The sequence below is a fragment of the Balaenoptera musculus genome, chromosome 1 (genome assembly GCF_009873245.2).
Source record: "Balaenoptera musculus isolate JJ_BM4_2016_0621 chromosome 1, mBalMus1.pri.v3, whole genome shotgun sequence".
Classification (NCBI taxonomy): Eukaryota; Metazoa; Chordata; class Mammalia; order Artiodactyla; family Balaenopteridae; genus Balaenoptera; species Balaenoptera musculus.
In genome coordinates this window covers 59,092,598-59,236,776 of record NC_045785.1, presented here as the reverse complement: position 1 = coordinate 59,236,776, position 144,179 = coordinate 59,092,598, and the positions used below count along the sequence as shown (strand labels likewise).

The 144,179-nt window shown below is 36.9% G+C and overlaps 2 protein-coding genes across 5 annotated transcripts; both read left to right on the top strand.

Annotated features, from left to right (window-relative positions):
* Positions 1-49,264: 49,264 nt before the first annotated feature.
* Positions 49,265-103,416, top strand: DEPDC1 (DEP domain containing 1). Of its 4 annotated transcripts, XR_005018624.1 has the most exons (15): positions 49,265-49,551; positions 51,327-51,592; positions 54,623-54,779; positions 55,209-55,327; positions 55,746-55,876; positions 57,140-57,187; positions 59,729-59,869; positions 61,193-62,044; positions 62,490-62,662; positions 64,524-64,700; positions 72,154-72,339; positions 73,029-73,205; positions 76,053-76,162; positions 83,215-83,333; positions 103,365-103,416. XR_005018624.1 is itself a non-coding variant. In XM_036841993.1 (12 exons), exons 1-12 carry the CDS (start codon positions 49,384-49,386, stop codon positions 73,167-73,169), a joined length of 2,559 nt encoding a protein of 852 aa, XP_036697888.1. In that variant the 5' UTR covers positions 49,265-49,383; the 3' UTR covers positions 73,170-74,746. The 4 variants fall into 4 exon arrangements, 2 of the variants coding, with proteins under 2 accessions (XP_036697888.1, XP_036697897.1); XR_005018625.1 differs by lacking the exon at positions 76,053-76,162; XM_036841993.1 differs by lacking the exons at positions 76,053-76,162; positions 83,215-83,333; positions 103,365-103,416 and having other exon boundaries at positions 73,029-74,746.
* A 5,527-nt stretch (positions 103,417-108,943) lies between these two features.
* Positions 108,944-130,166, top strand: RPE65 (retinoid isomerohydrolase RPE65). The gene is made up of 14 exons (XM_036871362.1): positions 108,944-108,954; positions 110,055-110,137; positions 111,800-111,950; positions 113,441-113,548; positions 113,652-113,793; positions 117,250-117,397; positions 118,607-118,688; positions 118,927-119,059; positions 119,169-119,308; positions 120,279-120,408; positions 127,129-127,243; positions 127,341-127,435; positions 127,547-127,658; positions 129,013-130,166. Exons 1-14 carry the CDS (start codon positions 108,944-108,946, stop codon positions 129,162-129,164), a joined length of 1,602 nt encoding a protein of 533 aa, XP_036727257.1. The 3' UTR covers positions 129,165-130,166.
* The last annotated feature ends 14,013 nt before the right edge of the window (positions 130,167-144,179 follow it).

Below are 144,179 nucleotides of genomic sequence, written 5' to 3'. Positions count from 1 at the left end.
AAGCATTGTTGGTGCGGAGTCAAGATGGTAGCATGGGAAGAAGTGGAGTTCGCATCTCCTCACAACTAGGGCACCTGCCAGACGCTGGTGGGGGACCTTGATGCCCAAGAAGATGGGAGGAACCCCCAAGCAAACCGGTAGGATGTGGGGGGACTAAGAGGGGAGGAGAAGTGGAGGCTGGACAGGACAGGCACCCCTGAGGGGAGGCTGAGGGGGGTGAGGGGTTGCCATGCCTGGAGGGACGCTTGGGGGCTCAGACCAGGGGGTAGTGCGCTGAGCGCTTCCCCTGTCCAATCGCCTGGGAAGTCTGCACTGCTCTTCAGCCGGGTCCTACACCCTCAGAAGCCCACTCTGGGCCATGTAGGTCCTGGGGGTGTAGGAGGGAGGCTGGGGGAGAATAGGGGAGGCAGACAGGAGGGGCTCTCCAGAACCAGAGGAGCAGGAGAGGAGCAGAGGGCGGCTGCCCCACCCACTCAGGCAGGGAAACCTACTGGGCTCCCAGGCAGGACCCCCTGCCCTCTGAGACCAGAGGCATGCCTGGGCCCCTTCTGTTCTGTTGTGCCTAAGCCCCACACCCCACACCCCCCCGGACCTTTTCCAGCCCTGTGGGTCCTAAGCATAGGCCATGCACACCGCCCAAACCACCCACTGCCTAAGTACTGCCCTCCACAACCAAGGCCTTTTCCACCTTTTTTTTTTTTTCTTCTCCTCTTTTTTACTATTGTGGTTATGTTTTACTCTCTGGCTGTTGTTTCATCTATATTTTTACTGTAATAATCTTTCTAACATATCTGTTACTTTCTTAGTCTAATTTTATTTTTACTCTTTGTTACTGCTCTCTTTTTATTTTATTTTTATTTCTGCCACCCCACACAGCTTGCAGGATCTTGGTACATGAGCAGGGGGTCGGGCTGAAGCTCCTGCAGTAGGAGCCGCAACTCCAAACTACTGGACTAACAGAGAAACACAGAAACCAGGGAATATTCATCGGAGTGAGGTCTCCCAGAGGTCCTCATCTTGGTACCAAGAGCCAGCTCTACCCAACAGCCTACAGACTCCAGTGATGGAAGCCTAAGGCCAAACAACCAGTGAGACAGGAACACAATCCCACTCATCAAAATAAATAAATAAATAAAATGAGAGGGCAAAAAAATATGGCACAGATGAAGGACCAATATAAAAGCCAACAAGACTAACTAAATGAAGAGGAAATAGGCAATCTACCTGAAAAAGAATTCAGAGCAATGATAGTAAAGGTGATCCATAAACTAGGAAATAGAATGGAGACATAGACTGAGAAAATACAAGAAATGTTTAACAAAGATCTAGAAGAACTAAAGAACAAACAAACAGAGATGAGCAACACAATAACTGAAATGAAAAATACACTAGAAGGAATCAATAACAGAATAACTGAGGCAGAATAACGAATAACCGAGCTGGAAGACAAAATGGTGGAAATAACTGCCGAGGAGCAGAATAAAGAAAAAAGAAGGAAAAGAATTGAAGACAATCTCAGAGACCTCTGGGACAACAGTAAATGCACCAACATTCAAATTATAGGGGTCCCAAAAGAAGAAGAGAAAAAGAAAGGGTCTCAGAAAATATCTGAAGATTTTGTAGTGGAAAACTTCCCTAACATGGGAAAGGAAATAGTCACCCAAGTCCAGGAAGCACAGAGAGTCCCATACAGGATAAACTGTAGGAGAAACACACCAAGACACATATTAATCAAACAACCAAAAATTAAATTCAAAGAAAAAATATTACAACCAGCAAGGGAAAAACAAAAATTAACATACAAAGGATTCGCCATAAGGTATCAACTGATTTTTCAGCAGCAACTCTGCAGGCCAGAAGGGAGTGGCAGGATATACTTAAAGTGATGAAAGAGGAAAACCTATAACCAAGATCACTCTACTCAGCAAGGATCTCATTCAGACTCGACAGAGAAATCAAAACCTTTTCAGACAAGCAAAAGCTAAGAGAATTCAGCACCACCAAACCAGCTTTACAGCAAATGCTAAAGAAACTTCTCTAGGCGGGAACACAAGAGAAGAAAAAGACACACAAAAATAAACCCCAAACAAACCCAAAAAACAAAAACCAAAAAATTAAGAAAACGGTAATAAGAACACACATATTGATAATAACCTTGAATGTAAATGGATTAAATGCCCGAACCAAAAGACACACACTGGCTGAATGCATACAAAAACAAAACCCATATATATGCTGTCTACAAGAGACCCACTTCAGACCTAGGGACACATACAGACTGAAAGTGAAGGGATGGAAAAAGATATTCCATGCAAATGGAAATCAAAAGAAAGCTGGAGTAGCAATACTCATATCAGATAAAATACACTTTAAAATAAAGACTGTTAAAAGAGATAAGGACAGACACTATATAATGATCAAGGGATCAATCCAAGAAGAAGATATAACAATTATAAATCTTTATACAGGCAACATATGAGCACCTCAATACATAAAGCAAATGTCATGAAAAGGGAAATCAATAGTAACACAATAATAGTAGAGGACTTTAACACCCCACTTACACCAATAAAAAGATCATCCAAACAGAAAACAAATAAGGAAACACAAGCTTTAAATGACACAACAGACCAGATAGATTTAACTGATATTTATAGAACATTACACCTGAGAGTGGCAGAATACACTTTCTTCTCAAGTGCACACGAACCATTCTCCAGGATAGATCACATCTTGGGTCACAAATCAAGTCTTGGAAAATTAAATAAAATTGAAATTTTATCAAGCATCTTTTCTGACCAAAATGCTATGAGACTGGAAATCAATTACAGGAAAAAAACTGTAAAAAACACAAATACATGGAGGCTAAACAGTACACTACTAAATAACCAAGAGATCAGTGAAGAAATCAAGGAAGAAATAAAACAATTCATAGAAACAGATAACAACAAAAACACAAAGACCTAAAACCTATGGGACTCAGCAAAAGCAGTTCTAAGAGGGAAGTTTATAGCAACTCAATCTCACCTCAAGAAACAAGAAAAATCTCAAATAAAAAATCTAACCCTATACCTAAAACAACTAGAGAAGGAAGAACAAAGAAAACCCAAAGTCAGTAGAAGGAAAGAAATCATAAAGATCAGAGCAGAAATAAATGAAATAGAAACAAAGAAAACAATAGCAAAGATCAAAAAAACTAAAAGCTGGTTCTTTGAGAAGATAAACAAAATTGATAAACCATTAGCCAGACTCAGCAAGAAAAAAAGAGAGAGGACGCAAATCAATAAAATTAGAAATGAAAAAGGAGAAATCACAACTGAAACCACAGAAATACAATGGATTACAAAAGACTACTACAAACAACTATATACTAATAAAATGGACAACCACGAAGAAATGGGTAAATTCTTGGAAAGGTACAATTTTCCAAGATTGAACCAGGAAGAATCAGAAAATATAAACAGGCCTATCACAAGTAAAGAAATTGAAACTGTAATTAAAAACCTTCCAACAAACAAAAGTCCAGGACCAGATGGCTTCACAGGCGAATTCTGTCAAACATTTAGAGAAGAGCTACCACCCATCCTTCTCAAACTCTTCCCAAAAATTGCAGAGGGAGAAACACTCCCAAATACATTCTACAAAGCCACCATCACCCTGATACAAAAACAAGAAAAAGATATCACACACAAAAAATTATACACCAGTATCACTGATGAACACAGATGCAAAAATTATGAACAAAATACTAGCAAACAGAATTCAACAACATATTAAAAGGATCATATACCATGATCAAATGGGATTTATCCCAGGGATGCAAGGATTCTTCAATATGTGCAAATCAATCAATATGATACACCATATTAACAAATTAAGGAATAAAAACCATATGATCATCTCAACAGATGCAGAAAAATATTTTGACAAAATTCAACACCTATTTATTATAAAAACTCTCCAGAAAATGGGCATAGAGGGAACCTACCTCAACATAATAAAGGCCATATATGACAAACCCACAGCAAACATCATACTCAATGATGAAAAACTGAAAGCATGTCCTCTAAGATCAGGAACAAGACAAGGATGTCCACTTTCACCACTCTTATTCAACATAGTTTTGGAAGTCCTAGCCACAACAATCAGAGAAGAAAAAGAAATTAAAGGAACACAAATGGGAAAAGGAGAAGTAAAACTGTCACTGTTTGCAGATGACATTGATACTATACATAGAAAATCCTAAAGATGCCACCAGAAAACTACTAGAACCAATCAATGAATTTGGTAAGGTTGCAGGATACAAAATTAATGCACAAAAATCTCTGGCATTCCTATATACTAACAACAAAAAATCAGAAAGAGAAATTAAGGAAACAATTCCATTTACCACTGCAACAGAAAGAATAAAATACCTAGGAATAAACTTACCTAAGGAGGTGAAAGACTTGACTCAGGAAACTATAAAACACTGATGAAAGAAATCAAAGATGTCATAAACAGATGGAGAAATATACCATGTTCTTGGATTGGAAGAATCAATATTGTGAAAATGACTATACTATCCAAAGCAATCTACAGATTCAATGCAATCCCTATCAAACTACCAATGGCATTCCTCACAGAATTAGAACAAAAACTTTAACAGTTCGTAAGGAAACACAAAAGACCCAGAATAGCCAAAGCAATCTTGTGAAAGATAAACAGAGCTGGAGGAAGCAGGCTCCCCGACTTCAAACTATACCACAAAGATACAGTCATCAGGACAGTATGGTAGTGGCACAAAAACAGAAATATAGATCAATGGTACAGGATAGAAAGCCCAGAGATAAACCCATCACACATATGGTCACCTAATTTATGTCAAAGGAGGCAAGAGCATACAATGGAGAAAAGACAGCCTCTTCAATAAGTGGTGCTGGGAAAACTGGACAGCTACATGTAAAAGAATGAAATTAGAACACTACCTAACACCATACACAAAAATAAACTCCAAATGGATTAAAGACTTAAATGTAAGACCAGACACTATAAAACCCTTAGAGGAAAACATAGGAAAAACACTCTTCGACATAAACCACAGCAAGATCTTTTTTGACCCACCTCCTAGACTAATGGAAATAAAAACAAAAATAAACAAATAAATAATTCAACTTCAAAGCTTTTGCACAGCAAAGGAAACCATAAACAAGACAAAAAGACAACCCTCAGAATGGGAGAAAATATTTGCAAATGAAACAACGGACAAAGGATTAATCTCCAAAATATACAAACAGCTCATGGAGGTCAATATCAAAACAACAAACAATTCAATTAAGAAATGGGCAGAAGACGTAAATAGACACTTCACCAAAGAAAACATACAGATGACCAAGAGGCACATGAAAAGATGCTCAACATCACTAATTATTAGAGAAACGCAAATCAAAACTACAATGAGGTATCACCTCACACTAGTCAGAATGGCCATTATCAAAAAGTCTAGAAACAATAAATGCTGGAAAGGGTGTGGAGAAAAGGGAACCTTCCTGAACTGCTGGTGGGAATGTAAACTGATACAATCACTATGGAGAACATTATGGAGGTTCCTTAAAAAACTAAAAATAGAACTACCATATGACCCAGCAATCCCACTACTGGGCATATACCCTGAGAAAACCATAATTCAAAAAGAGACATGTCCCACAGTGTTCACTGCAGCACTATTTACAATAGCCAGGATATGGAAGCAACATAAGTGTCCATCGACAGATGAATGGATAAAGAAGATGAGGTACATATATACAATGGAATATTACTCAGCTATAAAAAGAGACGAAATTGAGTTATTTGTAGTGAGGTGGATGGACCTCGAGTCTGTCATACAGAGTGAATTAAGTCAGAAAAAAAAAAACAAATACCGTATGCTAACGCATATATATGGAATCTAAAAAAAAAAAAAAAAATTGGTACTGATGAACCTAGTGGCAGGGCAGGAATAAAGACGTAGACATAAAGAATGGACTTGAGGACACAGAGGGGGAGGGGAAGCTGGAGCAAAGTGATAGTAGCATCGACATATATACACTACCAAATGTAAAATAGTTAGCTAGTGGGAAGCAGCAGCATAGCACAGTGAGATCAGCTCGGTGCTTTGTGACCACCTAGAGGGGTGGGATAGGGAGGGTGCGAGGGAGGTTCAAGAGGGAGGGGATATATTTATGCATATGGCTGATTCACTTTGTTGTACAACAGAAACTAACAGAGTATTGTGAAGCAATTATACTCCAATAAAGATGTGTTAAAAAAATAATAAAATAAAATAACATACAACAAAAAAAGCACTGTTGCTTTTGCCATGTGATCTTTGAATTACTCAGCATGAGGGAAGCCAACCACCATGTTGTGAGGACATTCAAGCAGCCTGTGAGGAAGCTCACATTGGAAGAAACTGAGGCCTCCCACCAACAACCAGCACCTATTTTCCAGCCATTTGAGTGGGTTACCTTGAAAGCCAATTTTCTAGTTCCATTTAAGCCTTTAGATGCCTACGTCCCCAGCTGACAACTTGACTGCAAACTTCATGAGAAACTTCAAGCTAGCTAAACTGTTCATGAATTCCCAACTCAGAGAAACTGTGAGGAAAATAAATACTTATTATTTTTAAAGTCACTAATTTTTGAAATAATTTGCTATGCAGCAAAAGATACTTAATACATGCATGTAACATATTATAAATTAAGAAATAGAATAAAATGGACATCCATGAAGTAACCACCAAATTAAAAACAGAATATTGCCAATATCATACACCAGAGGTATTGATGATCCTTCCTCTCTCTTTCAATCTGCCTCACCTTCTGACTGTTTTCTTAAAATACAGCACATCTGTGTAATTCCTCTTTCAACTGTATCTCATGTGATTCCCCTGTGCTAGTCTGAATCCAAGAAAGCTTCTGCAGGCAGCCCAACCATCCCAGTCCTTTTATTTAAAAGGGATTATTGATATTTCCCTTCAGGTTATGATACCAATTTTGGAAAATAGTAACCTAATTTTCTTTTTCTTTTTTTTTTTTTTTTTTTTTAATTTCCTTGCTCTTCAAAAGCCCAGCTTTCAGAGCTGTTATATAAGAGATGTGCACTAAGGAATATGTTAGTTTCTCAATTTTTTTAAGATTCCTAAAATTTTATCCATGTATTAAGACAAAGCATTAAAAGCAGCAATCCTGAACCACTACATTCTCTATTTTCCCTTTGCCCCATCCATTCACCAACTACTATCTATTTGCAGACCTGTGCTTTCTCATTATTTCATTCACTTTCACTGAAGGCCATCATAAAGAACAGTAAGTGGAGAAACAATGATGCACTTCTTTTAAAGTTGCTCTCGATTTAATTTTCTATTATGCTACTTATGCTTCTTACCCCCAAAGACCTTTAATGATAAATTTATCATAGGATTCAAGACCAAGGAGGAAAAAATAGTTTTATGATGAACTAGTATATAATTTCTTAACTGGTAAATGAGAATTTTTTGGTTCAGAGTTTATGACAATGGGATCCATGTGCATATATTTAGTGTTAGTATTACATTAGTACCAAGTAGAAAGGAAGGTTTAATAATAGGTATAATAGAAAAAAAATGGAAGAATTGAGTCTTCACAGGAGAGAAATTAAATTAGTAAAAGCTTCCTTCTGTAAACTAAAACGGTTTTCCAGAATAGTGTTACTTACAATAATGTATATCCTATTCTCAATTAAGGCTTTTTATAGTAAGAACAATATGAAACTTTACTTCTAAATCTATGTATCATACTTCTTGCTCCTCCTATCCATTTTGAGATTCTCAAATAGGAATGCACAACAGCAGTCCTGGCATTAGGCATCATCTACACAACACTGTAAGTAAGTCTTTTCATTTAATGTCTTTTCATCTTCTGCCCTATTTTGGAGGAGAGAGGACGGGAGAAGAAAAAAAAAAAACAGGTATTACAAAGATACCACACTCAGAAGAACCAGTGTCTTAGTGGTAATACTTCCAAGTTGCAATTTTATGTTAGTAAATGTCCAAAAATACTTTTTTATTGTTGAATTATCATTAATTTATACATTTATTTTTCTAGTTTTATCTATTTATAAGTTCTAAAACACAGAGTACACACTTTGTAAATTTTATTTCAGTTCCATTTAAGTTACATTATGAGGCAGTTAATTTAAATCTTCCTTATGAATCTATGAATATGTTTTTCGTTTCCTCTAAAATACTGATATTGATCATTGTTTTTCCCTCTTTGCCCTGGCTGATAAGAAACTCAGAGCTAAGCTTTGTTATCAATTGCTACTCCATCACAGATAGTTCCCTACAGTTTTCTTCTTCCTTCCTTCCTTATATCTCCATTTCTTTGTCTTTGGTAAATTTTTTTGACCTCATCATATTTGTTTTTTACAAGATTCCTAAAATAAATTTAAAACATATACAAAGTAAAAGTAATCAATAAAGTATCTACTAAAGTGCTATGCAAAAATTTTAGTCTCTCTTTCTATAATAGTACAATCAAATTTAACTTTCTGCAATGATGGAAATGTTCTATATTGTAGCCATTGTTCAGTATGGTAGCCACTAGACAGAAGTGCCTACTGAGCACTTGAAATGTGTCTGTGTGACTCAGGAACTGAATTTTAAATTGTACATCATTTTAATTAATTTAGATTTAAATAGCCATACATATCCAGTGGCTACAATATTGGACTGCAAAGGTATAACTTATATTTATGTATTTCTTCCCATAAGATATAAACTTCATGTGGAATATTATATATTTTATATAATGCCTCAAGCACACCAAGGCAAGTTCATAAATAAAAAGTAAGATAATATACTCTTTGCAATGGACTGAATGGTTATACTCCCCCAGATTCATATGTTCAAACCCTAGCCCCAATATGATGGTATTAGGAGAGAGGGTTGAGCACTCATAAATGGGATTAGTGACCTTATAAAAGAACCCCTAGGGAGCTCCCTTGCCCCTTCTGCTATATGAAGACACAGCAAAAAGGCAGCTGTCTATGAACCAGGAAGCAGACTCTTACCAGACACTGAATCTGCTAATGCCATGATCTTGGATTTCCCAGCCTCCAGAACTGTGAGACATTCTTCCTGTTTCAGCCACCCAGCTTATGGTATTCTTTTACGGCAGCCTGAACAAACTAAGATATTCTTGTTCTGTGAAAGACCATTAAACTATGAAACATTTTTGAGTTTTTACATCTAATGCAAATCAATACACCACTATGAGTTCTTCATCTATAAAGTCCAGATATAATGTGATTGCTACTATATCTCACAAAGTTATGTTAAGAGTTGATAACAATACTTTATTACTATGTTGGAGACTTAGGAGAAGAAGCTTGGTATTCAGAGGGCAACACTTTTATTGTGTTATGACCTCCCTTTTATGGTTTGAGTAATGAGTTATTTAATTCCCACAATATTAAACAATTTAAATAAAACTTTTGGAGATGGCTAAATTAAATGGGTTGATGGCATAATGTTTAGAGTTAAGCAACTGAATAAAACTGTAGGGAGCATGTGTAATCAAGCTAGATTTAAGTAGCATCTGATGCACATTTATGGAATAATAGCCTTGATGATAAGCTAATTTGAGAAAAGTCGGTCCAGCTGTATATTCATTAGAAAGAAGGAAAATGCTCTCCGTAAAACATAAAGCAACACACAAGAGGCAATCTACTAAGATATCCATTAGCTTAAGGGTATGTATAATTTCAACAGCAGTCTTAGTTCCCTCATTGACTAAGCAAGTTCATTTCAGTTCCTTCCTTTATGTTCCAGTGCCTCAGAAAAAGAGGGGAACAATAGTACATTTGTCTTGCATGTTTCATGAATACATTGTGATTATAAGTATACCAATATGGATGAGGAAACAGTGTATACTGAACATTTTAGGCAATGTATAATATTACTTCAATTTATTAGGACAAGAACTTCAGAACTTTTCAAACCACACAGTGTGAAAGAACAGTATGTTATCGTTAAAGAGTTATTTATATGCAGTCCAAACTTATTTGCACTTACTGACTTTAATAAGTACCTGTAAAATTCTTTTAACACCTGAGCAATTTCATAAAATGTTTTCAGAATGAAGTTTTAAAAATGTTTACAAATCCATGTTGAGGTGTACAGTATTCCTCACTCTGTTCTATGGAAGATCACAATGTGATATATCACAAAGGTGGGCTTTATGCGCCCAACAAACCTGAGTTTGAGACTCAACAAATAGTTTGTTACTTAGTAATGTTACCTCTTCATGTCTGTTTTCTCATTTATAAAATAGGTATTATAAAACCTATCAGTATGTTTTAGAAATTAAGCAAAAAACATACGTATTTAGCATCTGTGATAACATAGATGCTTATAAATATATTCTTTACCATTAATTCTGAAGTTATTTGTCAGTTTGTTCTCCCTTACTCCCATTGCTGTGCATATTTAACCCTCTTTCTATAACACAATCTGATCATATGATTCAATCACAAGAGGATGAAGAAAGAACATTAAATCTCCTTTCATTTCCTTTTGGGATTATAATCATAGGTCGAAAAACTACAGCTCGGGCCAAACACAGCCTGAAGCCTGTTTTTGTATGGCCCATGAGCTAAGCATAGGTTACAAAGAAGAAGGAAGAAGAGGACAAGGAGCAAAAGGAGGAGAAGGAAGAAGAGAAGGAAAATGGAGAGGAGGAGAATATGTGACAGACTATATGTGGCCTCTAACACCTAAAATATTTACTCTCTGGCCCTTAAATGAAAATGTTTGTCAACTTCTGGACTATACACTGAAGTCTTTATGATTGAAGGTCTCCTCTTATTGTGTAGTATTGAGAATTCAGCATAATTGTTTGTAAGGAAATAATAAATAAAAAACCTAGACTTGGAAATAACAATGTTCATTAACAATAAAGAAACCAAAGGAAGATTAAAGGTATAACAAATCTGTGATTATTTTTAGATATTAGTAAAGATAATTCTTAGTTTCACAGAGTCTGAGTTAAAATTAAATTCATTTGAAATGTTGCTTAAATTACCAGAGGGCTTCCAGTTTTGCAACCAAAAAGGCTCACTGCATCATGCATTATTTGAATATTATGCCAGTGAAAGTTAAAGATGCTTAACTAAAAAGCCTAAACCGCAATATTAGTAGTTATTTATTGAGCTGTTATTTCAGAGCTTTGGAGGAAATACAATTTATATCTTAAGCAGGCAATAAAAATTCCAGTATCAGAGCGGAGTCAAGATGGCAGTGTGGGAAGACACAGAGTTCACATCTCCCCACAACTAGGGTGCCTTCCAGAAGCTGGTGGGGGACCCCGACGCCCAAAAAGACAGGAAGAACCCCCAAGCAAACCGGTAGGACATGTGGGGACTGAGGGGGGAGGAGAAGCGCAGGCCAGACAGGACCAGAGCCCTGGAGGGGTGGCTGAGATGGCAGAGGGATTCCCATGCCTGGAAGGACCCTCAGAGGCTCATACCAGGGGGGAGCAAACCCAGCATTTCCCCTGCCCAATCAGCTGGGGAAGTCTGCCAGGCTCTCGGGCCGGGTGCTACATCCTCAGAGGTCCCCTCTGAGCCAGATTGGTCCTGGGGACATAGGAGGGAGGCCGGGGAGATCAGGAGAGGCAGGTAGGAGGGGTCCCCCAAAACAGGAGGAGCAGGAGAGGAGCGGAGGGCAGTTGCCCCACCCACTCAGGCTCAGGGAGCCTGCTGAGGTCCCAGGACAGTCCCCCACTCTCCAAGGCCACCTCCGGGACACGTTGGTCCTGGGGGCATAGGAAGTAGGCCGGGGAGATCAGGAGAGGCAGGTGGCAGGGGACCTCCAGTACCAGAGGAACAGGAGAGGAGCAGAGGGCATTTGCCCCACCCACTTGAGCCCAGGAAGCCTGCTGGGCAACTAGGTGGGGTCCTCCACCCTCTGAGACTAGAGGCAGGAGGCACACCTGGCCCCCTTCTGTTCTGTTGAACCTAAGCCTCACCCCCCACACCATCTCCCCTGGGACTTTTCCAGCCCTGTGGGTCCTAAGCATAGGCCTTGCCCACAGCCCAAAACTCACACCTGCTTAGGCTACGCTCTCCAGAGCCAAGGCCTTTTTCCACCTTTTTTTTTTTTCTCCTCCTCTTTTTTACTATTGTGGTTCTGTTTTACCTTCTGGTTGTTGTTTCATCTATATTTTTATTTTTATGTTCTTCCAACATATCAGTTATTTTCCTGGTCTAATTTTAATTTTTACTTTCTTATTGTTCTCCTTTTTCTTTTTTTTCTTGCCACCCCACGTACATTGAGGGATCTTGGTTCATGAGCCAGGGGTCGGGCCAAAGCTCTTGTGGTGGGAGCTTCAAGTCCGAACCACTGGACTAACAGAACCTCAGACCCCAGGGAATATTCATCCGAGTGAGGTCACCTGGAGGTCCTCATCTCAGCAGCAAGACCCAGCTCTACCCAACAGCCTATAAACTCCAGTGTTGGAAGCCTCAGGCCAAACAACCAGTAAGACAGGAACACAATCCCACTCATCAAAAAAAAAAAAAAAAAAAAAGAGATGGCGAAACAATATGTCACAGATGGAGAAGCAAGGTAAAAACCGACAAGACCAAATAAATAAAGAGGAAATAGGCAACCTACCTGAAAAAGAATTCAGAGTAATGACAGTAAAGATGATCCAGAATCTAGGAAATAGAATGGAGGAAAGGATTGAGAAAATACAAGAAATGTTTAACAGAGATCTATAAGAACTAAAGAACAAACAAACAGAGATGAACAACACAATAACTGAAATGAAAAATGCACTAGAAGGAATCAATAACAGAATAACTGAGGCAGAAGAACGAATAACTGAGCTGGAAAAGAAAATGCTGGAAATAACTGCCAAGGAGCAGAATAAAGAAAACAGAATGAAAAGAATTGAAGACAATCTCAGAGACCTCTGGGACAACACTAAACTCATCAACATTCAAATTATAGGGGTCCCAAAAGAAGAGAAAAAGAAAGGGTCTGAGAAAATATTTGAAGATTTTGTAGTGGATAACTTCCCTAACATGGGAAAGGAAATGGTCACCTAAGTCCAGGAAGCGCAGAGTCCCATACAGGATAAACCCTAGGAGAAACACACGAAGACACATATTAATCAAACTAACAAAAATTAAATTCAAAGAAAAAATAATAAAAGCAACAAGGAAAAAAAAAATTACATACAAAGGATTCCCCATAAGGTTATCAGCTGATTTTTCAGCAGCAACTCTGCAGGCCAGAAGGGAGTGGCAGGACATACTTAAGGTGATGAAACAGAAAAACCTATAAACAAGATTACTCTACCCAGCAAGGATCTCATTCAGATTCGACAGAGAAGACAAAAGCTATTCAGACAAGCAAAAGCTAAGAGAACTCAGCACCACCAAACCAGCTTTACAACAAACCCTAAAGAAACTTCTCTAGGCGGGAAACACAAGAGAAGAAAAAGACCCACAAAAACAAACCCAAAACAATTAAGAAAATGGTAATAGGAACATACATATTGATAATAACCTTGAATGTAAATAGATTAAATGCCCCAACCAAAAGATACACAGTAGCTGAATGGATACAAAAACAAAACCCATATATATGCTGTCTACCAGAGAATGACTTCAAACCTAGGGACACATACAGACTGAAAGTAAGGGATGGAAAAAGATATTCTATGCAAATGGAAATCAAAAGAAAGCTGGAATAGCAATACTCATATCAGATAACATATACTTTAAAATAAAGACTGCTACAAGAGATAAGGAAGGACACTACATAATGATCAAGGGATCAATCCAAGAAGAAGATATAACAATTATAAATGTTTATGCACCCAACATAGGAGCCCCTCAATACATAAGGCAAATGCTAACAACCATGAAAGGGGAAATCGACAGTAACACAATACCAGTTGGGGACTTTAACACCCAACTTACACCAATGGAAAGTTCATCCAAACAGAAAATAAATAAGGAAACACAAGCTTTAAATGACACAATAGGCCAGATAGATTTAATTGATATTTATAGAACATTGTACCCGAGAGTGGCAGAATACACTTTCTTCTCAAGTGCACATGGAACATTCTCCAGGATTGATCACATCTTAGTTCCAAATCAAGCCTCGGAAAATTTAAGAAAATTGCAATCATATCAAGCATCTTTTCTGAGTATAACGCTATGAGATTGGAAATCAGTTATAGGAAAAAAACCTGTAAAAAACACAAATACATGGAGGCTAAACAGTGCACTACTAAATAACCAAGAGATCACTGAAGAAATCAAAGAAGAAATTAAAAAATACATAGAAACAAATGACAACAAAAACACGACGACCAAAAACCTATGGGACACAGCAAAAGTAGTTCTAAGAGGGAAGCTTATAGCAATTCAATCTCAACTCAAGAAACAAGAAGAATCTCAAATAAAAAATCTAATCCTACACCTAAAGTAACTAGAGAAAGAAGAACAAAGAAAACCTGAAGTCAGTAGAAGGAAAGAAATCATAAAGAGCAGAGCAGAAATAAATGAAATAGAAATGAAGAAAACAATAGCAAAGATTAAAAAAAAACTAAAAGCTGGTTCTTTGAGAAGATAAACAAAATTGATAAATCCTTACCCAGACTAATCAACAAAAAGGGAGAAGACGCAAATCAATATTATTAGAAATGACAAAGGAGGAATCACAACTGACACCACAGAATTACAAAGGATTATAAGAGACTACTATAAACAGCTATATGCCAATAAAAAGGACAACCACGAAGGAATGGACAAATTCTTGGAAAGGTACAATCTTCCAAGACTGAACCAGGAAGAATTAGAAAATATAAACAGACTTATCACAAGTAATGAAGTAGAAACTGTACTTAAAAATCTTCCAACAAACAAAAGTCCAGGACCAGATGGCTTCACAGGCGAATTCTATCAAATATTTAGAGAAGAGCTAACACGGATCCTTCTCAAACTCTTCCCAAAAATTGCAGAGGGAGAAACACTCCCAAATTCATTCTACAAAGCCACCATCACCCTGATACAAAAACAAGAAAAAGATATCACAAAAAAAGAAAATTATAGACCAGTATCACTGATGAACACAGATGCAAAAATCCTCAACAAAATAATAGCAAACAGAATCCAACAACAAATTAAAAGGATCATACACCATGATCAAATGGGATTTATCCCAGGGATGCAAGGATTCTTCAATATGTGCAAATCAATCAATGTGATACACCATATTAACAAATTAAGGAATAAAAACCATATGATCATCTCAACAGATGCAGAAAAATATTTTGACAAAATTCAACACCCATTTATTATAAAAACTCTCCAGAAAATGGGCATAGAGGGAACCTACCTCAACATAATAAAGGCCATATATGACAAACCCACAGCAAATATCATACTCAATGATGAAAAACTGAAAGCATGTCCTCTAAGATCAGGAACAAGACAAGGATGTCCACTTTCACCACTCTTATTCAACATAGTTTTGGAAGTCCTAGCCACAACAATCAGAGAAGAAAAAGAAATTAAAGGAATACAAATGGGAAAAGAAGAAGTAAAACTGTCACTGTTTGCAGATGACATTGATACTATACATAGAAAATCCTAAAGATGCCACCAGAAAACTACTAGAACCAATCAATGTATTTGGTAAGGTTGCAGGATACAAAATTAATGCACAAAAATCTCTGGCATTCCTATATACTAACAACGAAAAATCAGAAAGAGAAATTAAGGAAACAATCCCATTTACCACTGCAACAGAAAGAATAAAATACCTAGGAATAAACTTACCTAAGGAGGTGAAAGACTTGACTCAGGAAACTATAAAACACTGATGAAAGAAATCAAAGATGTCATAAACAGATGGAGAAATATACCATGTTCTTGGATTGGAAGAATCAATATTGTGAAAATGACTATACTATCCAAAGCAATCTACAGATTCAATGCAATCCCTATCAAACTACCAATGGCATTCCTCACAGAATTAGAACAAAAACTTTAACAGTTCGTAAGGAAACACAAAAGACCCAGAATAGCCAAAGCAATCTTGTGAAAGATAAACAGAGCTGGAGGAAGCAGGCTCCCCGACTTCAAACTATACCACAAAGATACAGTCATCAGGACAGTATGGTAGTGGCACAAAAACAGAAATATAGATCAATGGTACAGGATAGAAAGCCCAGAGATAAACCCACACACATATGGTCACCTAATTTATGTCAAAGGAGGCAAGAGCATACAATGGAGAAAAGACAGCCTCTTCAATAAGTGGTGCTGGGAAAACTGGACAGCTACATGTAAAAGAATGAAATTAGAACACTACCTAACACCATACACAAAAATAAACTCCAAATGGATTAAAGACTTAAATGTAAGACCAGACACTATAAAACCCTTAGAGGAAAACATAGGAAAAACACTCTTCGACATAAACCACAGCAAGATCTTTTTTGACCCACCTCCTAGACTAATGGAAATAAAAACAAAAATAAACAAATGGGACCTAATTCAACTTCAAAGCTTTTGCACAGCAAAAGAAACCATAAACAAGACAAAAAGTCAACTCTCAGAATGGGAGAACATATTTGCAAATGAAACAACGGACAAAGGATTAATCTCCAAAATATACAAACAGCTCACGGAGCTCAATATCAAAACAACAAACAATTCAATTAAAAAATGGGCGGAAGACCAAATAGACCAAGGAAGACATACAGATGGCCAAGAGGCACATGAAAAGATGCTCAACATCACTAATTATTAGAGAAATGCAAATCAAAACTACAGTGAGGTATCACCTCACACAAGTCAGAATGGCCATTATCAGAAAATCTAGAAACAATAAATGCTGGAAAGGGTGTGGAGAAAAGGGAACCCTCCTGCACTGTTGGTGGGAATGTAAATTGATACAACCAACCACTATGGAGAACATTATGGAGGTTCCTTAAAAAACTAAAAATAGAACTACCATATGACCCAGCAATTCCACTCCTGGGTATATATCCAAAAAAAACAAAAACAAAAACACTAATTTGAAAAGATACATGCACCCCAGTGTTCATAGCAGCATTATTTACAATTGCCAAGATATGGAAACAACCTAAGTGTCCAGCAACAGATACATAGATTAAGAAGCTGTGGTATTTATTCACAATGAAATACTACTCAGCCATAAAAAGAAAAAAATTCTCCATTTGCATCAACACGGATGGACTTGGAGGGCAAAATGCTAAGTGAGATAAGTCAGACAGAGAAAGACAAATATTGTGTGATATCACTTATATGTAGAATCTAAAAATACAACAAATTAATGAATATAACAAAAAAGAAGCAGACTGACAGATATAGGGAACAAACTTGTGGTCACCAGTGGAGGGGGGGAGGTGCTTCATAGGGTGGAGGAGTGGGAGGGACAAACTACTGGGTGTAAGACAGGCTCAAGGACGTACTGTACAAAATGGGGCATAGAGTCAATATTTTGTAATAACTGTAAATGGAAAGTAACCTTTAAAATTGTATAAAAATTTTTTTAAATTTTAAAAAAATAAAATAAATTGCTTCCATTTCAAACAGAAATAAAATAAATAAAGTACAGGGTCTTTCTCCCAGGCTTGAACAGAAACTCCACCCACAACTACTTAAGGTGAGAACTTCAGAATATCAAGTCACCTTGGCATCAAAACCAGTTCCTGAAGATGCTTTAGTCATTCAACAAATATTTGCTGAGCACCCGTACTTCAGCGGAGGATATAGGCTTTATGAGGCCTTAATCTTCCACAATTTAGGAGAAAAGGGCCTCTTTTAAAAAAATAATATACAATTATAAATACAAAAGCATCTAGGAAGGTATTTATTTGAAATGATAAAATAAATTTAAAAATTACAAATTTTATTAAATTGTAATACCAAACACATAAAATGAGAAAAATGACATATTTCTATCAATTAACTTCCTTTACTAAATTAACTTTCAGGCTCAAAAATTGTCATTGGTAACAAGAGGTAAAATTTTAGGATTGTTGTCATATTTGGGAAAACCTCTATCAAGAAGAAGACTATTTTGACTAGGTTTAATGAGTACCCATTTCTCTGCTTATACTTTACTCATCCGATGTATGGAAGAATTTTCCACAAATTAGCTTCTGGCTCTGAACATTTCTAACTTTGTCTCTCCCCACATACTTTAGGTGCTGAGGCTGTAGGACAAATTCATATGATAAACAACTGCCTATGATGCAGTTTTATGTCTCAATCCTAACTGAGTGAACACAACAGGCTATAGTAATATTCCTAAAAATCATCTCTGCATCAACATAGCTAGCAGTGTTTTAACTATATGAGGGAGCAACTGCAAACCACATAAATAAATCTCAGTATTCAAGTGTATTACCAAATCAATTTCCTCTAAGCCAGATCCCAAAATTGCCCACAGCTACTTGAATGCCAACTCAGTACAAGGGGAAGTAAGATAAAGGTGAAGATGCAGTGGACAGACTGACTATAGATATTTTAAAATATTACTTTAAAAAATATTGCAAAATTTTACACAAATATATGAACATTTTTAGGGCCTCTCCCTAGACTTTGGAATGAGCCCAGGCAAAGTAAGGGATCCTGAAACTATGCTTCCTTTAATTCATGCTAAACCTGCCTCTGCATCCTCTCACAAGCAAGACTAGGACTTTATTTTAGAAAAATGGGTGATGTGTAAAGGGTAAATGCTCTGGAATCAAGAAGGCTGGGTACAACTTGCAGGCTCCTATTTAACTGCTGTTGGCAATGGACCGTGCACTTGCCTTTAGTGTCCTCATCTCTAATATGAGGCTGATGACAATAATGTCTCCCAAAAGATATAATTTAAGTATATGCAGTTCTTAAACTATAGAGTGCTCTATAACTGTTCATAATTATTCTTATTAACATTATCAGTACTAGTATAAGTAGTACTGTTAGTATGAATAATCAACTTAAGGTTATAAAAATTGCTTTTGCCCTTCTGAATTCTTAGCATCTAGACTATAATGTTTGCTCTTCAGTTGCTAACCTAGATGAAATGGAAGCACAGCAAGATTACAGCCTTGTTATACATGGACTCCTAGTACACAACTATCCTTTACCAGTGAGGAAAAAATTTCCTTCGTAACTTGTCTTACAAAGCCCATTCCCCATAGATACCTGAAATATCCAAGCAATAGGTTGAGTATGCAAGTTTTTTCTTTAGCAATCTCTATAAATTCCTAGCAATTTTTTGAACAGGACTTCTTAAAAAGATTACATCTTCTTGCCTTTTCTAAACATTGTTGAAATGCATTGGAATGGCACCTTATGATTATTTTTGTGTTTTTAACAAAGATATGTGTTGATCTGCTCATACCAAGTGATCAAGCAAATGTAACTCATGACGGTTCATGGTTGATCTCCCAGGTAAATCTACTTGGAAACCCAGTAATACTCCCCAAATTTGTAAGAAATTATAAAACACGTCATTTAATACTTTATATCAAGTTTTATTCATATTTCTCTAATGGACTAAATTTAGATTTAATTTTCTCTTGAATACTTTGCTTGGAAATCAAGTTTTCAAAAAAGAAATTTTAAAAGCTAGGAAAATAATCTGGCATTTTAAAGTGAGCATAAAAGTCTTACAAAATCACTTAAGTGCCAAGGGGACTATTTTAATGTGATTTGGAAAAGAATGAACAAAAATAAAAATATTTCTTGGACAGTGCCTTTTAATAATCCTAAGTAAATTTGAGATCACTTCATAGTCATTACATTACAGCAGAACTCTGTAGAAATACAGTAAAGTTTTAAATTTATTCCCACAGTTCTCATAAAGTAATTATTTAACTAATAAATGGAAAGTGAAACCAAAGCATAAAAGTATAGAAATCTACACAATAAATACAATGGTATCAAAGGGACCAATTTAAGAACTTAGGTGTTTTAAAGTATAAAGGTGACGTTAGCAATTTCTCTGGGTGCCTATTTCCAGGACTGTGTCTTCTCTAGCTGTTCTGTGTTACAGAGTTTAGGATCAGGTTTTCTGTGTATTATGTTTGTCTTTTAATTCATTCAACAAATATTTATTAAATCCTATTATTTTGCATATAGACCCTGGAGATACAAAATCAGGAGTATAATGATCCCAGATCTCTGGTATTAATTTTTAGTCGAGTGTAACTGAGGTCCATATGAGATTTTGTCCTGTTTTCTAGGAATTGCTGCAAAGACTCAAAATTACTTGCAAAACGTGCAAAGTTCTTGCATTCTAAGTTCAGAGATCACTAGGAGTTGGGGCCAGACACATCTTCAAGGTCTAACGAGAGGCAGAATCCAAGCATCTTCTCTTCCATATCTAATGCCCATAACTCTGACAGTCAAAACACATAGAAGACTGGTGGTAAGAAAACGAATTGCCTTTTCAGAAGCAGTGCCCAAGAGGAAAGACTACTTTCTTCCTTTTTCAGCATGAGCCTATAGGAATGCTTATCCTTCCAAAATCCACTGGAAATGGGGAGCTTCATGAGAATCACTTATTCAATAGTAGGATTTCTGCCAGAAAAGGAGAAAAGTATTTTGTCCCCCAGTTGTACACTGTGTAACCAGCAGACTCACTAATCTGCCCCTGGGTCACCATGAGCTGGGAAAAGAAAAAGAAGACAGGGCTAAAATAGAGGGAAAAGTGAAACTTCACTTACTGTTAAGGTTGAGGCGAGTGAACATTTCAGAAGATAGCTGGGTTTGAGCTATCTTGAAAGAACTTCTCCCAAGAGGAACCTAAGCAGGAAGGTGTTGTGGGAGAAGCCAGGAGCTAAGAGCACAGGAGGTGGAAAATACCAAGTCAGAGCTAGATCTCCCATATCAGGGTCTCAGCAGGAAATCTGAACAGGGCCCTCCTGGGTCCCATGACAGAAATGACCAATGTGAGCCAGACACCTCTCATCAATTAACAAGTAACTGCTTTCATCTGCAGTTCAATAAGGAGAGGTTTGCCTTTTCCCTCTCCTTGTGCTCTACCAGAACCTAACAGAGAAGCTAGCACCTAGAAGGAGGAGGCAGATGGAGAAACTGCTCCAAGCTGCTAAAGACACAGATAGTCCTACCTATGCTTTGAAGAGAAGAGAAAGCTTTGAACTGAGTTTCAGACAGAAGTCTTAAAATATACAAGACTGGATGCTAAATGCTGAAATAGGACTGTCCTAATAACTGAAAAGTGCCTGGAATGTGAAAGAGTCTATTCACAATTACATTAGGCAAAGTGAATGGCTTTGCTCTCCCCAGAGTTTGGCCCAAGTCTTAAGTAAAGCTATCAGCAATAAAAACTGAGTTAAGCAGATGTTTTGTTGAAAGCTAGATGTAGGGCACAGGCAGGCCTGAATCCCAGAAAAGGTATCTGAACTGAAGGCACAGCGTTGGAAGCTCTTAGCACTTAAAAATAATATCACCAATAAATAATATTAACCAAAATATATTAACAAAAATAATAGTATTTACAATAATAATTAACATTTATTGACCTCTTACCACCTGCCAGGCACTATACTGAGAGTTCTATATGAGCTACATAATTTAATCCTTAGGACATCCTAATGTACCTAAGGTACCACTATTGTGCTTATTTTACATGGAAGTAAAATGAAAATTTAGAGAATTTGAGGAATTTGCCCCAGTTTCCCAGCTAGTAAACAACAGAACAAGCATCTAAATAAAAGTAGTTCTGACTCCAATGTCCACTTGCTTAACTGAATTCATTAAACTGCCTTCTGAACATTTTTAACTGTATGAAAGTACATGTTATCATTTAGAGATACATGAAGTAAGAAGGAAGGGGAACTCTGAAAAACAAAGTAGAAAAGACAGAAAATGAATAAAATTAAGTAAGGTTAATTTAGATACTTTGTAAGATGAGGGCAGTGAGATGATTACAGAAATATAAAAGTTTTTTTCTTCCCAATCAGTGTTGAGAGCCAATTTAGGATGGAGAACATGAATTTATAATAGCACCAACTTTGCTGGTGGTTGCTATGTCTTCACAGGTAAAATGTTTGTTTTCTTTAAGAAATAACACTTCATCTACCAATTCCATTCTGTATTCCTTGATAGCAGCACAGGATAAGTACATGATTAATAACTTCTATATACGTATACCTATATGGAAAAGCTATAACTGGTGGATAAGTATATATACATTTTTAAAAATAGAAGTATAATTTGTGGATCACATTCTTTTAACATAATTCATTTTATGGGTTACAGAACATATTTCCAGTAAGATGCAGGAAACTGAACTAAGACTGTTAAGGTCCATTTCATAGCTAAATATCCAAAGCTATTGCATTCACTATCCCTCTTGTTTTATATAGTCATACCTCATTTAACTGACACTGCTCAGGAATATGGTATGCAACATAGATCAATTTTCCAGATAGCTAAAGCTTACCCACTATAGTATCAAATTGATTCTATTTTAATGAATCTGATAGAAACCTTCTAAAATATATACTTCCTGTCCTTCTTACAGTAGGTATATTATATAAAATTTATCCTTTTCTTGATGGTCTAGAATCATCCTTATACACATCAGTGTTTGTGCTGCACTATAATATAGCAATGCCCTGAGGAGCTATCCAGGTAGTTTTTCCTTTAGACAAGGACCACTTCAGAGTTGGCATAATTATATTGAATAAAACAAAGCACAACGAATAACACCATGAGCCTTGAATCCAGCCATATATGAATTAAAATCATGGGTCTCCCATTTAAGAGTTGGGTTACTCTTTAGGTAAGTTATTAACCACTTACAAGTCTTTGATTTCCCATTAGCAAAATGGAGGTAAAATAAGAGCTAATATTGAGTATGTGCTAAGTGCTGGCTACTGTGCTACAGTCTTAACTCCACACTGAGAAGCATACAGTGCAGGAATCAGAAACACAGACTATGGAGCTGGACCATTTCCTAGCTCTGTGACCTTAGGCAAATTACTTAACCTCTCCATGACTTAGCTTCCTCATCCGTAAAAATGAGACCATAAAGATACCTTCTTTATGGAGTTACTGTAAAAGTCAGTATACTCAAAACACTAAGAGGAGTGCCTGAATCCTCGTAAGCGTTAAATAAGTGATGATGATGTTGATGATGACCTCATTTAATCCTCAGAGCAATCTTGAGAGTAACTTAATAACTCCTTATCTTGGAGATGAGGAAACTAAGATTTAGAGACCTTAATTAACTTGACAAAGTAACAACACTAGTAAGGAAGTGCTGACTTCAGACACAAGGATGTAACTACTAAACATGGCCACTAGATGCACACTCCAACACATGCTGCTCACATTGTCGGTAATGACCTGGGACTTATGCAGGGCACAACCCAAACAGCAGCTCTACCCCCTAGGCTAACTCTCTGCTTCACGCAACATTTTTTTGAAGATTAAATGAAAGTATGAAGGCACACAACACAATTTTTTGCACATAGTCTTTCAATAAATGATAAATCCTTGTCACCTCAACATGCTTCAGTTTTTTTAGCCCTTTGAGCCGCATCCAATCTAGTACACTCTGAATCTAAAGAGAAGTGAGATAACTTGTCAATTCAATAATTAATTCGAAGCCACTTTCTGGCCTGAAAAATATATTCTTATCTCCTACAAGGAAAAGTTCATGGACTTTTTGACAGATATTTTATTCTGGGTGTTGTAGGTAGTTTCTAAAATGGTCCCCAATGATCCCCACCTCCTGCCATTGGGTAATCTCTTTCCCTTGAGTACGGGCTCAACCTAGTGACTTGCTTCTAACAAACAGAACAGGGCAAAAGTGAGGAATGTGACTTCCAAGATTAAATTATGAAAACTATGACTCCTATCTTGCTTGCACTCCCTCTCTTGTCCTCTCACTTGCTTACTCTGATGAAGTTAGCTGGTGTACTATGGGCTGCCTTATAGAGAGGCACTCCTGGTGAGAAAGCAAAGGTGGCCTCCTGGTAATAGCAGCAAAGAACTGAGGCCCTCAGCCCAACAACTCACCAGAAACTGAATCCTGCCAACAACCACATGAGTGTGCCTGGAAGCAGACCCACTCCTGACAAACCTTATGATGACTACAGCCCAACCTTATTCCAGCCTTGTTAGGGACCCTGAGTCAGAGGACCCATTAAGCTAGCTCCTGACCCACAGAAATTTCCAGATAGTTGCTTTAAGCCATTAAGGTCTGGGATAATTTGCTACATAGCAATAGAAAAGTAATATAAATCTCTGACAAAATTTGCCACATGGTATTGTCATTATCTGACTCCTTTTTTGCCTATCCTACTAGACTGTGAGCTCCTTGAGAGCTAAAATTGTATCTTTTGCCTTTATTTTCCAAAATCAGGAGCCCTGTTACCTAACAATTAAAATATCTAGAGCAAGGTTAAAAGACATAGATGAAGTACAAGCCCAGGAGAAGCAACAATACTGGAAGGTAGGGGAAGGGGGAAGAGGAGGCTGTGATCAAAGAGAGATTTCAGAGTTTGAAATCCTACAAACAAAACAATCAGAATGATGATAATGTGTGAAATGTGACAGTACTCTGCTGGGCTGCTGGGCACACAAGCCATTCTTAATTAGCTCTTGAGTAGTAGCTTGTTAAAGGCAATGACCACACGAGGAAGAATTAGTGGTGAGCCAAGCTCCCTCCATTTTGAGAAAGCAGCCTAGAGCTAATGCCAACAGCCCAATGCCTCTCTAACATTTCCTGGCCTCAGTAATGAGATCCAGGATGAGAACATCACACCCAGTTCCATTTCCAGGCCCAGCACGACAAAAGGAGTAGGGGCCCAAACCTTGACACATCACTTAGACTGCTAATCAAAAGAAAAAATTGTCTGTATGAAGTCTCATGAGCAGAACTTTGAAAGGTTACTATTACATTAGTGTATTTTATCTGTCCAAGTTGACCTGATCTTTGATGATAACTTTTTAAGACTAATTCAGAAATGTCATAATCAGTTTTTGTTTAATAACCACTCTACTTTTAACAGCTTAACAAATAGGAAAGAGACTATATCCTATGGAAACAACACAGATCAGAACACAGGAAGTTTGAGTGCAAGTCTCAGATATTCAATAAACAAAATGTATCCTTAGGTAATACTTGACTTCTTTATGGCTTAGTTTCTTTATTAGTCCAATTGGTATGATAACTGCTACAGAATTTTTGTCTAGATAATATAGGATGATAAATGTGAAAAGCCTTTGATAAGGTTAAATGCAAGGTTCAGTGCAAATTATAACACAAATACCAATCTGCTTCTATGACCTCCTTCAAGAAAGAACTCACTTTCTTTAAGAAACTTTCTCTAACTCATCAGCAATCTCCCTCACTCTAGAATTATTCTGTCCTTCTTGTGTGGTTTATTTTATCATGTGCTTATTTATAGTTACAAAAATTTTCACTCAAGTTAAAGGTACAAAAGTAGAAAAGGTTTTAAGGTATATATCAAAGTGAAGTTTCACCTTCCTGTTAGCACCAAACCAAACTAAGTGTGTGCCCCCATGTAATTTGTTAACCTCTCCAATAACCTGATTGAACGTTTTACATCTAGGATATTCCACAATGCCATCTCTCACCACCAGCAACAACTGGCCAATACTTTCAGAATCACATTTTTCAGGATGCACAATAGCATTTCCAGGAAGTTAGTTTTGTTTATAGGGAATCAAAACCTCCTGGTTTCAGGAAAAATCCCTGCAAGAGATAAAGCCTCATGAAAGAAAGAAATGGAAACAAATGTCTCCACTCTGGCCCTAAGAAGCCCACGTCCCTCTTTCCAACTTTACCTAACACCTGATTAGAGCTGGGCCACGGTACAACCTTCCAAACACACAAGTCCACCCTGCCTAGAATTCCAGGCCAACTGTGAGCACACCATGCTGGACACTTTTCAATGCCATCTCCAGACACCCAGTGAGGTAAACTTTGCAGGTTAGAGGACCCAACATCAACAGGTCTTTTTCCTTTGCTGCTGTGGCAGGAGCTCCTCATTTTCTCCAAACCTCTTTTCCCTGTATCTAGGGAGTTCCTCTACAACAGGCAGAGGTAAAACGAATTACAAGCATTTCGCAGCTTAAGCAACACTTAGTTGATTCATATATCATCTCTACTCTTTTTTAGGGTTTTACTCCCAGTTCATTGTCCCAGATTTGCTTTCCCCTGTTTTTGGTGACCGGTGTGGTGGGAGGAAAGGTGAAGAGGAGACAGTGACACATAGTCCACTAACCCCACAAGGGATCCTACCTCAACAGGAACATTACAGAGATGCTAAATCACTAGGTTGTTAGCACTGCAGTCCCTCAATTGTAATCACAGTGCCCTATCTTTGAGTTACTTCTCTGACGTGAAGGCATCTGCCAGTGCTTTCCAAGTCACCCAGCCTTCCAGTATAGGCACTCTTATCCCAGAGTACACCAGTCATCTCTTACTATTATTGCAGCTTCTACAGAGTATATATACAAGACTCCCCAAAACTGTGCTCTCTTTCAAAAGGCAGGAAGCTATTCCTAGAGAAGACAGCATATTCCAGATAAGTTTAAGTCTCTCTTACGTGCACCTACAGCACACTGTGCATGCCCTTATTAAACCACCTATCACAGCATTGTATTGAAATTATCCATTTTCGCAGTTAAAGTGTAAACTCTTTGAAGACACGTACCAGATCTTAGCATTCTTTTCTTAGAGCTATGCATCTGTCTTTTAAACTGAACTAAGTGAGAGCAATGTACTGGGAAGTTGTAAATCTCTGGGTTATCCTTGCTATATTTCATATGATCAAGATAGAAAATGCTCCTAAAACCCTTGTAATGAAAATTTTCAAATATAAAATATGCTCTAGGATATTGAATTTATAAATGTTAAGATCATTTTTTATTCTTTAATTTTTCTGTCATTAAGATTTTCAAAAATGTGTATATTTCTTAATATTGATATATATTAAGATTCTAATTCTTTGGCTTAACTCAACGTTGCATTATTCAACTACCATAATAAGATACTCTCACGAAAACAGAAAATCTAATACTTCCCATTTATAGAACAAATATGATAGTAGTACAAAATTGGATTATAAAAGATTGTGAGTGCTTGGATAAGCAGTGATTAGGAAGCAGAAATATATCAAATTTTTTATACTAATTATGATTTAAGGAGATAATAAAGTCTTGAAACTAAGCAACTGAGTAATTGCATAACAGACTAGAAATTGCTTTAAGTGAAAAGCTAGTCATCTCATTTTTTGTTTTAGACTATTAATCATAGGGTATTCTTACTTTTTGCTTTATATTAATAGATGGTATCATAGTAATAAAAACAACATAAATTCAGCTCTGTGACTCCTGTAGGCTCCTTGATTTCAGAGTAGACAAATCTCAGTTTCTGTAAAACTGGCCATGCTCATAGGGACCAAGTGCTATCCAAGTGTATTTCTCTCTCCAACACTGCCCCAAACCACCCACCTAACCACAAATACACATAAAGAACCTCCACAGGTACAACTTTTATTTTATTTCACATAAGAGTAAACCTAGCTCTCTCTAAAGAGACAAAGCTTGGTATTGCAGCATGCCATGTTCCTTGACTCAGTCCACAACATTTACTGAAGAGCCACAATATGTCAGCCAACTCCTTCATTGAATGTGCAATCCAATAAGCATATCCCAACACTCAAGCTCATCACATCCTTAAGACTGTGGCCATTCAAGCACAACCTAAGCAACTTCAATTATTCTTCTCTACGCACTTCACTTAGTAGAAGCCCATCTACTTGTACATGTTGTAATACCCAGGTTCTCCATCAGAGTATCTAAGTCCCCATGTGCTGTCACTCTCCCAGAGGTCTGGAGTTCACTTGAAAATAACCTGGAAATAAATTATCTTGACCTCTCAAAGCCCTCTTGTCCATAAAGATAGAAATACTCATTGCCACCATAAACTTTAAGTCATGCTCTTTCTCTCCTGAAGGCTTTGGATTCTACAGTCTATTCTCCTTTAATTTTATTCAATCATCCATCTTGTCCAGCCAAACAAGATTATTTGTTTTTATCTCACTATGCTGTAGGAAAATATTAAAACACTAACTTGAAGGAATAAACTCAGAAATGAAACTTCCAGTGATAAGAGGAGAAAAAAAAGCAAAAGATATCTGAGAACAAGGTAGCAGAGACATTAAATTAACATATACTATACTTTAAAGCCATGCTGATTTTTCTGGAAAACTGAGGATAAACTAGGTAATGAATCTAACAAAAATGAGATTGACATTTCACAAAGGACATTTCTTATCCCTTATCATAAGGGATAAGAAAGAATGGAAGGCTTCTGGAAACAAAACTGCAAGACAAGCAAATAGATACATGAATCCACTGTCAGGTGAGAAAACAGTAAAGGAAAGCTGCTGACAGATTTCATCAAGAATCATTATAGAATGCTTGGTTTATGATGCTTTACCCATATAGAATTATTCATTAGTAACTGGTAATTATGCATGATAACACTTCTTTATGATCAAACATTGTTTTATTCATTTGTATCTGATCAGGATTATATATTAATTAGGTTCATGGCATCATTTAGAGTAGAGAAAAAGTATATAAACTTTTCTAGGTACTGATTCTTTAGGAGATACAAAATAATATTGAATTGGAATAATAAAGCATCACTATTTACAGGCTACAGGTGTCAGGAGATCTCCTTGTGCAAAGTTACTCAAAAATCAAAGACAGCTTCAATCATCTCTTCACTTGGCTGATTTGTTCTTGGCCTTGAGTGTTATCCTAAGCCTTCTTTGAGTTTGATGTTCCTCTTATGTACTCCTATAATATCTTATGCTTCTGTCACAACACCAGTTATACTTTATATTATTGGCTTGTATTTCCTGCTAGATTTCAAATAAGTGTGACTGAAACTATGTTTTACTTACTAATATAGCATATCTAGCAAAGTCCCAGAACACAGTAGGCAGTCAATAAATATTTACTGAAGCAATGTATGAAAGCTTACATAGGAATGATTACTTACCAAAGAGTCAAGAATATGTAGTCTAAAAAAAAGTTTGTCATTTCTTGATAGGTACTTCTGGAGAATCTTAGAGAGAATTAATGTTAACATTAAGGCTATGATTGAAAGCATCATGGTCCCTAGGAAATGAATGCCTATTAGAAGCTTAAGATTTGAGGAAGTAGGCATCCAACCTAATTATAGTCTCATGATGATGACAAGAGAAGGCAGATAGGGCCTCCGTGGTGGCGCAGTGGTTGAGAATCCACCTGCCAATGCAGGGGACACGGGTTCAAGCCCTGGTCTGGGAAGATCCCACATGCCGCGGAGCAACTAGGCCCGTGAGTCACAATTACTGAGCCTGCGCGTCTGGAGCCTGTGCTCCGCAACGAGAGGCTCTGATAGTGAGAGGCCCGCGCACCGCGATGAAGAGTGGCCCCCGCTTGCCGGAACTAGAGAAAGCCCTCGCACAGAAACAAAGACCAAACACAGCCAAAATTTTTTTAAAAATTAATTAATTAATTTAAAAAAAAAAAAAAAAGAGAAGGCAGATAAACTAGACTCATTCCTGCCCTAGCCTGATTCTCAGAGTCCTGTAGTTCATTTTACAGTGTTCATGACACCATGTTTCCTATATTTAGAATTCCTTGTAATGACTAAATTCCAGTAAGACTAAAGTCTCTGATATGCAGTTGAGATAGAACAATATTAAATGTTCACGAGCTTTAAAGTACCAACTGCAATACAATCCCCTTGCAATTGCCTGTAATTGCAACTTACATATGTTTTATAAAGGGACAACCAGAAATAAATTAGAGTTCTGGTAATTTTGATACAAGTAAACACTTCTTCCTCCTCTATACTCAGTAGTTAATATGTGTCCTGAGAAGTGGTTTTCTAATTATAAATCCTTTCATTTAATAAAAGATTAAAGAATGATCTTTACTCCTATGACCACTTATACAAGAATTTCATTTTAAATTTATTTTTTTAAGTTATAATAATGAACCTAATATTTTAATGAAAAGGGAATCAAGTATAGTAACACAAAATTTCATTTATTGCATCTCAAGTTTTCAAAGAACAAATGCTATTGAAATGGTTGAGATGATTTGATTGATGGGATATTTTGTACTATGGTGGTTGGTTTTACATAGTTTAACATTTTGACTGTTTCTTCAGAAACACTTAGGCCTTTGTTTCATTTTGAATTATTAGAACACATTAAGATCTACAAACACTGTGCACTTAAAAATACTAATCAGACTAAAGAGACACATAAAACATAATTTTTTGAAAATCAGTAACATACTAAACCTGTAGCAAATACTTTGTGGAGTAAACAATAATGTGAAGAACATTATTTCTTTCAGGATAACAAAAGACAATTTAGTTTAATATCTAAAAGAAGACTTTTACAAGAGAGGAATTAAACTTCCCCTAATAAAAGAAAACAGATTATTTCTAAAAAGTATTTCATTGAAAAATTCCTAAATTGAGAAGTTATGATAACCTCTCATCCATAATTAACCAATTATTTATTAATAATTCACTACTGTACCAAATACAGCTATAAAACCTGAACAGAATGCATAGGGCAGCTACTTGAGGATTCTAAGAATTAAATTGTAGCAAGCAGAGGATTAACCAAGATGGAGGAGTAGAAGGACATGCTCTCACTCCCTCTTGCGAGAGCACCAGAATCACAACTGGCTGCTGGACAATCATGGACAGGAAGACCCTGGACTTCACCAAGGAGGATACCCCACGTCCAAGGACAGAGGAGAAGCCACAGTGAGACGGTAGGAGGGGCGCAATCAGAGTAAAATCTAATCCCATAACTGCTGGGTGGGTGACTCACAGACTGGCGAACACTTATACCACAGAAGTCCACCCACTGGAGTGAAGGTTCTGAGCCCCATGTCAGGCTTCCCAACCTGGGGGTCCGGCAACGGGAGGAGGAATTCCTAGAAAATCAGACTTTGAAGCCTAGTGGGAATTGATTGCAGGACTTCGACAGGACTGGGGGAAACAGAGACCCCACTCTTGGAGGGCACAAAGTAGTGTGCGCATCGGGACCCAGGGGAAGGAGCAGTGACCCTGGGGGAGACTGAACCAGACCTACCTGCTGGTGTTGGGGGGTCTCCTGCAGAGGTGGGGGGTGGCTCTGTTTCACTGTGGGGACAAGGACTCTGGCAGCGGAGGTTCTGGGAAGTGCTCCTTGGCGTGAGCCCTCCCAGAGTCTGCCATTAACCCCACCAAAGAGCCCAGGTAGGCTCCAGTGTTGGGTTGCCTCAGGCAAAACAACCAACAGGGAGGGAACCCAGCCCCACCCATCAACAGTCAAGTGGATTAAAGTGTTACGGAGCTCTGACCGCCACAGCAACAGTCAGCTCTACCCACCACCAGAGCCTCCCATCAAGCCTCTTAGATAGCCTCAACCACCAGAGGGCAGAAAGCAGAAGCAAGAAAAACTACAATCCTGCAGCCTGTGGACCAAAAACCACAGTTACAAAAAAATAGACAAGATGAAAAGGCAGAGGGCTATGTACCAGATGAAGGAACAAGAAAAAACCCCAGAAAAACAACTAAATGAAGTGGAGATAGGCAACCTTCCAGAAAAAGAATTCAGAATAATGATAGTGAAGATGATCCAGGACATCGGAATAAGAATGGAGGCAAAGATTGAGAAGATGCAAGAAATGATTAACAAAGACCTAGAAGAATTAAAGAACAAACAAACAGAGATGACCAATACAATAACTGAAATGAAAACTACATTAGAAGGAATCAATAGCAGAATAACTGAGGCAGAAGAACGGATAAGTGACCTGGAAGACAGAATGGTGGAATTCACTGCTGCGGAACAGACTAAAGAAAAAAGAATGAAAAGAAATGAAGACAGCCTAAGAGACCTCTGGGACAACATTAAATGCAACAACATTCACATTATAGGGGTCCCAGAAGGTGAAGAGAGAGAGAAAGGACCAGAGAAAATATTTGAAGAGATTATAGTCGAAAACTTCCCTAACATGGGAAAGGAAATAGCCACCCAAGTCCAGGAAGCACAGCGAGTCCCATACAGGATAAACCCAAGGAGAAACATGCCAAGACACATAGTATTCAAAGTGGCAAAAATTAAAGACAAAGAAAAATTATTGAAAGCAGCAAGGGAAAAACGAAAAATAACATACAAGGGAACTCCCATAAGGTTAACAGCTGATTTCTCAGCAGAAACTCTGCAAGCCACAAGGGAGTGGCATGATATACTTAAAGTGATGAAAGGGAAGAACCTACAACCAAGATTACTCTACCCGGCAAGGATCTCATTTAGATTTGATGGAGAAATCAAAAGCTTTAAAGACAAGCAAAAGCTAAGAGAATTCAGCACCACCAAACCAGCTCTACAACAAATGCTAAAGGAACTTCTCTAAGTGGGAAACACAAGAGAAGAAAAGGACCTACAAAAACAAACCCAAAACAATTAAGAAAATGGTCATAGGAACATACATATCGATAATTACCTTAAACGTGAATGGATTAAATGCCCCAACCAAAAGACACAGGCTTGCTGAATGGATACAAAAACAAGACCCATATATATGCTGTCTACAAGAGACCCACTTTAGACCTAGAGACACATACAGACTGAAAGTGAGGGGATGGAAAAAGATATTCCATGCAAATGGAAATCAAAAGAAAGCTGGAGTAGCTATACTCATATCAGATAAAATAGACTTTAAAATAAAGAATGTTACAAGAGACAAGGAAGGACACTACATAATGATCCAGGGATCAATCCAAGAAGAAGATATAACAATTATAAATATATATGCACCCAACATAGGAGCACCTCAATACATTAGGCAACTGCTAACAGCTATAAAAGAGGAAATTGACAGTAACACAATCATAGTGGGGGACTTTAACACCTCACTTACACCAATGGACAGATCATCCAAAATGAAAATAAATAAGTAAACAGAAGCTTTAAATGACACAATAGACCAGATAGATTTAATTGATATATATAGGACATTCCATCCAAAAACAGCAGATTACACGTTCTTCTCAAGTGCGCAAGGAACATTCTCCAGGATAGATCACATCTTGGGTCATAAATCAAGCCTCAGTAAATTTAAGAAAATTGAAATCATATCAAGCATCTTTTCTAACCACAATGCTATGAGATTAGAAATGAATTACAGGGAAAAAAAACGTAAAAAAGACAAACACATGGAGGCTAAACAATACGTTACTAAATAACCAAGAGATCATTGAAGAAATCAAAGAGGAAATAAAAAATATACCTAGAGACAAATGACAATGAAAACACGATGACCCAAAACCTATGGGATGCAACAAAAGCAGTTCTAAGAGGGAAGTTTATAGCTATACAAGCCTACCTCAAAAAACAAGAAAAATCTCAAGTAAACAATCTAACCTTACACCTAAAGAAACTAGAGAAAGAAGAACAAACAAAACCCAAAGTTAGCAGAAGGAAAGAAATCATAAAGATCAGAGCAGAAATAAATGAAATAGAAACAAAGAAAACAATAGCAAAGATCAACAAAACTAAAAGTTGGTTCTTTGAGAAGATAAACAAAACTGATAAGCCATTAGCCAGACTCATCAAGAAAAAGAGGGAGAGGACTCAAATCAATAAAATCAGAAATGAAAAAGGAGAAGTTACAACAGACACCGCAGAAATACAAAGCATCCTAAGAGACTACTACAAGCAACTCTATGCCAATAAAATGGACAACCTGGAAGAAATGGAAAAATTTTTAGAAAGGTATAACCTTCCAAGACAACCAGGAAGAAACAGAAAATATGAACAGACCAATCACAAGTAATGAAATTGAAACTGTGATTAAAAATCTTCCAACAAACAAAAGTCCAGGACCAGATGGCTTCACAGGTGAATTCTATCAAACATTTAGAGAAGAGCTAACACCCATCCTTCTCAAACTCTTCCAAAATATTGCAGAGGAAGGAACACTCCCAAACTCATTCTATGAGGACACCATCACCCTGATACCAAAACCAGACAAAGACACTACAAAAAAAGAAAATTACAGACCAATATCACTGATGAATATAGATGCAAAAATCCTCAACAAAATACTAGCAAACAGAATCCAACAACACATTAAAAGGATCATACACCACAATCAAGTGGGATTTATCCCAGGGATGCAAGGATTCTTCAATATACGCAAATCAATCAATGTGATACACCATATTAACAAATTGAAGAAGAAAAACCATATGATCATCTCAATAGATGCAAAAAAAGCTTTTGACAAAATTCAACACCATTTATGATAAAAACTCTCCAGAAAGTGGGCATAGAGGGAACCTACCTCAACATAATAAAGGCCATGTATGACAAACCCACAGCAAACATCATTCTCAATGGTGAAAAACTGAAAGCATTTCCTCTAAGATCAGGAACGAGACAAGGATGTCCACTCTCACCACTATTATTCAACATAGTTCTGGAAGTCCTAGCCACGGCAATCAGAGAAGAAAAAGAAATAAAAGGAATACAAATTGGAAAAGAAGAAGTAAAACTGTCACTGTTTGCGGATGACATGATACTATACATAGAGAATCCTAAAACTGCCACCAGAAAACTGCTAGAGCTAATTAATGAATATGGTAAAGTTGCAGGATACAAAATTAATGCACAGAAATCTCTTGCATTCCTATACACTAATGATGAAAAATCTGAAAGAGAAATTATGGAAACACTCCCATTTACCATTGCAACAAAAAGAATAAAATACCTAGGAATAAACCTACCTAGGGAGACAAAAGACCTGTATGCAGAAAACTATAAGACACTGATGAAAGAAATTAAAGATGATACCAACAGATGGAGAGATATACCATGTTCTTGGATTGGAAGAATCAACATTGTGAAAATGAGTATACTACCCAAAGCAATCTACAGATTCAATGCAATCCCTATCAAATTACCAATGGCATTTTTTATGGAGCTGGAACTAATCATCTTAAAATTTGTATGGAGACACAAAAGACCCCGAATAGCCAAAGCAGTCCTGAGGGACAAAAACGGAGCTGGAGGAATCAGACTCCCTGACTTCAGACTATACTACAAAGCTACAGTAATCAAGACAATATGGTACTGGCACAAAAACCGAAACATAGATCAATGGAACAAGATAGAAAGCCCAGAGATTAACCCACGCACCTATGGTCAACTAATCTATGACAAAGGAGGCAAAGATATACAATGGAGAAAAGACAGTCTCTTCAATAAGTGGTGCTGGGAAAACTGGACAGCTACATGTAAAAGAATGAAATTAGAATACTCCCTAACACCATACACAAAAATAAACTCAAAATGGATTAGAGACCTAAATATAAGACTGGACACTATAAAACTCTTAGAGGAAAACATAGGAAGAACACTCTATGACATAAATCACAGCAAGATCTTTTTTGATCCACCTCCTAGAGTAATGGAAATAAAAACAAAAATAGACAAATGGGACCTAATGAAACTTCAAAGCTTTTGCACAGCAAAGGAAACCATAAACAAGACAAAAAGACAACCCTCAGAATGGGAGAAAATATTTGCAAACGAATCAACGGACAAAGGATTAATCTCCAAAATATATAAACAGCTCATTCAGCTCAATATTAAAGAAACAAACAACCCAATCCAAAAATGGGCAGAAGACCTAAATAGACATTTCTCCAAAGAAGACATACAGACGGCCACAAAGCACATGAAAAGATGCTCAACATCACTAATTATTAGAGAAATGCAAATCAAAACTACAATGAGGTATCACCTCACTCCTGTTAGAATGGGCATCATCAGAAAATCTACAAACAACAAATGCTGGAGAGGGTGTGGAGAAAAGAGAACCCTCTTGAACTGTTGGTGGGAATGTAAATTGATACAGCCACTATGGAGAACAATATGGAGGTTCCTTAAAAAACTAAAAATAGAGTTACCATATGACCCAGCAATCCCACTACTGGGCATATACCCAGAGAAAACCGTAATTCAAAAAGACACATGCACCCGAATGTTCATTGCAGCACTATTTACAATAGCCAGGTCACGGAAGCAACCTAAATGCCCATCAACAGACGAATGGATAAAGAAGATGTGGTACATATATACAATGGAATATTACTCAGCCATAAAAAGGAACAAAATTGAGTCATTTGTTGAGAAGTGGATGGATCTAGAGACTGTCATACAGAGTGAAGTAAGTCAGAAAGAGAAAAACAAATATCGTATATTAATGCATGTATGTGGAACCTAGAAAAATGGTACAGATGAGCCGGTTTGCAGGGCAGAAGTTGAGACACAGATGTAGAGAATGGACATATGGACACCAAGGGGGGAAAACTGCGGTGGGGTGGGGATGGTGGAGTGCTGAATTGGGCGACTGGGATTGACATGTATACACTGATGTGTATAAAATTGATGCCTAATAAGAACCTGCAGTATAAAAAACAAACAAACAAAACAACTAATACTAAACTTTCATTGGGTTATTTATATGGAAATATGTTAATATAAATGTTTCAGACATTACATGAAATTTCTAAAAATCTTATATTTGTATTTGTATGGAAATATGTATGGAAATATGTTAATATAAATGTTTCAGACATTAAAATAAATAAATAAATAAATAAAAGTAAAAAAAAAAATTGTAGCAAGCAGACTGGGAAAGAAAAAACAGAAATCAGAGTGCCACTAAACTGACAGTGAGTTTTAACTTTTATTTTACTCTGGCATCCCGTGTCTGGACTCAATTCAGCCTGAAATTCAGAAATGGAATTTGGTCAAGAACAGCGAATGCCAAGAGAATTCCTGCAGTTCTGGCTCAAGAAATGAGAAAGGCGTCCCCTAACACTCAGAGAGAGAGCAAGAGCTCTATTTTTCTTCCTTTTTCTCCATTCTCTCATGCCCCAGATCCAAGCAAGCCAATGGTGGCTCAGTGACCACGGCAAAGGTGGCAATGAGAGGTATGGGAGCCTAAAACTCTAAGTGAAGGGAACTTTCATCTCCTGTAGATGAGCTGTGGTCCAAAGAGGGTAAGGCAACTCCTGCCCACCCACCCACCTTTGTCTTCTTGCTACTTTGCATCAAATGTCATATTTAGAATTCCTTCCTATGATAGAGTCATAGGAAGTATGAGAGTGGAGTAAATAAAGACATATTTCTGGCCAGAGGACCAAAAAGGGGAGCCCCAAGAAACAGGTAAGTACAGGAAATACTGCAGACTAAGGATTGTGGGAAAGTGACACCACAAATTCTTTATGAACTACAGTGCTCAACCCTAGCTACACATGTGCGTATTTCACCTTAAACAGCACACCAACAACTCTGAGAGGTGAATCAGGATTTAGACCACTGCCCAGATCCCATACTGGCCACTGTGAGTGGTACACACACAAAAAGGACCCTTTGCACTATAAAAACTTTGAAAACAGAACTGACCTTGAAACCACATTCTGCAGAAAGCTGGTTATAATTTGTGGTCTGAACCCAACTTGGCCAACTGCCAGCTAAAACAAAAATATCAATATTTTTCATAGGATTTAAACAAGACCCAGAGTCTCATAACATAATATTCAAAATGTCCTAGATATAACCCCAAATTACTTGGGGTTACCAAGAAATCTCTCACAGGGAAAGAAAATCAATAAATGCCAATGCTGTAATGGCAGATTCTGTAATTATCTGACAAGGATTTAAAACAATTTTTATAAAAACATTCCAACAAGGTCAAATACCTTGAAATAAATGGAATGGTAGAAAATCTTGAAATAAAACAGCAATTATAAAGAATCACCAAATGGTAATTTTAGAACTAAAAATACAATAACAAACTTAAAAACTTACTGAATGGGATCCATGGAGATGACAAAGGAAAAAGATTAGTGAATTTGAAGATAGAGCAATAGAAACTATGTAATCTGAAAAACAGAAAAATGATTGAAAAAATTAAATGGAACCTCAGGAAACTGTGGTACAATAATAAAAGGTCTGATATTTGTGTCATCTGAGTCCCAGAGTGGAGAAAGAGGACATTAATAAAACATATATATATTTTTTTTTTTTTGAAGAAATAATGGTTGAAAACTACCCAAATGTGCAGGGAAATGCACAAACCTGAAAGTTCAAGAAACTCAGTAAACCCAAACAGAATAAACACAAAAAAATCCATGCCCAGACTCATCATAATCAAACTGCTGAAAACTACAGACAAAGAAAATATCATGAAAGCAGCCAGAGAGAAATAATGCATTACGGATAGGGAAACATTTATTCAAATTAACAGCTGTCTCGTGGAGGCCAGAAGGAAATGGAACATTTAAAAAATGCTGAAAGAAAATAATTTTTAACCCAGAATTCCATATCCAGAGAAAATATCTTTTAGGAATGAAAGTAAAATAGACATAGTCTCAGATCAAGGTAAATAAACTAAGAGAATTTCTTGCCAGCAGATCTGTTCCAAAAGAATTGTTAAAGGAACTTCTTCAGACAGAAGAGAAATAATACCCAAAAGATGCCTGCAGCATTGAGAATGAAGAAAGAGCAACAGAAATGGTAAATATATGGGTAAACATAATAGACTATTCTTATCCCCTGTAGTTCTTTAAAATATATTTGATATTTGAAAGCAAGAATTGTAACACTGAGTTTTAAAATCTGTGTAGATATAATACATAAGATAGTTACAATACAAGGTGAGATAAAAACTATATGGTGGAAAAGTAAGTGGGTGCTTTATAAATGATAACCTATAGGAAGACAAAACTAAATATAAAGATTCCAAATGCAGTGTGACTGTCTACAGGAAAATGACTTCAAAAGTCAGAAGCAAGGTTAATCAGGAATAGATTGGGGAGTGGTATAATATGAAATCCTCAAACAGCATATAAGCATGCTCATGATCTTGACCCATCATGAGGACTGCTTACCTCTCCAGCTTCATCTCACTCTTCATTTCCTTGTACTATATACCCTAGTCATATAAAAATTATTTGCAATTCCCCAAATATTCCATACTAACAAACCTCCATGACTCTGTATAAGCTACTCCTTCTCATGAGACTTCCTTCATTCCTTTCTTCACCTGGCTAATTCCAATTTATTTGTCAAGATTAGCTCAGGTGTTTCCTTCTCACACAGGACCCAAAGTTAGGTTTCATGACTTTCCTATGCAGTCCACATACATATTATTATATGCATATGTATATTATTATATACACATTATATATGTATATATACATATTATATACACATATACATATAATACATATTATTATATACATTATTATATACATATTAATTATATAATACATATATAATATGTATATGTATATGTATATATACATACATGTATAATATGTATATACATGCTCGTTAATACATGTTAGCTCGTTAATACAATACATGTATAATATGTATAACATATATAATATGTTAATATATACATAAATATTAATTATTTGGTTTAAAATTTCTAACAAATGTTATCAAATTAGCATATAATAAAATTATAAAGCAATAAAACTATTTGGGGAAATAACAAAAGTCCTCTTAAATCAATACATCAGTAGAATAGTTGAAAAATAAATGAACTAATTTAAAATCATTTAGAATCAGTAAAAAATGCATTTAAAATTATCTCTAATACACTATCTTATTTAGTTATCATCTTGCTACCATTATTAGAATGATCTTAACTAATGTATTAAATGCCCTAAGGTAAAATTACTTTTATGAATAATATTTAATGATCCAGAAGAACAATATTAAACCCACAAAAATGTTTTTCAAAACCCATTTTTAAAACTCCGTATTAAAATCACTGTTAAATAAACATGTGTTCTGGCATTTGATAAATTTATTTTAAGTTTGCTGGAACTGAACGAATCTAAGAAATCTACTTCAACTTCTCTATTTTACAGACAAGAAAATAAAGAACCAGGGAGGTGACTTGGGGAAGTTACATAGCTAATTAATGGTAGAGCTACATTAGAATCAATATTCTTTGACTCCTTCCTAGAGCAGAGTTCTTTTTTTTTTTTTTAATTGGGGTATAGTTGCTTTACAATACTGTGTTAGTTTCTGCTGTACAGCGAAGTGAATCAGCTATATATATACATATATCCCCTCTTTTTTGGATTTCCTTCCCATTTAGGTCACCACAGAGCACCAAGTAGAGTTCCCTGTGCTATTCAGTAGGTTCTCATTAGTTATCTATTTTATACATGTAGTGTATAGATGTCAATCCCAATCTCCCAGTTCTTTCTAATACACTACCAAACCTCTCATAGATACAATAAATTCTAAACTTATGAATGGATTGTATTTTAAAAATTCATTTATGATTCACTTTCAGTTAGAACTGGGAATTAATTTTTCCCCTAGAATAATTTTTTATTTGGGTTGAGTTCCTAAATTAGTCCCCAAATATAGGTACTCTGAGGAACGAACAGTCCTTTAATTCAACAATCTGAACAGAGAAAAATTAAGTTTAAAGGAGGGGCTATTTTTATGTGTAGATCTTTGACACTCATAAATTAAACTCCTTGAACATGCCACTAATGATTATTGCTATAGTTGAAAATGCAAGATGACTTTCTAAACAGGTATTACTATAATTCTAGCACAATCTCCTGATTTTCATGATCCAACTTTGTAAAATTATATTTGGGGATTTTCCCCCCTTCCTTATGGTATCTTCCAGATGTTTTGTAGTTGCTAGCCATCTTCAGCTGTGTACCTACCTGACTTCAAAACCCTCTTATAGGAGCTGGAAGGATTTTTGTAGAACATGGCAAATTCAACAAACTCATTGGCTTAATTCACCCAACACTAACTGCATCCAGGAGAACTGAATGTTCTTATTAGTTTAAGGCAATTCAGGGCTCCCCTGAGCTGGCAGCAGTCTATCTCCCTAAACTTATGGGCCATGTACCAAAGGGGTGGATGGCCTAAGAAAAATCTGGGTATTATAAGGAAGGTGGGTAAGGGAAAGAGATGTTATGTAATCAATCAATAAATGTCCACTACACTAGGAGATAATGTCCCTTGTTCTATGAAGTTCCTTCAAGGCAGAGTCATTTATAGTCTTCATGCACTCTTTAATGACCAAAATATTCACAAACTGCCCCTCCTCTATAAATTCCCTTCTACCAATGTTTTTGTCATACCCTGAGTTTACCAGAATTCCCATGTACATAATATAGTTATGGAGCAGTCCACCAAAGGATTTTTTCTGATTTGGGAATTCATACATACATACATACATTCATATCTTAAACATGTATAATTGTACAGCTAAAGACCAATTGATTATTAGTGAATCACTTTTAATTGAAAAACACAAAAATTCCATTAAACAAAGGGGAACCCAGATATTTGATGGTTGTATATTACATTAGCATTTTCCACATATGCTGACTAAAATTCATTATTAATTTTTACTCCCTGCAGGATATTAAAAGCCCTGACTAAGCAGAGTTAAAAGAGAATAAAGAATTAGCACTAAAGTTCAAAGAAAAGTAGAAGTCTATAAAATGACATATGATATGAAGACTAGGGTTCCCTGTAGCCTCCTTCCTTACTGCTACCTCTCCATCAGATGAGACAAAGGATGAAGGGGAAAAAAGTAGATAGAATAAAAGAAGACGTAAGAGAAAACTACTTCATGTGAATGGCTGTAAGTAAAAAACTAAAGTTCTGCATTAATAGCAGAATATAATTTATAAAACTGTATTGCCTATTGTCATGCACTAAACAAACACATAAACACACACACACACACACACACACATACACAAATTAGAATTATTCAAAGAGAAAAAACCCAGGGAGGGGAACTAAACACTGTAACATTCAAGTATAGTAAAACCCTAACCGAAACAAAATTGAAAATTACTTAAACGTTTTTCCATATAATTTTAATATGCATTTTTAAGCATTAACAAGACATCAGAGGAAAGTGGTTTATTTTGGAAAGATGTTCAACAATAATATTGAAACCAATAGTATTCTGATTAAATAGAAAATTCTGCTTAGCTAGTATACCCCATATACAGCCAAGATTTTTTTATCTGAATTTCAATTTTATATACACACATGTGCATTCACACACACGATACTTAAGATACAATTTTCACAGAGATTAGCTTAAATTCTAAAATGCAGAATTTCTCCTTGAAAGCTATTAGATATTGATATTAGTTTTTAAGGAAATGTTCAATTCCTTATCTCTGAAGACTTCTAAAATCTGTTGTGGTTTAGGAGCCATCAAGCCTTAATCAGTACACTTACGTGCTGCTAAACAGAGAACTGCAAGGACAGTCCACTAAACAGCTAATATGCAAATATGTGAAAGCATTCACATGAACCACAGGAAGAAATGTAGAAAAGGATTCACCATCACCTTTTTACTGTGTTCTCCCATACATGAATGAGGTGTCTCAGAATCATCACTGCTATTTTTATTATGGCTATTGTTAACCAGCTCAATTGCAAATTCCTGCTTTTCCTTATAGTTTCCATTAAGTCTTGGCTAAGAAGCCTTCCCTCTCTCCCCTGAACAGGTTTGGGTCCTTCTTCCTTCTGTGATCCAAGGCACTTTGAACACATCTCGATTATCAACCTTAAATTCTTGCATTTTAATTGCTTAATTGCATGACCATTTCCGAAGTAGGTTTCAATCTCCTAGAGAAAGATATTCTATCACTGTGCCTAAGTAACTTCTACTTTGTTGGAGTTCAATATATGCCTGTCGAACAAATGGTCAATCAAAATCTGTATCAGAGATTAATTCCTTCAGTTAATTATATAGAGTAGGAGTTGAGATGGCAAGACAGTTTTTCTGACATGTTTTCACTTCCCACACTCTCTGTATTACTAAGGAAAAAGCCTAAATTGCCTTCTTAATAGAAGGGAGGAAGTATTTCCCGCTCCCATCAAAGGCCAGCATATCCACTTCTATTCCATTCCCTCTCAGTCTCTCATGGGGTTTGCTCCCACAATTATCCCTTTCCTGCATCATCAATTATTTTCTTGAGCTTAATTATTCCCATCAGCTTACAAACATAGCCTTGTATCCTGTATCTTAAATTTTTTAATTATAAATACATCAGATAGAAACCCCCCTCTTGCCCTCATATACTCTCCCAGCTACCTTCACATTTCTCACCTCCTCTTCACTGAAAAACTTCGTGAACCTGTTAGTGATGTTTGTCTTAACTTCCTCACTCCCATTCTCTTGTCAAGTCACTCCAATTGTCCTTCATTCTTCCCCCACTACACTAAGACTGCTCTCATGAAGGTGCTGCTGATCTCTGTGTCTCCAACTCCCACAGACAACTTCTCTGCTATCATCCTGCTCAACCTCTCAGGTCATTGGACAGCGTGGATCACTCCCTTCTGGAGAGTTTATTCTCTTGGCTTCCTTAACACACAGGCTAGTTTCTTTTCCTATCTCAATGACTGTGCCTTTTCTGACTTCTTTGCTAGCTCTTCTTCCTCTCCTCAATGTCAGGAGTGACTCAGTGATGAGCTCTATTCTCTTCTCTATCTACATCTCTTCCTATAATTTTAAATAGAATCTATATACAGATGCCTCTCAAATTTCATTCTGTAACTCTGACCTCTCTCTAAAACTCAAGAATCTTATGTCCAACTGCATATTTGACATCTGCACTTGAATTTCTACTTGGTATCTCATAATTAACAAGTCCAATGCAGAAATCTTGGTTTGTATTTGTTCTTCCCCTAATCTTTTCCATCAGAATAAACTCTACTACCATTTATCCAGTTGATTTCTTAAGAACAATGAGGATCTTTATATTAATCATGTATTGATTGCTGTGTAACAATTCTCCCAAAACTTAACTGCTTAAAACAATGAACATTTATTGTTTTGAACAGTTTCTGTAGGTCAGGAATCCATATATGGCTTAGTAGGTCTGGCTCAGGGACTCTCATAAGACTGCAGTCAAGATGTTGCCCGAGGCTCGTCGTCCAAAACCTTGACTGGGGCTGGAGGATCCACTCTGGTGGCTCAACAGTGCTGATTGTTAAATAGAGGGCTTCAGCTCCTCTCCACAGGGACCTCTCCAAATGACTGCCTGAATGGCCTCAGAATATGGCAACTGACTTCCTCCAAAGCAAAAGATCCAAGAGATAGCAAGACTGGAGCAGGAATTTCTTTTCTGATCTAGTGTCAAGAGTCACATTGTCATTTCTGCAATATCCTATTGGTTACACACGTTAGCCATACTTGGTTTGTGATGGGATGACACAAGGACTTAAATACCAGGAAGCATGAATCATTAGGGACTCTCTTGGAAGCTCGTTAATACAATTTTGCGTAGGGGGAAAAAAAATCACATAACTGAATCCTTCACAGTTTTTTCAACCCCAAATGTTTCTTTCCTGTAAATTATTCCATCACACCCAAACACAACACAGAAAAATATGGAATACGGCAGCCTAACTATAGGTCCACATCCTCCTCCTTCTCCTCTCAAACCTCAGTAGACTTGGATTGTGCATTTGAAACCACAAGCTTTACTAGAGGCTTTGGAAAAATAAGTTAGGGACTTCCATCTACTCTGTACTAGGTAGGAGATTAGAGGTCTCAGGAAGTAAAACTCCCCCCAAAAGACAAAACACTATAGGTCATAGAAATAGCTTAGTTGTCAAACACCTGAGAAGCTCCTCAGGAAGACCAGCACCCAACTGTAAGCAATCCAGATAATCTCCCCAATGTAGTCATATGGCTTCTGTTACTATATAGAGTTCTGCAACATAGTGGAATGATATAAAACCTTACCAAGGAGTTAAGTGGCATCCTCCCTAAGAAATATCAACATCATTAGTATTCTTGAAAAATTCTCTTTTACTGGAGATCTTTATGTAACCGAGCAGGACCCTGTGGGTACTTCCCGGGACAGGAACCCCCCTCCAACCCCATGTCCTCTGCCTGCCTCCTGTTTGTAGAAAAGCCGTAGTTTCCCAGGACTCCCCCTGAGTCACAAAAGCCTGGCTCAAGAATTAATGATTGAAAGAATGTGAACATGTAGTGACAAAAATATTAGTTGGGCCAGGAGAACTGGTAACAATTTAAACAGTCAATCTGCCATATATCAGTCACAGAATTTTTAGTTCCTCCCTGAAGAACATGGGTAACAGTGTCTGATGCACATTCCTGAGTCGTTTTACAGATACTAAAACTCCCACCAAATGGAAGTTAACTACTTGATGATCATGAGCACAGAGCCCCCAGATCAGCTGGAGCCTGAGGATTGATGATATTAACCTCTGTGACACCACACTGTTACCTCACCATCAACCAATTAGAGAATTGTGCATGAGCTGATCACTCACCCTGCGACTCCCCACCCTCACCTGGCCTTTAAAACTCCTTCCCTGAAACCCATCACTGGAGAGTTAGGGGGTTTTGAGCATTAGCTGTCCACACTCCTTGTTTGGCACCTGCAATAAACACTGCACTTTCCTTCACAACAACCCAGTGTCAGTAGACTGGCTTTACTGCACACAGGCGAGTGGACTCAAGTTTGGTTTGGCAACATTTAGATGGTGACAAATATGTAAACAAATTGAAAGAAAAAATTATGAATCATGTAATCAAATCATAGGGATATAACTAGCCTCAGAGAGACTAAAACTAGCACTCTCTAGCTCTCCTTTCTGTTTCTTTTTTGGCATCAGTGCATTTTACCAGACCAGAAGTCTCCATTCAGTTGTAATTATAGTCACCATTGGCTCCTGGCTCATATCTTCTCAGTTCAGTCACCAGAAAGAGAAGGCTCTTCCCTCTTGACCCAGTTTGAAAAAAATCTCATAGGACTCTGCTTAACTCAGCTTGGTCACGTGACTACCTCATTGAGTCAGGGGAGCAGAATGCTATGACCCAGTTGGACATATTGCTCATTCCTGAGAGCAAGGAATATGGAAGAGTTCATTCAGAATACATGCTACCGTGGGAGAAGTAGTGCTCCAAATGAGGAAGTAAGCTATTCTCAAAAGAAATAAGAGTCAGCTGCCAGACAAAACAATGAATGTCAACCATACTTCCAACCCTAAACTATAGCATCTGTCTGCATACCTGAGGATACAGGAATTGAGAAATGAATGGCTGAAAGTAAAAAGTAGTTATTTTTAAATACTTGCATGGACTTATCCAGTCTTCACAGGGACTCATCTCAGTTACTGATGGTAAAATTTTTTTAAAGTCTCTTATAAGAATACATAAATTAAAGAAAATTAATGTATGCAATGAAAAAACCAGCAGTTCAAAGAAGAGGGTCCTTTTTGAGCATATAGTGAGTTACCATAAAACATAAGAGAGTAAAAGAAATTGGACCAGTGAATTTAAAGCTCAGTTGGAAGAATTCTCTCAGAACTTAAGGGAAAAAAATAATAAAATGAAAATTATGGAAGGAAGGACTTTAGAAAAATAAGATAGCTCCAGGAAATAAAATAATCAATAATCATAAAATAATCAATAGTCAATAATACTAGTTGCAGAAGCAGGGAGGCGAACAGACTGGAACAATATAAAAGAAGAGGAAATTTTCTCAGATCAGACCAAATATTAGTCAATATTCATGTAATCAGACTCACAACTAAACACAGCATGGTAGAATGGCTAAATTTCAAGGATAAATAAATCTGACAAATATGCAGAAAGATTTCATAAAAAGTTTCCTAGGAAAGATAACTGAATTACATCACCTATAGATAAGCTTTCTTTTTAGTGATAAGAAACTCATCCATTCACCAGATATTTACTAAATTCCTACTACGTACTGTTTAGCAGCTGGAGATAGAGCAGTGAACAAACTACACAGTCTCTGCCATAGAACCTTCATTCTAGTGGGAAAAAAATTAAACTGCAAGGCAGAGTGGAGAAAGCTTACCAAGATAGATAATCTCTGTTCAAGGTGGAAAAATTTTGTTTCATCATATTTTATGTCTCATCATATTTAAGAGGTGATGCATTCATTTCATTTTACTTTGAGATATTCATTCTGTCAATTAGGATTAGTTTCAGCCACAAGAGTAAATTAACAGAGGCCCTTATTTCTTTCACATGTAAGTCCACAGCTGGGCAGTCTGCGGGCATTTTAGCAGATCAGCTCCATGAAATATACAGAGACTCAAGACTCCTCTATTCCTAAGAATGTACCCTGTACCACCCTACTATGCCCACCCACACACATACACTCCCCCAAAACTGTTTGGGGAATCCAAGGAATCTGCATTTTAACAGGTATCCCAGGTAATTCAAATGCAGGTAGTTTATAACCCACCTGAGACATCCTGATGTAGAAGACTGAGGAAAAAGATGATAAAATGACTCCTAAAACCTTGGTAATGAGAGAAATGAAATTACTTCTAAGAATCAAACTGTGAGATCAATAAATAGTTCCTAAGAGCAGAGATGTGTAAAGTCACCTTAAAGAAAGCCAAACCACCCACATTTGACAAAACCTCAACTTTTAGATATTTTCTTATCTAAAGAAATGGTCGGAGAGAAGGTGGATGATGCAGAGTGAGCCCATAAACAATATGGAAGCAACTAAAAGATAGTCTCAGAGGTCTTCTCAAGACATGACGCCTACATCTTATTGCACACCTTTTCAGAACTCCTCCAACCATTCTCTTATGAAAAGTTTGGATTTACTTTTATTGTTACCTTTTAAAATGTTTCACATGAAACTTTATAATTTTAAATTAATTTTGTGCCATTAATAGTATCCCCTGTCAGATTATGTCTTGGAAACATAGGTAATATTAGGCTGTGGCTACTCATACCAAAGGCTGTATATCAGATAATGTTCAACTAGGGAGCTGGGCAAAAATGCAAGATAAATTTTGGCTTCCACATTCTCATCTTCATTTCATTCTAAAGGGAAATAGGAAACAAAAGAAAAGAGAAAAGAAAACCCTAGAACAATGTGTCATAAAGCCAGATTTTAAAAAAAGGGTTAACACTATTTTGTAACATCTATCACTGTACTTCTTTTCCATAACACAAATGCAAAACTGAGTTGATTGTTCCTGTTCACCAAGAGCTTTTTGAAAATTCCTAGAAGAATTTTAGGTCCTGTTCAGAAAATATATGTATCTCCAACGAAATAATCCTAAATTCAATAGGTAAGGTAAACTCTGCACGCCATTATACTACTCCACCCTAAAAGATTTTCTCTTACCTCTCCTTTTTACTAAAGCCTATGCTTTCAAATTGCTGTTTAATTTCCAAATTAATTCTTCCACAGCTTCAAATCCCTCAGGTAACCTCTCAGTCTCTGAACTAAGGGACTCCCACCACCAAATAGTTTCCGACTGGAGATGGAACGTTTATTAAAACTAAGAAGTATGAGGTCAGCCAACAGGACCTGAGATTTGGGGCAAGTTCTTCAACGCTGGGAAACTTAGCTTTTTCATTTGAAAAATGACGTTTGATGCAGATTTCTAAAATTCCCTCAAATGTATAATGGTGATTTAAACATAGCCAGAATTCTTGTTTGATATGGCAGTAGATTTTCTTAAGGGAAGCAATTTGGCAAGTTTTGCATCACCTGTCCCAAGCCCCTTATTGTGTGCACTTACGGAAAACTACTTAAGCTCCATTTTACTACCGAATTAACCGGTGGGGAGGTGGAACGGGGGGCGGGGATGTTAACCTACATTTTAGCACTGGGGAGAATGGAACTGTGGCCCCTGCTAAAATCTACGAAGGGGACAGCACTGCAACATACACCCAGGAAGCTTTCTAGAAGCAAAACCAAGGGATCTGTCAGGTGAAAAGTACGCCCCAGGTTTGTTTCACATGCTAACCACTGCCTGAGATCCTCTAAGGCCAGGCAGAAAAGGCTTGTCTGTTCGTTTTTTCTTTGCAAATTTCAAATTCCTTTAACCCAAAGGCTGGGCTCCAAACCATGCTGTGGGGGACTAAACCGCCTCACCCGTTCTGAATGTGGAAACATGACTCCGCCTCGCCAACGACCGCAAGAGGGAGAAGCAGCTACGAAGCCAGGTGAGGCCGGGCGCCTGTCTCGCCGACCCCGCCCGGGAGTAGACCTGTCGGCGCAAGCCTCACGGCCCCGCGCGAAAGCCTTGAGAGTCCACAGCCCACGCCGACGGCGGCGGGGTCAGGGCGGCGCGTCACGTGGCCCAACGGCGCAGCCAATCAGCGCAGCGCTCTGAGGTATTCAAATCGATGGCGGGGCCGACGGTTGTGCGGGGTTGTGCTGCTGCCGGCGTCTCGGAGGCTGAGTGTCGCCTTCCGCCGCCATGCCGGGCACCGGGCGCTGACAGACCTTCGGGCCCGGTGGGCGGAATGGAGAATCAGGGTGTGCCTCCCGGGCCTTATCGGGCCACCAGGCTGGTAAGACCGCGCGTGAACGAGACTGGCCAGCCGCGGTAATGGCCTCTTTTACGTTAAAACGTTTGTAGTTTTCCCTCGGGCGGAGGGATAGGTCCCAGAACCTCTTGGGTGGCTGAAGAGAATGAGGGGAGTTCACGGGTATCTCGGGCCCTTGCAGGACACGCCTGTCCCCCTCCTTTGCTCCGGGCTCCCCGGGTGGGCGCATCGGACTCAGCTTCTTAAGCGACTCCTGTTCTTGGTGCTGTCGGCGTCCCCTGGAATATTCTGAGTTTAGTCGCTCCCCACGCCTGATTTTCTACCCGCATAAGGATTCGAGAAGAGTTTTGAGTTCCAGTGCTTTGTAGGGTCAGACTGGAGGCAAGCCCGATTGTTTGTGACAGCTTCGTTTTGCCGGTCCTGTAGAATTTAATGCAGGATGTACCGACTGAATGCCACTCAGTAACAGCTATTTCATAACTAAGAATATTTTAAGTACCCATCGGGAACCACTGTTGATAGTCACTGGATTTGTACTTGCATAGAGTGTCTTGTGTATTTGGATCATCAATCCAAGAGGATACTGTGCCACTGGTTTTGTGACATTAGGAGAGTCACTTCTGTGAGCGTCAGTTTCCACCTTGGTAAACTAGAGCTAATGATACATGCCCAGGCTAAGAGATGTCCCAGAGTAGACATACTGTATGTGAAAGTGTGCTGTGATCTGTAGAATAACAAACAACTTATTCTCTGGATAAATTGCAGCTCAATATAAGTTTCTTGAATAATATATGAAATGTGGAAGTGTGGAAAGAAAAGAATACAGTTATTGTGTTTTCAGCCCTTAAATTCTGCGTTGTGATGTTGGGACCACATAGGTTAGATAAGTGGTAGCATAGCGAGTAGTAGCATAGTTGGGGTTACAAATCAGATTTCTTAACCTCTAATGTAGGATTTTTTAATTAAAAAGTTATATGTTTATTCTATACCACTCCTCTTAGACCTGCCACGAACCCAAAAGTTTGGGTAATTTGAAAACAGTTTTGGAAAGTGTGAGTATCTTTTGAAAATGTAGATATATCACAGCGTCATTAAACAAACAGTAGACTTAAAACTTAATTTACCACATCTGTTCTATGTTAATTATTGGGATCTTCACTAGTAAATATACTAAAGGTATATTAATACTTTAATACTTTAATACTAAAGGTATTTCACCAGTAAAACTATTGCCTGCCAAGAGTTTTGTTTGGCCTGCATAGTTAGTTATGAGTGCAGGTTCTAGAGTCAATCCAATGCCTGGGTTTTAGCTGTGTGACCTTGGTCAAATTATTAAATATCTCTGTGCTTCATATTCCTTATCTGAAAATGGGATAGTAATAGTACCTATTCATAGAATTGTGAGAATTAAAGTGAAATAATGAGTGTAATGCATAGTGTATGACACAAATGCTACTATCATATTATTAATATTAGTTGAGGTTAAAGAAACAGGAAGAAACAGGAATAAATGCTTTCTCTGTTGAGGACTAAAGGCGGGTTCATTGTAGTTCTCCATTATTCCTAGGTTTCCTAAATAAACCAACCAGCCAGTGAAGTGCTTTTAGTCAAAAACTATTACATAAAAATATTATTACAACACTAGAATTAATAAAAAGAAATCAGTATGAGATGTAAAATTTTCTTTAGCACAAATAAGACAAGTGATTTCTTCATGAATTTTAATGATTTAACAAGATGCAAATGAGAGAATTTTCTTTGTGTAATTAAAAAAAATTTTTTTTCCTTTCCATTTGCAGTGGAATGAAGTTACCACATCTTTTCGAGCAGGAATGCCTCTAAGGAAACACAGGCAACACTTTAAAAAATATGGCAATTGTTTTACAGCAGGAGAAGCGGTAGACTGGCTTTATGACCTATTAAGAAATAATAACAATTTTGGTCCTGAAGTTACAAGGCAACAGACTATCCAGCTATTGAGAAAATTTCTTAAGAACCATGTCATTGAAGATATCAAAGGCAAATGGGGGTCAGAAAATCTTGATGACAACAGTCAGCTATTCAGGTACTAAACAAAGAAATAACTGCAAAACTGAATTACTTAACAATGAAGTTTCACTCCACTTCTAATATACTTTTACTAAAACAGCAGCCTCTTCAGGGGAAGTAATATCTTCTGTAGAAAACTTACTGCTCTTAGTCCAATTAAAACCATTTAAAAGTTAAAGTTAGTTAAAGGTTATTGCTGCACAATTCAAACTTATAATAAAATAAGGAGTTGGGAGGAAAGAATGAGATAGTGTCACTTTTACATATTCTGAAAGCTCTATAACATGTCAAGGACAGAACATTATCATCCTTTAGTTTCATAGATTTAAGAATTACAAGACAAGTTCTCACAGGTCCTTACCTTCAAGTGACGTGTAGTCTATATAATCTAAGAACACATGTGATGAAATAAATAATAGCAAACTTTATATAATAACTAACAAAAGAAATATACCACAGGTTGAAGAGAATATTTATTAAGAATTTACCATGTACCAGAAGCCCTACTTTATGAGTTACATGTTTTCTTTATTTAATCCCTAGAATAGCTCAGCAAGGAAGGTATTAACTCCTTCTTACAGGTGAAGAGCCTGAGACCATGCTTCAACAAATTTTATTCCCTCAGTCTGAAATATGTTCATGTACACATTCATCAGACTAGTAAACATGTTTCTTCTCATGTCAGCTGTATTGTAGCCTCTGTGGGGCCTTTCTGACTCCCTCGGGCCAGCATAATTGATTTTTCTCTCTTGCACACGGAGTTCTTGATTATATATCCCTTAAATTAGGTCTTTGGATTCTAATACCCATGTTTTTTTACTCTACAAAATTAGTGCTTTTCAAATGAAATGTTGTAGAAATTGATTCTTGCCTATGTGTCAAAGATGACTTATATCATACAAGTAAACTGCAATAACAAGCATATGAATATCTTGTATAACACCCTACAAATCTTTCCTCTCTCCACTACTCGTCAGTCACCTTTTGAGTTCCTTTGCTGCTGCTCATCCTTTAGCTTTTACTGTCCTCAAGGTCCTAGGCTTGTCTACCCTTCACCTCTCTCCCTGGGCAATCTCATACCATGTCTCCACTTACTTTTCTTATGACTTTCAGACCTCCAACCCAAATACCTCTCCTGAGCTTTAGGACCACTTTTGCCTATTAAACAGGCACTACAAACATAGTATATGGAAAATCACTACCATCTCTTAACCTAAATTCTGACCTCTTATATCCATATTTGAATGAATGGCACAGTCTTCCCTGTAGTTGCCTTCATTCTTTCCCTTCTCCCCTTTACATATGATGTAATTATCAAACCATGTCTATCGTGCTGCCTCAGTATTCTCTGATCTGTCTACTTCTCTTCATGAATGTTCTTTTCGTTAGACTACTATTCTCTCTTACCTGGAATTCTGCATAACTCTTCAACTAGTCTGTCTACCTCTAGTGCTTTTATAGTGGTAACAAAACTATGACATAGTTAAAAAAAGTATAACAAAAATGTGTAAGACCTTACTGGAGAAAATTATCAAACTGTACTTAAAGTAATAAGTGGAGAAGGATATTCTGTTCATGAGTGAGAAGACTTAGTGTCATAAATAAGTCACTTCTTCCCAAATTGATGTATAAATTCAGTGCATTTTCATTCAAAACCCCTACATAATTTTTTGTAGGATTTAACAAGCAGATTTTAGAGTTCATTTGATAATGTAAAGGTCCAAGTCAATTTTGAGGAACAATGAGGGGAGAATTGCCTTACCTGATTATCTGGGCTTAATTAAATTTAAATTAAGACCATTAAGTGCTGAGAATATAAACCCTTACATATAAAGAAACTTGGTGTGAGTTATACATGAATTAAATACCTAAATATGAAAATAAAAATCTTCTGAAAGAATATAAGAAACTATTTTTAGGACAGAGGAAAAAGAAAAAAACTTCTGAGGTGACTAAAAACTTATGCATAAACTTGATGTATGTTAAAAGACACCATAGAGATATTGTTTATGTATATTTATTTAAAGTATGAAAACATGAACAAGAAGGAAATGCACTAACTATAGGTTAATGATTTCCCTTAGGAAGAGAGAAATAGAATTAGCAAAGAATTTCTTTCACTTAAAAAAAAGATAATGGGGCTTCCCTGGTGGTGCAGTGGTTAAGAATCCACCTGCCAGTGCAGGGGACACGGGTTCAATCCCTGGTCCAGGAAGATCCCACATGCCGCGGAGCAACTAAGCCCGTGCACCACAACTACTGAGCCTGCGCTCTAGAGCCCGCGAGCCACAACTACTGAGCCCACACGCCGCAACTACTAAAGCCCACGTGCCTAGAGCCTGTGCTCTACAACAAGAGAAGCCACTGCAATGAGAAGCCTGCACACCGCAACAAAGAGTAGCCCCCGCTCGCCACAACTAGAGAAAGCCCATGCGCAGCAACGAAGACCCAACGTAGCCATAAATAAATAAATAAATAAAGTAAATTTGAAAAATAATAAATTTAAAAAAATTTTTTAATTTAAAGAAAGATAATGAAGTCTTGATAAAATGTTAATAGTTGCATTGGTTGATGGTTACCTATGTGGATGTTGTTTTATATTCTGTACTTTTTTGTATCTTTGAAATATTTTATATTAAATTGAAGGGAGGAAAAGCATTATAATCAAAAGGAGCAAGAGTTCTGGAAATTGAACAATTACAAAGGGTAGAAAATATATACAAATTAGGTAACTAATGAGAGAAATTTAGAAAATGTAACATTCTAGAACCATTTATTATGTAAGTGATACCTCTCCAAAAGAATTGATCCTAATAATAACCCTGATTTATACAGGAATAAAGTTAAAATACATACAGTTTACTAAAGAAAGCAGGAAACTATTAAAATTTTTTTAAAGGTTTAATGGGAAAATTAATTTATGTAGAAGATTCATTCCTTGATAATGTAAATAAATCCAGTTTTTTGAGTTATTTTTAAGATAAATGGGCACTAAAAGTTTGTTTACGATCTCACATTATTTAATAGCATATTATTCTTAAACCAGATTTCCTGCAAATTCTCCACTTAAAACTCTTCCACGAAGGCATCCAGAATTGAGAAAAAACAGAATAGAGAACTTTTCCAAAGATAAAGATAGTATTTTTAAATTACGAAACTTATCTCGGAGAACTCCTAAAAAGCATGGATTACATTTCTCTCAGGTAAAATAGCCTTTTTACTAGTTACTAGTTTAAATATAATTACTGCGTGCTTAATAATAGAATCATTAAAAGTGAATGATTAAGATTTGAAGCCAATACTTGGAGTCTCTTAACTATATTATATTCTAAAATGTATGTGTAAATTTGTTTGGAACTCACAGAAACGATAATAAAAATGGTAGTGAGACATACTTGAAATAGTATTTGTATAATTTAAGCATGTTTTGTTTTAAATTAATTTGAGGGTAGTGGAGGCAGCTGCAAAACCAAAAGCTCTATTACCATATATTGCATTATTTCTTCAAGTGACACCTTACAGCTGCACAATGGGCTGATACTAATAGAATTACTAAATATTAGAAGTGGTGTCAGTTCATTATCTCCAAAATGTGAGCATACCATATTAAACCAAAGTAATTCTTTTTTCAGGAAAATGCAGAGAAAATGAACTGTGAAATAATCAATGAAGATCAAGAAAACTCAGTTGATAATAGAGAAATAAGCCAGAAAGATGTTGAAGAAGTTTGGAGATATGTTATTCTGATCTAGTAAGCTATAACTAAGCTATAACCAAGTTCCTGAGGTGTTTAGAATGTTAATTTGATATTTTCATCAAGATATGCAGTTGAGGAAGAACAGATTAATTCACAAAGCTTAGAATTTAACCTGTATATGTTTGTTAATAAATATTCTTGCGATAATTCTGGTACAATAGAAGTAGAATGTTTTCAATATGATTTGCTTTTTCTTTGACTCAAAGTTGTAGCTCTAGTTTGGGGTCTATATTGGAATCCTGCAAAGGTTATTAAGATACTTTAAAGTAGATACTAATATAAATCTTAGAGGTTGATTTAAGAAAAATATTCCAAAAGCTTTGTTTGTTTTCCATTCAAACTCTTTCATATTTATGTTCTATTCCACTTATTTTATGAAGGAAAAAAAGTTTGTATTCTTTCTCCTATTTAGCCTGCAAACAATTTTAGGTGTATCATCCCTAGAAGAAGTCATAAATCCCAAACAAGTAATTCCTCAGTATATAATGTACAACATGACCAATACAAGTAAGCATGGAGTAGTTATACTGCAAGACAAATCAGGTTGGTATCAATAAAAGAAGTTGGAATCATTTTAAACATGCTAACAAAGCTTGCAGCTATGGTGGGGATAAAGAGAGACCAAAATGTAGAAAGTAGAATACTTCAGTTGAGAGAACATCAGGGAGACTACAGTTTTATCAGAGGCGCTTTAGTAATCATAGTGGACTAATTTTTAAATAAATATTATTCACACTTATTTTAGCTCTTAAGGTGGATTCCTGAATGATTTTTTTTTTAATGACAGCGTTAAGCATCCAAAAGGTATGCAAATATGATTAAAACTATTGATTAATCACATTTTATTGAGGACCAACAATGTGCCAGGCACTGTGCTAAAGATTAGTGATGAACAAGAGAGAAACAGTCCATGCCTTCCTGGAGCTTACATGAGAAGTTATATACAAATTTAAAGGGGTCAAGACATACATGCAAAACCAAAGTAACACACTATAAAATAAGTCAAAACTCTCAAGAACAGTATTCTAAAGAACACTGGCTTTGTATTATATATATGTTTATATAATGTACTGATTTCAGATATAAGATAGGAAAATTGGGGAAATAATTTAAGCCAGATGTATTGGAAAGCTTATAGGAAATGTATTAATAAATTTACTGAAAATGTTGGCTCATTTGTTTATAATCAATTGCTGTCTGTAGAATTAATTGACATGCATTACTTTGAGTTTCTTTTTGTGGGCAAGAACTTTGAGGGTTTAATTGTAGGAGCAAAAAAGTAAATGTTAAAACTTAAGAACTATGTTGTGCATGCCTGTAGCTTGGGACCAGTCGCATCTTTCATTACCTAAAATAACTTGATTATATGCTCTCCATCTAAGCTTTCTATTCTTTATAACTATTAACTTTTCAAGTCAAATGTATGTGTGGTTTTTGTGTTTGTGTCAAAAAACTGCTACACTTAATGTGTCATGTTTCACATAGTGGCAATTGAAAGATTTTAAGCAAGCCTCACTGTGAAAGTACCTTAATATTCAAATATAGCTTGTTTCAATCATAGGTCTCACTCAAATCAGTAATATTCAAATAGTATAGCTAACTTTTTAAACTTGTATTGTAAAATACTGTCTTGGCCCTATGTCTTATTAAATATGTAATCATTTTTAATCCTGCTGGTACACATACATATATATATATATATATATATATATATATATACATATGTATAATTATATAATAAGTGTGAAGTTTTAAATATACTATCATCATAATTGTATGATTGAACACTATTAATTTTTTGTGTAGATGACCTTCCTCACTGGGTATTATCTGCCATGAAGTGCCTAGCAAATTGTAAGTTAAACAAACTGTGTGTGTGTGTGTGTATTATATTGATAATATTTAATAAGAACCAAGGAATTATTTTTAATAATTTATAAAGTCCTGATAAAATTAAATTATATTATTTCTGTTGATGTTTAAATGAAGATCTAGTAGAACTGATTACATTTCTTTGCATGTGGAGTGTGTTATAGAGCCCTTAACTTTTTCTATGCAGATAGTGATTTTATAATCCAAGCCCTTCATTTATGACTCAGTTCTCATAAATCATAAAATCATAGGCTAGAGGATCTCAGAGGATTTTTAGGTATAATTTACATCAATTGCCTTAGTGAGTCCAGAGAGTTCAAATAGCAACTTCTAAGTAAAGCAGCTTGTAAGTTGAAAGTTTCAATCAGAAATGAAGTCTTATAAAACCCACTTCAGTCCCCTTGCCGTTGTACACGGCTTCAACATTTGGTGTTTCATGACATGCTTCTACTCCATAGGGTATATTAATGGGACTTTTATGTTTATGAAAAAAAATGGTCTGTCACTAATCAGATCATTTTTTAGCATTTCATTCTTCAAGCTTTTTCCATAGTGATCAGTGATAAGTGATTTTTATAATTTAAGACCCTAGTTCAAGTACAAAACCCTAACTGCTCTCGAAAATCAATTTTTAAAATGTGCAGAGGTGTATGCTTCTAAATCATCAAAAGTTAAATTATATTTTAATAATTTTGCTACAAAAGTATTTTTCTAGTTTTTATAAAATTAGTATTTTATTAACGTTCAAGATAAGTATATATTCCCTTGTTGTCCACTGGGTGTCAATATGACAAAATAACAGGATAAATAGCAATAAAGTAAATAATATTAGTTATAGAAAAAATTTATCAAATCAAGGTAAAGATCTTGATCAGAAGCTAAAGATTTTTGAGATTCTCTTTCTACCTTCTCGCTACCTAACTGTCCTTCTCTCTCATACCTTGGCTCATGATTAGCAACTCAGATAGCATACTTCCAGGGATTTCTCTGATGCCCCATCTTTAGGGATTTGTTTCTTTTTCTTCTCAGTCCACGTTATACATAAATGATACCAAGATATAGCTTACTAAATTCCAGTTTAACAACAATATGTCTAGCCAGAGGCAATATTAAGACTTTTACTTAACTTGTTTGTTATTTAATCCCCCACCGTAATCCTGTGACATACAGGAATCAAAGATCAGTATACTATTCGTAATTTTTTTTCTAGAAGAGAAAACTAAGGCTTAGAAAGTCTTTTTTTCTGATACATAAGGAGCTATGTATTCAAACCTAGGTTCTCTAACTGTAAATTCTGTGTTTTTAATTCCAGTAAAGTATTTTCTATCTTAGAAAACTTTTAATGATTATCAAATTTTTTATTCTACATATTAAGAATATTTCTTATATCCTCCTCAGGAAAACTGTCTATTTATTTTGTTCGACATAAAATCCTTATTAGCCTTTAAGCTATTAAGTGTGTGTATGTGTGTTAACTTGAAAGATAAGATAGTAACTCTCAAATCTGAGTGCATATCACAGTCACTATAGAAACTCAGCAAATATTCAGATTCAGTCGATTCAGTATGTCAGGAATTTTTTTTTTTTTTTTTTTAAATCACGTCTCAGAAGATTCTTATAGCAAGATGCCCAGCTCAGTGTTAGGAAACTACTTAATTAGTGAACGAGAAGCAAACATTTCTAGATCAGTAATTCCTAGCTCCACAGGAATTCTGATAGATTCTGGACTATCTAGAGACAGTCTAGAATATCTATCTAGGTAATAGATTATCTAGATAATCTATCTAGAGGAGATTATACTTTTAATAGGTGCACTGGATGATTCTGATATGTAGTCCATGGACCACACTTTAAATGCTATTAAACCTCAAGATCCTGTGACTTGCTCTCACTTTATACTGCTCTAAGTTCTAATTTTAGCTTTGCCACCAAACCTCTTTTACCTTGAGCAAGTTGCTCTGAGCTTCAGTTTCCTCACCTGTAACATAAGATCAGAATTTATTTCTGAGGAAAATACTAATGAGTAGACATGATTATTTCAATAATGTTAAGCTAATGGAACAGTGATGTAAAGATATTATTTAAACTCATTCAGGGTATGCTTCACGTCAGGCAAAATTTAATCACAAAAATGTAAATTTACAAAAGTCAATTTGAAAGAATTATTTGCATAATCCAAATAATCTTTGCTTTATAAAATGAATTGTGATAAAATCCCATTAAAATAAACTGTCCTGATGCTTTTAAAATATATTTCAAATTTTGCTTTATATACAATTTTTCAGTCATATAAATATTAAAATTAAACAAAATGCTAATAGTTGCAGTGATTTCTAATGAAAAGATGGTGAGAAGGAATGAGATATGCGCAACCCTTTAAATTTTTAAATTGTGACAGAATTTGTTAAACATAACTCCTTCATGAAATAAGTATATGTTTTATGCTTTTTATAAGTATCTTTAAAAATTGTATTTAAAATAAAATATATTTCACCTTTTTTTTAATTTTTTGCCTCTACTTAGGGCCAAGAAGTAATGATTTGAATAATCCAACTTATGTTGGATTTGAACGAGATGTATTCAGAACAATTGCAGATTATTTTCTAGATCTCCCTGAACCTCTACTTACCTTTGAATATTATGAATTATTTGTGAACATTTTGGGTATGTATAGATTTTTATTTATTATTTAAATTTATTTTATTAGTTTCCAAGTCACCCATAATTTAAAAGATCTAAAAGTATAGGTAAATATGAAGGTGGCAGGCTATAAATTATTTTAAACTTCAGGAATACTCTGGTTGTTTTTATGTTGTTTTCCAGTAATTCAAATACACCATTCCAACACCAATTCTCCACACCAATAGGGTGTCTTACAATTCAGTTCATTTCTGACACTAACTACCCAGAGTTAACCCGGACCCCAAAAAGTTGAGGACAAAGTCTTTCAGCTCTGATACTAACTACCCAGTGCTAGCTCAGACCCCAGAGATCAAGGGCTTAGTTCCACAACACTGCCCTCACTTCATGCACCAGCTGCAAATGAGGTCCTCAGGTTTACTGACATTTCTGCCTGGCTAACTACCAAGTTAGGGGTTCCCACAACCCCCTGAAGTTTAATAATTCACTGTAACAGCTCACAGAACTCTGGAAAGTGCTTTACTTAATGATTACCAGTTTATTATAAAGGATACAAGTCAGGAACAGCCAAATGGAAGAGATATATAGGGCAAGGAATGGGGGTAAGGGTTGTGCAGAGCCTCTATGTTCTCTCCAGGAATGTCATCCCCCCAAGCGTGTCCATGTATTCACCAACCGGTAAGCTCCCATAGCCGTGTTGTTTCAGAGTTTTAACTGAGGTTTCATTACATAGGCATGGTTGATTAAATCACTGCTCATTGTTGACTAAGTCTGACCTCCACCAACCACCACTACCCCACCACCCCCTCCAGGGAGGTCTGAGGTAAGGCTAAAAGTTCCAACCTTCCCCAAGAAGGGCTAGGCCTAAGTCACCTCATTAGCATAAACTGAGGCTAGCTCTAATAGGCTCATTGTGAATAACAAAAGACTCCTGTCACTCTGGAAATTCCCTGGGTTTTAGGAGCTCTATACCAGGTACCAGAAACAAAAACTATATATACGTTTTATTAAACTACAGTTGTCTTATAATTAAGAACTTTCTAATACTTGTAGACTGAAAGTAGATATTTTTTCATGTATTTGACTGAATCCATTTAATTAGATTGTTGAAATAAATTTTAAAGTTATTTTCATCACAAGTTGGAAAACCTCGAGTCTTGCACTTTGTAACTGAATGTTGCATGTGTCCTATTTAAGTGGCTTCTGAATTAAGCAACTGCTATTTGTACTATACTAACAATATGTACTATAGTGATGCTTTGTTTTTTTAACGTTACTCTTGTTTTTGTTTTATTTTTGTCCACTGTCATACAGTTGCATCTTAATTTTTGTTTCATTTCCTGGTAGTTGTTTGTGGCTACGTCACAGTTTCAGATAGACCCAGTGGGATACATAAAATCCAAGATGATCCACAGTCTTCAAAAATCCTTCACTTAAACAGTCTGAATTCCTTCAAATCAACTGAGTGTCTTCTTCTCAGTCTGCTTCATAAAGACAAAAACAAAGAAGAATCAGATACTACTGAGAGACTGCAGATAAGTGATCAAGGATTTCAAGAAAACTATGCTAAGAAAATGCAGCTAGTTAATTTAAAAAACAGAAGAGCCAGTGTTAATGACATAATGGGAGGAAGTTGTCATAATTTAATAGGCTTAAGTAGTATGCATGTTCTATCCTCTAGCATCAAACCAAGGTGCTATTCATTAGAAGGAATTGTAGATTTACCAGGGAGTTCAAGTAAAGAGGTCTCCAGTGTCTTCCATCAATCTGTTCTGAACATAAAAGGACAAAATAATAAACAATTTTTAGAGTCTGAGACCAAACAGGAATCCCTAATGAATCTTCATTCAGAGGAAAGTATTCAAAAGCCACTCTGTGTTGGTTTTAAAAGAACCTCTACTTTGACCGTTCAAGACCAAGAGAAGTTATGTAATGGAAAGTGCAAGTCAAAACAGCTTTGTAGATCTCAGAGTTTACTTTTAAGAAGTAGTACAAGAAGGAATAGTTATATTAATATGCCAGTGGCTGAAATTATCATGAAACCAAATCTTGGACAAGGCAGCACAAGTGTGCAAACAGCTATGGAAGGTGAACTCGGAGAGTCTAGTACCACAGTCAATAAAAGACTCTGCAAAAGTACAATAGAACTTTCAGAAAACTCTTTACCTCCAGCTTCCTCTATGTTGACTGGCACACAAAGTAAGGTTGATGCTTTCAACGCATGTAATATTAACTTTTAGTGTTTACTAACCCTGTTTCACTTACCTGGCTTTTCTTCTCTGAAATTGCTTTATTTTTTCCCTCCAGAAGGAAAGTTTCATATTGTAAAAGACTTGTCATGGCATAACCAAGATTTATTCTACTTACCTAAAGCACTCCTTTTCTTTCTTTTAAATTGCACTTATTCTGAGTCACTTTATTTGTAATAAGTGAAGGATTTTCAATCCTTCATAATCCAGTGGGTTATGAAGAAAATAATGAGTATCTTACCATGCTTTTGAAGAATGTGGAAATTTCTGGGAATAGTCAAAAGAAATGAAATATGAAAATATTATTTTGCCTTCTTTATATAACTATATGCTGGTAGTATGAAAGCAGCTAGTGTCATTGATGATTTTTTTCTGGGGGGTAATTTGCCTTCTAGGTTTGCTACAACCTCATTTAGAGAGGGTTGCCATCGATGCACTACAGTTGTGTTGTTTGTTACTTCCCCCACCGAATCGTAGACGGCTTCAACTTTTAATGCGCATGATTTCGCGAATGAGTCAAAATGTTGATATGCCCCAACTTCATGATGCAATGGGTACAAGATCACTGGTAAGTTGATTTCTTAAAGAAAGAATAAGTCCAGTTCATAAACTGCGCCCCCCCCCCCCCCGCCGAAAAAAAAAGGAAAGAAAGAAGACCAAACCATCTAAGCATACTACTCAAGTGATGTCATGGTCTTGAAATCCTAGATTCTTGAGTTAAAAAGGCTCTTGAAAGTCTAACCTTTCCTAGCAGCAGAATACTGGTGCATTAATCCTTTGTGCCCAGTCTTTTATACTTTCACATCTTGATCTTTACCTCAGGACTTTGCCTCGTCACTCACGCTATATCACTTCATAGTGGTTAACTGTCAGACCATATTATATTGCCTTGTGCCAATTCTGTTTGGTGGGGAAGGAAGAGGAGATGTAGGCACTGTTGAAAGCCGAAGGGCACTATAACCCTGTGAAATAAAGAATTAATGGGAAATTCCTGTGTAGTAAGTCAAAGTGTTTCAGATATTGTAGTAGTGGGAAAGTTGTATTTGATGTGTTATGTGAATTAGGATAGCTTGTCATTGTGGGCAGGAAGTTGGTAGAGGTACTGTGAAGCAGTCTTAGGCTCTATATGAAGATGAGGGAAGAGGCATTTATATGCAGATATTGACTGGAAATGAACTCTTGAAATAGTATCTCTAATACCTCTTTCCCTCTCTCTCTCTCTCTCTCTCTCTCTCTCTGTCTTTCTATAAAGAGCTACCACTTCCTCAGAGCGCAGCTTCAATTTACAAAATGTTCTTGTAGCAAGGAATCTGTAGCTAAGCTCCGTTCTTCCACTTATTAAGGACAGTTTTTTAATAGAACGACATACCTAATATAAAGAGGAAGAATTATTCTTAAGTAATTGTGGCACCATTAAAAAGCATAGGGAAGTTTGTAGGAAAAGATATTTAAAGAGATATGAGTAGGAAGGAGGTAATTTTGATTTTACACTTTTTGAGATTGAGGTTATAGAACATCCAAGTGAAATTTATCCTACAGACAGAATGTTGGAAACATGAACCTGGTGAAGAAATATTAGGGCAGAAAGTATATTTTTTGGAAAAGTGGTAGTTGAGGCTATGGGAGTAAATGAGTTCTACAAAGCTGAGAAAAAAAAGAATAAAAGCTGAGGACTGAGCATTGGAAGATCGGAAAACCTGCCAGGCATGTAGGAATAAGACCAAAAATATTTCAATTCAATAAATGCGCTCACCATCTATTATGTGCAAAATACTTAAAATACAATTCTGATATTCAAATTATTTTAGAATGAGGTGTGTGAGTGTTTATGTGTGCGTGTGTGTGTCTTATATTTGGTGGGTTATATGGATATGAATGAGAGTAAATTAGTTTTGAAACACAAAATTTACCCCAGGATTTGAAGATTGTCGTGATGGAATTGAAAAATACAGTGTATTAATTGTTTTTAAAGACTAATAGAATAGCATTAAAAACTGTTTTCCAGTTTCAAAAGATAAATGGTGCCAGCCTTGTAACCACTTGTGTTTATATGTTATATATTCTCCTAGTCTGTGCTTTTATGGGATTAATTTAATAAGTCACTGTTCTCTAACAGTCTTTAAGCACCATATTTATATGGTATTAATGGAACCTATGGTGTTTAGTGATAAAATTGTGACAAAATTGAAGAAAAAGCTAAGCCTTCTGTAATCATTTGGAATTTATATTAAGGAAATACTTAACAAGTACTATTTAAAAATTGGCATTTTATTCTTTCTAATGTAATAAGTTATTGTCCTCATTTTTTAAGCTGAAGTCTGCTTATCAGTTTATCTCAATCCTTTAGCATAATACTACCTAGGAATTACTGATATTCTAATTTATATAAAACCTTAAGTTTTTAAATTCACATCTTTTAATGTTTCTAGATGATACATACTTTTTCTCGGTGTGTGTTACGCTGTGCTGAAGAAGTAGATCTTGATGAGCTTCTTGCTGCACGATTAGTTTCTTTCTTGATGGATCATCAACAGGAAATTCTTCAAGTACCCTCTTACCTACAGACTGCAGTGGAGAAACATCTTGACTACTTAAGAAAGGGCCATGTATGTATTCTAAGTCTTAAAATTCTCTGTATTAGTCAGTTGCAAGTGGCAAACTCATCTCAAACTAGCCTAATCAGAAAGGGAGACTTTATCAGCTCACATAAAGAACCTCCAAAAGTCTGGAATGTAGACAGAATATGGAGATTCAAATAGCAATAAGACTGTTTCCATCCCTTCATCCCTTATTTCCATTTTGGTCCTATATTTGAAAAATGGCTCCTTCACATGATTGGATATGGCTGATTGAAGCTCTTGAGTCATAGACTTACATTTGCAATCCAAAGGGAAAAAAAGCCATTCCTCACCTCCAATTTGAAAAGTTATTGGTATGGACTCAGAGTGGCCAAATCTAGATTAAATGCACATTCTTTAGGTAGTTGAGGGTGAGTGGGTTGAAGAGAGGGCCCATTCTCTGAGTGGCTCTACATAGATTAGAGAAGAATCTGTTCTTCACAAAAGGTAAGGATAGTTGGAGTAGAATGGGAAGGAACTTTTAGAAGGAGAGAAGGAATCTAAGCAGCCAAAAACAACAGATGTCTGCTATATTCAGTCCTTGGCTGCCCAACGCGTATATTCATGTTTCTTCCTATACATACTATTCTAATATTGCCATGACTTACTGTAATTATAACTGTCCCCTACAATTCTTTCTCTTGTCTGCAGATTTTTTTTAATTTATTTTTTTATACAGCAGATCCTTATTAGTGATCAATTTTATACACATCAGTGTATACATGTCAATCCCAATCGCCCAATTCATCACACCACCACCACCACCCCCCCACTGCTTTCCCCCCTTGGTGTCCAGACGTTTGTTCTCTACATCTGTGTCTCAACTTCTGCCCTGCAAACCAGTTCATCTGTACCATTTTTCTAGGTTCCACATATATGCGCTAACATACAATATTTGTTTTTCTCTTTCTGACTTACTTCACTCTGTATAACAGTCTCTACATCCATCCACGTCTCTACAAATGACCCAATTTCATTCCTTTTTATGGCTGAGTAATATATATGGCTGAGTAACAATATGGCTGTTGTATATATATACCATATCTTCTTTATCCATTCATCTGTCGATGGGCATTTATGTTGCTTCCGTGACCTGGCTATTGTAAATAGTGCTGCAATGAACATTGGGGTGCATGTGTCTTTTTGAATTATGGTTCTCTCTGGGTATATGCCCAGTAGTGGGATTGCTGGATCATATGGTAATTCAATTTTTAGTTTTTTAAGGAACCTCCATACTGTTCTCCATAGTGGCTGTATCAATTTACATTCCCACCAACAGTGCAAGAGGGTTCCCTTTTCTCCACACCCTCTCCAGCACTTGTTGTTTGTAGATTTTCTGATGATGCCCATTCTAACAGGAGTGAGGTGATACCTCATTGTAGTTTTGTTTTGCATTTCTCTAATAATTAGTGATGTTGAGCAGCTTTTCATGTGCTTCTTGGCCCTCTGTATGTCTTCTTTGGAGAAATGTCTATTTAGGTCTTCTGCCCATTTTTGGATTGGGTTGTTTGTTTTTTTGTTTTTTTTTTTAAAGGAGAAATTTTAGGACTGAGATCTTTTTTTTTTTAAATTTTTTATTTATTTATTTATGGCTGTGTTGGGTCTTAGTTTCTGTGCGAGGGCTTTCTCCAGTTGCGGCAAGTGGGGGCCACTCTTCATCGCGGTGCACGGGCCTCTCACCATCGCGGCCTCTCTTGTTGCGGAGCACAGGCTCCAGACGCGCAGGCTCAGCAATTGTGGCTCACGGGCCCATTTGCTCCACGGCATGTGGGATCCTCCTGGACCAGGGCTCGAACCCGTGTCCCCTGCACTGGCAGGCAGACTCTCAACCACTGCGCCACCAGGGAAGCCCCAGGTTGTTTGTTTTTTTAATATTGAGCTGCATGAGCTGTTTATATACTTTGGAGATTAATCCTTTGTCTGTTGATTAGTTTGCAAATATTTTCACCCATTCTGAGGGTTGTCTTTTCGACTTGTTTACGGTTTCCTTTGCTGTGCAAAAGCTTTGAAGTTTCATTAGGTCCCATTTGTTTATTTTTGTTTTTATTTTCATTACTCTAGGAGGTGGATCAAAAAAGATCTTGCTGTGATTTATGCCAAAGAGTGTTCTTCCTATGTTTTCCTCTAAGAGTTTTATAATGTCCAGTCTTACATTTAGGTCTCTAATCCATTTTGAGTTTATTTTTGTGTATGGTGTTAGGGAGTATTCTAATTTCATTCTTTTACATGTAGCTGTCCAGTTTTCCCAGCACCACTTATTGAAGACTTATTGACTGTCTTTTCTCCATTGCATATCCTTGCCTCCATTGTCATAGATTAGTTGACCATAGGTGCGTGGGTTTATCTCTGGGCTTTCTACCTTGTTCCATTGATCTATGTTTCTGTTTTTGTGCCAGTACATATTGTCTTGATTACTGTAGCTTTGTAGTATACTCTGAAGTCAGGGAGTCTGACTTCAGAGTTTACTCCGTTTTTTTCCCTCCAGCTCCGTTTTTTCCCTCCAGACTGCTTTGGCTATTCAGGGTCTTTTGTGTCTCCAAACAAATTTTAAGATTTTTTGTTCTAGTTCTGTAAAAAATGCCATTGGTAATTTGATAGGGATTACATTGAATCTGTAGATTGCTTTGGGTAGTATAGTCATTTTCACAATATTGATTCTTCCAATCCAAGAACATGGTATATCTCTCCATCTGTTTGTATCATATTTAATTTCTTTCATCAGTGTCTTATAGTTTTCTGCATACAGGTCTTCTGTCTCCTTAGGTAGATTTATTCTTAGGTATTTTATTCTTTTTGTTGCAGTGGTAAATGGGAGTGTTTCCTTAATTTCTCTTTCAGATTTTTCATCATTAGTGTATAGGAATGCAAGAGATTTCTGTGCATTAATTTTGTATCTTGCAACTTTACCAAATTCATTGATTAGCTCTAGTAGTTTTCTGATGGTATCTTTAGGATTCTCTATGTATAGTATCATGTCATCTGCAAACAGTGACAGTTTTACTTCTTCTTTTCCAATTTCGATTCCCTTTATTTCTTTTCCTTTTCTGATTGCCGTGGCTAGGACTTCCAAAACTATGTTGAATAATAGTGACGAGAGTGGACATCCTTGTCTCGTTCCTGATCTTAGAGGAAATGCTTTCAGTTTTCCACCATTGAGAATGATGTTTGCTGTGGGTTTGTCATATATGGCCTTTATTATGTTGAGGAAGGTTCCCTCTATGCCCACTTTCTAGAGAGTTTTTATCATAAATAGGTGTTGAATTTTCTCAAAAGCTTTTTCTGCATCTACTGAGATGATCATATGGTTTTTCTTCTTCAATTTGTTAATATGGTGTATCACATTGATTGATTTGCATGTATTGAAGAATCCTTGCATCCCTGGGATAAATCCCACTTGATCATGGTGTATGATCCTTTTAATGTGTTGTTGGATTCTGTTTGCTAGTATTTTGTTGAGGATTTTTGCATCTATATTCATCAGTGATATTGGTCTGTAATTTTCTTTTTTTGTAGTATCTTTGTCTGGTTTTGGTATCAGGGTGATGGTGGCCTCATAGAATGATTTTGGGAGTGTTCCTTCCTCCGCAATTTTTTGGAAGAGTTTGAGAAGGATGGGGTTAGCTCTACTCTAAATGTTTGATATAATTCACCTGTGAAGCCATCTGGTCCTGCACTTTTTTGTTTGTTGGAAGATTTTAATCAGTTTCAATTTCATTACTTGTGATTGGTCTGTTCATATTCTCTGTTTCTTCCTGGTTCAGTTTGGGAAGGTTATACCTTTCTAAGAATTTTTCCATTTCTTCCAGGTTGTCCATTTTATTGGCATAGAGTTGCTTGTAGTAGTCTCTTAGAATGCTTTGTATTTCTGCAGTGTCTGTTGTAACTTCTCCTTTTTCATTTCTAATTTTATTGATTTGAGTCCCCTCCCTCTTTTTCTTGAGGAGTCTGGCTAATGGTTTATCAATTTTGTTTATCTTCTCAAAGAACCAGCTTTTAGTTTTATTGATCCTTGCTATTGTTTTCTTTGTTTCTATTTCATTTATTTCTGCTCTGATCTTTATAATTTCTTTCCTTCTGCTAACTTTGGGTTTTGTTTGTTCTTCTTTCTCTGGTTCCTTTAGGTGTAAGGTTAGATTGTTTATTTGAGATTTTTCTTGTTTCTTGTGGTAGGCTTGTAGAGCTATAAACTTCCCTCTTAGAACTACTTTTGCTGCATCCCATAGGTTTTGGATCGTCGTGTTTTCGTTGTCATTTATCTCTAGGTATTTTTTGATTTCCTCTTTGATTTCTTCAGTGATCTCTTGGTTATTTACTAATGTACTGTTTAGCCTCCATGTTTTCGTGTTTTTTACGTTTTTATTCCCTGTAATTCATTTCTAATCTCATAGCGATGTGGTCAGAAAAGATGCTTGATATGATTTCAGTTTTCTTAAATTTACTGTGGCTTGATTTGTGACCTAAGATGTGATCTATCCTGGAGAATGTTCCGTGCGCACTTGAGAAGAAAGTGTAATCTGCTCTTTCTGGATAGAATGTCCTATAAATATCAATTAAATCTATCTGGTCTATTGTGTCATTTAAAGCTTCTGTTTCCTTATTTGTTTTCATTTTGGATGATCTGTCCGTTGGTGTAAGTGGGGTGTTAAGGTCCCCCACTATTATTGTGTTACTGTCGATTTCCTCTTTTAGAGCTGTTAGCAGTTGCCTTATGTATTGAGGTGCTCCTATGTTGGGTGCATATATATTTATAATTGCTATATCTTCTTCTTGGATTGATCCCTTGATCATTATGTAATGTCCTTCCTTGTCTCTTGTAACATTCTTTATTTTAAAGTCTATTTTATCTGATATGAGTATTGCTACTCCAGCTTTCTTTTGATTTCCATTGGCATGGAATATCTTTTTCCATCCCCTCACTTTCAGTCTGTATGTGTCCCTAGGTCTGAAGTGGGTCTCTTGTAGACAGCATATACATGGGTCTTGTTTTTGTATCCATTCAGCAAGCCTGTGTCTTTTGGTTGGAGCATTTAATCCATTCACGTTTAAGGTAGTTATCGATATGTATGTTCCTATGACCATTTTCTTAATTTTGAGGGGTTTGTTTTTGTAGGTCCTTTTCTTCTCTTGTGTTTCCCACTTAGAGAAGTTCCTTTAGCATTTGTTGTAGAGCTGGTTTGTTGATGCTGAATTCTCTTAGCTTTTGCTTGTCTGTAAAGCTTTTGATTTCTCCATCAAATCTGAATGAGATCCTTGCCGGGTAGAGTAATCTTGGTTGTAGGTTCTTCGCTTTCATCACTTTAAGTATATCATGCCACTCCCTTCTGGCTTGTAGAGTTTCTGCTGAGAAATCAGCTGTTAACCTTATGGAAGTTCTCTTGTATGTTATTTGTCATTTTTCCCTTGCTGCTTTCAATAATTTTTCTTTGTCTTTAATTTTTGCCAGTTTGATTACTATGTGTCTCGGCATGTTTCTCCTTGGGTTTATCCTGTATGGGACTCGCTGTGCTTCCTGGACTTGGGTGGCTATTTCCTTTCCCATGTTAGGGAAGTTCTCGACTATAATCTCTTCAAGTATTTTCTCTGGTCCTTTCTCTCTCTCTTCTCCTTCTGGGACCCCTATAATTTGAATGTTGTTGCGTTTAATGTTGTCCCAGAGGTCTCTTAGGCTGTCTTCATTTTTTTTTCATTCCTTTTTCTTTATTCTGTTCCACAGCAGTGAATTCCACCATTCTGTCTTCCAGGTCACTTATCCGTTCTTCTGCCTCAGTTATTCTGCTATTGATTCCTTCTAGTGTAGTTTTCATTTCAGTTATTGTATTGGTCATCTCTGTTTGTTTGTTCTTTAATTCTTCTAGGTCTTTGTTAAACATTTCTTGCATCTTCTCCATTTTTGCCTCCATTCTTTTTCCGAGGTCTTGGATCATCTTCACTATCATTATCCTGAATTTTTTTTCTGGACGGTTGCCTATCTCCACTTCATTTAGTTGTTTTTCTGGGGTTTTATCTTGTTCCTTCATCTGGTACATAGCCCTCTGCCTTTTCATCTTGTCTATCTTTCTGTGAATGTGGTTTTTGTTCCACAGGTTGCAGGATTTTAGTTCTTCTTGCTTCTGCTGTCTGCCCTCTGGTGGATGAGGCTATCTAAGAGGCTTGTGCAAGTTTCCTGATGGGAGGGACTGGTGGTGTGTAGAGCTGACTGTTGCTCTGGTGGGCAGAGCTCAGTAAAACTTTAATCCACTTACTCCTGATGGGTGGGGCTGGGTTCCCTCCCTGTTGGTTGTTTGGCCTGAGGAGACCCAACACTGGAGCCTACCTGAGCTCTTTGGTGGGACTAATGGCAGACTCTGGGAGGGCTCACACCAAGGAATACTTCCCAGAACTTCTGCTGCCAGTGTCCTTGTCCACACGGTGAGCCACAGCCACCGCCCACCTCTGCCGGAGACCCTCCAACACTAGCAAGTAGGTCTGGTTCAGTCTCTGTGGGGGTCACTGCTCCTTCCCCTGAGTCCCAGTGTGCACACTACTTTGTGTGTGCCCTCCAAGAGTGGAGTCTCTGTTTCCCCCAGTCCTGTCAAAGTCCTGCAATCAAATCCCACTAGCCTTCAAAGTCTGATTCTCTAGGAATTCCTCCTCCCGTTGCTGGACCCCCAGGTTGGGAACCTGACATGGGGCTCAGAACCTTCACTCCAGTGGGTGGACTTCTGTGTTATAAGTGTTCTCCAGTCTGTGAGTCACCCACCCAGCAGTTATGGGATTTGTTTTTACTGTGATTGCACCCCTCCTACCATCTCATTGTGGCTTCTCCTTTTTCTTTGAATGTGCAGTATCTTTTTTGGTGAATTCCAATGTCTTCCTGTCGATGATTGTCCAGCAGCTAGCTGTGATTCTGGTGTTCTCTCAAGAGGGAGTGAGAGCACGTCCTTCTACTCCGCCATCTTGGTTCCTAATCACCTTGTCTACAGATGTTATGGGCCCTGCCCATGCTCTTACATCTCAAAAATAGTAGATGAACACTTTATTACCATTTCAAAACGTTAATGTTTTGAGATGAATTAAAATATCACTTTGTTAGTGTTTTGTAGTTAAAAGAATAAAATCCATGGTTATTGGTGCTAATGATGATAGCTACCTTTGTTTAAAACTTGTGTGCTAAGCATTTTATATACATTGTCTCATGTACATTCACATTTTACAGATGAGGAGACAGAGCAAGACCAGTTTAAATAACTTGCTGATGGTTATAAAGCTAGTAGGTGATAGGGCTGGGATTGAGACCCTACTGACTTACTGCTACTCTGCAGCATAATACAGTTTTCTTAAAGTGTTGAATGTTTGGTGGCAAAATAATAGGTATTAAAACCCATCAGAAGAACCCTTTACCAAATAGGAACATGACCAGAATTAATAGATTTGACTATATGTATCATTTTGTTCATTACAGATTAAAAATCCTGGAGATGGAGTGATTGCTCCTTTGCCAACGTATTCATACTGTAAACAAATTAGTGCTCAAGAATTTGATGAACAAAAAGTTTCTACCTCTCAAGCTGCAGTTGCAGAACTTTTAGAGAATATTATTAAAAATAAGAGTTTGCCTGTAAAGGAGAAAAGGAAAAAACTAAAACAGGTAAGAGAATGAATAAGTTTCAATCGTAAATATTTTCTAATATGCTATTGCTGATTGTTATTTAATGACATTTAGAATCTAATTTCTCATTTTAATATTTTGAATTTTAAATATCATATATGTAGACTATGTATGACTACCTGCCTGGTTTTACTCTGTCCTGAAATTTTCATAATAACCATAATAACAGATACTCTCCTTTACTTCCAGTGTTTTATATTTAAATGTGCATTACCCTGGGAAAATAATTATAAACTTAGGATTATAATACGTAACTTTTAGTGACTTATCATTACCATTTAGAATTTTTAGCTCTACATCAAAACCCTGTAGCCACATGATTCTGGCAAGTCCAATTCCTGGTCTGAGACACTCAAAGAAGTATGAAATATACTAACTAGATCCTTGTGACCTTCATAGGCTTTACCAATGAGAAGGAAGAACATCTGGAATTTAGGAGAATTAACAGCAGAAGAGAATCCTAGAATGTTAATGCTAACTGGAATCTAAGAAATATTACAGGGTACCTTTCATGTGTGAGAAAGTAGAGGGAGAAGCCAGGATAAAGCGAAAGGATACTGATCTCTGTAATACATCTTTGAGAAAGGCACTGAATCCTTATAAAATGTTGACCAGTGGCTTCAGATAATACTGTTAAATATCCTCTAATTCCTCACCCTGTTTTTAAGTTTCAGAAGGAATATCCCTTGATATATCAGAAAAGATTTCCAACCTCTGAAAGTGAAGCAGCACTTTTTGGTGACAAACCTACAATCAAGCAACCAATGCTAATTTTAAGAAAACCAAAGTTTCGTACTTTAAGATACTAATTGAATTGAAAATTATGTAATACTTGTGGAACTTTGGTAAGTGAAGCCATATCTATTCAGCTACTAAAAAGGAAGTCTATTTATAAATAAGGTTTTTCTAAATAAAACATTATGTAAGGAAGTGCCAAAATAGTTTTTATCAATGTGAAACTGCTGAGAAACTAGTGAATCTCAATGGAGAGCAAGTGACAATAGGTGATACCAAATATTTTAATCAGAAATAATCTTTTGTTTTTTATACAACTATCTGGAAAAGCTATCATGATGTGTGCTAAAGTTTCATTTACTTGAATTTTGAAAACTGACATTTGCTCATCAAGATTAAGCTGTAATTCTTTAAAAAAAACAACAACTTATCTGCATGTGCTTATGGATGTTAGCTTAAAGAACTAGTTGTTTAGGATTACTTTTGTTTCTAAGTGTAAGAATGTGAAGAATATTTGAAAATTCAATGAATTAATTTTCAACTGCTAAATATTGCACTCATATATTCTTTTGCTACTTTTGATCTATTTATATATGTATGTGTTTTTAAAATATGAATATATATTATAAGACTTTGGTTTGCCTTAAACATTTACCCTAACTGCTTCAGTCATTCATTTTTTCAATAAATATCTTTTGCATTCTTATCTTCATGAATCTACTAGAATATAAAGATATGAAAGAAGTATAAGGCAATCATGTATTCATTTAAAAGATATTTATTTAGCAACTTCTATGTGCCTTTCATTCTTCAAGATGTGGAGAGAAAATGATGAATAAAACAGAAAACCTCTTCCCTAAAGTATTTGCTTTCTAATCAAGGGAGATATACCTACCAGATACTTAAAAAAACAATACACCCCCTGAAATCAAGTCATGAGAATTCATTCAACTGAAGACTAGCCTTTTTAAATGTGGAACAGTTCCCTAAGCTAGTGTTTTTCTAATTGTTGCATATTAGAATCACCTGGAGAGTTTTAAAATAATACATGTTAAGGCCCTACCTTATACTGATTAAATCAAAATTTTAAGGGATGGCATATCGGCGTCAGTATTTTTTAAACTCTCTAGGTGATTCCAGTATTCAGCCACCTTTGAGAATCAGTGCCCTAAATACTTTTCATAAATAAAATGTCAAGCTGGTGTCACACTGGCTTTATTATTTCATTGGAAAAAAATGCCAAGTGTAAATCCCTCTCATCTTAATAGAAGGTTCTAAAAATTTCTGCTTGACTAAGTTCATACAAACTTGAAGCAGCTTTTCTTCCACATTTTTCTGAAGATTATTTAATATCTATTTGGTAAGTGTAAAGATATACATAATGCCTGGGATATAATAGACACTTATTGTTCAATGACTGTTTTGTTTTTTCAGTGTAATATCATACTGTAAAATGACAATGTTCCATTTGAAATTAATATTTTTATTAAAAATATGGACAGAAAATAACTATATCTTTTGCCCAGAAACCTTAGCTATAAAAATATTGAAGCGAATTAGAATTCTTCCCAAGGTGTTTGTATACTAAAAGTTTTCCTGTTTAAAGATGTGTAATAATGTGAATTATGTTGCATACTGAGATAAAAACTATTGTGGGTTTTATAACAATTTAATTTTGTATTTATTGATTGATATTAAATATATAAATATTATAAAGACATAGTAAACTTTGATCTCCATTAGTGTGCATGCAACTGAGGTTACAAAATACATGATGTAACACTTTAATAATGTGAACTCTGAAGTCAGATTTGAATCCTACTGTGCTGTTTACTGTGTAACCCCAGACAGGTTATTTAACTTCTCTAAATCCCAGTTTTCTTATCTGTACGATAAAGATTATAATAGTACCTGTCCTTTAGGATTGTTGTGAGTATTAAATAGAATAATTCGTGAGAAGTTTTTAGCACAGTGTCTAGCATAGAATAGGCACTCTATTAAATGTTAGAAATTAATACTAGAAACACCTAGAATTATAACACTAGAAGAGATCTTAGCAAAAATACTGTCCTCTCAATTGCTTTGCACAGAAAGGAACCAAAACAAAATTGTAAACAATTGGTGAGTCTTATTAAACTATTTTCTAGTCATGAAACACAGCTTCTGATTGTACATACTGGTTGAAAATACCTGGTCTAATATAATGAGAAAATTTGATGAGGAAGGAAAGCATTAATATCTTCAAAAGCAATATCCTTGAATATGTGAAAGCAATAAGGACACATTACACAAATAGAAGGCTTATTAACCTTTGGCTGGAGCATGGACAGATACCGTTGTATCAGAAAAAAAGGGCAGAGTCTTTAATTTCAAATATTGATGGGTTGATTTGATGTTGAGTGCTTATAAAAAGTATCTTCTAATTGCTTTTGCCTTCTCAGGAAATAAGAATCAGAGTCAACCCTTGAGAGTAAAGCGTGGTGGGGAAGATATTGCAAGTTTGAAGGGAGAGGGTGTGAAATAGTAAATCTGTGGCAATGCACAGGGAATTGTAGTTCTGGTCCCAGAAGTTATTGCCACCAACCATTCCCAACAGCTTCTGCTAATTGTTGTCATTTAATGATCCACCCTTCTCATATACTGTCTAGTTATCTAGCACTCAGTAGTGGAAAGTATCAATACAAGGAATTTCCTACTGACTAGCTTCTGTCCTTGGAAAATGTAAACTCTGAGTTTCCTCATCCATAAAATATGAATAATAACATGTATCTAACTGGGTTGTTAAGATAATTTAAAGCGGCAATATGTTTAAATCTTGATCTTAGCAAGCCCAAGCTCAATTTCTAAGTCCTTTCCTCTGATAATGAGTTTAATAAGATTTCTGCTGATTAAAACTCCTTCCCTTCCAAATCTCTGTACTCATATCTCACAATATATTTTCTTTTCTATTCTATCAGTGGTGATATTTTTTACCTCATCTTTGGAAGAATTAAAAATAGATCCAGAATTTTATATCCTGGCAGCCTGTGTACCTCTCCCAAAGATATATCTCCCTTTGATTTTGAAGGTAAAGCACATGTGTGTATATGTGTATGCATGTGGTGTTATTGTTGAAATGAAACTTCTAGGAGAGAAATAAAGGATTGCTGGTTTTAATATTAAGCTCTAAATTTAAAGAAATAAAGTCAGTTCACTGGAATAAATTTAATAGTTCTAAATACAATAAAGTATAGCAACTAAGAATCTTTTGTTAACTCAGAATTAGCTTTTGTGTTAACTAAGAATCTTATTTTCTAAGAACTGGGGGGGGAAAATGTACAGAATAGCTGTTCTTATCTCTCCTGAAAACCTCTCAGAATGTGTACTGAGGAAACGCAGAATGTATAAGACATTTGAAAATAGTTTTGACTTTTGCTCATTGTAAAAACAATTTTTGTATCATTAGTTGGTCTCTAACTTACCCTTCCATAAGCAACTAGAAAACCAAAGTATATGCAACAACTGTTTCTAGGCATCGAACTACAAGTAATAAAATACTGATTCCCGAGAAAAGGAAAACAAAGGAGGTAAGTCCTATGATTGTCCCCAGATTACTGCCTACAGGCAGTTGCCAGGCCACAGTGCAGGGAGGGGCAGCCAAAATAAAGCCCAGTGTCTCACTGCATTAAGGAGCTAGAGATAAGAGTTCAGGATGACTGAGAGAGATATAAAAAAAAAAAAAGAAGAAGAAGAAAAGAAAAAAACCCTTCAGAGATCTGCAGTGGTCTAAAGGTTTTGTTGAGTACTAATTGGCATGGGGCACGGTGAAGTAAGTCAGTTGAGTACTAAAAAAAAAAAAAAAAAACTAGCCAAGGAAAGAATGAGAATGGACTGGAAAGCAGTAAACCAAACAATCTCTGTACCTCATGGATCTGGGAATAATTCATATTCCCATCAGCCAAAATATAGAGAGCTTCTAATACTTGGGACGTTGGGTAGCATCTTCAGAAGAGTTGTGCTTCAGTAGTGGGGCCAAATTAGCCCTAGAATAAAAACTGCTATAAATTCACCCTAATAAATTTTTAAAGCATCCTGAAAATGTTCAAATTGCTCTTCAAGTAACTTCCTGTGTGCCAGAACAAAGTTCAATACTTTAAAGAAATACAACAAAATCCAGCACTTAACAGTGTAAAAATCACAATGTCCAGCATCCAATCAAAAATTACCAGACATGCAAAGAAACAGAAAAAAATATATAATCCATAACCAGGGGGAAAAGCGATCAGTAGAAACATACCCAGAAATGACAGATAATGAAATTAGAGGCACTTTAACAGTTATTATAAACATTATAAATATATTCCAGGATATAAAGAAAATCAGGGATATAGTGATAGAAATGAAAGATACAAAAAAGATTCAAAGAGAAATTCTGGAGGTTAAAAATACAATACCCAAAATGAAAAATACATGGAATGAAATTAAGAGCCAATTAGACACAGCAGAAGAAAAGATTCATGAACTTGAAAACAGCAGTAAGAACTACCCAAAATAAAGTACAAAGGAAACAAAACTGAAAAAGACAAAGAACAGAGTCTCAGTGAGCTACGTGAAAATATGAACCGAGTAACATGTGGATTGGAGTCTGTGAGAGAAGAAAATGAGAAATGAGAGAAGAAAGAAAAAGGGAGGGCATAAAAGTTATTGACCAAAAATAATGGCTGAAGTTTTTCTAAATGTGACAAAGACCATAAACCCACAGAAGCTCAAGTAACCCCCAGCAAAAAGAAATAAATCTGCACCAAGGCACACATAATCAAGTTGCTGAAAACTAGTGATAAAGAGGAGATTCTTAAAAGCATTCAGAGAAAAAACAGTTTATACAGAGGAACAAAAATAAGAATTATAGACTTCTTTTAAAAAAACTGCAAACCAGAAGACAATTAAGTGATATTGTTTTAGATTTGTTTTCTTGGCTGAGAATTGGTGCCAATTCACTACTAATAAAAATTTTGGCAGGGACTGTCAGTACTCTACCAACCACCAGCAATAGTCTCCTCATTACAAGCCAACCATTGATTGATCCAGATCCAAAATTCTATTTTAGTCAGCTTCCTAAGACTAGTCTTAGTTCTCCCTTAGGTCATGTTACCCATAATATTGAGACAAATGTTTGTATACTGGGTGGTACACTTAGGAGCAGTACTTAAAGTGCTGCAGGGGATGGGGCAAAAGAAAAAGTTGAATTGCCACAGAATTGTAACAGAGGCCTCAACTGATCCAGTGAACAGGCTGTGGAGCTGGGATGGGCCTTCAGAGTTGTCCGCAATAGAGAAAAGGAGCTGGGCCTTTGTACCTTCATGTAAACCAGTCACTGAATATGGGTTGATTCGGGAGGAAGTGTAACCTTGGGTGAAGCAGTTCCCTTCAGCCAAGCATAGTTCCTAAAAAGGAGTGCAGCCAATATTCCTGACAGCTGGGAAATGAATGACTGAGCACTGAGGGGTTCTATGGAGAACACCTCATATTCACTGCAAAGGATCCCTAGCATTAAAACGAACAAACTAGAAAAGGGATTGTGTTACTATGAGAGAGGTTATGAGAATTGATGTTTTGGGATTATTTTTTACTTTATTTTTTGTTGATTTATTAAAAAGTAATGTCTGTTTATTATAGATGATTTGGAAATGAAAAAGTTTAAATCACCTATAATCTTATCAACCACATAAAATCCTGTGAAATCTTGGAGTATTCTGTGTCTCAACAACTCAAAAGAAAGTGGCTCTCTTTTTGTCTTCTAAAGCTTATATGATTGACTAGGATTAGACATTTTTCTTAAAAGTTCATGGTGAAGCTAAAAATACAGTGAAAAGACCTACATTCTTATTCATTATGTACAGTGTCTCAGACTTTTGTATTTATGGGTTTTGATCAGCTTTCTGATTTATATCTTGGAAGTTCTAAAGACTGCATCCATCTTTATATTTAGCAGTTTCAACCTGTCTCCTCACAATTAAGTGACCTGATTTGTCAGGCAGTACTTTATGCTCAAGCAAAGAGTCCAAATGTCTTTCTCTTCCCCAGCTTAATATTCATGTATCCCCTCCACTCAGATTTATATTCCACCTATTGCTAGGCTGTAGGGCTATTAAGCATTGCTATTAAGTTCATTAAACAGGAAATTAAATTTCAAAATCAAATCATAAATTAGAAGGAATTACACAATTTATAAATCACAGATGTTGGTGGAAGTTTAACTTTTGGAATCAGTGTTATATAATTCCTAAAATGACTGTGTATTTATTTTTTTAAAAACCTATTAGTAAGTTAGATTTGGATGACTTATGGGCAGCAGTGCCATCTGCAGGCCTCCTCTGTTGTAGTTCTTTTTAGTCTCTGATGTTCTCTTTAAAAGGGATTTGACGCTACTGAATATTTATGGCTTTATAATGTCAAGTACCAAATGGTATTAATCACGGACTGCAGAAGGGTGAACTTATAGCTACAGATCCTCATTAGGGATTTTTAAACCACTGAGCTAATATCAACTGTCATATCCATATTTATAATTCAAATATTAAACATAAGGTGTAAGATCTAGAATATACATGGAATGAGTGTGGGTATTGGAATCAGGCAGAACTGAGTTCTAATTGTGTTTATACTTCTCTGAGATGCAGGTTTTTTATTAGTAAATGGGGATAATACTTCCTTCATGACATCTTTGAGAGCTCAAAATAGATAAAATGTATAAAGTGCCTAGCACAAATGTGCATACAATATGCCTCCAATTGATAATAGTTCCCTTTCCCTTAAAATTAAAACAAAACAAAAATCTCAAGACCATTTATTGCCTTTGTACACAGTGCATTTAAGAGTTATAAAATATCATTACCTTTTTGGATAAAGTGGAGTTTGAAGGAACAATCTTACTGGGATGCTTATTATGCATCCTGTCCTGTATGTCTTTTCATTCTTACGTCTTTTAAAATTTAAATGTAGATATATGTTAGAAGCTGCATAGAGTATTTCTGCAAGGTATTTACAAGAAATGATAAACAGTGATTGCTGAATTTTGAGGATATGAAGGAGTCTTATTTTTTTAATGTGTATACCCTTGGAACTGTTTTAATTTCTATCATGTACAACATTGCTTTTTCCAAAATAAAACAGTAATAAATATAAACATTTGGAAAAGGAAAATGTCTGAGATTATCCTTGTATTAAAAATGAATCATAGGGACTTCCCTGGCGTTCCAGTGGTTAAGACGCCACCCTCCCAATGCAGTGGGCACGAGTTTGATCCCTGGCTGGGGAGCTAAGATCCCACATGCTGCAAGGCACAGCTAAAAAAAAAAAGAAAAATGGTAATTCAGTCTCCTCATGCCCACCTCCAAAAATCTTTGCTTCTAAATGAAACAAGACAGAAAGGAGAAGGCTTACCTGAGCAATTCAGATTTTGAATAAACTTTCTCTGAAATTGTAACATTGATATATACTTTCAAGGGAACCTGTATACAATTTTCTTCAAAATTGATAAGAATAGAATGAACTGCCTAAGATCTCTCCTCTCAGGAAGCAGAGGCTGACATATTATTCAACTGCTAGCTCTGTGATTACGTAGTAGACTATGATTTGAATCACCTGACACGCATGTTTCCAGCTGAGGTTGAGCAAGATGAGGCTCTACCTTCTTGTTTTAGCTCTCATGCTACGAACAAGTGTCCTCTTTGCAGTCTATGTAGTGCCATGTTTTTCTTATTTTTGTGCATTTTGTAGGTGATTTCACTGTTTAAATTGAACCCCAAGCATAGTGCTGAAGTGCTGCCTTTTATTCCTAAGCATAAGCATAACAAGGTGGTGATGTACCTGACAAGCAAATGTATGTGTTAGATAAGCTTCACTCAGGCATGAGTTACAGTGCTGTTGGCTGTGAGTTAAATGTTAATGAATCAACAGTACATATTAAATAATGTGTTTTTGAACAGAAACATACATAAAACAAGGTTATAGATTAGTCAGTTCCTGAAAATGTTATGACCAAAGGCTCGAAGGAACCCAACCCTGTAATTCCCCTAGGAGCAACGGTTCAGGATTTGCTATTTCAGTGTTTGTGGCGACTTTATAGAAACATCACTGCAAATAATGAGAATCAATTGTATTGCCATATGTTTACAAAAGAGTGAAGGTATCATGGCTGACTTTTTTTTTCTCCTATACATTTCTGTATTTTCCAAATTTATTCTCATGAACATGCACTAATTTTATTACAAGGAATAAAATTTTTCAAAATATATACATTTTTAGAGACAGTTTGATATAAGTAAAACACATTGATTAGCAGTCAGATGTGGATTTGAGTTACTGCTCTGCCGTTTAATAGCTATGTAACTTTGGGAAAGTTGTTTAACTTTTCACAGCCTATATCCCCATCTATAAAACACGTAATATTATGTAACTTGGGAAGTTATTCTGAGGATTAGGAACAATGTATCTAAGTTGTCTAGCTCAATATCTGTTATAGGATGGAACTCAAAAAAATTTAACTACTAATATTAACTCCAAAAAAATGTAACTATTAGTATTAACTCTCTCCTAGGACTAAACTACAGAAGCCCAACCCTCAGAGGCTCACAGGTCTTTGGAAAATCATGATTTTCATGCCAGCTGTTATCCTCGTTCACAAGCACAAATTTTATAGATTCAGTGCTTCAGTTTCTCTATACTTATTCTTGTTCCATCAACTATTTGTTGAGTATCCACAGTGTGCAGGAACTCTTCTAGTGGGGAATAAAGCAGACAAGGTCTCTGCTTTCTGGTGTGTTAAATCATGCAATTTAGGCCTTTGTAGAAGAACTTTAATGACTTTGACTTCCACTTATGTATCTCATCGAATACTCGGATTTGAGGGCTCTGACAATTAACCCTAAAATACACATATTCTGGAAATTGCTTCCTTTTTTAATCAAGTCCATTAGGTATTTGCTTAGGTATTTTTATCCCTAAACTGTTTAATATGTGTGGCATTATAATGCTTGATTTTCCTTCTAGCAATACTTAGATCAAACTTTATTGCACCTGCTCTTTTTTTTTTTTTTTTTTTGAGAGTTCATAATATCTCCTTTCTCTCTCTACCAACCTGGGGAGATTAAAGTTGCCAAACATTTACACTAGGTTAGTTTGAGATGGTGAATAGAATCTGACTATTATACAAATTTAGGAAGTTTCTAAAATGAAAGCTCTATTTCAAAAATTAGTTTTTGAGAATAACTGAATCCACATCTCAGACAAATTTTTTTTTTTTAATAAATTTATTTATTTATTTTTGGCTGTGTTGGGTCTTCGTTGCGGTGTGTGGGCTTCTCACTGCGATGGCTTCTCTTGTTGCGGAGCACGGGCTCTAGGCGCATGGGCTTCAGTAGTTGCAGCACACAGGCTCAGTAGTTGTGGCTCACGGGCTTAGTTGCTCCACGGCATGTGGGATCTTCCCGGACCAGGACTTGAACCCGTGTCCACTGCATTGGCAGGCGGATTCTTAATCACTGTGCCACCAGGGAAGCCCTCAGACAAATTTAATAAGGATGATTTAACTTGGGCATAATTCATAACAGAAGTTATGCTTCTAAAAATAAACTACACAAATGGGAGTTCTATTTGGCCTCCCATACACAGAGAGGTAGCAGTGTATTTCTGTGTCTCTTTGCCCCCAGTCATGATCTGCTAGCTGTGTTGTCCTTTTCCTTAGTATAAGGTGCTGGATTGTCATTACCTGTGTTCCCATGTGTTGTCCAAGAGGCTGGCAAAATCCGTCCATGTGTGGTCCAGTGTCCCATTGTGTCCATTACTAGTACAGCTTAGCTGACCTCATCCATGTGCTGCTGTCCTTTTGCATTTTTCTATTTTATCTTGTCTCTGCTTTTATGTTGCGTTCAGCTTTTCTCTTCTGCACACTGCAATGTCCCGTCTGTGCATCCTCTTTTCATCTGCTTCAGCTCTCAACCATGTGGGAGAGACTGTTTACCTTTGGGAAATGATTTTATTTTGTCACCAGAAAAACCAACCCCTTCCCCAAGTGCTTATTTTCTAACACACTCTGGATCTTGGAAACAGGAAACAGTAAGTAGTTTTTCTTCATTCCAGAACATCCTGGGCCATAGCTGCACAGCAGAGATCAAAGCAGGCACACATCAAAAGCACCCCAACCGAGAGGAGCAGCCCTGAAGCTTCAGTGCCTCCGGCTCTTGTTATCATCACTGCCTGTGAGTCATGTATATCTCATCTTTCCCCTGTCTGCTATTCCTTTTCTAGGCTTAGCAAAGAAAGCTGCTCTTTACCAAACTTTCTTAACAACTCAAGATAAAAACTCCTTCAATTTTTCCCTCCCTCCTTCCTCTCATAATTATTATAGTTAAACAATTTCAGTGATACTCATTTATTTGACATTTCTTAAGCTCTTATTGTGTGCCAAGTACTATGCTGAGTGGTGAGGCTAGAAAAAATGAATGCTACACTACCTACTCTCAAGGAGCTTTCAACTAATGGAACAAGACAACACATAAACAGGTAGTTCTAATATAGTGTGATCAAGTCCACAGTAGAGGCAGGTAAAAGGTCTGTTGCGAGTAAATGGAAGGGGCACCATTTCACAGGTAAGGTGATGTATTGGATGAGGGTTTTGCCAGGCAGAGGGTTAATGGATGTAGGGACAGGGTATGGGAGGGTTAGGGTAGTGTAGACAGAGGCAAATCACAGGGGGTGAGATATAGCAGATGTGTTCTTGAGGGAGGGGTAATAGAAGCAGGTCAGGATCGCTGAGCTATGTATTTGAGGCGGGGAGATACTGCTGGGAAGAACATCGTAAAACTTTCATTTTTCTTTCCCCTTTGTTCTGTGGCAGTGATTTCCACCAATCTGTCTTCCAGCTCACTTATTCGTTCTGCCTCATTTATTCTGCTATTGATTCCTTCTAGTGTATTTTTCATTTCAGTTACTCTATTGTTCATCTCTCTATGTTTGTTCTTTAAGTCTTCTAGCTCTTTGTTAAACATTTTTTTGTATCTTCTAGGTCTGTGCCTCCATTCTTTTTCCAAGATCTTGGATCATCTTTACTATCATTACTCTGAATTCTTTTTCAGGTGAATTGCCTACCTCCACTTCACTTAGTTGTTCTTCTGGGGTTTTATCTTGTTCCTACATCTGGAACATATTTCTGTGCCATCTCATTTTGTCTAACTTTCTGTCTTTGTGGTCTCTGTTCCACAGGCTGTAGGATTGCTTCTGCTGTCTGCCCTCTGGTGGGTGAGGTTGGTCCAGGGGCTTGTGCAGGCTTCCTGGTGGGAGGGACTGGTGCCTGCCCACTGGTGGTTGGAGCTGGGTCTTGTCTCTCTGGTGGGCAGGGCTGTGTCAGGGGGTGTGTTTAGAGGCGGCTGTAGGCTCAGGGCACATTAAGCAGCCTGTCTGCTGATGGGTGGGGCTGTGTTCCCACCCTATTTGTTGTTTGGCCTGAGACGTCACAGCACTGGAACCTGCAGGCAGTTGGGTAGGGCCAGGTCTCAGTGCCAAAATGGCCACCTCCAGGAGAGCTCATGCTGATGAATATTCCCAGGGGACTCCACCACCAGTGTCTTTGCCCCAACAGTGAGTCAGAGCTGACCCTCACCTCCCCAGGAGACTCTCCAAGACCCAGAGGTAGGTCTGGCCCAGGCTCCTATGGAGTCACTGCTTTGCCGTAGGTCCCAGTGCACATGAAACCTTGTGTGCACCCTCCAAGTATGGGGTCTTTGTTTCTGCCAGTCCTGTGGAGCTTCTGCACTCAAGCCCTGCTGGCCTTCAAAACCAAATGCTCTGGGGGCTCCTCCTCCCAATATCAGGCCCCCAGCTGGGGAGCCTGACGTGGGGCTCAGAACTCTCACTCCTGTGGGAGAAACTCTGCAATATAATTCTTTTCCACTTTGTGGGTCGCCCACTCAGCAGGTATGGGATTTGATTACATCACAAAAGCGCCCCTCCTACCATCTCATTGTGACTTCTTCTTTGTCTTTGGATGTAGAATATCTTTTTTGGTAGATTCCAGTCTTTTTTGTTGATGGTTGTTCAGCTGTTATTTGTTATTTAAGTATTTTCATGAGAGGAGGTAAGCTCAAGTCCTTCTACTTTGCCATCTTGTATCCTTCCTGAACATCATAAAAATTTATCTGACACACATTCAAGAACTTGGACTTTATTCTATAAAGGTGAACTTTACTAAAATGTGACTTCTTGTGTTAGGTTGAATAACAGGCCCCCAGATAAGTTCATGTCCTAATGCCAAAACCTGAGATTATAATGCCTTATATGATAAAAATATATATATATACTTTGCAAATGTGATCGAAATAAGGATCTTGGGATAGAGGGGTTACCCTGGATTATCTGGATCATCTGTGTAAACCCAATATAATCACAAAGGTCCTTATAAAAAAAGATAGGAAGATCAGAGACAGAGAGATGCGAAGATGGAAGCAGAAGACAGAGAAAATGCTGTGCTGCTGGCTTCAAGATACAGGAAGAAGCCACAAGCCAATGAATATAGGTGGCCTCTAAAAGCTGGAAACGTCAAGGAAACGTTCTCTGCTAGAGGCTTCAGAAGAAAAGCAACTCTGTGAAACTAGTTTAGACTTCTGACCTCCAGAAACATAAGACAATAAGTTTGTGTTCTTTAGTCACTTAAGTATGTGGTAATTAACAGCAGGAAATTAATATGCTCCTTGAGAGCAGAAGTTTTTGGTTTATTGCTGCTCTATCATCTTGAATGGTCCCAGAATAACTAACTTTCAGAGAAGAAAATGAAGTAAAAGGAATCCAAATTGGAAAAGAAGTAAAACTGTCACTGTTTGCAGATGACATGATACTATACATAGAAAATCCTAAAGATGCTACCAGAAAACTACTAGAGTTCATCAATGTATTTGGTAAAGTTGCAGGATACAAAATTAACACACAGAAATCTCTTACATTCCTGTACACTAAGAATGAAAGATCAGAAAGAGAAATTAAGGAAACAATCCCATTTACCATCACATCAAAAAGAATAAAATGCCTAGGAATAAACCTACTGAAGGAGGTGAAAGACCTGTACTCAGAAAACTATAAGATACTGATGAAAGAAATAAAAGATGACACAAACAGATGGGGAGATATACCATGTTCTTGGATTGGAAGAATCAATATTGTGAAAATGACTACCCAAAGCAATCTACAGATTCAATGCAATCCCTATTAAATTAGCAATGGCATTTTTCACAGAATTAGAACAAAAACTTTTACAATTTGTATGGAAACACAAAAGACCCCTAATAGCCAAAGCAATCTAGAGAAAGAAAAAGGGAGGTGAAGGAATCAGGCTCCCTGACTTCAGACTATACTACAAAGCTACAGTCATCAAAAAAGTATGATACTGGCACAAAAACAGAAATATTGATCAATGGAACAGGATAGAAAGTCCATAGATAAACGCACACACCTGTGGTCACCTAATCTATGACAAAGGGGGTAAGACTATACAATGGAGAAAAGAAAGTGTCTTCAATAAGTGGTGCTGGGAAAACTGGATAGCTAAATGTAAACAAATCAAATTAGAACACTCTGTAACACCATACACAAAAATAAACTCAAAATGGACTAAGGACCTAAGTGTAAAACTCTTAGAGGAAAACATATGCAGAAAACCCTTTGACAAGTCGCAGCAAGATCTTTTTTGATCCACCTCCTAGAGTAATGAAAATAAAAACAAAAATAAACAAATGGGACCTAATTAAACTTAACAGCCTTTGCACAGCAAAGGAAACCATAAACAAAATGAAAAGACAGCCCTCAGAATGGGAGAAAATATTTGCAAATGAAGCAACCAACAAGGGATTAATCACCAAAATATACAAACAGCTCATGCAGCTCAATATCAAAAAAAAACAGGCAATGCAATCAAAAAATGGGCAGAAGTTCTAGATAGACATTTCTACAAAGAAGACATACAGATGGTCAAAAAACACATGAAAAGATGCTCAACATCACTAATTATTAGAGAAATGCAAAACAAAACTACAATGAGGTATCACCTCACACTGGCCAGAATGGCCATCATCAGAAAAATCTACAAACATAAATGCTGGAAAGGGTGTGGAGAAAAGGGAATGTTGGTGGGAATGTAAATTTGTACAGCCTTTCTGGAGAACAGTATGGAGGTTCCTTAAAAAACTAAAAATAGAGCTACCATATGATCCAGCAATCCCACTCCTGGGCATATATCTGGAGAAAACCATAATTCAAAAAGATTCATGCACCCCAGTGTTCATTGCAATGCTATTGACAATAGCCAGGACATGGAAGTAACCTAAATGTCCATCAGCAGATAAATGGATGAAGAAGATGTGGTACATATATACAATGTAATATTACTCGGCCATAAAAAAGAACAAAGTAATGCCATTTGCAGCAACATGGATGGACCTAGAGATTGTCATACTGAGTGAAGTAAGTCAGACAGAGAAAGATAAATATCACATGATATCACTTCTATATGGAATCTAAAAAAAGTGTACAAATGAACTTATTTACAAAACAGAAATAGAGTTACAGATGTAGAATACAAACTTATGGTTACCAGGGGGTAAAGGCGGAGAGGAATAAATTGGGAGATTGGGATTGACATATACACACTACTATATATAAAATAGATAACTAATAAGGATCTACTGTGTAGCACAGGGAACTCTACTCAGTACTCTGTAATGGCCTATATGGGAAAAGAATCTAAAAAAGAGTAGATATATGTATAACTGATTCATTTTGATCTACACCTGAAACTAACACAACATTGTAAATCAACTATACTCCAACAAAATTTTTTTAAAAAAGAAATATTGAAGTAAAATCTACAACTTGGTTTAGTCAATAAATAAATAAATAAAAATGAAAGCTGGAAAAGTCAAGGAAACATTCTCTCCTAGAGGCTTCAGAAGGAAAGCAACTCTGTAAAACCAATTTAGACTTCCGACCTCCAGAAACATAAGATAATAAGTTTGTGTTGTTTTAGTCACTAAGTGTGTGGTAATTAACAGCAGGAAATTAATATACCCCTTGAGAGCAGGAGTTTTTGGTTTATTGCTGCTCTATCTTGAATGGTACCAGAGTAACCACCCCAAAATATGCTTCTTTGAGCTAAAAGCCAGTAGAACCTGAACACCCAGGAAAAGCTCTAAAACCAGGGCACAAGATTCCCTTTTGCAAAGGAAATTTACATTTATGAAGGAAACTTACATTTATAAGTAAGATGTCTTATTTTCCTATACCAGAAAGAGGAGGACTCTTTTAACTGTTATCAATGGAGAAGGCACCAAAAAAACTGGTTAACAAACTTTATTAAACAACTCTTGTTTACCATATTTTTCTGGCCACCTTCCCCTAACTAGCCTCTCTCAGAAGCCCTTTATCCCTTTATCTTACCTAAGATGGTATAAAAACCCAGATTCTAACCACATTTTGGGTTGCTCATCTTTGGGTGCTCTCATGTGTACATTCACAATGCACATTGATAAACTTCTCTTTGTTTTTCATTTGTTAATCTGTCTTTGGCCTGATTATCAGGGCCCCAGCCAAGGAACTTAAAGTGGATGGAGGAAAAGACCTTTTTCCTCCCCTAGACTTCTGGCAATGAGAATGGGCTAGCTGGGACACCCCACTTGCTCTGGAGACTGCAGCTGAAATCCTGGACCCCTGACAAAGCTGGCCGAATGTAAAAATTCTTACCAAAGTCAGCCTCCCAGATTTCTATCTGCAGGGTCCAATCAAATGAGGGTGGTAAATGTCTCTTTGTCTTATCTTTTCCAAATTTAGATTAACAAGTGAAAAACATTTGTAGAAATTAGTTATTTGGATTTTTACTCATGTGAATTTGGTTCTGAGGGACTGATTATTGATCCTTTCCCTCCCAGGGACAGCTATTGCTTTCTTCTTTGTCTAGTTCTGTGTCCTGAGAGTTTGGCTTTCCTCCTGCCAGGGCATGCAGGTTGTCATACCTGCAACTGCAGGCAGCCACCTGTCAGGGAGGTGGGGTGGGGGCCAAGAGTAAGTGGATGAAAAGACAGAAATGTGGGTTGCACTGCATTCACAGCTGTTGTCTTACCATTGCCAGTTCTCAGGGTTTGTTTGTCTAAGTCTTTCTTGCTTTTGGCTACCTTTGGATAGATCATGAGATCTATCATGAAAGCTGCTTCTTTTGCACCTTCTATGGTGATGCCTCTTGTGTCCTTGGTTATGCTATAAGAAAGCTAATGTTTTTGGCTTGAGCCACAATTGGAATAGTATATCTTTGTTTTAAAAAATCTCCAAGACCTAAAACAGTATCTGGAACATAGAAGGTGCTCAATAAATATTTATAGAGGGGTGAAATAGAGAGGACTTAACAATGAGATACCCCAAAGAGAGAACCAGAGGCCTTGTGAATTTTTATCCTTTACTGTATCAACAGTATATAGTTTTTTGTTTTTTGTTTTTTTTTTGCTTGACCACCTTAATCTAATGTGCTTTTCCAACAGGAGAGGTCATATGCCAGGGCATAACCAAAGACAAATAGGACTCATCTTTCTGCAGAGTCAGTTTGTCATGAAATTTTGGAGGAGAAAAATATGTATTTATATAAACAATCTATACTATGTGATAGGGTATATGAATATTTTACAAACTTCAAGGAAATTTGGTCCTCCAAGCCAGGAGCCTCTGGTTATGCCCACAAATGCTTAGAGGGTGAGTTCATTCTCATCCAACACTGAGACTATTTGGGTGGAGAGACTTGATAGGCACATATCTACTGGTAATGATGCAAAACACCTCAGTCATGCAGAACTGCTCTCCTAAGCTTTCCATGGTCACATTCTCTTCTCTTTCGTAAGAAGTTCCTGAGCACTTTCCTTTACTTTGCTTCCAAAATCGATATGCATTTGTCCTCATTCTTTTTTATTATTCTCCTAGCATTTTGCAAATCTAGCTTTACAATTACTTATATGACCTTTTACAAATCACTTTACCTCTTTGAGTTACAGTTTCTTCATTTGTAAACTAAGGAGTTTATACCAAGATATCTTTAAAGTCTATACCAAGTTTAAAATTCTATGATAATATGTTTTATAGTATTAACCAGCTGCTAGTAGTTGGCTTAGAGTAGCAAATAAGCCAACATTTATCACTTGACATCTGTCCCTCATCTTTAATTACAAGATATCAAGTAGTTATTTTTGCATTAAACAACCACCCTCAAAATCTAAAAGCTTAAAACGACAACCATTTATTTAGCTCCCAGTTCTGCAGTTCAATATTTCCAACTGGGCTCAAAAGGACAGTTTTTCTGATCTTACCTGATCTAGAATGGCCTTAGCTGAGATGACTTATCTCCATTTCATGCAGCCTCTCACCTTCCAGCAGGCTAGCCTGGGCTTTTTCTCATGGCAGAGTAAAGGCCCAAGACACAGCGTGGAATTGCACAATGCTTCTAGAGGGTTAGGCCTGGAACTGGCATACCTTCCCTTCTACTGCATTCTGTTGGTCTAAGGAAGTCACAGATCGGCCCAGACCCAAGGAGTGGGAAAATAGATTCCATCTCTTGATAGGAGGAGTTGCAAAGACACATTGCAGAGGGCATGGAAAAGGGAGAGAAATTGGGGTCATCATTGTCCTCAATCTTCCACATAGTTCAATGATTCTTTTCTTTCTTACCCCCAGCATCATAACTACTCTCCTTCTGAAGAGACAATAATAATAATAACTCACATTTATTAAGCACTTGTTGCCAGACACTGTTCTGAGCACATTACATTAACAATTCATTTTCTTCTCACAAGAACTTGTTGAGGTAGTTATTATTGGTATATTACAATGAGAAAACACAGGCACAAAGAGAAAAATAATTTACAAGATCCTTTCCACCAGGAAAGAAAAGTTCTTAGAGGATAAACCATGTGGTGTTGATGAGAATTAAGCCAGAATTGAACAGCTCTCCAGGTCATCTGAGGGCATAAACACCTTTCCATTCCTTTTCCACAAGATTCAAAGGCTAGAGCACTCAGGAGAATGAAGTTGTCCCACCATTGTTAAAGAGATATTTGTACATTTACAATCTCAGCCAATGATTTTAAAAAGGCAGATTTTAAAATCACCTTTAATAGAAAGAATTCCTCTGTATAAGTTTTCTCCATATCCCTATGGAATCTATTTTGTTTTAATTCCAGCAATCTTTATCAAGTGACAGTGATGCCAGATACTGGGGATATCAAGAACCATGGGGACTTTTAATTTAACATAACAAAATAAACTTCAACTAATTATGCAGTTCTAGAGGAAGCATCAGATAGGTAATTCTAGAGCATTCAGCCTTTCCTCAGAGCCACTAATGACACTCAATGACCTCAACTTTTAAGCACACTCTAACTGATACGACCAAAGACATCTGCCTCTATGTCTGAACTATCTCTGATCTTCCTCTTAAGTTTTTTCTCCCTTGGTACAGCCATCTAAGCTCTATTGTACATGCCTTGCCTGTGCTAGCCCACAGACCCTATTCTAGTGTTTTCCAACGTTGCCTAATCTATCACATCAGACCTAATGAGTCTGAATCTGCAGAGAGGGAATCTGTATTTCTAACAAGTACTCCAGGTGATTCTTATGACTATGTAGGTTTGGTAAATGCTGCCTTATCTTTTATCTAGCATGATTTTAATTAGAATGATTAGTTTAATCTAGCATGATTATAGTCTAATTCTAATTGGCTTGACTGAATCCTGAAATCTGGGTTCATGAAAATTGTTTTCCATGGCAAGAAGTAAACTTTGCCTGGGAACTTAGTCTCATCATTCATACTGGGTATAGCCTAATTGGGAGACAAGATCTGGAGCCTCCACCCATGATAATTAAAAGTGATGTAGAGAAGTACTATCTGGTATCCATTTGGGCCATACATGGGCTATTGGAAGTAAACATTCTCTGGTGGGGAGAAAAGACTAAGACTGATAGATATGGAAAAAAAATGTGCTTTAAATATCTCAAATCTAGTTGCTATATCCTATACCAAGGCCATTTCAATTCTGACCTAATTGAGAATAAAAGCAATGAATTCTTGGGCTTTTACTAATAGGTTAGATAATTAATCTTTTTGAGTTTTAATTTCCTAACATGTAAAATGGGAAGCTTGTACTAGATATTCTCTAAGCTTTTTAAAGACTAGTGTCTTGGATTCTAGAGTCAGTTTAGTCAAATAAAATATGACAAGTCATTAGATGACTGAAATGTTTATTGAATTTATTATAGCTTTACTATACTGATCTGATTGGTTAATTCAATAATGACTAATAAAGCTATTTGTTTCTGTAAATACAGCTAACGTTTTCCACTTAATCCAAGTTTGGATATGGAGGAGAAAGGAAGAAGGAACTCCTAGTCCCTCCCTTTTCTCTTCACCTCTTCTCTTCCAAGAACCTCTGAAAGGGTCCAGTGGTCCAGTGATTGGTTGGAGTAGTTGTCACCCATTCCAAAATAGAGAAATTCACTTAATGCCCTTCAGAGAAGAAATGGTGCCCCATTTCTTCTTTTACTCTATTTCAAATGTTAACTACTGATTCTTTCAAACCTAGAATCTTCTAGTTAGGAGTATCACAGCCATAATAATCTAAGATAGATCTTTTGAATGTAACAGTTAAAATTTAATTTCAGTGCAGTTGGAACCTTTCTAAATCAAGTTGTTAAAAGAAATTCCTAATTAAATATAACATCTCTAATTAATGAATGCAAAAAATAATACATTAGGCACTCAAAAATGTGTCCTCGGGCTTCCCTGGTGGCACAGTGGTTGAGAGTCTGCCTGCCAATGCAGGGGACACGGGTTCGAGCCCTGGTCTGGGAAGTTCCCACATGTCACGGAGCAACTAGGCCCGTGAGCCACAACTACTGAGCCTGCGCGTCTGGAGCCTGTGCTCCGCAACAAGAGAGGCCGCGATAGTGAGAGGCCCGTGCACCGCGATGAAGAGTGGCCCCCCACTTGCCGCAACTAGAGAAAGCCCTCGCACAGAAACGAAGACCCAACACAGCCATAAATAAATAAATAAATAAAATTAAAAAAAAAAAAATGTGTCCTCATGCAAAAAAAATAAAACAGAAATTTGACTCAACAGTAGATAATTCAGGCAAAAATTGAAAGTGTTCATTCAGAAATATGAACATTACAGGTCAAAGTGATTTTTTAAGACCAAGATTCTTTGAATAATTGCCTCAACTGCACACAACCTGGACAGACATGATTAACTTAGCTAAAGAACGATTATGAGGAATTTATGTGGGAAAAAATTACTTGCAAATCTGATTAAATGTGAATTTCTGCATTTACAATTAATGCCAGGGAAAGACATTGTAGCAGTCTCATGGAATATCTCACAGCTCTAGTGCACATTTTTGTGCTGTTATCAGCAGTTGCAAACTAATCGACAGAGCTTGCATGGTAAGCAATTAGAATCTACTAATCTCCTTTTTATTCCCACTCAGCTTTTTTTTTTTTTTTTTGGTATGCGAGATAAGCAGAGTCTGGAAATAAATAACTCAACAAGTCTGATTTGGGCATCTTCAGTGGATTCTTTTCTGATATTTCACCTTTTCATAATTATATTTGATGTCTTATCAAATGTTTGGCCAAATTTTTAATTATAAAATATCATTAAAGCCCTATAACTTATGCACAACTTTACCACATTATCTTTGTGCATGGCTTTTTTTCTTCTCTTCCCCTGTGTGCCCTTTTACTGTTCTGCTGATTACATAGAAGTATCTTCTGAGAAGCAAGTTAAAACCTGACAGAGGTTTTCAATCTGACATCTCATTTTACAAACTTGATTGGAATTCAGGGTATTGAATCATGGCTTGAATAGCTTGGCTTGAGCTAAAGCCTTATATTCCACAAATATTCTAAAAAGCAATCTGCTCGCCCATTTTCTGCAGTGGGCCAAGGCCATTTGATTAGAAAATATCTGCTTTTTTGAAGAGGCAGCTTTAGAAGAAACCCTTTGAGAAATGGAAATTCTCTTCATAAACCATAATAATGCCATCCTTATCAGATATAGATATTTGAAAATGAAGTCACCTATTTCTTTTTTTCAGCTATGCTCCCAGAGTCATTTTGTTGATAGTGAATTAACCTTGAGAAGGATGAGATGTTGTTCATTCATCTCCTCATTCATTTCTAGGCATTGTTCTAGATCCTAGAGACACATACAAAGATCCTGCTGCTGTGGACATGAGCCACAATTGTCTGCTGCCTCTTTTTTTTTTTCTCTTTACATTGACGATCACAGAACTGCATTTGTCATATTGTGAAGTAAGTACTGAGTAATACTCAAGTGGATACATGACTAGCTTCTCACTTCTTTGAATTTAGGGAGTACTGCTGTTCATTTGTTTAAATTTGAAGGCAAAAAAACTTGAAGTTGTCATAGAAGATTAGTATTAAAACTTTAGAAAAAATGTACTGAGCACTTAACCTATTGTTATTATTACATACCAACCTCAGTTGTGCTTGAGAATAAATGTGTTGGCCATTTTGACTGATGGGTATTAGGGCAGTGGGCAGAAGGCCCATTTATCCAAAATAACCCCCTTGACAATCAACCCTAGTACAGAAAATTTGCACTGTTCATTTATCCATTCATTTATTCACTCATTAGTACCTGCTATGTGCTCTGCATTGTGTACACAATGGGGTTAAAAGACTAAATGAAACACCCTAATCCTGATATAGAGATGCTCACAGACTGGTTAGAGGAAGAGATGAATAAATTGCCAATTATAACGTAACAAGTGCTATAACAAAGGAAGTATAAGGCTATGAGGTAACATATCACATGTTGTGTATTTTTTGGATTACATCGTCTACCCTAATTAAATAAAGCATCTCAATTAAATGAATATAAAAATACTACATTAGGTACTCAAAACTTGATCTCATGCAAACTGGGATGAAGTTTAATGAAGGAAGGGACTTTGTCATTTTATTCACTGCCATATATACAACAGTACATGATACTATTTGTATCTTATGTCTTAACAGAAAAGTCTTTCTTAAGTTTCTTGCCTCCTGCATTATTTGACTTCCAATACCACCATATCATATGTAATGCCTTCAGTCATGAAACTCCATAATCTCATTTTCCCACTTCTAAAAATGCACAACAGAAGCTCCCCATCACTGTTCTGTATGTCGCTCAGGCAGTTCTCTGAAATTTATTTCAAAAAAAATGTATATTTATCAATCAGTGAACTTTAGCTCCCAAACAAAATTAAGTACTAAGGACCAGATTAACCCTCCTATCTGAAATAATTTTTAAAAGAAACAACACTGTTCACGATACGGGACATCATCAATAAAAAAACAGTGACCACTAGACAAGGTAAGCCATCCAATTGCACCAGCTTAATGCTATGAAAGGATTCTAGGCTGTGATGCCCAGAAAGTGAATCTAGATAGAGCCTAGAAGATTCCAAGTTAAGGAGATGGAGCTGAGAATTGAGGAAAACAAGGTGACTAGAGTTCATATGAAGGAGTCCTGTAAAAGAGGAAATCTACAGAGAGAGAATTCTGAAGCTCTGCAGAGTGTCCCCCTTGAATATTCAACTGAAATACTTATTAGTGCTTCTGTGTGAAGAGATTACCCAAGGCCAAGAGAATCACCTGAGTAGATTAGAAGTCACAGTGCTAGTCACCCACACAGAGATGAGAATATAGTACCTACTCCCACCACCCAAACTAGAAAGTCTCATGATTCATGGAGAATTTGGTAGAATAATCAAAAGAGTCTTGAACTCAGTATTGGACAGTAATACTGCATAATACAGTGTTGAGGAAAATTGGTCTTACACTGAGCACTGCTTCAATCCAAGCTAACAAATCTTAAAGACAAAACTCAAAAACCAAACTGTTTCCAAAAACAATGAGTCACAGAATAAAGCTCAATAATATTTAAAGGAATACAAATAAACCTAGCAAGCAATGAAGTAAAATTTAAAATGTCTGGCACCCACAGAAGGGAGTGGCAAGATACATTCAAAGTCCTGAAAGGGAAAAATTTGCAACCTAGGATACTCTACCCAGCAAGAGTATCATTTATAGTAGAAGGAGAGATAAAGAATTTCTCAGACAAGCAAAAACTAAAGGAATACAGCAATACTAAACCTATCCTAAAAAAAATATTAAAAGACCTTCTCAAAATAGAAAAGAAGCAAGAATCTATAGGAAAGAGAAAATCACAGTTGGAAAGTAAATCACTTAAGTAAGCCAGTATACGGATTTTCTTTTTAATCAAAAAAATTTCTTGAAAGTGATGATAACCAAAATGAACAGAAAAAGGATAAACATGAGGATGTAAAAGAGGAAATCAAAGTTATAAAATGAGGGGGAGGAGAGTAAGAAAATGTAGATATTTTTTTTTTTTTAGAATGTGTTTGAGCCTATATGACTCTTAGTCTAAAACAAGTAGATATAGTAATGGGTTAACATACTTGAAAAACAGGGTGACCACAAATCAAAAACATACAATAGATTCACAAAAACCAAAAAGAAGAGAACACAAGCATAATAAAAGAGAAAATCATCAAACCACATAAAGAAAAAGAAAGAAACAAAGAAGAAATACAAAATCAATTGGAAAACAAGGTTTAAAATGGCAATAAATACATATCCATCAATAATTACCTTAAATGTCAACAGACTAAATGCTCCAATCAAAAGACATAGAGTGGCAGATTGTATAAAGAAATTAAAAACTAAGAGCCTACAATATGTCACCTACAAGAGACCCACTTTAAGGCAAAGGGCACACATAGATTGAAATAAAGGGAATGGAAAAAGATATTTCATGCAAACGGAAATGACAAGAAATTGGGGGTCACAATACTCATATCAGACAAAATAGACATTAAAACAAAGGTCATAAAGCAAGATAAAGAAGGACACTATATAATGGTAAAAGGATCAATACCAGAAGAGGATACTACACTGGTCAACATATATGCACCCAATATAGGAGCACCCAAATACATAAAACAAATACTAACAGACATAAAGGGAGAAATTGATAGGAATACAATAGTAGTAGGAGACTTTAACACCCCACTCACATCAATGGACAGAAAATCAATGAGGCAACAGAGATCCTAAATGACACAATAGAACAGTTAGACATAATTGATATTTCTCAGGACATTACATCCAAAAAAGCAGAATACACATTCTTTTCAAATGCACATGGAACATTCTCTAGGAATGATCACATACTAGGGCACGAAACAAGCTTCAACAAATTTCAGAGTATATAAATTATTTCAAGCATCTTTTATGACTACAACATCATGAAACTAGAAGTCAACCACAGAAAAAGACATGAGAAAAAATAAATAAAATGGCATCCAATCAAAAATTACCACGCATGCAAAGATGCAGAAAAATATAACCCATAATTAAGACAAAAATCAGTCAATTGGCACCAACCCAGAATTGAGACATATGTTGTAATTAGCAGACAGGTACATTAAAACATACAGAAAGTTAAGCAAAGGTATGGGAAATATAAAAAAGAACCAAATAGAAATTCTAGAGATGAAAACTACAATGTCTGATATGAAAAATAAACTAGATGGGATTAACAAGAACAAAAAAACTTGATTTAATTCAAAAGAAGGCAGAAAAAAGGGAGAAAAAGGAGACCAAAGCACAGAAGAGGTGAACAAAAGACAAATAACAAGATGATAGACTCACATTTAACCACATCAATATTTACATTAAATGTAAATGGTCTGGTGGCTTCCCTGGTGGCACAGTGGTTAAGAATCTGCCTGCCAATGCAGGGGACACAGGTTTGAGCCCTGGTCTGGGAAGATTCCACATGCTGCAGAGCAACTAAGTCCATGCACCATAACTACTGAGCCTGCACTCTAGAGCCCGCGTGCCACAACTACTGAAGCCTGCGCACCTAGGGCCCGTGCTCCACAGCAAGAGAAGCCACCGCAATGTGAAGCCCGTGTACTGCAACGAAGAATAGACCCCACTCGGTGCAACTAGAGAAAACCCACACGCAGCAACGAAGACCCAACACAGCCAAAAATAATTTAAATTAAATTTTTTAAAAATGTAAATGGTCTACCAAATACTATATGATATCACATATATGGAATCTAAAAAAAATGATACAAATGAATCTATATACAAAACAGAAACAGACTCACAAACATAGAAAACAAATGTATGGCGACCAAAGTGGAGAGGGAGAGGAGGGACAAATTAGGAGTATAGGATTAGCAGGTGTAAACTACTATACATAAAATAGATAAGCAACAATGATTTACTGTATAGCACAGGGAATTGTATCCAATATCTTGGAATACCTATAATGGAATACAATCTGCCAAAAAAAATAATAAACCTCAAACTAATACAATATTGTAAATCAACTATACTTCAATTTCTTTTTAAAGTATATAGTCTACATAGCCCAATTAAAAGGCACATACTGTCAGATTGGATAAAAGAGCAAAATCAAATCATATTTGACCAGCAAGAACTGCAGTTTAAACATAAAGACACAAATAGGTTGAAGATAAAAAGATATTTCTTTGAGAAGATCAATGAATCTGATAAACCTCTAACTAGACCTACCAGTAAAACAAAAAAAAGGAAAAAAGTGCAATTACACAATACTAGAAATGGGAGATGCAACGTAACTACAAATTCTATAGATACTAAAGAGATAATATGGAATTATTATGAACAACTTTATGCCACTGTATTCACTAACCTAGGTGAAATAAACATATTCTTAAAAGGCACAAATTAACATATCTCATGAAATGAATATCTCAAATGAAATAGATAACCTAGAGTCATATATCAACTAAAGAAATAGAATTTGTAGTTAAAACTCTTTCAAAAAAACAAAGCTCCAGGCTCAAATGGCTTCACTGGTGAACTCTACCAAACATTTAAGGAAGAAATAATAGTAAATCTGTACAAAGTCTTCCAATAAAGTTGAGCTGATAACAATTTCCAATTTATACTTTGAATCCATCATTACCTTGGTATCAAAACCAGACAAAAGCATTACAAGAAAAAAAAAAAAAAAACCACTATAGACCAATATCCTACATGAACACAAAGGCAAAAACTCTTAAAATTTTAGCAAATAGAATCTAAAAGTTGATAAAATATGTTTCTGGTTTATCCCAAAAATGCAAAATTGGTTTAATATTCTAAATAAATCAATGTAATTCACCATATTAACAAACTAATAAACAATATCCATATGATCATCTTAATGGATACAAAAAAAGCATTTGACATAATCTAACATCCATTCCTGATTTAAAGCCTTCAACAAGTAGGAAATTTTCTCAACCTGATGAAGGATGTCTGAAAAAGCCTACAGTTAACATCATCCTTTGTAGTGAAAGACTCAATACTTTCTCCTTAAGATCAGGAACAAGACAAGGATATCCTTTCTCGCCACTTCTATTCAGCATTGTCCTGAAGTTCTAGCAGTGCAATAAGGCAAGACAATAAAAGAAATAAAAGGCATCTAGATTGGAAATGAAGAAGTAAAACTCTCTTTATTCATAGCAACATGATCTTTATGTAGAAAACATGGCTAATTTTAAAAACCTACTAGGACTATTAATGAGTTTAGAAAGATTGCAGGATACAAGATCAATATACAAAAATCAAATTTATTTCTATACACTAGCATCAACAAGCAGAAGTTCATGTTAATAAAACAGTACCATATGCAATAGCATAAAATGTTTAATCACTACTTACTAAGTGCTGGGCTTTACGACAAAGTGACAAATAAACAGGGGCACTGTCCTCAAGATGCCAAGTGGGGAAACAAACATAAAAACAAATAATACACTCTGATAAGTAAAGGAATAGAGTTAAGTGTGGACATTCGGTCGAATATTCCTAACAACTTTCTCTTGTTAGGAAACCTATTCTCCCATTGTCTGAGAATAACTCATAAGCAATCCATTAATTCCATAAACTGGATCAGCACAGCCAGAATTCCTAATGCTATTAGAATAGCTCCTTTTTCTGATGTCCATGTGCCTGAAGTTAAGAGGATAATTCTTCCTAATCCACATGTGAGGTTCTTTTGTCTAATAAACCAGTTCTCTGGCCCAGAGAGGGGTGGGGGGGAAAGTCTATTCTAAAAGATTCAGTTGCCTTTTCTTTTTTCTTTTTTTTTTTTTTTTGCATTTATACCAACTGGCAGAACCTGAGAACTTAAAAGTGTACTGAGGCCTTCAATAGCTGAGGCACCATAATCCAATGAGGCTGGCCCAGAACCTTCTTTTGTGTGCCTTTTTTGTTCTGTGAATCAAGAGCTGATTAATTAAAATGAGTATAATCAAGATTTTCAAGTAAAAGTAAAATATTTCAAATTCTTTTGAAAAAACAAACCCAAATCCTTAAGCACTCATTTATAAATACAATTTTTAAATTATTCTTGTGTTCAGTTCATTAAAGCAGTTCTTCTAGTGGCCTCTGTTGACTTGGTTGAAGAAACATGTTTTATTGAGTTCTTATACTGATGCCCTGAGCATAATGATGCATAAGTGTCACAGTAGGCTGCTGCCGGACCCTAAGTTTTTAAGATATCAGATGTCAAAATACTCCACACTCAAACCAGAGACCACAAGCAATTTAAATTATTACTCACACAGGCATATACAAAGCAAGGGGGATTCCCTGAGTGAGGGGCAGGACCCACCAGCAAGAGGGCACTCTGGTGTCCCCTGTAGGAGAGAGAGAGGCAGAATGTGCATGGTCAGGAGGATATATATACATATATCCCTCCTTCTCTATGACCTTTTTGAATTATGCAAGGGCCGACTAAGTTCTGGTGATAGGGGAGGAGAAAAGAGGGGCAGGGTGAGTTGCCTCACATGTCATTTTTGGGGGTGCAGAAGTAAGTGCAGAGCTTTTGATAGTCTATTGGTTTTCACCCTGGGGGAGCAGCTTGGTGGCTGCCAGTTTCCATCCTGACAGGTGTTGAATGATTTAGCCAAATGCCATTGTGCTAGGGTGATTTAGTTCTCTCTCTCTACAATAAGCAAGAAGCTCACAATCAAAAGTGGAAGACAGACATGCTAACAAATGAAACGACATGATGTGATATATACAAAAATAGACTTATATGTGAGTTTCAGAAAAAGTACAAAAGAGAGCATCCTGTCTGAGGCATCACAGAAAAGCGATGCTCTATCAGGGTTGTGATAGGAACTGGGAATTTACCAGGTGGACAAGGGAAAGAAGGGAATTCCAAGCAAAGGAGCTAGCCTGTGTGAAGAAAGGGAAGCATGAAACAGTTGACAAGAAGCAGTGAACAGCTTGGTACTGCTGGAGCACAGACGAAAGGGGAGAGTGGCAGATGTTGACACAGAAGTAGGCAGGGGTCAGGTGTGTGAGATCTTATATAGCTGTGCTAAAGTGCTTGGACTTTATCCAGTGGTAATGCAGACCTCTTCAACGATTCTAAGTATAGAAGGGACATGATCTGATTTTCCTTTAAGAGGAATGACTCTGACAGTATGGTTGGGGAATGGTTGAAGGCACAGAGTAGGGGCAAATCAGCTGAGAAGCTTCCAGGAGCATCTGTCTACAAGGAGCACTAAAATATCACTGAGCGTGTAATGAAATCGAGAAAATAACATTTACCGCAACTTCCATTTGTGGATGGAAGTAATACTTATAACAGTACAGACCTTAGAATCCGACTGCTTTGGTTTGAATCCTATTTCTACTGAACAAGTTCCTTCAGGGTAAGGAGGATCAGGGGGTGCTACAGGAGGGAAGAAGGATAGACAAGTAAGCCCCATGGAGAAGACGAACGTTTTATAGCATCTCAGATTTCACTGTGAATTCTTGATATACCCATTCCCACTCAACCTTTCCTCCTTTGGTCGTAAAGAATAGTGTAATATTCATTCAGCTGCTCAAGCAAAAACCTAGAAATCCAACTTGGTTCTCCCATGTGCCATGCTACAAAAATGGCCTGGGTTTTTCATCCTTTTCTATGTCCGTGGCCTTTGCCATGTGACACTGCAGTTCTCACTAATGACTAAAAAGGCAGAGGCTATTTTCACACCCCTTGATGCATGGACTGGACTCATGACTTGTTGGATTGACCTAATGGAAGATGGTAGAAGTGACAGTGTATTTGTTCTGAGCCTTGGCCTTAGGCAGCTTTTCATGTTTCTACTTGCTCTCTTTCATCTCTGCCATTGCCAGGAGAATATGCCCAGGTCACCCTACTGGAGAGGAGACCTGTGTAGTAAAGCCAAGTTACCCCACTCATCTCAGCTGAGACCTGGATCAGCTGACAGGCAGGCAAAGTCCAATTACAAGAGCAAGTCCAGCCAATATCAGCAAATCTACCTTAATGTTGTATGACGCTGAGGTTTGGTGTTAATTTTTATGCTGCAATATTTGCAATAAATAAATGATATACCCCATTACCCCATTTTCTTTCATCCTAGACATATCAGTTATATCACATGAGTCCTATATTCCTACTTACAAAACAGATCTCAAATCCATTCACTTTTTTCCATCTTCATTGTTCCACTCTAGTTTAAGAACCATCATACCTCATCTGAACTACTGCTTTATCTACTTCCATGCCAGACACTTATAATCTATTCTTCAAATACCAGGGAGAGTGATTTTCCCCCAAATAACATATATTAGATCACCTCAGTCATTGCCCTGCTTAAAATCCTTTAATATCTTCTCATTGCTCTCAGAATATAATCCAGACGCCTCATGATGACCTCATGGTCTGCCTAATACCAAGATGAAAAAGTAGCTTTTATTTTACCTTCAAAAATGGTTTCTTCAAAGAAATGTGGGATCAATTCTTATTTAGAAATCTCTGCTTGAAGAAAGTTGATTTATTGTTTCAACTCATGGAATATTATTTTGGTAAAAGTACCAAAATATATCAAAATGAAACAGTTTCTTTGGAAAACACAGAAATCAAACATGATGATTTGATTTTACCAAATAGCAAAAAATTAAGGTGGAGAATAAGAGGAGAGGATGAAAGAAAAAATAACAATCCATTGGTGGTCCAGTGTATCACATGGAAATGACAAAAGGATACAATTAAGACCTGAAAGAGAAGTCTACATTTGGGGCTTTGTAGCGTATATAACCCAGCTGTTCTCTAACTTCACAGGGACCGGAGAACAGAGGAAATAAGTTACCCTGAGGTAGGAGGTATAAGCTGGAAGATTAGACATGAAATCAAACTCCCTGAGAATCAGCATTGGTAAGTATTACTTAATACTTAACATACAGTACTTAGCTAAAAAGTGCTTTTGCTTATTTTGCTTCGTTTATACCTGAAGACCTTGGGGTCTAGTGAGGTTCAGTGGATAGTAATTAGTTTTCATTCTGACTTTAATCACACATGGTAACTTGACAATTCACATGATCCATGAGTCTGTAAGCCTTCCCAAAATGAATTGCCATTATTTGTATGTTTAAAACAAATAGCCGTCAAGCAGCTGCCTCCTACAATTGAAGCAGGTTGAAAAATAAACCCTACCAAAGATGCAAAATAAAATGCAAAAATCACTAAAATCAGTTCCTGTTTTTAAATAATGTGGCTACAGCCCCAGAATACCAAAGGCAGCACAGGAATACCTAAGAAAGGCATTTGGTGCAGTTGTGGGCACCAGTAAGATTGACTTTAATCTCCCTGGAAGTGATATTCAGTATTAAATGCAGTTTGTCAATGCCCTGTCCCTCAGGGCATAATGTTGTGCAGTAGTGTAGTATAGTGTAGTGTAGTTTTCTGGCACCTGGCTACCGCAAAGCCTTCTCCTTTGGCCCCTTGTAATGGGAGGTGTACAGGAAGAAGAGCAGCTGGGTCCTGGTATTCCTGGAATTTCTCTTCAGTGGACTGCCAGTGTACAGGTATCACAGCGTGGCACATGGCTGTACTCAAGGAGATGAGACTCCTTCTGAGAAAATGAAATCCAGCACAAATGGAACAGAAGACAGAAAATCCTTCTAACATGTGCCTCCCAAACTGCCTTCTCTCCCTCTGTTCCCTTCACCAGGAGTGTCCTCTCCATCTTCTCTGCCTTCTCCACACCCTGCCTATCCTTCAGATTCCAACTCATCACACTTCCCTATAAAGCTTTCAAAGTATACAACCCCCAGTGATCTTTCTTTAATAAACATATATCTAAATCAGAATTTATTCTCTCTGCATCGCTGACACATCACACACACACACACACAGACTGCACTATCCCAATGAACTGTACCATAATTCAAGCCAGAAACCTACTCGTAATCCTTGTCCTGCCTTTTATTTCTCCATACCTTCACCAATCACAAAGTCTGATCAGTCTTCCTCTGAAATATCTCTTGAATATCATATCCATCCCCAACCCATCCCCCTACATCAACTACCTTCATTTGTTTGGTCTCTCTCTAATTTATCTTGCCCAAATCTCCCATTCCTACGTATTGTCCACAATGTAATTAGAGTGGTCTTAATAAAAGGCAAATCAGATCATGTCACTCTTCTGGGTAAAGTATTTCAGTGATTCCCTCTGTTCTCGTGATATGGGTATCAATTTCTTTACATAGTTCACAAGGCTCTGCAAAATCTGGCCTATGATTATCTCTAGTCTAGCTTCATCTCTTGCCATTTCCCCAGATCATGCTCGCTTCCCGACTTTTGTAAATTCCCCCAAGCCGTGCCTGAACACTCTTCTCCCTACACTTTTACTGGCTAACATTTACATATTCTTCCTAGCTCAGCTTAGATACGTCCTCAGAAATCCTTCCGGGACCTCCATATACCAATATAGATGTTCATTATATGTGATACCACAGTATCCTATATTACCATCATTTTCTAGAGACAGAGGTCTTAGCTGTAAACAGTGAAATCAACTCTAGTTAATCAAAGCGGCAAACAAAATTTTTAAATATTAGGTAGCTAACAGAATCTCTGGGATGACTAAAGAATGAGACCTGGAGATCACCAGGCCAGTGATAATGCTCCAGGCTTCACTGTGGAATGGCTGCCTTGGATGAGTGGAGACAACACTGATGCTAAGCACTGGGTGCTACCACTAGGAGCTCTGGCCCTGCCTCTTATTGATGGAGCCCAGGTCACATTCCTGAATCCTCACTGCAAGGCATGCTGGGACAGTAAGGTTTTGTCATCTATCTTGAGGAGTGCTCAGATTAATTGTTTTATAGGTTTGTTGAAGAGCTTGAGGGTGACTAGCCATAACCACTTATTAATTTTTTTATATCAATTTTTTTTAATATTTCTTTTTTTAAACATCTTTATTGGAGTATAATTGCTGTACAATGGTGTGTTAGTTTCTGCTGTATAACAAAGTGAATCAGCTATACATATACATATATCCGCATATCCCCTCCCTCTTGTGTCTCCCTCCTACCCTCCCTATCTCACCCCTCTAGGTGGTCCCAAAGTATCGAGCAGATCTCCCTGTGCTATGTGGCTGCTTCCCACTAGCTATCTATTTTACGTTTGGTAGTGTATATATGTCCATGCCACTCTCTCACTTCGTCCCAGCTTACCCTTGCCCCTCTCCATGTCCTCAAGTCCATTCTCTAGTAGGTCTGCGTCTTTATTCCTGCCCTGCCCCTAGGTTTTTCAGAACCTTTTTTTTTTTTTAGATTCCATATATATGTGTTAGCATACGGTATTTGTTTTTCTCTTTCTGGCTTAGGTTACTCTTTATGACAGTCTCTAGGTCCATCCACCTCACTACAAATAACTCAATTTCACTTCTTTTTATGGCTGAGTAATATTCCATTTTAGTGCCACATCTTCTTTATCCATTCATCTGTCGATGGACACTTAGGTTGCTTCCATGTCCTGGCTATTGTAAATAGAGCTGCAATGAACATTGTGGTACATGACTCTTTTTCAATTATGATTTTCTCAGGTTATATGTCCAGTAGTGGGATTGCTGGGTCATATGGTAGTTCTATTTTTAGTTTTTTAGGGAACCTCCATACTGTTCTCCATAGTGGCTGTATCAATTTACATTCCCACCAACAGTGCAAGAGGGTTCCCTTTTCTCCACACCCTCTCCAGCATTTATTGTTTGTAGATTTTTTGATAATGGCCATTCTGACCGGTGTGAGGTGGTACCTCATTGTAGTTTTGATTTGCATTTCTCTAATGATTAGTGATGTTGAGCATCCTTTCATGTGTTTGTTGGCGATCTGTATATCTTCTTTGGAGAAATGTCTATTTGGTCTTCTGCCCATTTTTGGATTGGGTTGTTTGTTTTTTTGATATTGAGCTACATGAGCTGCTTGTATATTTTGGAGATTAATACTTTGTCCGTTGTTTCATTTGCAAATATTTTCTCCCATTCTGAGGGTTGTCTTTTCACCTTGCTTATGGTTTCCTTAGCTGTGCAAAAGCTTTTAAGTTTCATTAGGTCCCATTTGTTTATTTTTTTTTTTATTTTCATTTCTCTAGGAGGTTGGTCAAAAAGGATCTTGCTGTGATTTATGTCATAGAGTGTTCTGCCTATGTTTTCCTCTAAAAGTTTTATAGTGTCTGGCCTTACATTTAGGTCTTTAATCCATTTTGAGTTTATTTTTGTGTATGGTGTTAGGGAGTGTTCTAATTTCATTCTTTTACATGTAGCTGTCCAGTTTTTGCAACACCACTTATTGAAGAGGCTGTCTTTTCTCCATTGTATATTCTTGCCTCCTTTATCAAAGATAAGGTGACCATATGTGCATGGGTTTATCTCTGGGCTTTCTATCCTGTTCCATTGATCTATATTTCTGTTTTTGTGCCAGTACCATACTGTCTTGATTACAGTAGATTTGTAGTAGAGTCTGAAGTCAGGGAGCCTGATTCCTCCAGCTCCGTTTTTCTTTCTCAAGATTCCTTTGGCTATTCGGGGTCTTTTGTGTTTCCATACAAATTGTGAAATGTTTTGTTCTAGTTCTGTGAAAAATGCCAGTGATAGTTTGATAGGGATTGCATTGAATCTGTAGATTGCTTTAGGTAGTATAGTCATTTTCACAATGTTCATTCTTCCAATCCAAGGACATGGCATATCTCTCCATCTGTTTGTATCATCTTTAATTTCTTTCATCAGTGTCTTATAGTTTTCTGCATACAGGTCTTTTGTCTCCTTAGGTAGATTTATTCTTAGGTATTTTATTCTTTTTGTTGCAGTGGTAAATGGGAGTGTTTCCTTAATTTCTCTTTCATATTTTTCATCATTAGTGTATAGGAATGCAAGAGATTTCTGTGCATTAATTTTGTACCCTGCTACTTTACCAAATTCATTGATTAGCTCTAGTGGTTTTCTGGTAGCATCTTTAGGATTCTCTATGTATGGTATCATGTCATCTGCAAACAGTGACAGTTTTACTTCTTCTTTTCCAATTTGGATTCCTTTTATTTCTTTTTCTTCTCTGATTGCTGTGGCTATGACTTCCAAAAGTATGTTGAATAAGAGTGGTGAGAGTGGGTAACCTTGTCCTGTTCCTGATCTTAGTGGAAATGGTTTCAGTTTTTCACCATTGAGAACGATGTTGGCTGTGGGTTTGTCATATATGGCCTTTATCGTGTTGAGGTAAGTTCCCTCTATGCCTTCTTTCTGGGGGATTTTTATCATAAATTGGTGTTGAATTTTGTCAAAAGCTTTTTCTGCATCTATTGAGATGATCATATGGTTTTTCTTCTTCAATTTGTTAATATGGTTTATCACATTGATTGATTTGTGTATAGTGAAGAGTCCTTGCATTCCTGGGATAAAGCCCACTTGATCATGGTGAGTTTCTAAAAAAATGTTAAGGTTTCCAGCTGGTATAGTAAGTATCTTGTCTGTTTCCGGGGGACTCCTTTGGTCAGTACCATGTCTGTGCTGGCAAACAATTGAGGCTAAATAAAGGAGTGTGGAAATATGAATGAAATAGTGCTATTTACTATCTGAGTGCAGCACACGTACCAATGAACAGGAAGGTGATGTGGAGATCAGGAAAGCATTAGTAACAAGCAAAGATATGAAAGGGGTTCATCTGCAGCAAATCAAAAGAACATAGCTGAAGTCCTCAGCCTGGTCATAATTGGGCCCTGAATGGAGCTGATAAGGTGACCAGAGAGAGTTAGAAGTGCTACAATATGCTTCCATAACACTCCATACTTCTCCAATCATAGCACTTATAAAATTGTATTGAATAGTTTGTTAGTTCCTTGTTATTCTTGCAGAGTTACAAGATGTGTGAAGACAGAGATGGCTCATCCATGCCTGCTCCATAGACAATGTGTAATAGATATTTTTAAAAGTAAGTAAGTGAATGAATAAATGAATGGGACTAAAGATGAGGGCACAGAAGTGGAAGAGGGAGGTGGGCACCAGAGAATGTTGCCAGGTTCCAGTGGGGTGACACGGATCAGCACAGGCCTGATGCTAGCCACTCCCACACAACTCCTTTCTTTCTAATCCACTTCTCATTCTCTTTGGGAAGGATTGAGGTCTCTGGAAAATAGCCAAAAAACAATTAAGGGAGCGGCCAGCCCAAATTAATGCTCAAGCATCAGGAATATCTGAGCACTGAAAGCCACTTCTATTCACCCTCTCTCAGCTGAAGGGGTGAGAAAGGGTTCCCAAAGCCATAACTCTTTTTAGGTGGATTTAGAAGGCATATAAAGGCCCCTGGCTGAGGACTTGCCTCCTCATTCCACAACTGGTGCCAGAACTCTCAATCCTCCACTGAGAGAAAATGTCCAGCCAGTAAGTATCTCTGGGAGATTATTTTTTTAATTCCTTAGTGTGTTGATGGTAAATGGTCTATTTCAAGAGCTCCTGAAGAGGATTGATGACCCTTTTAGGGAAGGCCTTGGGTCATGGTCGGGGAGTTTCTTCCTATTTATATATTGAAGCAAATATCTAGAATTCAGGTCTAAATTACAGTGGGATTTGTGTGGCTTGGAATGGGCCTTGGAAGTAGTAGTGAGCATGAAGATTTCAATGAGGCAGACCTGGGTTCCACTTCTTGCCCAGCCATTTCCTAGCTGTGTGATTTTGGGCAAATTACTTTTTGAAGTCTTAGCTTTTCCATATATAGAATGAGTAGTACTTACCCCATTATGGTGTTGTGAGATTTAAATGAACGAATAGCATACAAAGTCCTTTTTATAGTATGTGGCACATGGTAAGTGCTTAATAAAAAATAACTATCATAATTAGGCAGTCTGGTCAGAGCTCTCACTCTAAGAAGTTATAAAATGGAGCCAAAGTGAGAAGGGAGAAAATAATCAAAAATATAAGACCTAAATCTCCTTGTCTGACTATATTTAAAATGTACTGTAGCTCTTGGAGATTGGTGATGAAATGAGATGATGGGAAGAAGTGATGATATAATATGAGTGAATAACAAAGGATGACAAACTGACCCCCAAGCCTGTGGTCTCCCAGTGCATAAGAGGGAGAGGAATGAGACTGTCTGTGAGGCAAGAGAATAAATGATGCAGACAGGGCAGGCTAATTCTGTGGGAAGGACTCAGTCAGGAAGAGAAGTGACAATGGCGGGATTTGTTGACTTGTCTTCAGAAATATGGGAAAACTGCAGAGGGCAAGTCCACTGTGGCATTAAAAGGGAGGTCATTTTCTCCTTCATCAAAGAAGGAGCACTGACCTGGGCCCCTTTGCCACCCTGATCCATTTCTACCACCACACCACACCAAAACACTGTGTGCTCCCAGCCCAGGCTAGACTGGCAGTATGCACCACCATTGAGCAGAGAGCATCTTTTCTCCTGGAGCTCTGCCTCTGTCTCCGTGGACTTCCTGAGATTCCACATGGGCTTCCTCCTCATTATTCTACCATTTCAGAGTCGAACATCCTGCTGGTGGTTACAAGAAACTGTTTGAAACTGTGGAGGAACTATCCTCACCGCTCACAGCTCATGTTACAGGTTGGTCTCACCTATCTTGAAGCCATCTTCTCTTTTCTGTCTCAATCTCTCTTCTCTGTCTCCTTATTCATTGACACCTCTCAGTACGGGCTCCCCCTGTGGGCTACAGAGAGAGGAATCTGGACGTTTGGGCTTTTTATACTAAGAACCCATTTCCTCTTTTCTTTACTTCTCTAATATAGAAAAATGCTACCTAACTGGAATTCCTTAACAACTGGGACTACACCTTTGTCATCTTTAAACTGTCAGTGCCGAGCTCAGTGCCTGGCACATAGAAAATGTCCTGTAAATGTCTGTTCTATCAGTTGCAGAATAAATGAAGGCCTGGTGACAAGCATCTGGGAATATGACAATAAAGGGTGGTAGGTTTCATGCCCATTATATCAGAAGTCTTGGTTCTGGAGTCAGGCAGATGTAGGTGCTAATCGTAGCTCTATTATTTTACTATCTGTGAATCCTTCAACAAGTTACTTAAACTTTCTGAGTCTCAATTCATTCACCTACCATAAACCAAATTTTACCTCATTGAGATGTTGTGAAGATTAAATGAGATAATGTAAATAGAAAGACTCGCACAGTATCCAGCACAAAGTTATCAATAGATGGTTGTTATTATTACTACTGTTATCATTATCCAAAGTCACCACATGATCCACATAGCGTCCTTGCTTAGACATGGTGTTATAGGAAGGTCCAAAGCCTGGGCAGGTCTCTTTCCTCCCAATTGTCTCTTATGTAAAATAGAAGGGAGGAGCCCAGTGCTCTTTCTCAACTAGATTCTCATGCTAACAATCTAGGTTCTAGCAATCAAATTAATGCTGTGCCTTTTAGTTAAGCCATGCCTTCTTTTCAAATTTTTATCAGAAATATAAATCCTTATAAAGTGGGCTGCTGAAATTGAGCTATATGAAATAATACATTTTTTTTTAATGGCAAGGATTATACAAACACTGCCAAACGCTGCACTTTTCAAAGGATCAAAGGGCACAAACCTAACTGTTTAGACTGAACAGACTTAAGGCCTTTCTTGTGTGCCCCTCATTTTGCAGAGAAGGACACGGAGGCCTAGAGATGGCACATAGCAAATCCTGAACCAGAATTCAGGTCTCTGACAGCCCTTTGCACTTTCTGCTACAGCAGGTTGACCTTTATCTGGACAGTAGCCCATATTCTCAAAGGAATATAGCTCTATATTTTAAGAAGCCAGTATTCTTGTTGTTTCATTTAAATGGTTTGTTCTGTAGACACATCTTTGTTTAGTATCTAGATCCCTGCTTCTAATCCATCCCTCCTATATATCAAGAAATTTGAAATTTTTCTTAAAAGTGAGACAGTAAAAAGGCAAATGTATTGGTAGCTGGGGAAATCTGTTAGATGGAGAATCCCATTCCATTCAAGATACTTTTCCTTGTCTCCTTCCAACCCTTTATCTAAACTCTGAGATGTTGCCACATTTCCTACCACTTGGTCTCCTAGTGAAAGGAGAGTAGGCCAGCAGGCATTTCCTGAGAGCTACCCTCCGTGACAGCTGGGAATGGAAATGACTGCCAGCTTTAGAAGTAAGAGGCTGCCCAATCGGGCTGCTTAGATAATCACTGCTCCTTACCTGGGTGAGAAGGGCAGGGGTAAGAAGCAATGTTCTGAGTCTTGCCTTCATCACAGGCAGGATCCCCCTCTGGCTGACCGGCAGTCTCCTTCGATGTGGGCCAGGACTCTTTGAAGTTGGATCTGAGCCATTTTACCACCTGTTTGATGGGCAAGCTCTCCTGCACAAGTTTGACTTTAAAGAAGGACACGTCACATACCACAGAAGGTAAAGAACACTAGGGCCCACTCCTCCTAGGGGTCGGACCTATCTCAGCTCCTCCCTCCATGTACTTTTCAACCTCCTGAACCCAAGAGGAGACTTTTATACTCGCCTCCGCTCAGAATCCTCCTGGGCCAGTGAGTCTGTATGGACACCTCGGAGATGTACTACAGGATAAAGAAGCAGCTAAGAACTAGGGCTTTGGGGTCTGACATGCCTGGCTTCAAATCCTATATCCCCTACTACATACCATTTGCCTAGGTGGGTGCCCTTTGGCAAGATGTTAATCTCTAATTCTTTGTTTTGTCATCTATAAAAATGGGAGAAATGAGAATTTACTTCAGGGTTTATTACAAGGATTAAATGAGAACATGGTACCTAGCCCAAAGGAAGCATTTAATTATAATAATAGTTATTTTTATTTTTATTAAACCATGGGTCTCTTGATGTCTTTCCTTTTTTATAATCAGAAAGGCCAATGGGAAGGAGGGAGGGGTGTCACAAAGGAGGCAAGGACCAAGTATGTCATAATAATACAAAAAAGAGAAGTTTTCTAAAAACAAAAGATTGTTGCTAAAAGGCTTGAAGCCCTAAGCCATCACTCCAATTTCATTACAAAGATTCATTAACACCACAATAAATAGTTTGTCTTATGCCTTAATATTCAGGCCTGTTAGCAGCTTTGTTGATCACCAAAGATTTCAGGCATTCTGAAGAGACATCAAAAGAAAGAATAAATGGAGTCTTGAAGTAGTCAGGATAACTTGGACTGTAATAGAAGAGAAACAGATCAGGTCAAGCAAAAATTTAGTTATGAAAGCATATTTTGGAGGTCAGGCAAAGCCTTTATACGCCTTCTAAAGACCTTGGTACTTTTTCCTCTTCATGAAAGTGCAAAATCAGATTTTAACTGGCTCTCCACATGAGAAATCCTAGGCAACATATGCCATCTAGTCTGGGAGATATGGTTCAGGAGGTCTGCCTGTGCAAAAGACCGGATTCAAGAATATCTACTTCTAAAAGTAGCAAAATAAATTTTTAAATTGAAGAAAAACACAAGAGGAACATGAGGAAGATTGAAAGGAATATAATTCAACATAACATGTTCTATACTTCCCCGCTCAGTGTAGATTGGTGAATTATAGGCTACAGGAAGTCAGAGGTCCAATGTGAACTACCCATGGGGCTGCATAGTGTGATATGGAAAAGGCATGTTTTCTGGCTCTGGCCACATATGCCGATCACTTAATTTCTCTGAACCTTGATTTCCTCATATGTCACTGTGAAGTTTATAAGACATAAATTTAAGCTCGTGGCACATTGTCTCTTTCTCCTTCAGTCACCCCAAGAAAGTTACGAGACTCTTCATTCTTCATATTGTGGATTTATGATTCTGACTTTAGAAGGGCACATGGAATGACCATATTCTAAGCTCCCCATGGACTACACTAATTGCCCTTGTCTGTGACCCTTTCCCGTGTCTCAATGTCCTTCAGGTTCATCCGCACTGATGCTTACGTACGGGCAATGACTGAGAAAAGGATCGTCATAACAGAATTTGGCACCTGTGCTTTCCCAGACCCCTGCAAGAATATATTTTCCAGGTTACTGAAACCCAACTGCATGTTATTAAAGACGTTTTACATTAGCCCTTTTTCTCTCATGGCTTGAAAGTTACTGGACTGAAAAATCCATTTGCTTCTGCAGGTTTTTTTCTTACTTTCGAGGAGTGGAGGTTACTGACAATGCCCTTGTTAATATCTACCCAGTGGGGGAAGATTACTATGCCTGCACAGAGACCAACTTCATTACAAAGATTAATCCCGAGACCTTGGAGACAATTAAGCAGGTAGGACACAGCGCTCAGACGATATCGCTCAGGAATTTAGAATTTGCAACTTAGACTTAAGTCAGCTGTGCATTTGGGTTTGAAGAATATGAGAGCCAGATAGATTAAGTTTCAAATCCCTGCTTTGTCATCAACTACTAGCAATGTGACATAGGGCAAACTTTGTTTCTCCATCTGTGAAATTTCAAACATTTATTATGTGGATTGGAGGAAAACCGTATAAAATGCCTAACATATTTATTTGTGACACAAATATTTATTGAGTCCCTTCCATGTACCAGAACTTATGCTAGATGCAAAAGATATACCAATGAGTAAAGACAACATGGTCCCTGCTCTTCATGGTTTTTATAGACTAGCATGGAACTGGCACATTTAATATTGAAAATCCTACCATTCATTGTTCTAGGAAAGTGTGTTGCACCAACCTGCCCCTTCTTATAGACACTTCTTGTTAGAAATAAAGCTATATCTTAAATGAAAAAGCATAGAGAAACATGTCAGCAGTATTAGAAAGTGACAAATTTTGATGAGAACTTAGGCAGTCTCGGTGCAGCATTCGATAAGATAGATCTACATTTTCAACCAATATTTATTAAGATGTAACTATTTGCAAGACATTGTTCTTGTCTTCAGAAAGCTTAACACCTAGGTGGAGAAATCAAATAAATACATTACTTAACTATAATAGGACACAGAATGTGATGACTCTTTTCACAGAAGGAAAACCTTCTATGAAAGGACAAAGAAAGATTACTTCTGGCAGTAGTTGGTGGATGTGAAGTGGGGCAGATCAAGGAAGGTTTAAAAGTCTTGCATTTGAATTAGAAGTTAAAGGGAAGGCACAACTTCATTGAATTTGGAGAAAGAACATTTCATATACAGGGAGTACCATGATCAACTGTATAGAGGTGGGAAACTGGAGGATAAAGAATAATTTATTTGGCTAGATTTGCAGTATTTCTCAATGGAGGTGGCAGTGGCATTGGGCCGGTGGTACTTCATCATTGTGGGGACTGTCCCACCCACTGCAGAGGTTTGGTATCCCTGATCCCACCTACTAAACACCAGACATGTCCTCAATCATTGTACAAACTCCAAATGCTCCCCAACATTTCCAACTCTCCCCCTAGGGGGCAATAGCACTCCCAGGTGAGAACTAGTGATCTAAAGCATGTCATGTCAAGGGGAATAGTGAAACACAGGGTAGGGTGAAACTAGAAGTTTGAATAATGGACAAAAATTTGGAATAAATCGTTTAGCTGATGGGAAGCTACTGAAAGTTTTTGTTCAGGGAAGTGGTATAAGCAGAGCTGTACTTTAGCTTATTTAATCTGGAAGCCACGTGTAAGCTGTATGGGAGGACAAAAGAGATAAGGGATAGCTAGGAGACCAGTTAGGTGGAATTGAAGACCAGAACTAGATATTCGGTGTAGTAGGAATAGAAAGGAAAAGGAGTCCCAACAATGGGTCTCAATATCACAAGCTGATTTGTAATCCCCAACAGACTATTTACTAAGGCTTAACATATTCTCGATAGCTCTTTCTTAGTTTAGATGTATGTTTGAAACCACATATGAGTGTGTATGTAGATCATTTAGAGAAATACTGAAACTGAGTTTCTAAACCATCCATTTGACTTTGGCAGTGAATCCGATTACCATAGTAATTTAATTGGAAGTGTGAAGTTCATGGTATGGCTCCAGAATAGACTTTATTAGGACTCAGGTTTCATTGTGAGCAGCACTATACCCTGACTTCGTATAAAAATGTAGTTTTAAAATTTTGAGTGATTTTGTTTGTTTACTATTACTGAAATAGACTTCTAACAAGTTCCTTTGCCTTCAGCCTGATTCCCTTAAATACAGCCTCCTTAATTCAGTAGAAGCAATTTTTTTTTCTAAAATGCAAGTATAAATGTGTTATTCCAACTAGTGCACCCATAGTTTCCAAGATAAAGTTAAAAACACAGACCTTTGTGGCTGGCCCATTTTTATTTCTCCTCCTCCATCTGTGTGTATCACCGCAGCCATGCTGAATGACTAGTAATCCCCAAGAAGCATTAACTTTTTGCAACTCTATGCCTTTACATTAGGGTTCCTACTCCCTAGAACACACTGTCATCCTTCTCCATCTGGTAAATTTTACTCATCTTTCAAGCATGTGTTGGAGTCATTGCCCTTGGGAAGCCCTGCCTACTCCCCTAGTCTGGGTTAGATGGCCTTTCTTTACAGATACCATTTTGCACCTACTGCACTGTATACCAGCTTATTGGTCTAATACAGTGCTATTAAATGGAACTTTCTACAACGATGGAAATGTTCTATATTTTCATTGTCCAAGTGCTATTGAGTACTTGGATGTGGCTAATGTGACTGAGGAACTGAATTTGAAGTGCTGTCTAATTATGGTTAACTTACATTTAAATTGCTATATGTGGCTACCATAGTGGACAGTGCAAATCTAGACTGAAGTTCTTGAAAGCAAGGGCCATCTCTGTTTTCCTAGACCCTGACACAGCACCTGGCATATAATAGAAGCTCAAGGAATACTTGATGAATGACTGAATGACTGAATAAATGTCTTGCCTTTTATTTAAATGAGGGTGCTAAAAACTCCCTATGCTTTAAAACATACTCTCCTAATCACATAGAAAGAATTTTGGTTAGACAAATATATACTCCATCGATTATTCATTCAATAAATCTTTATTGAGCAGGTTCCAGGTAGAAATTCTAGTGCTCTACATCCTTAGAAAAGTCATTTGATCTCTCTGACACCTCAAGTTCTTCTTATGTAAACTGAGAGGTTTGTGGTAGATTAGTGGTTTTGAATTTTTTATGAGAATCCAAAATGAATTAAAGCACTGAATCCTGTCTTCAAAAAGTTTCCATTAATTCCAGGAATTCATGGTTCCCCTGAAGTCTGTTTAGGTTAAGACTTTCTATACTAGATGAATCCTGAAGTTCCTTTCAGTTCCAAATTCATTCTGTATGTAAGACACTGGATTTGGTATTTAGGTTGTATCATAAAAAATTGCCATTTTTATAAAATGAAAATTATTGGCTATCAGCATACAATTCAATGTAATTCAATAAGGGGAATGTAAAGAAGTTCCAGGATTCAAATTCGTCACTGTTTGAAGACAAACTGCATGTGCAAAAGGAAAGTAACCAACCAGAGGAATGTATGGCCTACATCAATTTAAGAGCTCAATTGGGGAGAACTTGAAGATTTCAGAGGCATGAGGGGTCAGCATGGGGGTCAGAGGAGAGCTCAGCACTAAAGATGGGACTTCTACAGACTTAAAAGAGGGTAAGACCCAGAGAGATGGAAAGAGAGAGAAAGCACACTTAGGGTGAGGGTGCAAGTGGTAACGGTGAGGTCAGACTGAGGAACCAAAGGTGTAATACGATCTTTCTCTTAACATGGGTGATGTTTGTTCTCCTTCCATAGGTTGATCTTTGCAACTATGTCTCGGTCAATGGAGCCACTGCTCACCCCCACATTGAAAATGATGGGACTGTTTACAATATTGGTAATTGCTTTGGGAAAAATTTTTCAATTGCCTACAATATTGTAAAGATCCCTCCACTACAAGCAGGTCAGTTTACCACTTTGACTCTTCTTAAAACAAGTATCTATAATATGAGAAAGTTACTGGAAATACAGGGTGTCAGATCAGAAATATCAGGATAGCACTATATGGACAGTTAAATTACTCTCAGATTTTAGGACAACTGCCCCTCACCCTTACCCTACCAGGAGACCAATGCCAAAGAACACCATAGCCAGAAATGACATCTTCAAAAATAAGTCGCCATGTTCTATTCTACAGTGTTTCAAAGATGTAGTGTATATGTGACTTTGATCATATAAGATTTAGATTCGAATCCAGCAAATATTTATTGAGCACTTATCCATGTGCCAGACAAAATTAAGATTTTAAACAAATATGTGTATGTGTAATAGGATACACACATGTATATGAAAGTGTAGTATTTTATGTGTATTTAATTCCCAAAACTACAAACATAACCTTTTAACTCATATACTATAGAGAAAGAATATTAAAACAGAAGAGAGTACTCTTTAGAATTCTCCATTCATCTTCCATTCCTTGCCAGAAATTTGATAATGATCTTGATAATAGAATTATTTGAGTATATATGGATTTTTATTTATTACTGCTTAGTATGATTCTTGAAGTATAGACCCTGGGCCAGCAGTATCACCTGGGAACCTGTTAGAAATACAAATCTTGAGCCCCACCTGAGGTAGACTGAATGAGTAATTCTAGGGGTGAGCCCATAGTCAGTATTTTCAGAAGCTTTTTATGTGGTTCTTATATACACTAAGGTTTGAAGACACTGCCTTAGTAGTAAATAAACTTTAATGTGCTTAAGAATTATTGTAAAGGGCTATGGACCCAAAACCACATATGCCATAACATTATAGATAACTTAAGAGATTGTAAAAGGCACTTTGACCATACTAAAATTTTGCCTTACTCCCTTGACTTAGAACCCACCTCCAGATGTAAGATGTGACTCCACTGTACTCTGTCTGCCACACACTGTTTGAGTGTACTTTCCAAATCTGCTGCTATTTGGATTTTCCTGGGTGATTGCAGCTCCACATGAAATTTCTCTAAGAAATGCCAGTGACTGAGAAAATGGAAATAAACTCTTTAAAAAATCAAGATCTGAAAATGTATTTCTTTGCTTGCATAAGCTGTTCTAAATGCTTTGTATTTAAAAAAAAAATAAAAAAAGAGGCTGTTCCACAGCCTTTTGAAACCACTTTATTTCAGACAAGGAAGATCCAATAAGCAAGTCAGAGATTGTTGTACAATTCCCCTGCAGTGACCGATTCAAGCCATCTTACGTCCATAGGTAACTTGAAGGCCTGCTATGAATCTTCAGGAAAACTCAGGTTTAAAGATCTGCTTTGCCTACCTTTGATACCAATCCTGATCATGACATTTTCTTGCAGAAACCTAAATTTAAATGTAGTTAATTTCATGTAGGCACTGTTGATTCATATAACTGAGCAAACCTCATGTGTACATATTTCTCTGTGGTTTGAGAATCAACCCTTCCCACTCACAAGTTTATTTCTGTTTCTGAACAGTTTTGGTTTGACTCCCAACTATATTGTTTTTGTGGAGACACCAGTCAAAATTAACCTGTTCAAGTTCCTTTCTTCATGGAGTCTTTGGGGAGCCAACTACATGGATTGTTTTGAGTCCAATGAAACCATGGGGGTAAGTCTACATTTATTCGTCAGCTTTATGGTTCTGAAGAATATGTCTTTCATAATGCACACTTTTTTTTCTTTTTAAATGCATCAAAATATTCTCTTCACTTTTCAAGGTTTGGCTTCATATTGCTGACAGAAAAAGAAAAAAGTATATCAATAATAAATACAGGACATCTCCTTTTAACCTCTTCCATCACATCAATACCTATGAAGACAGTGAGTTTCTGATTGTGGATCTCTGTTGCTGGAAAGGGTAAGAAAGGACATTGGATAAATGTTACATCTCTAGTTGTTCCTGGAAATTAGGGGTTTTTTTGGAGATGCCGCTCTCAATATTTAATCTGAATAAAATCTAAAAAAGCAAGAAGAATGCTTAAGTCACAAAATATGATTGAAAAGGCTGTAGGGAGTTTAGATAATCAGAAACACTAACTGAACCTCAAAACTATGGTTAATGATTGAAAACTGATCAGGTCCGTGAACCAGACCCGAAAATAAAAGATTCTGTGACTTGATGAGTAAACTTAAGCTTAATTTCACTCAAACTTAACAAGATCCTTTGGGGAGCCTAGAACTCCACCTAGTCTGGGTTTGGGAAAAAGAGATATGCTTTCTTCAAAACAGCAGGTCAGGGCTTCCCTGGTGGCGCAGTGGTTGAGAATCCGCCTGCCAATGCAGGGAACACGGGTTCGAGCCTTAGTCTGGGAAGATCCCACATGCCGCGGAGCAACTAGGCCCGTGAGCCACAGCTACTGAGCCTGCGTGTCTAGAGCCTGTGCTCCGCAAAAAGAGAGGCCGTGATAGTGAGAGGCCCGCACACCGCAATGAAGAGTGGCCCCCGCTCGCCGCAACTGGAGAAAGCCCTCGCACAGAAACGAAGACCCAACACAGCCAAAAATAAATAAGTTAAAAAACAAAAAACAAAAAAAACCCAGCAGGTCACTAAAAAAGACAGTAGCCCCTGAAGACACAGACAGAATGGTGATAGAGAAATAGAGCAGAAAGTTTCAAAGGCTGTTGTTAATGTAAACATATCCATGAGCAGGATTCTTTTCTCCACCCAGAGTGGGCAGGAGAAATGGCTCCAGTATTCCTGAGTCTTTAGCAGGTTCTGGGTTGGGGTCTGAAGAATAGGTAGGCACTTGTGCTTTTAAAAGGCATGAAGCATGTCTCTAAATTATTTGTAATTGGCTGTCCTCATGTTTGACTTCTTATTTTTGCAGATTTGAATTTGTTTATAATTACTTATATTTAGCCAATTTACGTGAGAACTGGGAAGAGGTGAAAAGAAATGCCAGAAAGGCTCCCCAGCCTGAAGTTAGGAGATACGTACTTCCTTTGAATACTGACAAGGTAACCACCCTCTACATAGATTTCAGATATAACCAGAATGTTTCATCTCGCTCAGCATTTTTTCTCCTGCTGTGTGTTTATACATAAAGTCTTGAAATTTCAGAGCTGGAAGGAACTTTAAAAATTAACTAATTCCACTTCCCTCATTTTATAAACAAGGAAACTGAAGCTCAGAAGAGTCACATGACTTAGCAAAATCCAACTGTGGCGGAGTCAAAACGAAAACCAGGTTTTGACTCTACACCTGTTGTTCTTCTATTTACGAAATCCTTTAGAACTGATTGCAATCCAACTGGTTAGAACATAAGCAAAAACAGTGGAATAAGTGGGCAAAAAAACTTAAAAAAAAAAGTAGGTTGGCAGTCTTTGAAGGCTTTCAGGCCAAAAGGTTTGTGCTTTATTTGACAGGTGATGGGGAGATAGTCAAGGTTTTGAACAGAAGAAAGCCATGTTCAGAGCTGGTGGACTGGGTATCAAGCGTACTGACTACTCTAGTTGTCCCTGCTACTAAACGTCCGGCTTCCCTGAGCAAGTCACTCAGTGAGCAAGCTCCCCTACAGTTCGGTTGCCTGCTCAGAAACCTAAATAAATTGGACTAGATAATAACTAAGGTTATTTGCAGCTTTGATTTTCTAAAATAAGGCTGTGTTGTGTGTAAGTAGTATTGGAAGTGAAGAAAGGATGATGATAGGGACCTGGGATTGGAGACAATGAAAATCACTCAGGTGATAGAAAAATGTAGTGGTAGTAGGAACAGACAAACAGACAAAAGTGAGAGTTCCTACAGGTAGAATTAAAAGGATCTTACATTTGATTGGATGGTAGAATGAATTAAGTCTTAGACATGCAAAAGACCATAGAGATCCTTTAAGCCTATGTGTCTGGAGTGTTGATACCTTTGGAAATAGGAAATGTAATAGGCAGAGCAGGTTTGGAGATAAACGTGAATTGTAGAACTATGAGGAAGGGGGGAGAATGAGTAAAAGGGCTGACTTCAAGACAGACCCAGGTTGACCAGGGCTTCCAGCTTTCTAGCTGTGTGATTTGCAGCAAGACATTTAACCTTTTTAAATCCCTTTTTCTTTATCTGTATCCACCATACAGGATTTTTGTGATCAATAAACGAGGTGACATATGTCAATCACTGAATATAGTCCCTCACACAAAGAAAGTGTTAAATAATATTCATTATAATCATCATCAACAACAAAATCAGCATCAACAACATTTTCGTGAAGACGTCTTGTAGGCTTTCATATGGAAGTGCAGGTCCTTGAGACACAAAGTAGGGTCAGAAGAAAAGAGCTGATAGTTATTGGTATTGAAATGATGATCAAATATATGAAGATAGATAAGATTGCTAGCAGGAAAACTTCATACTTTAGAGTAAGTGTTTTAAAAGAAACATACAAATTTGTTTATTTTAAAAATGAGGAACTTGATAGCCATAAAATGCTGAAAGAAAAGAAAAGATGGCCAAGCACAAAAGTTGGGGAAACACCCATGTGCAGAAAGTGGTAAGAAAAGAGGAGTCAGAAAAAGAAAGAGAAAAAAGTCACCAAACGTCCCTAGTTACAGCTAAGAGAGGATAATGCCACATGATAAGGTAAGAGAAGGTTTTCACTGGTGCCCACTGCTATATATAGACAAGTTGAAAAGACTGAAGATGAAGAGCCAAAAACCAGATTTAGTGATCTCCATGGGAGTAGGGAGCAAGGCAGAAATCAGGTTTCAAGGCAATAAAGGTGAGCAATTGATGAGAATGTGGGAGCAATCACTATAGCCTGCACTTTTAAAAGTTTAGCAATGAAGAGAAAAATAAGTCATAAATTAGGGAAATAGATAAACAGATTGAAGGAAGGAGAGGAAAGAGTATGAGTGAAGTTTCCAGTTTAGTGATTAAGATAACAGTGATATCTTTAAAATATACCTTTATTATTTTTGAATAGGCAGTGAATTTAAATGGTCAAAAAATCAAAATGATCTAAAAAGGTACACACTGGAAGTGTCACTCCAACCTCTATCTGCCTCCATTCCATACCATTCCCCTTCACTTCTGTGTGTAACTTTTAATGTCTTTCCTTTTCCTTTGTTTATGCAAATATAAGAAAATATAAATATATATAATTATTATTTCCCATTTTTACACAAAAAGTAACTTTCTATATCCACATTTTTGTTCCTTGCTTCTTTTCATTTTAAAATATATATTGAAGATTTGCTTTCTTCAACTGCATGGTATTCTTTTTTGTGAACATACCCAAGTCCCTCACTGCTGGGCAACAGAGTTGTTTCCATTCTTTGGCTGTTACAGATAATGTCACAAGGAATAACTTCGTGTGTATGTTATTTTATATATGTGCAGATACAGCAATAGGATAGACTCTCAGAAGTGAAATTGCTGGGTCAGGGGATAAATGCATCTGTTAAAAAAATATTGAGGGGGAGGAGTGAAAATAAGGAGCTAGTTTGGAAAGCAAAGATAATGTTACAGATCTCTTACATTAAAAACCCTAATTTAATGGTGGAAAAAATAAGATACGACAGAGTAAAATCATTAAAGTTACAGTCGCATAAGTAATATGTTCGACATCAACATTTGAACTTACTGTATACATGTATAAATATGTATGTATGCACACATGCCGCTCTCTCCTTCCCAAAATCACCATGAAGTGCCTCGAGGCCCCACTTCACAGAATCTCACAAGACCCATCCTCACCTCCCATCTCTTCCCAATCCTGAAAATCTTTCACTATTTCCTTTTAGTTCATTGTACATACCAGAAAAATTCCATCTATCCTCTGCTCAGAAGGTTCCTTCCACCTTCTTCTTTTACCAAAAAATCTGACATTCCCTCTAGGACACTGGTCTCTTCAGCAGCAATTTCCAGGGGTAGCAGTTTCTCCTCTTACAGCGCTTGTACCACCGGGCCTGGGGTTGTGATACACTTATTCCACTTCACTGCTTCCAGACCATTGCTCCTTCCACCCACCCTTAAAATCTTCCAATTTCAAATCTCACTTCAGCTAAGTATATAGCCAAGTGGTATGTCTACATTTACATATATACACCCCTTATTATTATTCTCACTGATTAACCACCACTCCTTCTCCCTTCTGGCTCAGTGTCACACTACCCTGATCTACTCCTGACTCTCAGTTATTTCAATATACACATCATAGGTGACTCTTCCAACAACTGGCCTCTCAGTTCCATGATGTCCTCCACTGATTCTGTCTTCCATTCTATCTCAGCCACTCACTCCCCACAGTCATGCAACTGACCTTGCCATTACCTTTGACTGTGCTTCTACCATAACCTTGGTTTCATGCATGACACATTCTGACTACCACCTCTTATCTTTTAAGATTACTTGCCCTATTGCAGTTCCCACCAGGAACCTCCAGTCTATTGAACCTATTACCTTCTCACCATCTCTCACTCCCTTGAGGACTTACCTTCCATCCTTATTCAATAACAATTTCATGGTCAATCATTGTAATCACCCCCTTGAGTAGATCTTCATTTCTCTTGCCTCTTTCTTAACTTTATAGAATTTATTTGTCAAAATCATAATCCTAGTTAAATTCAACCCTCCACCCACTCCATGCTTGTACCTCTAAGGCTGAAATTAAGTGCTAAAAACACACAATTGTGTTAATTGGCCCATTTTTAAGTACATGACCACAAACCTTACTGCTACATTTCCCAACTTCACTTTCCTAGTTAAATATTTCACATCAACCTTCTAACACCTCCCACCTCCACACTCATACTCAACTGATGGCTCTGGTTCCTATTTTACTGAAACAAATGAAAGAGATCAGAAAAGAACGTAGACTCCTGCCACCACATCTACCCACCCACCAGCATCTGTACTCATACTGAATTATCCATCATCCTATTCAGAACTACTCTTTCCCATCCTTCTTCACCCTCTCCAGGACAACACTCTACAATTCTCCCCCTCTCTCATATATCTCACACTCCTCCCGTTTTCATTAAATCATGCATATCATGCTGTTATTTTGCCCTCTTACAAAATCCTTCTCTTAACTCTTCTTGCCCCCACCACCTATCCCCTCATTCCTCTCTTGAAGACCCCTTTATGTTGGAGGGCACCAGAACTCAGCCCTTTGTTCTATCTTCTATCTGTACACTCACTCCCTTTGTAAAGACTCATGCTTTAAAGCAGCCTAGAATTTCATCTCCAACTTTCCTTTTAACTCAAGGTTCTTACATGCTACTGCCAATGCCATGTCTTTATTTTGATGTCCAATAAACACTTCAAGTTTAATAGACAAAACCTAAACTTCTCCTCTTCCCCTACCAAAAATTACCTTCAGTAATCCCCATCTTTGTTGTGACAACTCCAACTTTTAATTATTCAGGCCAAAAACCTTGGAGCCCTTCTTGACTCCTTTCTCAGTTTCATGCCTCTTCCCCACCCCATATCTTATCTATCAGGAAATCCTCTTGGCTCTACCTTACACTCCTCACTGACTTCAATGCTACTAGCCTAGTCTGAACCATTGTTTTCTTTTGACTGGACTACTACAAGACAAACTGGTTTCCCTGATTTCACTCTTGAATCTCCCCTACTCTTTTATTTTTTTTTTTAACTTACATGTATTTAATTAATTTATTTATTTTTGTATCTCTCACATATATATATATATATATTTTATACAGCAGGTTCTTATCAGTCATCCATTTCATACACATCAGTGTATACATGTCAATCCCAATCGCCCAATTCATCACACCACCACCCCCACCCCCCACTGCTTTGGTGGTTTGGTGGTTTGCTGCTTGGTGTCCATACGTTTGTTCTCTACATCTGTGTCTCAATTTCTGCCCTGCAAACTGATTCATCTGTACCATTTTCTAGGTTCCACATATATGCATTAATATACGATGTTTGTTTCTCTCTTTCTGACTTACTTCATTCTGTATGACAGTCTCTAGATCCATCCACGTCTCTACAAATGACCCAGTTTCGTTCCTTTTTATGGCTAACACTCTATTGTATATATGTACCACATCTTCTTTATCTATTTGTCTGTCGATGGGCATTTAGGTTGCTTCCATGACCTGGCTATTGTAAATAGTGCTGCAATGAACATTCGGGTGCATGTGTCTTTCTGAATTACGGTTTTCTCTGGGTATATGCCCAGTAGTGGGATTGCTGGGTCATATGGTAATTCTATTTTTAGTTTTTTAAGGAACCTCCATACTGTTCTCCAAAGTAGCTGTATCAATTTACATTCCTACCAACAGTACAAGAGGGTTCCCTTTTCTCCACACCCTCTCCAGCATTTGTTGTTTGTAGATTTTCTGATGATGCCCATTCTAACTGGTGTGGGGTGATACCTCATTGTAGTTTTGATTTGCATTTCTCTAATAATTAGTGATGTTGAGCAGCTTTTCATGTGCTTCTTGGCCATCTGTATGTCTTCTTTGGAGAAATGTCTATTTAGGTCTTCTGCCCATTTTTGGATTGGGTTTTTTGTTTTTTTAATATTGAGCTGCAAAAGTGATCTCGACAGAGCAGTCAGGGTGATTCTTTTAAAAATAAATCAGAGCCTGCCACTGCTCTGCTCAGAACCCTCCAATGACTTCCCATCTCTCACTCACAGAAAAAGACCAAGACCTCACAACGACCTATCAGTCTGTACCCCTTCACTCTCCTCTCCTGCTCTTCTCCCCCGAGCTCAGTCAGTGCAGCCACACTGGTCTCTTTAATGTTCTTTAAGGACCTTTGGCGTACTCCTACCTCAGGCCTTTGTAGTTTGTTCTCTCTGCTCAAATGCTCTTCCCCAGATATCTGCATTGCTAGCTTCCTTCATCTACAAGTTTTATCCCAAATGTCACCTTTTCAATGAGGCCCACCCTGACCACCTACTAAAATTACAACTCACCTACTCTGCACACTTCTGATCCCCCTTACTCTGCTCTATTTTTTCTCCTCACATTCATGATGTACTAAACACTTTATCTATTAATTATATTTATATTGTTTATGTTCCCAAATTAGAATGTAAACTTCATGATGATAGGGACTCTGTTCTCTGAAATATCCCAAATGGCTAGAATAGAGTCTAACACAAAACATGTATTTAAGTATTTGATGCAGGTATTACTAAATGAATATGTTCTTTGAAAGAGCTCATGATATTCATTCCTTTCATAAAATAATCTGAAAAATCACATGGGAGCAATGTAGGTGACAAGAGATCTTAGAAAACATCTGGTCAGTAGTTTTTCAATTTGTTTTCTTTTTTGACAACATACGAGTATGATTTTGTTTTCAAATAAAATAAAAATATAGCCTAACTATAAAGGAGACAAACACTGTATGGATACCTAGAGGTTGAAGTCTTTGTTGTTCTTCAGAAGAATACTTCTTTTTCCAGAGCCCATCCTCAGAGCTGTAAATTTTCTTCGAGGTCAGTCTCATTTCACTGATGAGAAGACTGAGGGCCTATGAAGTTGTGTGACTTTCCCAGTGACACACAGCCAGTGACTGACGTGGGCACAGACAGCTTTCCCAGTCATGTTCCTGGGCTCCCCTTTCTAGAGTTTTCTGCACTGCCTCTCCCTACATGTTGACTTAAGAAATGAAGAACTCAGGAGACAAAACTTGGGAAGACTATATTTATGGCTGCTTGATTTTTCTTTCCTGCTCACTGAGGTTTCTGTTATCCTCTTTCTTAGGCTGACACAGGCAAGAATTTAGTCACACTCCCCAACACAACTGCCACTGCAATTCTGTGCAGTGACGAGACCATCTGGCTGGAACCTGAAGTTCTCTTTTCAGGGCCTCGCCAAGGTGAGATGATTTAGGAAAAAACCTCACATGACAGAGAACAAAATGTTCCATTCAAAGAGATTAACGAGTTTTCCTAAGCACGTGCTCTATTTTGCAGCATTTGAATTTCCTCAAATCAACTACCAGAAGTATGGTGGGAAACCTTACACATACGCATATGGACTTGGCTTGAATCACTTTGTTCCAGACAGGGTAATTAATCCATCTTCCTAATATTCGAACAGTACTTTGAGTCACATGCTAGTCAAGTAGAGCATATTGACTTGATTGACTGACTGATTGACTTTTCTTTCTTACAAGCAGCTCTGTAAGCTGAACGTCAAAACTAAAGAAACTTGGGTATGGCAAGAGCCTGATTCATACCCCTCAGAACCCATCTTTGTTTCTCACCCAGATGCCTTGGAGGAAGATGACGGTAATAAAAGTAATAGATGTGTCTGAACACTCTCTTTTCATTGCAGTTCATATAGTTAGTTAATTAGGAGAGGAGTTATGTTGATTATTCCCTAATGTTCAGAAATAATCCTTTATACTATTGAATGGGACAGCACTAAAGAATTTAAACTTATTTGAAAATAAGTTTTATCTTATGGTCAGGTTTCATTTGGTACTGTTGGAAAAATGCTAAAGCACCATCTGGCATCACAATGGAACATCAATGTCTGCTCTAGATGAAGGAGAGGAGGAAGAAGGAGCAGCATGCGGCCTGGGTTTTTGCCTTTCCTGACCTAGATACATTTCTGAAAAGGGATAGAGTTCTAAGGAGGGAAATTGAGTATTCTAACAGATCCAAGAGAATGAGGATGAGGCTTTGTGCTTCTAGTTTTGGTTTTTCCTTTTAGTAAGCTGGGGCTAGAAGGGGATCCAGAGCAACAGCCTATAAAACAGCAACTCAGTTACAAAGCGTCAGTCTTAGTTAACTATTGATTATCCGGGACAAGGAGGTAGGTTATCCTCTCTGGGATTAAAATATGGAAAACCACAGAGAAATGAATAAAATAAGGAATTGTAGAGCCGTTTTACGCTAAGTGATTTTACATATACAGCCTTTCCAGTCAAAACCGCAAAAAGTTTGTTCTTATTTTGTTTGAAGGAAGTAAGCTTCCAGCTAGGTCTTGGAAATTATAGAAATAATATACCTTACTGTTTTCAAAGTCTTTTTTTTTTTGGCCACACCGCTCAGCTTGCGGGATCCTAGTTACCCGACCAGGGATTGAACCCGCTTCCTCAGCAGTGAAAGCACGGAGTCCTAACAACTGAACCACCAGGGAATTCCCAGAGTCTTTTAATATACATTTTTCACTTGATTGTCACAACATTCTTTTTTTGCCACAGGTAGAACAGGTGTTAAATCGTATGACACATACAATATCTGTATCGTATGATACAGATAAAAACACAGAAACATTCTGTGTTCATTCATTCATGTTCAAAACATTCATTAAATAAGAATTTAATGAATACTTACTATCATTGTAAGTAATCATTGTAGTAGGCTATTGGGATACAACAGTGGGCAAGACAGATAGGGTCACTCCCTTCTTAGAGCTTATAGTCCAGGGGACATGAAAAATTTAAAATCCCTTTCAGGGTTGCCACATAGCCAGGTAGTAGAAGACTCAGAACAAGATATCAAGTCATCTGGTTTTCTTTATTTGTCAATGTAATGCTTCCTTGCTTCCTGTATTATTTCAGTGACACTTAATCTAATGCTGTGGGCTTTTTTTTTTTTTTAATTCAACATTGCCTTATTAACTTCTGATTAACAGGTGTAGTTCTGAGTGTGGTGGTGAGCCCTGGGGCAGGTCAAAAGCCCGCTTATCTCCTAATTCTGAATGCCAAGGACTTGAGTGAAGTTGCCAGGGCTGAAGTGGAGATTAACATCCCTGTCACCTTTCATGGACTGTTCAAAAAATCCTGAGCACATTCTAGCCTAATATGTTTCTGGAGACAAAACCCAGAAAAACATAGTCAGGTCTGCAGTCAGATTCTGTTCAGTTTTAGCCTGCTGTACATGAGTTTTAACTTGCAGATGCACACAATTTTGCAATGTTTTACAGAACGCACAGAGTTGAGTAAGCAATTCCTTTTAAAAAAAGTGCATATTTAGGTAATCATACTTTCCCTGTGAGACAGACACATCATAACTAAAAACTCTTTATATATTTATAATCAAAGAACAAATGAATGTGGATTTATTAAACTTTTATTCCTATTATAAAAGTGTATTTTAGGTACCTATCTGCTCCAATTATTTTTTAACACTTAAAAGCCAGTCCTCTACACCTGATTTGTATGTGGCTTTGCCAAGTCAAAACAGTATCTTGCAAAAAGGCTTAATTATTAAATGTCAAACCAAACTTTTTCTCAAACCAGGGACTATCATCTAAGACAATCAGTGTAATTGTATGCATATATATGTAATTGTTCAAAGATTCTCAAGTTTTATAAACTTTAACATTTCCATTTAATATACTTAATATACTAAATAGCAATTACTACTATTTCTGATTTTATAATGAGGAAACCTATCTCTAATCCACTGAGGGCTCTCAACCAAATAATTTCTCAGAGATTATCTATTAAAAGCTTACATAACATCCAAGCAATTACATATAGTAGTGACTGTAATTTTTTTGAAAAACAGAGCATAAAATACTTACAAATATAATTTCTATTTAAAATCAGAGTATGGGGTAATAATGTGTGTGTGTGGGGGGGGGGTTATACTTTGTTGCCTCGTCTGCTTAATTATATTTAAGCACTGTGCAATCACCTGAAAGTGAAAAAAGAGAAATATTGTCATTATCTTTCCAATATTAATATATTTTAAGCACTTTTGTTTTTAAAATTATTCTCTTCTGAGCTACATATTGCAAATAATGAAGATTGACAAAAATGTTTATTCTATATCTTAATCCTGACATCTATTTTATGCTCAAAAGTATTACATATCATTGTATTTAAGATGATCAGCATTGTGTTTGACTAAGTAAAAACAGCTTGAAGGAACAGACTGACTAGTGTACTTGATGCATCCATTTGATTTCTTTATTTAGATGAAATGCAAACTCGTTTTTTAAAATTATAAATACTCATTAAAGCATACTTTTCAAAGAAAATCTAAAATTACAAGAAAGTGGAAATTATAAAGTAAAATCACACACAGCTCATCTAAGCTCAACTACTGGTCTTTTCCATCATTTTTCCCCCTGTGGATTTTTAATGTAATCATTATTTCTTTGTGGATAATTCCTAGGTAGAGCTAGATATCTCAAAAAAGAAAAAGAAAAATGCCAGAAAATAATGTGGAATATGTGACTATAGATAAACATCAGTCTGTTGTTTTTGTCTCTAGACATGGCGCATGAACATAGTTCCACAAAGAAGGCTATTTATCCATTTCTTTTAAAAATGAAGAAAATAAATTACTGAATAATTACTAAGTTTTATACTTATTTAAGTCTTTAAATTTTAAAGAATTCCCAAAACCGTCACTTCCTACACTTGCCAATCAGTCCCTGCCTCCTTCCCATTCCTTTTCCGTAAGCAAGTCTGGCAATTTGGTGTGCCCACTTCTCCTGTTGCAGGATCCTATTTTGAGCCCTGTGCTCTGTGGAGATCACCACAGTGTTAAGAAGGGAGAGAGGCACATCTGACTAAAACATTCTGACAATACCATTTCACCAAAATTGGAATTGTCTATATAATCATTGCTAATATTATACCAAGAAGGCTTAGGAGCTGTTTTCAATTGCAAAGATGGAATATGAGCTTTAAAAACTTACATTAGAATAAGGGAGATTTAAGTCAGGCAAGAAGGATTAACTTGGAAATTCAGATTGAAAAAATTAAGTAACCTGGTTTCTAAGAAGCAGAGGTATTCATCTAGGGGAATCTAGAGAATCATGTCCCATCCATAAACAAATAAATCTGTTTTAAGGGAAAAATTCAATTGAATTAAGATAAATAAACCTGTTAATAAGTAGTTATTTTTAAAATAAGTTGTTTGAAGTCAACTTTTTTCCATTTGGGGCACCTTACATTTGTCATAGCCAAGGAGAAAGGATAATAACATCTTTGACAATATCAAAAAGTAATTAGTGGGCTTCCCTGGTGGCGCAGTGGTTGAGAGTCTGCCTGCCGGTACAGGGGACACGGGTTCGAGCCCTGGTCTGGGAAGATCCCACATGCCACGGAGCGACTAGGCCCGTGAGCCACAATTACTGAGCCTGCGCATCTGGAGTTTGTGCTCCGCAACAAGAGAGGCCGCGATAATAAGAGGCCCGCGCACCGCAATGAAGAGTGGCCCCCACTTGCCGCAACTAGAGAAAGCCCTCGCACAGAAACGGGGATCCAACACAGCCATAAATAAATAAATAAATAAATAAAATTTTAAAAAAAAATTATCTTTAAAAAAAAAAAAAAGTAATTAGTAACTGATAACTGCCTCAGGGCAGATAATCTAGAGTTCCTATACTACATGCTAAACCAGAAAAGATCAACAGACAGCAAAGCCAGCCTACCTTCCGACTAGGATTAAGAGAAAAATATCCCCTAAAGGATCCCCTAGGGAATGCCAAATCTGGTACAATTCAGTCTCAGTGGAAAAACAATCTCTGAAAGACAGGAGAAAAGGAAACTTTACTCATGGAGTGCCTTTTACTTTTACAGAAAAGTGGAAATTACCCCTAATACTATACCCACCATGATACTATCTTCACCATTTCAAAGATGAGGAAAGGGAGGACCAGTTACTTTTCTAATAGTAGCAAAACTTAAACTGAAATCTAAACCTATCATTTCTTCCACTAAAAATTTTGTTTCTGATACTTTCTAAAATATTTCTACTAATTTAAAATTTATTTCAAATACAACCACTATCATACTACTTAGTCATCAAGTCTGGATACAAATAAAATCTTTGACTGTTCAATAATTCCCACTATTGATTAGTGGGCCAAATGCTTCTTGAATAATAGTAACCAAGTAACAAGTATATATTATGCCAGGGATTCCACTAATTAGTCTTTATGTATAGATTTGATAATTCTATTTTGCAGATGAGGAAAGTGAAGCTCAATAAAGTTAAATAACTTGGCCAACTTTCCACACAGGATGAAAATCTGATTCCAAACATCATCTGTATCTGTTGGGCACTGTGAACTACTACCTTGAGGTAGTTCACAATTTCAACATTAGATCACTACATTCCTTTTGATGACATTTTAAAAAACTAGTCTTCCATTGGTTACTGTGAAAATATAAGTACCATGCAAAAATTAATGTGGAACACAAAATAATAATGACTGTGTCCAATCTGATTCCAAACTTTGAGAAGTTCTGCCATGTCCAAAAGGTACTAGGCTATTAGAACAAATGTATATATTATGTTACTTGGACTTAACTATGTAATAAGCAGAGGTGTTATATATTTCTTTTAGAGTGCCATAAAAAAGTTACTCAGACATTAAAGGCTTTGTGAAGCTAGAATGTTAGAGAATCTCTGTTCAAGACTCTGGTTTTTAACTTAGTAGGTAAATCTTTAACCTCATAGGACCTAGTCTACAGGGTTGACTTAAATAAGTTCATAAATTCATCCTCAAAACAAGTCATTTTATATCAGTTCCAACATTAAATTTACATCAAAGAGCTTTACTTATCTAAGAAAAAGAAGAAAGATGAAACAATCATATCCAATATTTCTATGATTAGTCTGTTTGTGGACATTTCTTGTTCTAATATGTTCATAATATTATACTAGATGGATGATAAAATAAGTTTAAGAAGCTACCAACAAAAATCTCAAAACTTGCTGTTTCTCAAGTTTCTTTAACTTGGATTCATCCATATACATATCTTCATCTCCTTCCAGAAGGGGAGCAAAGGGGTATCTATCTCCCATTTACAAGAGCAACCCTTGCATTGGGACATAGGACTAAGAATTCAGGATCAAAGAATCTACCACACTAAAAGAAGAAACATTGCTAAGTGTTAGGGAATTATGTGAATAGTGCATTTGTATTAATGATCAACTAATCCAAGAAGCAATACATTATTGCTGAAGCTATTATAAAGAGAGTTGAATAAGTACTTAAAAACCTAGATGTGAAGGCTAAGCTGATGTGAAATGTAGAAGAGACTCAAATATTCTTCATAACCATGACTGGTTATGAGTTATTATTTCAGTGGCATAATGATTTGGGGGAGATATTAAGTACCTAACATAGTGCCTAAGACATAGTAGCTACTTAACAAAGGGTAGTTAATATTTTTAATTTGGGGTTTCAACAAACTTAACAGCTTTCTTTGCTACATGATTTTTCTTTAATATTTAAAGTATTTTATGGGACTTCCCTGGTGGCGCAGTGGTTAAGTCCGCCTGCCAATGCAGGGGACACAGGTTCGAGCCCTGGTCCTGGAATATCCCACATGCCACAGAGCAACTAAGCCCGTGTGCCACAACTACTGAGCCTGTGTGCCACAACTACTGAAGCCTGCGATCCTAGAGCCCATGCTCCACAACAAGAGAAGCCACCGCAATGAGAAGCCCACGCACCGCAACGAAGAGTAGCCCCCGCTTGCCACAACTAGAGAAAGCCCGCGTGCAGCAATGAAGACCCAACACAAACAAAAATTAATTAATTAATTAATCAATTTTTTAAAAAATAAAGTATTTTATGATATCCTACATGGGAGAGAGTATAAAACATTCTCAACCTTATACAAGGATAGAACCATTTTTATTGACACATATCATGAGACGTATGTTCCAAAAAACAAGCTAGAATGCTGATAAACATCCAGTGCTTTTAAATTAAGATGTTAAGTGTAATCACCAGGGCAACCACTAATAAGGTAACTTAAAAAATGTACTAAATATTAAAATATACTCTAGAAATATTTAACAAAAAAGAACACAAGAGTGGAGGAAGAAGGAACAAAAAAGACAAAAGATACAGAAAGCAAATGGCAAAATGTCAGACAAAAATCATATCTTATCAGCAATTACATTAAATATAAATGGATTAAGCATGCCAATCATAAGGCAGGGATTGGCAGGATGTATTTTTTTTTAATGATCTAATTATATGTTATCTACAAGCAACACATTTTAGATTCAAAGGCATAAATAGGTTAAAAAAAAAAGGGATGGACAAAGATATACTATGCAAAAAGTAACCAAAAGAGAACTGAAATGGCTATACTAATATCAGAAGAAATAGACTTTAAGACAAAAATTGTTACTAGAGATAAAGACATTTTATAATGATAAAAGGGGTAAATTTATAACACATAAGGGAATTCTATGAACAACTCTATGCCAATAAACTAGGCAACCTAGATGGAATAGACAAATTTCTAGAAAGACAATAGCAACAAAAATTGACTCAAAAACAAATAGAAAATCTGAATATACCAATAAGAAGTAAAGAGATTGAATTAGTAATTTTAAAACTTCCCCAAAGAAATATCCAGGCCCACACTGCTTCACTCATGAATTGTACCAAACATTTAAAGAAGAATTAATACCAATTATTTGCAGACTTTTTCCAAAAGTGGACATAGAGGAAATACTTCCCAACTCATTCTATGAGGCCAAATTTACCCTGATAACAATATCAGATAAACAAATCACAAGAAAAGAAAACCACAGACCAATATCACTTATGAATTTACATGAAAAATCCTCAATAAAATACTAACAAACCAAATTCAACAATACATAAACAGGACTCTACACCATGACCAAGTGGGATTTCTCCTAGGAATTCAAGAATTAGCTTAATATCCAAAAATTCATATAATGCACCATATTAATGGAACAGCAGACAAAGCCACATGATCATCTCAATAGATGCAGACAAAGCGTTTTGAAAACATTCAACAATCGTTCATTTTAAAAAATGAAGAAAAAAATCACAAATAGAAGGGAACTTCTTCATCCTGATAAAGAATATGAAAAACCCACAGTTAACATTATATTTTATGATGAAAGATTGAATTTTCTCCCCAAGATTAGGAACAGGATGTCTGCTCTCCCCACTACTATTCAACAGTGTACTGGAGGTTCTAGCCACAGCAATTAGGCAAAGAAAAGAAATAGAGTGTATACAATTGGAAAAGAAGGAAAACTATTTACAGATGACATGATTTGTATGTAAAAAATTCTAAGGAATTCACTTAAAAAAACCTATTAGAACTAATAAACAAGTTCAGCAAAGTTGCAGGATACAAGATCAATATACAAAAATTAGTTGTATTTCTATATACTAGCAATGAACAACCTGAAAATAAAATTAAGATAGCAATTCCATTTACAATAGTATCAAAAAATAAAATATTTAGAAATAAACTTAATAAAATGTTTCAAGGCTTGTACACTGAAACTACAAAACACCATTGAAAGAAATTAAAGAATTCTCAAATAAATGGAAAAAGTCCCATTTTCTTGCATTGGAAGATTTAATATTGTCAAAATGGCATTACTACCCAAAATGACCTACAGATTCAATGCAATTTACATCAAAACTCCAGCTGTCTTTAAGCAGAAGTTGACGAGCTGATCCTAAAATTCCTAAGGACATACAAAGACCAAAAATAGCCAAAATGATCTTAAAGGGAAGAATAAAATCGAAGGATTCATACATTCCCACTTCAAAACCCACTACAAAGCTGTTGTAATTAAGACAGGGTGGTACCACCATAAGGATAGAGACATATATCAAATTAACAGGGTCAAGAGTCCAAAAATTAACCCTCACATTTGGTCAAATGATTTTCAACAAGGGTAGCAAGATAATTCAATAGGGAGAGAATAGTATTTTCAACAAATGATGCTGGGAAAACTGGATATACACATGCCAAAGAATGAAGCTAGACCTCACGTCATATGTAAAAATTACCTCAAAATTGATCACAGAATTACACGTAAGTGCTAAAACTTCAAAACTCCTAGAAGAAATCATAAGGGTAAATCTCCATAACCTTGGTTTAGGCAGTGGTTTCTTAGATGTGATCCCAAAAGCATAAACAACAAAAGAAAAAGGTAGATAAATTAGACTTTACAGATTTTTTTTTTTTTTTTGGCCATGCAGGGAGGCATGCAGGATCTTAGTTCCCCAACCAGGAATCAAACCTGCACCCCCTATAGTCGAAGCGGGGAGTCTTAACCACTGGACTGCCAGGGAAGTCCCCTATGGAAATTTTAAAAATTTGTGCTTCAAAGAACTCCATCAAGAAAGTGAAAAGACAACCTACAGAAAGGGAGAAAACATTTGCAAAAATATATAGCTGATAAGAAACTTGTGTGTCGGGGCTTCCCTGGTGGCGCAGTGGTTAAGAATCTGCCTGCCAATGCAAGGGACACAGGTTCAAGCCCTGGCCCGGAAAGATCCCACATGCCGTGGAGCAACTAAGCCCATGTGCCACAACTACTGAGCCTGAGTTCTAGAGCCCATAAGCCACAACTACTGAGCCCACGTGCCACAGCTACTGAAGCCTGCGCACCTAGAGCCCATATTCTGCAACAAGAGAAGCCATGACAATGAGAAGCCCGCGCACCGCAACAAAGAGTAGCCCCTGCTCACCACAACTAGAGAAAGCCCGTGCACAACAACAAAGACCCAACACAGCCAAAAATTAATTCAATAATTAATTTTTAAAAAGAAACTTGTGTATAATATATACATATATACATTTATATATATTCTAATAATATTCCTAGAAATATTTATTAATAATTGTTATTCACTCGTATTTCAAAGCTCGCTTTGATGAAAGCTTAGTCATTTAAAAATTGTACGTGTCATTGTGTCCGCTTCCCATCATATATTTTATAAAATAGAGAATACATAATACTTGACATCCTTTTAGAATAACAGAATCTTAAAATTGAAAGAACTTGAGAAGTCATCCAGGCCAGCCTTTATCTGGTATAATTCTTTTTCACATTTTAGGGAAGGGATTATCTAATCTCTTTTTCAACCCCCTGGTGACAAGAACCCATTATTTCTGAGACAGTGGGTACACTAATTTACAAATCTATTTGTGAGAAAACTAGTTTTTACTGAGACAAAACCTACTTACATTAGGATTATAAACAATAACTCTGTTACCAAGAGGAACAGCAGGAAAATCTTGCTTTGTTCTAAGAAAGTGGTGCTTGTGAATATTTTTTATGTTAGCCTTTAGATAACAGGTATATTCAAAGTATATAAACCACAATATCACAAACAGTCCAATAGTAAATAGTCACTAAGATATTAAATTTTGTGGCCTTAAAAATTAAATGGTAGAACCATAATGCCTCAAACTAGAAATGTGTTTAAACGTCATGTAAGAGAGATGTGTCAAATGGAGACATTTATTTTTTTCTGACTTCAGGGGAGTTCACTTGCACTAATAAACTTAACATTTAAGAAAAATATTAGTAAATTAACTTTATGGTATAAATAGCTAGAGTTTTACATGAAGTTATAAGTAATCCTTGACAACATAAATGTTGAAGATAAAAGTTACTATAAGACATGTAATGAAAGAGCTTTGGCAAGGGTCTATTGCTATCCATAGGATTGTGAAAGCCTCCTCACCTCTCTCTCTCCAGTGTCCTCAAAATGAGAGGGACTGGACCATATTATCTTTATGGTTCCTTCTAGCTTTGATAATTCTGTATAGGATGCATACATTAGGAGAGCATAGGGGTTATTCTATATTGATTTAGAATTAAATAATATCTTCAGTATTTACTGATAATCAGCTGTATGCCAGGCTCTCTATTCCAAGCACAGTGGTGAAACAAAATAGGCAAATATTCCTGACATCGTGGAGCTCATGTTCTAGTGATTGAGCAGAAAGGCACAATGTAAGTAAGTAAAAATATGTATGTTTGACAGTGGTTAGTGTTAAGGAGAATAAATAAAGTAGGAAGGAGGTATATGAAATATTGGGAAGGGATTAAAACTTTAGATGGGATGGCTAGGCAAAGTCTTAATTAGGTGAAATTTTAGTCATGCCTGAGGAAAGAATCTACAATGGAGTGAACTAATGAAGTATGAAGATGAAAGCAGAGAGGTCTAGGGAAGTGGGAGGTTGGTGAGATCATGTGGACTTTCAGATTGCAAGCCATTGGAGAGTTAAACAGAGGTGTAAGGTGATCTGGTTTACAATTTAACATCATCTTTTGGGTAGCTATTCAGAGACTAGACTGCAGTGGAACAAGCCAGAGATAAGGAGGCTGTTAAGAAGCTACTGCAATAATCCAAGCGAGAAAGGATGGAGGTTTGGACTAAGGAAGTGATGAAGGTGATGAGAAGTGGAATTCTGGATATATTGTGAGGATAGGGCCAACACAATTCGCTGACAGATTTGGTTGAGGGGAAACAGTAAAGAGTCAAAGATAACACCAAAATTTTTGTCCTGAGCACCTGGAAGGATAGAATTACCATTAATGAAAAAGTCAGTATGAGGAGATGGTTTAGTGACAAATATCAGAAACGGTTTTTGAAATGTTAAGTTTGAGATGTCTATAGCAATCCACGTGACATATCAAGTAAGCTGCTGGTTATAAGTTTCTGGAGTTGAGGAGAAGTCAGGTCTGCAGACAAATATTTGAGAGTCATTACCACATATACGGTATTTAAAGCCATGAAATTAAGTAAGATCAACAAGGCAAAGGATAGAGAAAGGGAAATAAAGAGTTTCAAAGACTGAGCTCTGGGGTGCTCCAACATTTAGAAGTCAGGGAGATGAGAAGGGATTAATAATGAAAATTTTAAAAGGGTAGACAGAAATATACAAGAAAAACAGTCAAGGTGGGTGTTATAGAAGCAAAGTGTTTTAAGAACAAGTGGGTGACCATCTGTGTTAAATACTAGGAGAGGTCAAGTTAGAGAAGGATTGAGAATTGACCTCATCTCCTCATTTAACTTAGCAATGTGGAAGTCATTGGCTGACTTTGTTAAGAGTAGTTTCTGCAGATTGGTGGGAAGAGATACTTGACTGGTATAGGTGCAAGAATGAATGAGAGGGAAAACTGGAAATATAAAGCATAGGAAACACCTTCAACAAGTTTTTCCATAAAGGGAAGGAGAGCAGTGAGATGATAGTGGGGGCGACTGGGAGAAATTTGGATCCAAAAAGCTCTTTTTAATTGAAGAAATTATGGCTTATTTATATGCTGTTAAGAATGATCTGGTAGAGAGGGGAACATGATGATTTGGTAGAAACAGTGGGATATTTCTGGGGCAATGTCCTTGAACAGGCAAGAAAAAAATGGAATCTGGGGCACATATACTTTGGATAGGCTGAGGAAGTTTAGTACTTATGCAAAAAACTTATTATAATGAATAGACATGGAATTTAAGCAGAGTGAGACAGGAAGATAAAAAATGATCATTAGGATAGGGTCAGTGGTCATGTCAGGCCAAACTATTTTGGGAGTTAGAGAAAATAGAAGGCAATGGTTGCAAAATAGAGTGTGTGAAATTGAGATTATAGACAGTTTGCAGTAAGGGGTATAACAAGATTAAGAATAGGACATGGGTGGGAATGAGTGACCAAGGAAGTGTAAAGGAGAGGAGTCAAACAACCTATGATACCAGAGCACAGGTACAATCATCTAAATGAATGTTGAAATTCCCAAGAATTATGACAAAAGTGGCATTGAATGGGAAGAGAATGATCCAATAGCTAAATGTTCAACAGATGAAGGGTAACAACCTAGAAAATGCTTAAATAATTACATTAGGAGAAATAATAGATGGTAAAATCCGATAACATGAGATTTAAGCTGGATGTTTTTTATGGAGGAGAAAGAGAGAAACGGCCTGAAATGCCAGGCCCCATGGTATGTTTCCGGGAACATATGTCCTCTTAATACATGATTCTTCTCTTTGTTCCCATATGCCCCATGTACCTTTCTTCTAAGTCACTTACCATAATTGTTTCATAATTAATTGTTACCCACTAGACTCTAAACTCCTTAAGAGTAGAATCCTTGTTTTATTTATATTTGTGTCTCAGTAGCTAGCACTGTGCCTGGTACTTAATAAGGACTTAAATATTCATTGGGCGAGTGAATAAATGAACAAATGAATAAAGACCAAACTGCTATTTGTATCTATGAATGAAAATCTCACATGAAATTTTAAATGTAAGTTTCTTGACCTTAAATATCCATTTGACTATTTCCAAAGACCAAATGTATAATGCGTTTACAAAGTTGTCCACATCAGTCTCTAAACATAGACTCAGTATCCATTTGCTATTCTCTTATCATGAGAGTCGCTAATAATCTGTATTTCAGTATATTTTCATTGTATGAAGGAATCCTAGGTTCCTAAGAAAGTGGTGTTAGACCACTATCAGTAGCATCTAAGAAAATAAAAGGTTAGGGTTTAAAAATCCTAAGAAGCAAAATAACTTTCCCTATAATGCTAGCCCTGTCTCATTGTGGTTATAGCTACAGGCTTCATGGCAGAACTATTGCAGAACTTTTACAGCCACATCTTTCATCTGAACCAAGCAACCATTGTCTAAACAGCCATTGCAATCAGAGACCAAAAAACTCTAGAGCAGGAGGTCTCCATGGGGGTGAAACAACCATAGGGGAATTTTGGAAATATATAAGGCACATTGTGTCATCAGGAAGATGGAAAAAGGAACACACCGATAACATTTTAAGCCAATCCAGAGATGTCAATTTTCCTGTAATCTAGGGGACTACTGATCAAAGAAGAACTCTGTACTCTTTGTAACTTCAAATATCATGCTAGACATTTAGAAGAGTGAAAAATTTGTTCATAATTATTAGAGCCTAGAACATGACTCAATTTTACATTTAAATCTACTATTTTTTCCTTGATTTTAATATACACAGAAATTGCCAGGAATACATGACCATGTGTAAAGAGGGAAAATTATCCTTTATTGGTTTGAGATTTTGATAGTTGACAATTTCATATGATTATGTCACTGATGGCAAAACCACTCTGAGTTGCCAATACAGCAAAGCTGTGTGAGTTTATATTTGAAGCTGTTGCATTTGTGGTGATTCTGCATAAAGGTGCAAGCCTCTAGGCACTCATGTGTTCTAATGGAGTTGTTCCCCTATACTTCCTACCAAAATACATATTATTTTATCAAAATTTGTTTTTTCACACTTTCTCATTCATATATATATATATATATGAATTGTGTGATGTTATTATATAGCTTTAAAATTATGTGTACAATTGGGTTATATCACCTATTTCACTTCAAATTAGTAAAGGTGATGTTACAAAATCTAAGTTATTAAAAAACTGTTCTATAGAAATACTGTTTGAAATCATGAAGGTTAAGAAATTCTGCTGTAGAGCAGCGGTGTCCAATAAAACTTTCTGCAATGATGGAAATGTCCTATATCTGCATTGCTCAATGCTGTTTGCACTAGCTACTTGTGCCTATTGAAATGTGAGTATAAGGAACTGAATTTTTAATTGGCATTTTTTTAAGCAAGGAAACCCAGGGTCAATATCCTTTTGAGGATATTGGGAAGGATAAACAGGGCTCATGACAGGGAAATGTAATGGATATGTTTGGACCAATTCAGAGGGCCCTGTGTAAGGATTTTGGTTTTGATCTGCTAGCATGTGAGAAATCATTGTTGATATGACCATATGAATCAAATTATTAGTATAGTATCAGGCCAAATTCAGCCTACTCTCTTTTTCATTATGGTTGAAGCTATTACTAGAAGATTGATTTTTAACAGAAAAACTGTAGATGAAATTTTATAGTAGAATGTCTTATAGCTATAAATCATCACTGAAAATTCCCATTTCCATAGAATAAAGAAAAACGTTTCCACACAACTGAAGCATGTGTAGGAAATAAATATTGCCTCGGGGATCAAGATTTTCATCACGTATATTTTTTTAAAATACTGGCTTTGTGTTGGATACTTTGAACAGCTAAATAATTTAAATCTCCTACATAGTAGCTACAAATAGCTTTTGTTGGTTATCTGAAGGAATAATATGCTGAAATATGAATGAGAGAAGTCATTAATCACACAAAGTGTCAGTGCACTAGAATTTGGGAGAGCTGTTTCTCCATATGTGGATGATGGGCAAGAAGACTAGGGCAGGTTCTCCTCTAGCGAGTGGTGAAGAGTTAGGTTTGGTGATAGACTTGGGTTTGAATCCTGGCTCTGCCATTTCTGAGCTAGGTCTGGTGCCCCATTGGTAAAAAGGGGTTAATGAAAGCCCCTATTTCACATGTTCACTGTGAGGATGAAACAAGAGGAAGCATGTAAAGTGTTAAGAGCAGTGTCTGAAACTAGAGGAGCACCAAGTAAATGTTGGTTGTCATGGTTAGATGTTTGTAGAGGGGTAGGTTTTGGGGAGGTTTTCTCAGATGTTCTCTCAAGCAGCAAAAAGGGTTTTCGAGTCAGATGGATCTGGACCAGAATCCACATTCTTCCATATATTATCTTTGTGAACTTTGACAGTTTATTTAAAACTTTCATCTATAAAATGGAACAACAAGGGTAAGTACCTTGTTTCCTTCTCTAGAACATAAGTACCTTGAAGGGAAATGCTACATCTTATTCTTCATATCATTCTTGACATACTGCTGTACTTAAGTTCTCAATAAACAGTATTTGTTCACTAACTGATAGAGTGTACTCAGAGCCTCAAAGGACAGGAATACAGGCTCTGCATTCTGAGGAGCCTTGCATGGCACATTTTGGGACACATAGTAGATCCTTAATAAGTAGATCTTTTGAGAGCACGTGGACTGCCTAAACTTTATGTGAGATCTGTCATTCACTTTTTAATTCTGAAAGGGAGAGAATGACTGCTGTATTTATAAAAAGCTTGCTAAGTCATAGTATACTGGTAAGGTAGCTAATGTTCCTGATTTGCTAATTTGCTTATTTGCTTTTTAATGAGTAAACCAAAGTTCAGAAAAAGTAACTTGCCCAAATGTACTCAACTAGTAAGTAGTGGAGGAGACATCAGAACTCAAACCTATCTGACTTCAAAGTCCATCCTTTCCTACCATTCTTCATTGCATCTAAATTAAGGAAAGATAAAAGAATGGCAAAAACACAACCCAGTTTAAAGGGTATTAGAGGAAACTGAAATAGGCTCAAGTTAGTGTCTATATCTACTACTACCTACACATGCGTTCATCCCCCTTCATAGTAAACTAGGCTGCAGAGTGTAAAGGAGTAAGTATCAGAAGCCCTGGGTTCTAGCCCTATTTTGCTTCTCATAAGCTATGTAACCTGAAGCAAAACACTCACGTAAAATGCCCTGAAGTTTGTCCACAAAGTTGCAAGAATTATACCTGCCCTAACAGCCCTCCAAGATTATTCTAAGACAAGTGAGATGACATATATAAACATCTTTGGTAAACTGAGGAGACGGATTCAAGTGTAAGGCACTGATTCAAATAATGTAACTGTTCGTTTTGAGAGTAATTAAATAGACCAATTAGCAGTGAAGTTTTAAAAACATAATAAACAAAACCAAATCACAAAGAAGAAGTCAAGTCACTTTTACTCCTGTTATTGAAAGCAGCTTTTTTGTCATCCACAGAGGTTGCTTGGGAAACCACTGCAAGTGGATTACAAATATGTTGACTGCCAGCTCTGCTCACAACCACCACACACACACACACACACATACACACTTCACATTGCTTCCCCAACACAGACTCGCTTCACAAAATGTTCGTAAGAGTGATCCCAAAGGGGTTTTGGAGTGAGAATCAAAAGCTTGAAGAGAAAAAGGAACAAGGACAAACAGGGCCATACAGTTATGTCAAGTTCACCCTGTTTCCTGTAATCAAAAGGGAAGGTTTGTTTAACTGCACAAACAGTGGCCATGAGGAAACACCATTCCTAAAACACGACAAACAGTAAAAATTCATTCTGCCTCCATAG

What these genes read in the sequence shown, in the direction of transcription:
- RPE65 (XM_036871362.1), top strand. An exon ending in GATCCCTCCACTACAAGCAG is followed by an intron (nt 117,398 to 118,606) that starts GTCAGTTTACCA and finishes ACTTTATTTCAG; the next exon opens with ACAAGGAAGATCCAATAAGC. An exon ending in TGCCTTGGAGGAAGATGACG is followed by an intron (nt 127,659 to 129,012) that starts GTAATAAAAGTA and finishes TCTGATTAACAG; the next exon opens with GTGTAGTTCTGAGTGTGGTG.
- DEPDC1 (XM_036841993.1), top strand. Translation starts at nt 49,384, where the DNA reads ATGGCGGGGCCGACGGTTGTGCGGGGTTGTGCTGCTGCCGGCGTCTCG. An exon ending in TATACTGCAAGACAAATCAG is followed by an intron (nt 55,877 to 57,139) that starts GTTGGTATCAAT and finishes TTTTTTGTGTAG; the next exon opens with ATGACCTTCCTCACTGGGTA. An exon ending in ACTACTTAAGAAAGGGCCAT is followed by an intron (nt 64,701 to 72,153) that starts GTATGTATTCTA and finishes TGTTCATTACAG; the next exon opens with ATTAAAAATCCTGGAGATGG.